General features: G+C 39.3%; 1 protein-coding gene across 1 annotated transcript; it reads right to left on the bottom strand.

The window, feature by feature from the left end:
* Positions 1-35,056: 35,056 nt before the first annotated feature.
* Positions 35,057-125,518, bottom strand: RERG (RAS like estrogen regulated growth inhibitor). The gene is made up of 4 exons (XM_088528452.1): positions 125,373-125,518; positions 50,895-50,951; positions 36,528-36,601; positions 35,057-35,850 (listed from the first exon to the last, which is right to left on the bottom strand). Exons 1-4 carry the CDS (start codon positions 125,431-125,433, stop codon positions 35,443-35,445), a joined length of 600 nt encoding a protein of 199 aa, XP_088384578.1. The 5' UTR covers positions 125,434-125,518; the 3' UTR covers positions 35,057-35,442.
* Positions 125,519-144,179: the final 18,661 nt, after the last annotated feature.

Genomic DNA, 144,179 nt, shown 5'->3' with positions numbered 1-144,179 from the left:
ACTTTTCCTGTTTTTTCAGACTGCCGGGATGCAGAAGATTACTTTTAAGCCTCTTTAAAAATTTGGGTACAAAATGTACCAAGTATTGATGGATGTTTTCTAACTTAAATGGTCTGTATTATAGAGTGGGAGGGAATGCTTGGAAACTTGCTAGAGGCCAGCATGAACACCTGTGATTCTACATTAGAGAGAGGGAGAAATAAATAAAAAAAGGGGAAAAACAGCCCACCAATATAATTTCTTTGGAATTATTCATAGCAGCTGGTAGAAGATCAGTTGGAGATCTTTAAAGATCTGATAGAGAGAACTTCTCTTTAACAGGAGGCTCATATGAGCCTGGCAGGGTCAGATGAAGGGTGTGCTAGTCTTATATTTCTGTGTAATCAAGGTGTATGACCTCCCAGCCAAATGTCATCTTTGTTTAGTTGCTGGGATCAGCATGGGATTTTTGGATTGAGATGATCTGAGATAGTTTGATAAGGAGGCAGCTAGTAAGCTGTGAACACATGCTGCTTCTTGGATGTTTGTCTTTTCAAGAGTATTTATAGGAATGAGCATCTGCTTCCAAGTTCATGAGGAAATGGAAATTCCACAGAGATAGGAAGTGCTGAGGTGGGCCTGTGATGGAGGTCTGTAAGAGGCTGTAATCATTTTTCTCTTATTTATGGTGTTGCTGCTGGTTTGTTTGAGTCAAACTTAGGTTTATTGTTCTGTTTATGCACGTAGTTTTAAGGTTGTCAAGATTACCTAGAAAGTGGGATAAATGTTCCTTTGTTCTAGAGCAGTAAATTTTCAAATAAATTTTGTATAGCTCTGTCTTTGCCTTGTCGTTATCAGTAAAGAGAAGCTGAAGGTTAAATTTTACTGCTCAGCAAGCTGCTTTTGGCCACCGTCAGTAGTTCTGACATGCAAAGGCTAAAGCATCACAAATCGTGGTTACTATATCCAATTCTACTCTTATGTGATGTTTTGCTTGCTTAAGACTATCAAACTTGCATGATGAGTTGAACTTAAGATGCTAGAAATGTCAGGGCTTTCACAGAAGAGCATAAATTTACAGACTGAGTAATGTTTTATGTTCAAGGTACCTAAATATAACACTGGCAGAACAGGCCATGAAGATTCTCACCTGCTTAAAAAGAAACACTTCTGCTAAGAGAAACAATTCTATTTAAATAAATTGTTGAGTGATATTCTCTCCTATATCCAGAAAATGGGGTGCTGAACACTTTTCTTGAGATTTTTGTAGGTATTAAAGAATGGTTTGGGGTTTTTTGGTTGTCTTCCCTCCCACCTCCCCTCAAAATCCCAGTATCAAAAGGAGTTGGCACATAACTCTGTGGAAAACTCCTGCATCCACCGAAGGATAACATTTCCATAAGGCACAATGTGGCCCCGAAAGTAGTATGAGTAACACATTTGAATTGTGAACTCTGTTACGCATATTTGTAGAGCTAAGTAATAAGGCAGTACTAAGCACATTGCCTTGAAAACTATGTGCTTCAAATATAAGGAGTTTTATCTGAAAAAGTACATGTTTGGATTCTGGATCTTCTTGTGCTGGAATAAGTAGCTGACTACTTGTTTGTCAGACTTGACCAGAAATAAAATTTGCATTGATTAGCTCTGGAAGATTTATTTGATAAGGAGTTGCGTTTCTAGGAGAACTGTTCTACTTCCAGCTATGGTAGTGTCTGGTCGGCGGTTCTTATTTATTTTGTGTTATTTTTAAGCACTTTAATCACAGTCATGAATCTCTGTCTCTCTGTCTCTGACTCCAAAGAGCACAGATGACTGGTTACATTTATTCAGATAATTAAGATGAAGGAAGAGTTAGGTGTGTTTTCTTCTTGAGAAGTTACTGAGCTATTTCATTGTATTTAGTCAATAATTGTTTTCTTTCCTGTATCTATAGAAATCATAACAAGGAAATGAGTATTTATCAGAGAATGTACTTAATATTGAAACTCATTTTTGTATTTTGATTCTATTAAAGAAGGCCTTCCAAAGACCAAACCTTAATTATTTTCCTCTCATTTTATTTCAGAAAAGCACTAAAGCATTTCTCCAATGAACTCCTATCCCCTCAAAGGATATTCCTAAAGAAAATCCAACTCTGATTTCAAACATTACAGAATAACATCCTTTAGCCAATATTTTTCACTTAAATTTTCAAAACCTGTTTATTGATAGACCAAAGGCTCACTTTCATTTTATTTGTATGTGATGAATGAATATTATTGGTTCATTTCTGTAAGTGGAGAAAGCTGTCAAAAGCCACAAAAATGATGAAATACTGAGGTGGTCACTGATTAGGCATCAGAAGGAGGTGTTTTAGCTTTGTACAAAAATTTCAACAGTTGTTCATACACTAAAATAAAATAGTTTTTGTTGTTGTTGTTTTTCTTATACTGCTATGTTTATGGCAGGGGGTTAAGCTTTTTCTTCCACTTGTTTTTTAGCTTTGGGCCCTCTCCTGCATTTGGATAGCTTTCTTTGAAAGGTGGAAGATAAAATGGTTCCTCACACAAGTTACAGAAGTGAATTTCAGTTTAGTATTCTTGGCATTAGACTTGGTAAAATGATTGAATCCCTCCTTTGCCTGAGTGGTTCTATTTGATTTCTAAATATTACTATTATGTTTGTGGGTTTTTTGTATCTTTTCTTTTTTGTGTGTGTCTTTTTTTAGTGAAACAAGAAACTACAACACAATCCTTATTGCACTGTCCTGCAAAGGCCTTCTGTGACTGCCAGCATGCCCTAATCCTACCACTCTGAGCGAGGAGGCAGTTCCTTCTAATGCTTTCAGATCCAGCTCATCACAACATGGTAGTGTTGAATTGGAAGCATTTGCAGTGATTAATTTGTCTGGTTCTATTTCTGATGCTTTTAGCAGGTTGTATCATGATGGATTTGTTGATCAGGCAAGGTGAGGATCTTGCTGAGCATTTCTTCCTGTCACAAGATGGCACTGCAGAGTAGTTTTGCACCGGTCTGGTGTAAATACAACCTCTGGTAATGGTTGAAGGGCATTTTTTCTCTGAAGAGGTTTGTGATTCTGAGAGACTCTTTAGAGGACTGTTTTTCTTCAGAATCAGTCTTGAAGACGGCATGAGTTTATATCATCTTGAAATGATTCTTAAGCAAGTCTATTTTAAAAATTTATCGCAATAGTCATTATTCCACAGGTATGCTGAAGATTGGGAAACACGGCAGAAATACCACTATAAAGTAGGCAAAAGTATAAAGTAGGCAAATAATTCTGTGCATCAATTTTCCATCAGAATTGGCAATTGAATGAAGCTGGGACTGGCACTGGAATGCTAGGAGTTAACATCAGTGACTTTAGGCAGCTTAAGACCAAGAGGTAGAATGGTAAGTTGGAGAAGCTATTGCAACTGGATTGATCTAAGGGAAAGAAGATGAGAAGCTGGAATTGCTGGAACAAAGTGTGTAACAGAAAAAGCAGTTTTTACTTACCCTGTAAAATTTATGTCATTATATGAGGTCACAGAACCTGTTAGGAAAAGCATCCTTTCCTCAGAAGAGGGATGATAGGACAGACTAAGAAGGCTTCTCCCTGTGTGGGGCTGGAGGGGATGGGGAGAATCAGGACAAATGAATGAATTCAAGCACAGTGCAATTAATATTGATGGCTTTAATTAGGAACCATTATGAGAGACTTATAATGCTGGGCGATTTCACCAGTGCATTTCCTAGAGCTCAAAGACGACATGTTTTTACAGCATATTCACATTCAAAACTGTTTTATTTTGCAGTTGATAGCACAGTAAGCCAGCAGGGAGTAACAGGGGAGAAATGAGTGTTCATATACATTTTCAGGATCAGGTTCATCTATTTGCTTCCTCTCTGTTGGAGTCTATGGCAGCGTATCATGCCAGCTGCCTTATCTCCTCACCCTGCCTCCTCTCACCTCTCCTCTCACACCAACTTATGTCATGGGAGAAGCACAGCAGATTTACTGCTGATTTGAAGCAATATCATTGTAAGCAACTCCATCTGCTAATTTGTTGTGCTTACAGTGTTGAAGAACCTTACTGCTGGACAGATATTGACATTTAATTAACAAAATTGAGTGTTGGCTACATCGAAATATCAATTCATTAGGGTACTATATGGGTAACTTCTGTGGTAATGTTTTTTGCCTATATTGGATTAAAAAAAAAAAAACTCCAAAAGTAGAGGTGCTACCACAGCATAACAGAATATCAACTATAGTTAATGATGTCAAGCAAGCATACGTTAGAGACTTCGCTTAAATAATCACAGAACACAATGTAATCACCAGCACATGTTTACAGATACTTTGTATGGATTTCCCCTTCACGCATTCCTCTATTTAAATTTGTTTTGCACATTGGATCCCAAGTCAAAAGACTTTAGAATGGCTCATCTCTAACAAAATAGGCCGATTTAAGGGTGTTAAATAGAGCTTGGCAAATCGCTGTGGCTATTTGCTATACACCCAGTTGAGCTCATCAGTTCAACATGTGTCCAAGCTATTTTCACTAAATAAGGGCAAAATTCTGCACTCCACTGCACTGCATTTGGTATGTTGCAACCCCTAGCCAGCTGCATGGGCTGAAGATGTTTACAGTGGGGCAAAAGGACATGCCTTGGAGGGACTGCCAGTACATTGGTTTATATTGCACAGTGCAGCTGGAAAGTGAGCTACCCAAGCTGGCAGTAAGAGAAGGGGTAGCTGTAGTAAAGCACAAGCTGGATGGCATAAGCTAAGTACCTGATGACCTGCTTTGATTGCAAATGCAAAGAGCAATTTCCCTGAGTGGCAAGGGCTATCTAAGTAAAACAAACTTCCCTGAGAGCTGCTTTTTGGGGACCAGATCATTCAGCAAATGAGTGACACCGGTGAGAATTTAAGAGATCAGTGTGCTGGGTACTAGCACCTCACAAATTGAACCAAAAGTTCAGATTTTAGGTAGCAATTGATTCCAGTGGTCCTCATCAACAACTTTATCCCATGTATGTTTTTATTAGTGCTGCAGAGAAACCAAGTAACTCTGTTCAAATATGCAACAAGACTTCTGCATGCTTATCTGAGTTACAGCTGCATCTGTAAAATTGGTCTAAAAATTTCCAGGGGCATGTTTTTCATTAGATTTCTAATATTTCCCTTTTGTAGTCAGATTGGAAAGATGAGAGCATCCTGCCCCTGCTCCTTGTCCCAGACAGAGCCAGGAAATCAGAGGCATGTGAAAATAAAATGGATGTATGGAAGAAAAACAAAGTCTCTCTTACCAAACCTGAAAAATATTTCATCTTGGATTTCACAAAAGAGATGACAAACAGGATTGATCAGTTCTGAATTTATCTGCTCAGATTCAGCTGTGCCAAGGGTTTTGCTAACGTGAACAGGCTTAGCACTGCAGGGATGTGCTCAGTTCTCATCAGTGACCTTGCTAAATGTTAAAGCTTGTACTCTCTCTGGCACCAGATGGCTTCTCTGGCTAGTTGCAAAATTGTCAGCCACATTCATAAACATAACACAGATTATGAATAGACGCTTGGGATTAGAGCTGTCTAATTGTATTAATACTATTTGGATGTAATAAATTACCAACATTTTTCATGTAGGCCATCTAACAAGCAATGAGAACAAAACTGTCTGTACAAAGAGAATTAGGCTAATAACTTCAGTTTACTTAATGGGGGAACTTCAGGTGTGAGAAGACTTTTAAAATGTTATGTTAGGATATATATATATAGATATATGTATATGCACATATACTATAGATATGTATACAGATATATACTGTGTAGCAGAACTGAATAAAGCAACTGATGTAAGTTGGCAACTTGGATTGCTACACTATGTAGAAGGCTTGAAAGATATTATATTTAAATTATAGTTCTTAGCATCTTAGTGGATAATACCACGAAATATATAACATTTCCCTTTTTTGATCCTTTTTTTTTTCATTTCACATAGTTTGCCTGCTGTCCCCTCAATTTCCATGTTTGTCTGGATAGTCTACTTAGGAAAGACTGTCTTGGATATTTCCTCAAAGAAACAAAAGTCCCTTGATATCCCTAACTATGATTTCCAGATCAAATTCTTCATTCTCCTACATTGATCAGCTTCAGTTTCAGCATGCATTACATTTCTTCTACATACAAAGGTGCTAGTTAATGCTTATACCCTCTGCGTCTGATGAATTTTGTTTCACCTAAAAAAGGAAACAATTTACAGGAAAAGGCTGGCATAGAAAACTGAGAGAACAGCAAGAGTATTACTTTAATAAATACTTGTAAAATATACCTATCCTTCTAACTAAATAAGCCTGATGGCTTCAGGTTTCAAAGTTTATTTTCTGTCAGGAACCAAAGAACTAAAAATAGTCAATATTGTCTCTATCCGTCAAAGGATTTTGCTGGATCCAAAGAAATTTCAAAAAATGACTTTCAATTCTCCATCCCAATCAGCAGCCATGGGTAAAGAGGGAAAAATCACCCTGTGGTATAAATTTTAGTAATAAATGTGCAAAAACAAAATCATAGGCAAGATATAGACAACATACTGGTATGTCTGTTTACTTTTAGCAAGAAGCCTATTATTATGCACATGGCCAAATAATAAACGGCAAAGTAGGTCTTTATCCTATACTGTCATTAATCTTATGCCTCTGTAGGCACTGAATGCATGCCCAAGATTTGTAGAGAGTCTGCTGTAACTAAAGTCACAAAGAATAGTTTGTAATATTGGTGTGAAATCAAACAGACACTGATTAGTAACTGCAGCAGCTGGAATTAAATGCAGAGCTGGACTGGGAGAGAGTAGAACACTTGTTTGGTATTCCTGCAGTGTGCTAAATGACAAGATAGAGTTTTCAGTCCTGTCGAGAATGGGGCAAAGGCCTCAATGAAGCTTGAGATTTTGTCTTTAGGAAGCCTTGGTACAGAAAGCTGAGCTTAATTGATTTCTGCCCAATCAAAATCAAATTGAGCCATTTGAATTGAGAAATGCAGTTTCACTACACCAGACTTAAATTTTGACTTACTCAGCAGAGCTTCACTTGCTGCTCCTGACAGCATTTTACAATATTTTGTTTTCCTTCTGGAGTTTCCCAAGTTTCCCAGTTTCCCTCTGGTGGCGCTAAATTCTGTTGATATCCCTAGGCAGCAGAAGTGCCCCAGAATTTTAGCTGTTTGTGCTAAAAATGCTAGGCATAGTGACCCTTATGAATGGATTTAACAAAAGCCAAAAGAAGAAGATAGGGGTTGGGAATTATGTGAAGCCAGTAGGCTTCACATATCTCTGAGACAGCGTATCCGAAAAAAGTTCTTAGTACCTTGCAGAGTCTAGTTTTTAAAACAGTTAAAAACCTAAAGCTATCTGGAGTGTTGAACCCAGGTCTGAAAGTAGCCCCAAACGCGCTCGTGTCCTCCCGTACAGGGGAAGGGGTCAGGTAGGGCCCATAAACCTGTCCGTGAGCACCTCGTGCGTGCTCTTGCTCCCACACGCTGCACAGAGCTGCAGAAATACCCTCTGTGGGTCTTGATTCGTAAGCCAAGAGCTCTGCTTCCCAGAAATGCCCTGTAATCGCTATGGGGATGAAACAAATAAGATTACTTCATGGCATGGCTAGGTATACCCGCGGCATGTACTGTTACATTTCTTTCTGGAGCAGCAAGTTAGTCCCCAGCTATTTGTGGTCTTTGGAAGGGGAAAGGGGGAATTAGATTTTATGTGGTGTTGTTTTGTATTGTTTTTGTTTTAAGGCCAAAAGAGGCCGTTGTAATAATTTAATCTGATCTTCTGCATGACTCAAGCCAAGAGGCCAGCCACTAATAACGGCATCAAACGTGTAGCTTCTGGTTGGGTTGCGCTTTAGAAAAACATCCAGAAAGAATTATATGTTTTTGGAAATGGCTTAACATCTGGAAGTTTGGAAGACAGCACAGAGAGCATGCATAGAGGGAATATATTAAAATACTTTTTCCTTGACTTAGAAATATATTTAGATATAGATAAGTAAATGATTCTTTTGGATAAACATAATGTTGCATTTATAAATCAGACGAGAGATGTGGAGCTAGAGAGGCCTGTCCTCAGGCAGAGGTGCCTTTTGGGAGGAACGTGCCTGTGTGGATTCTCTGATGTCTGATGGGGAATGAGCACGTGGTGTGAGCCAGGGTAAGAACAGCAACAGTGTTGCTCCTCTGCCAAACTTCTTACTTACCTATTTGTTATTTATTACTATTAATACCTAGAGATATTAAACATACTAAGATTCAACGTGTGCAAAATCTTTTCTGGGCAAGAGGCATGTGTACTTAATGTGCAACCATGTTCTCTTTCTCTCACATACAATGTACTGAATAAGCACTAGCAAATAACTAAATGCTGTAGGCTTAATAGCATCAATTAGAAGTGTTCAGCGATGGCTGAAGTATATGACTGCCATGAACTAGGTTAAAATTGAAAATTTTATTTTTATTTCAGTTTAGGAGGAGAATAGAATTTTCTGCCAAGTTTGGAGCTTAAATACATGACACATTTTCACATTTCTTTCATAACATAAATGCTAGATTACTCTTACATTAAAAATACATTAACAAATAAAGTAAAAAAAAAGTTCGCTAAAAATAAGCAAAAATAAAAAAGCTGAGATTCTGTTGACTCAGACTGCTCATAGCTTTATGGAAAATATTAAAAGAAAAAGAAAAAGAAAAAAAAAGAACTATCAGCAGTCCAGTTTAGAGAAGACAAAGTGATAAAAGATATAGGATCCAATATGTTATCGATAGTGGTTGTAAAAGTAGCTACTAGTCACAAAAGTTTCTTACATAAAAAGCCTAGATTTTTCATGTTATTATTCAATATTGAGAAATACTGAATATTGATAATTTAGTTAAGGTAAATTGGCATATTTATTGCTCTCATGCTTGGAGGTCTGCAGCTCGCAGGAGCTGATCTCTGCAGCTTAGTAGCAGTCTTTATTCTTTAGTGGATTTTAGCTTGGTTACAACTGAATAGCTCTGTATTTTCAAGGGCATTTTAATTTATTTCAAAATCCAAGTAATTCCATATAGTAGGAAGGCAGTATTTGTGTCAAATATAATATGTAGTTTTTTAATGGATTGCTCCATCCTCTGAGAATTAGTGGCATTCTTGAAGCTGCCCTGAATCTTAATGTTTTTTGGCTGCAGAGTTGAAGAATTGCTGATGATAGAGTGGGGGAAATTAATTGTTTTTCAACAATTCTACAATTTCTACAGGTGAACAGAACAGAACCATTAGCATCCTACCCTTGCAGAGATAGCAGCTCTGAAGTGAGCAGAGTGCAGAAAAAGTGTAGGTTGGAACATGAGTGAACAGAAAACAGTCTGAAAACCATGCAAATTAAGTCATATAGTAACCAAATGATTCACTGCAAATGGATTGGTAACTTTGGCGTTGATCAAAACGCCACCTAGAAGAGGTGAACCCAGAAGAGACACTCACATAGTCTTGTATCCAATGTCACTGCATTGTGACTGAAAGAAGAGAAGGTGCAAATATAGTGAAGATGGGCAGAGGGGAGGGAGTGATCATAGATCCTTCATTAACATTATCCATTTTGGTACTTGGGCACCGTGCCAAAGGGCAAGCAAGAACTGCAGAGACATGCCCCTCCTCCAGATCATACCTGATGTGTCCTTGATATTGTGTGTATGTTTTAGAAAGATGCTAGTAAATGTGAAGAATCTAAATAGTTACCTCTTTTCATTTAGTATCTATTACCCAGGTTTGGTTTTCTCTCTCTGCTTTCCGTCCTTTGGATTTGTTTCCCCATTTGTCTCCTTGATGATAGGACTCTAACATTCAGAACCTATTTCCTCTGTCACTTCAGGTTGGCACCAGCAAACTTCTTTGGATGTTTGTATTTTCAGACTGATCAGATATTTTCTTATTTCTGTGGTAGAGAAATGTGACATGAGTGAGAATTTGGGTCAGAAAGCTCATTTTTAATTCTTGGCAAGGGTGGTGATTGTTTGTTGTGGTTTTTTTTTTTTTTTGGTGAAAAATGAGCCTTTTACAGAAATTATATCCTTGGTTGCAGGGCTTTGGCTTGTTCTGTCAGCAACTACAGTGGAGAAAGTAATGCTTCTGAGGGGGAGAAAGCCACAGAATGGTTGCATATAAAACCTTAGTTTCTACTCTTGTAAGCCAGTGACATATTTAGTTGCTGAATCTGCAATTAAAAGTAAGTGGCATATTACATGAAGAATAAAGAAGCACACCATTATCTCTTACTATAATAGTAACTTATAGTCAAACAATAGGCATTCACAAGGTAATGTGGTAAAACACATATTCATTTTTGGATTAACTTAGGGATATAACTGTTACAAATTGTGTGCCACTGATGAAATTTGTTAGCCCAAGCTTGATCTTTTTGTACAGAGTAATATTTTTGCACTTTTAGCACCACTGATCTTGTAATTGGATGGTCTTATAAAGACCAGCAATAATCTTTCCATCTCTTAGTAAAGCATGTTTTTCTTTACCCATTAGTAAGGGCCCCATCCAGAATCTGGCTGCTTTTCTTCCCTTGTGTGTGGGTTTTGTTATTTCACCTCAGCAAGCTATAAAAATATATGCCTTACTTCAAGGACTTCTGTGTGAAATTCATTAGAATTTCCTTATGTGAATTCAATGTCAGTGCAGTAATAGAGACCCTATTGGGAAATTCATGGAAATATTCCACCGTGCCCTTGATGGTATGTGTGTACCTAGGAAAAGCAAATTCCTGTCCCTGCTTAGCACCTGCTGTACCTAAAGGATAACAGCTTCTTTGCAAGTAGTTTGGAGGAATGACTTTCTCCCAACTGCTTTTTGAAGTCCCTTTCTCTACTCTTAAACTCTCTTCAGACATCATGCAGAGCAAATAATTAAATTGCTGCTTTGTAGCATGTTCCTTGAAAATGCTCTTGGAATTAAGAAGAAGCATAGTAACTTGTGGCAGTTAATGTATAAAAAAGGCCATAGATGTTTCACTGACCTTCAAAATGTCCTTCTAAGATGAAGAGAAAATAAACTTTGAGCTTACATCATTTTGGGGGAAGCTGGGACCAGCCATTGTAACTGCAGCCATTGTAACTATTTTTAATGCAAGGTGACAGCAATAGCATTGTTTCTAATGGCAATGTGTTGAGAATTTTTGTTTCTTGAGCACTTGGAAACGTGTGGTCCTTAGATGCTTAAGAAGGTAAGAATGGTTGAAATTCACAACATAAGGTTCCTCAGCTTTGAACAGGACCAGACTGTGAATAAGACTTTGGATCTGTCTTTTCCAGATTGTTTCAACATGGATATTACTGTATTTAATAGTATTTTACTGGTGACTTAGAAAATAACGAGAGTCACTGTTGCTAGCTCAGTATGGTAGAGTGCCTCAACGAAAGCTACAGAGATGGTGAAACTGCAAATATCTTAATCAGTTTCAAAGTCAGAGGGCTTCTGAGTTGTGAATTTTGTTTATGAAGTCCACTTACTGATTGATGGATGTTTTGATTCTCATCCCTTTCTTGCATGGCAGGAGGGGAGAATCAGTGGGCTAAAAAGACAATACAATAGATTTAAATAGATTTTTTAATTATTATTGACTGAAATGGTGATAATGTAGGTTTACTTCAATTAGAGCACTTGTGGCCAAACATCTGGTTTGAAATTCTGAAGAGGAATGATAGATCTTAGCATTATTTTAAGCAAGTTAACAACCTTTCTCATCTAAAGAACTGTTTGGTAAATATTCTGATAGTTTTGCTGATGGTATTAGAAATTGTAGCAAGTCTCAGAATAAATCTGAAAGCCCCTGACTATCAAGGTGCTTCCTTTTCTGCACAAGGAGAGATCCGATATTTTGGCACTTCACTCTGACATTGTTAATAAGTTTTTTTTGAGTGAGAAGCATCAATTATTTATTTTGCAGAAAATCCTGGGGAATATTAAGTGGTGTGGCAAGTTCGTCTGACATGTATAGCAACATGTGTAAAGGAGAATCAGAATTAAATGCTGTTAAATAGAGTAACACAAATTTTTAATATATATTCTACATTTACTGGAAAGTTTTGGGAATTGATTGGTGAAGTACCGAGCCTCTGTAACAGCAGCAGTTGTTTTATTTGAACAGATTCCCAGGATTCACACTGGGCAACTTATTTTACCCAGTTTACACCGTATATTTTCTGGTAGAAGCAAGTTTTATGGGATTCACACACAGCACTTCCAAGCCCATTTTGATCTGAAAAGCCACTCATGGTGTGATGCAAGTAATGCTTTGTCAAGGTCTCTGTAAAGCTTCTTGGGACATTTCTTACACTCAACTTGGAGTGTTTTCTATTAAGTGTCAACATGCAGCAGCAAAGAGAGTCTGAAAGTGTTAAACTCTTTGAATACCTTATTGATTCTGCAGGAACAGCAGCTCACCAAGTCCTGTTAGGACCCTTCACAGTTAATTCCTGGGTTTTGAGCAAACATTCAGATTATGGAGCACATTCCGTTCTCTTTATTGCTCATATTAACAAAAGTTTGTGGACCCAATGCCCAAGAATATTTGGATCTGGAGTTTTAGTTTAGTCTTGATAGGAAAAAAATTCTAACCTGCCCCACGCAATATTTTTCTTAAAGTAATGAGCCAACAGAAAAGATAGTTTATTATATCGGATATTATTAGGCCTGGTAGTTTGCAGTCTTATCAGTTACTTCCTTGTAGTATTTACTTCTGTTTAATATGTGCTTAGACATTTTTGTGTAAGAAAAAGTAGTCTCACAATTTTGCTCCATTTATTTTTGCTTGGACAGATTACTCAAATGTAAATATTAGTCAAATGTTTCAGTTGAGAAGGGTCGTATAGGATTCACTTTGAAAGCTTCATGAAAATGAGACCTTGGAGGCATTTCCCGTGCTGAACTAAGCTTAGCAGTTATCCTGTTTGTGCAAGAACAAGCTTTGGTCTAATAAATCTCTTCCTGACCACTGGAGAAAGGTAACTTTGGAACTGCAGCTCCACAGCAAGTGGTAAACTGAAAGAGCATCTTCTTTGTCAGGACCGGGTTATTTATTCCTATTGACAATTCTGTAGATAACTTCCCAACAAGGGGGTGTCCCCAGTAACTTTCTGCAGATCTCCAGTAATTTTGATTAGAAGAAACTCTGTTTAACTTTATAGTGCTGTGACTTTAAATGAGAATGCAACTTGAAAACATAGCCAGTGGTTTTCCAAATCATACCAGTTGTGAACACCAGACTGGTAACTGGTTGATTTAGTGTTCTTGGTACCAATGCCTAGCTCAAGTTTTTGAAATCAAGGATTCTATTAAGAATGAGAAAGTTATTTTGGACAGCATGGGAGGATATAACATTTCAGGACTGATTAAACTGAATATATACTAGAAAATGGAAGAGGTGGTGATGGGAAAGCTTCTAAACAAATGGGGATGTAGGAGACGGATGTTCCCATACCTCAAGCATTTCATATGTGCTCTTCTTCATTCATTAATTTCCTTTTAAAGGCCGCTTTTTAGCCTTAATCTTTGGATTTATTTTTGAGATTCTGTTCCTAGTATAAACCACTTCAAATCCAAACTCAAAAAACAGCACAGTAGGTACTTTTTTTTTGTTTTGTTTTGTTTTTTGTACACAAACATTCAGCTCTGCAGAGAAAGACCTGTGTGTCATGGTGGATGACAAGTTGACCATGAGGCAGCAGTGTGCCCTCGTGGCCAAGAAGGCCAATGGGATCCTTGGGTGCATTAAGGAGAGCGTCTCCAGCAGGTCGAGGGAGGTGATCCTGCCCCTCTACTCAGCCCTGGTGAGGCCACATCTGGAGTATTGTGTCCAGTTCTGGGCTCCACAGTACAAGAGGGATGTGGAGCTGCTGGAGAGAGTCCAGCGCAGGGCCACAAGGATGATCAGGCGCCTGAAACATCCGCCCAATGAGGAGAGACTGAGAGAGCTGGGCCTGTTCAGCCTGGAGAAGAGAAGGCTGAGAGGGGATCTAAGCAGTGTCTCTAAGTACCTCAAGGGAGGGAGTGAGGAGGATGGTGCTGGCCTCTTTTCAGTGGTGGCCACCAACAGAACTAGAAGAAATGGCCGAGAACTGAAGCATCAGAAGTTCCACATGAACTTAAGGAAAAAAATTTTAACAGTGAGGGTGACAGAGCACTGGAACAAGCTACCCAGAGAGGTTGTGGAGTCTCCTTCTCTGGAGATCTTCAAAACCCACTTGGATGCAGTCCTGTGCCACATGCTCTAGGTGACCCTGTGTGTGCAGGGAGGGTTGGACTAGATGACCTCTAGAGGTCCCTTCCAACCTTAAGCATTCTATGATTCTATGATTCTCCTCTTTGGTTAATCATTTCAGTGGGAGGGGAGAGGGAACCAGTTGGCTTTATTTTTATATGCAGCAGTGCCCACGAAAACACAAATTTTAGGACTCTGGATCCAAGGCAGTGGTATGAACATTTAGGCATTAACCAGTTATGCTTCATTAAGAGTAAAGAAATCAGCATTCAGGTTAATTGAGAGAGATCTCTCATTCTCTGCTTTGACTCCCCGTTTTTGAAACAGAGATATTCATATTTTCTGTCTCAGAGAAGCTCCTAATAATGCCCAAGAAGCACCTCAAGGCACCTCAAAGCGAAAGTGGCATAAGTAGCATGGTGGAGGGCTAGAGTTAAAGCTGAGAGTAGTCAGAGGCTCCTATTTCAGTTCTCTTTGGCTCTGAACCTACACACCCTGTAGGATAGAACATATAGTGTTGTGCTACACACAGCTAATCCTTTTCTGGGACAAAAATAACTGTGAAGATGCTACAGACTATGTCTGGACAGTATGTAATTGCATGATGACTTAGGATCCTATTTCACCTTCCAATAATTCCTCAGCTGTAAAGGCAGGGAAATATACTTGCTTATATTCAGGCTGGCTGCTTAGCTGAAATTATAGGTGAATTGTGTTAGAAAAGGCAAGCTGTTCTCTTCTCAATCACTTGCCAAATGTGTAGGCTAAGACAAAAATATCTGAGAGGAACAGGGATGAGAAGACTGAGATGTTCTGAAGGGCAGGAGTCCAGATCATGGGATGAAGCAGAGGAAAGAGAAAACTGAGACTGACTCTCAAGAAAAGACTCCAAACCAAACTTGTGGGAATCCTTCTTGCTAAAGTATTGAAAAGACAAAAATGTGTGTCTGCCTGTTCTGTGGAGGCAGGAAACTGGTGTTTGTCTGCAGAGATGAGTCAGGGCTGATCGATTTGCCCAACAAGATTTTGTTAGGGTGCGTTTAAAAAGAAATAGCTATAGTCTGTAGTTGCAATACAGATTCTACTTCTTCCTCCTTATAATTGCTGTTTCAAGAATGCCCATTTAGAGTTTGCGGGGAGTAAAGGAGACTTGAAGTGTCTATTTTACAATCATTTTTACATGGGTGTTGTCAAAGTCATAGACCTGTATGATGCCAGAGGCGGGATTTCTGACTGGACAATTCCCTCAACCAGTCTTATGGGAATAGAGGAGTAGGTTTGAGGGGAGAAGTGCAGGACAGCCCTGCTTTTTCTGACCTAGGCGGGTGCCTTTGTGCTGAGACTTTCTTCTTCTGCACTGGTGGCTGGGATGGCTACTGGTTCTACCTCATCCCTGCTCATCTGGGATCCTAACAGATGCGGAAAGCAACAACCCTGGGATAGTGTATTTACCACCCAAGCACAAAACCATGGAGAATTTTCCTTCTTAGGCTTAACTTGAGCTGTTGAGACATGAGAGAATTGCTGGAGAACATTTGGTTCTCTGTTTTGTCTTACAGAGTTTTTTTTAACAATTTGAGAATGACCCTTCGTAACACTCAGTGTCAGGACACATGGGAATAGAAAATACGCTATATCCTCTAGACTGGAAGGTTAATGTTGAGTTAACAAAGTTTGACTTTGTGTAAAGCTACGTATAGCAATTACATGCTTCCAGCTCTGCATGATTCCTCTGAGTGTTTTAACAGCCATAAGTTATAAATAAATAAATGTTTTAAATTGCTGCAAACTCTTCTTTGATACAGTTGCAGACACAGCACTGGACTGGTAGTGTAAAACACTTCTGCTCTTTCAAACCAGAGCATAGCTGACTCCCTTGCAATTTCTGTTTCCAAACCCAGTCAAAGACACTGAAAATACAATGGTATTTTAATATGAGATGTATGAATTGTCTGAATTGTACTTTGCATTCTTTTGTAGGGGTGGAGGGAAGTTTCTCCCAATACTTTCTGCCTAAACATTTACAATTTCCCTTATATACATGCAACTTACTTATATATGTGCATGTAAATATATGTGTGTAAAAATACTATATAAAACACTTGAATGCCCTCTATCACTCAGAAGCACTCTCTTGTTTTTTTTGTAGTCATTTAATGCTGAAATGTTTTCTGCACACAGGCTGCCTTCTGAATGAGAGGACATTTGGATCTGCTTAGCTGACTTATATGTAGTTACCTCTTTAGACATTTGCAACATAGTCCTCAAGCACGGGAGGAGTATGACTAAACTGCAGATGTCCAGAGCATTACCAGCCCCATTTCAGGGGAATTCTTTTCATCTTAAAGTCTAAAGCAGGACTGGTCAAAGGCTGGTTTTACCACAGCTGGATGGTAAAACCTCCAAGGAACACCCAGGTGTTGAGGGAAGTGGTTTTGATGACCAGTTGTGCATTGCTTCAACTCAGTGCGGGGGATAAGCTATTTCTTAGTAAACATTATACTGAGTTTTTTCTGACCGACAGTTAGCTATGTGTTTCCAGCTGAAACAGCTTTTGGTTAGCTGAAAGCAAGCCACAGCTAAATCCCTCAATGCAAGACAAATAGAGCAGTATGTCTTCTGTAAGCAGCTGTATCCATACTGCCTACAAAATGGTAAGGCATTCAGGTCCTTCTGTAAGGACCTGAATTAAGAGTCTAGAACAGGAACAGGAAGAAAAAAGCCACAGCAGTTACATAGCTACCTCAACCACATCAATATCTCAGGATAGTTATTTGCAGCCTGTATTCCAGCCAAATTCCCAGCAGATAGTTCCACTGGGCTGATGTGAATTATATATGTGCTTTGTACTGTCTGAATTCACCACTTAGCTCCTTCTGTTATCCTCATCTGCTCTCTAGCATTTATCATGCTTCACTGGAACAGCTTCACAAAAGCAAGTTAAGAGATTTGTATGTATGAGAAAGTGTTTTGATAGTAAAAGATTGATGAGCCTGACTTCTTATTTTGCAGATGTGTGGCAACCCTTCATTTCATTGGGTTTACCGCTTTTTCTCAGCTCTCCAGAGAACTTTATTGAATATCTCATTAGATCTTCTTCTCAGCAGAACTACTTTCATAAAGAACAGACTGCAGTAAAACATACCTGTTTCAGGAATGTCATAAAGTAGGTCGTTAAGATGCAGTATGAATTGTGGATCTGAAAAGAAAAAGCCTGTTGAGGCAGCTGCCAAGAGAGAAAGACAAACTGCAATTTGACCAGTAATCTACACCCCTCACCTGGATTGCCAGCCCTCTGCTCTTGGGTTGGCCTAGAGGGCAGCCTCTACAGTAACTCCCCTATCACCAGGTGAGAATGCTGCCTCAAGCAGCAGAGCACTAGTGACAAAGTGGCTGCAATGATTTTCAGCACCAGCTCATCTTATTCACACGTCCTACTAGACATGACCTTAGCTACTGTTTGGAAACTGAGGAAGTGACAGCTCGCATGGCCACTTTTGTCATTAAATCCTTCTCAGTCCCTCCATAAGCTTTGCAAAGTGAACTTTGCTGATGTGGACTCTCTTTTTGTGACTTCCCCATCTCTGCTTCCATGGCCAAAACAAATTGTTCTCCTTCTGATGCCTCCTAGTTGCATAAAGTCTGGCTTAATTTTTAATGTAAAATAAACTTGTTCCCTTAAGCAGAGGTGTGTTTTGTACCTTGATCTGATTTACTTTATCTTCTCTTTGCATATTCTTCCATAAATATCAGGAAGCCATGAGAAGCTTAGGTTATGGCTTACCACTCTTTTGGAATTAGCTTATTGTTATTACTTAATCCAGTTTGTAGAGTTTGAAATACATTGACCTCATTGGCTACAATTTCAGATAACTGTCTGTAGCTCCCACCTTCATGACAAGTTCTTTTAATGACCCCTATATCCTTTTGATCACTATCTGAAATGCGTATAATAATAATTCTCTTCCTTATCAAACAGGTAACTGGTGCCTTTGAAATCAACTAATCTGTCTTGACCCCTTGCCATGAAACTCAGCCTGACTATATGCAGTCTCACTGATGGCCTCAAACATGCAGAACTTCCCTGCTGGCAGGCACATGGGGCCCATATGCAAACAAGGAAACCTATCCAGGGAAAAGGGAATACAGTCATAAAATTGGGTATTTGGGAAGGTGGTAGGCATGGCAGCAGAACAGGTATGTAATTACAAAATAAGCATTCCTGTGCTCCTTCTGCAAGTACTTCTGGCAGTAGATTATCCATCTTCTTACACCTTTATTGGTGAAGGTGTTCTGCTAGTAACAATTTGTGTCTTGCCTCACTCATGCATCAAGCCTTACTTGCATGTGGATCAGCAGGGAATCATTCATTCCAGATTTGTTTGCAGGTTGGGCTACCTTCCCTCTGGATGTGTTTGTGTGTCTTGGCCTGTAAATGCCCACCCATTCAGTCCTCTTGTCGAAGTTGTGTGCCTACTTAGAGAGGAGTGCAAGATTTGCAGAGAATGCAAGAAGGCTTTCCAACTGTATCTGCCTTGGTAGGGTGTCAGAGAACACATAGGTGGGAAAAAAGGGGGGAGAAATAAACCTTACCAATGTCTGTCAACACTTGGAGGTAGCTATATCTTCTTATACTGTGAAGAAGGTATGGATTTCAGATTGATCACTGTCTATAGACTACCACCCATATACTTTCTCACTTGTTTTAGAGGGATTTTAGGATTGCCAAAACCCTTATTGCTGGCTTGAATTTTATGAAGCTCTCCAAGAGACTTATAATAATGTATGATATCTAACTTGAAGGCAGCCTTGCATGACGTTATTGATCCTTGGCCTGTAGTTTATTTTCAATCAGTTATTTTGCTTATGTCTTGCCATTTCTTTTCTTTGGGATTTTGTTCCTTGACCCCAGATCAACTTTTGCATATGCTTCAACATTGAATGCTTTGAGAGTAAAGGCCTCTGACTCCCTGGGTAAGATATTTAAAAGTTTTCTAGTCTGATAACAGTGCTAACAACTGTATAGATGTTGTTTATTATTGTTTTGTACGCTAATCAAAAATACCCTCTTTATTTTTTTCCTTTAAACATAAACGTCTTCCTTGTACCTGATGAGAGATATGGACATGGCATAATATTGACCTCTCTGCGCTTCATCCGTGTCCTGCCTAATAGATGGATGTCAATGGGCTTTTTGTAAAGGGATGAACTGTCTGCTGGATGCCTCAAGCTTTATCTCCATTTCTCCATAAGAGGAATATTCCTCCATAAGAGGAATATTTGGTTTGTGGGGTGTTCGTTTATTGGCCACCTCTCAGTCTGTAGTGCCTTGCCACTAGGTGGTAGTGCTGCTCATACCTACAGCCTCATGGTGAGAGCCTTGAGCTGGGGGTTTCCCAGCGGAAAAGTTGTGAATCTAGAAGTATGTGCATTTTATAGCTAAAAACTGATCTGACAATTCAAGCAGTGCAATATTGTCCTCTGTTTAGATTGATTTCAGAAATGAGCCCAAACCACTTAGAAAGTTTGCTTTGTAGACCTAACTTATATACCACAATGCATTTATTTGTATTTCATGCCTTTTTTTTTTTTGATCTGAGTGTACTCTTTTAACACAGCACAAATATATTTTGTCTTGGAAAAATGTGGTTATATTTTTCAGTTTTATATTTTGAAAACTGCATTAACTTTTGTAGTGACATTTTGAATCTTCAAGTTGCATAACTACCAAACATGATGGAAATTCCTGTGACTTTGCTTTCTTGAGTAATATAACCTAAGAGAAAAATGACAGAATATTTCTATGTCCTTCAATTTTATTTTATGATTTGCTCTAAGTTATTAATATATCCAGGAACTACATTAGAAAGTATTCAAAAACTTGTTTAGGCAATCTAATTGAACTACCTTAAATGGTGATTTTTTTCCCTGTCTTTTCATTTTCTCCAGTAGACAATTCCACATATTTCACATTACATAAAATGGGAAGAATTTTCTTTTGGGATGTTTTTACTGAAGCTTTCACCAGAGATAGCTTGTTCTAATGTATTCTGTGCTGAGAACTAGCTCTGAAAGCAAAGAGCATGTGAGAATGGTTTTCTAGATTTTTTTTCTTATTAACCTTGCAAGGGGAAATGATCACTTTGCATAATATATGTTGGACATAAAGGCCTGAGACATTTTGTCATGAAGCTTTGCTTCTCTTTCCTTTTCTGGGTGCTGCCAAGAATCTTTGATCATTCTCTTCTCCATCCATTCGGTTCACCCATGTAAGTGCTCCGTTTTCTCTTTTTGCTAATACTGTATACTGTGGAACTTTAGTTTTAATCCATTCTGATATCTCAGTGTCAGAAGGAAGGTAACTACCAAAGTTTGAATTGATTTTGTCTGCTTGGCTCCACTGCATTGCTTTCCTAATAGAAGTTGCAAGCTATCAGTTTAGCTACTTTCCTCCTCTTCCCATGGTTCATTCTCCACTCTGGTTTCTGTTTCCCAGGAGGCAGCTGCAGATCTCCATGAACCAAAGACAGCCAGAGAGTCCTCTGAGGCAGCAAGCAATGCCTCTCCTAGCTCCATGCATATCCGTTGCTTATTGCAAGTGAGGTCCCAAAGGGAAAGTAATTTCTGGTTGTTCCCACAATCTAGCAAAAATGCTGTCTCATGGCCAATTATTTTCTTCAGGACTGGCCTTCTCTACTCTCTTTCTAAAGCCTTTTTCTTTGGGTCAGGAATTAAGTTGTTGAGCCTAGTGCCTTTATGATGATCTTTTTATCTTCTTGCAACCTTTTGTGCTACTTCAGCAGAGCAAAATAACCTCAGTTGCTTGAAATGCTAGTGAGCAAAAGGATTGATTATGTGAAGAGTATGGAATATTTCTTACCTGGAATTTGAACTCTGTCTAGTTTACATGTTTGCTAGGATGTGAATCTAGATATCAGTGTGGTTTGAGCTGGATCTTCCTACAGAATTTATATCTGAAAAGATTTGAGGGATGTTCAGACCTAGTGTTTTAGGTCAAGTCATGGGAGACACATGTTCCAGCTGTGAATTTTTCAACTTTGTATTCTATTTTTAACATGGTTTTGAAACTCTCTGTAAGAATAATAAAAATCAAGTGAAGGAATATACTGGAGCAGAAATCATAATCATATTTCTGCATTCACCTGTTTCTTTAGCTACTTTATTATCACGTAGATAACACTCTGCATACATAATCCTTATATTAATGGGAAGCTGCTACTTGCACCAATCCACTAAAGCAGGCATTGTCTATTAATGCTTTTCTAGCCAATTTTGCACATGCAGCATTCTGGGCCTTGCTGGAGTTACCTGAGGGAGAACGATGTCTCCAGAGACTCCGTACATCATTGTCTTAATCTTATTCTTAAATTCAAAAGGCTTTGGTAACTGATTATGTCAGCATCTTTTCCAAGCCATAGTTCTTCTGCTGTCTCCTTTAAAAAATATTCAAGACAAGGCTCCTTATAAATTCTACTTCATCATTTATCAAAGCGTTGCCCATGTAATTCCACTATTTGAAAAGATGCAAACATAGTAAAAATAGTGAATGGAAAGTTATGAGAAAAACCTTCAAGTTCATAAAGATCATTTTTGTGTAAGTATCTTAAATTCAGAAAAATCTAGTTTTTCTAACAGTATATTAAAAAAAGAATTATCTAAAAATGTATCTGTCAAAAAAGACTTCTGAAATATGGGCAAAATTCTAAACATTTGCCACTTCTATTCTCTTTGGCCTTCTTATCTTTGCCAAATTGCTGTGAACCATAGCTTTAATCTCTCAAGAAACACGTTTTGCATAAGAATCTCAAATAAGGACATATATCATCTGTCCTATTTACAAATTAAAGCAGAAGCAGAAGTGAATTCAGCCAAGTCAGATAATAGAAAACAATCCAGGTTTTCAAACTGAGGAGTGTTCAGAATTTGTGTGCTACAATATGTTGTATTCCACCCCCGCTGACTGTGTTAGTAACCCTTGATTAGAAGTTTAAGCATTTCACCAGATCTTCATATTCATATGAGAAGAAATACATAATGAGGGAAAGTGACAATGGAGAAAAAATGTCTGTGATCTATTTTAGTTTCCAGGATTCAATGGGTTAAGAAGAGGATACTTGACCTTGAAGAGGGAGAGAGAGGGATTGTGTTTATATTTCCTTTATTCTCTAGCAAAATTTTGAAGGCCACAAGTACCACAGAGAGCTGCCAGGGTAACTACAACACAGACACATCTACCTTCACCTCCAGTGACCTTGTTCTGTAACTGAGAAGCATGGCAGCAGACTACACTGTCTCCTGTTATGGTCCCTTCATCCTCATAATCTGGATCTACTTGAGTACTCTCTTTTTAGCATGTAATAACTGTGCAGTATCAGCTTCTAGGGCAAACTTGCCTGGATTTTATCACAACAGACAGTGTACATTTCCAATATATGGCAGAAGATATCAAGGCTGAGGTGTGCTTAAAACAAGCCAGCCAGCTCCCCTAATAAATTAAGGATCACGGGTCTTTATGAGGTCAATGGGTATTAGTGTCTTTAGCTCTCAAATATGAAACCAGAATTCAATGCCAATGTAGAGAGGAGTTTTATAGCATAGCCCAAAGAAGGTTCTTCATCTTCCTAAGTCTAGATATATTTCTTAACATGTCTTTGTGCATTTAGAATAATTCAAAAAGAGGTCCATTCATCCCCTTTCTCTGAAAAAAACAGAGTAGATCATTTTATGCACCTAATCTGAAAAAAGAACCATTAGTCATTCAATAAAAATAAAAACAACCACTATTATGGTTTCACAGACTGAAGAACTTGTGGATCTAATTCAAAATAACTTCTAGCACTGCCAACTAGAACAAAGACACAGCAGCAGTTCTTGCGTGTATTTTCTGTTCTCCATGTGCAGTATTTTGTCAGGAGTAAGATTTTTCTTAGGACAATCATCCACCCAGGACAGGAAAACATTGGAACAACTACGATCTCAGTTAAAAACTACAAATTTAGTTTCAATTTATTACATTTAAAAATTCATTTGGCTTGCCCCCCTCCCCTCACCATGTAAATATTTTTTTCCCCAAATATGAAGGAATTTTTGTTTTAATTCAAAATCATCTTTAGCATACTAGAAGATGATCTTTGCGGGATGGGTAGCTGACTTCCTATGGACAAGGAGCACTTGTTAGAGGAGTATAAGCAACGCTAGTGACAGCAGACAATATGCCTTATGGGCTTTAGGCTTTCCTGTTTGCCAGAAGCAGCCAACATTGGAAGTAAGACCACGGTTTGTTTTTCCTTATGCCTGGTCAATTTTTTTCCTGTCAACAGTGCTAAGAGTCTACTAATTAAGAGGCTATCTCTTTCTGCAGACCTTTTTGAGATTTGTTGTGGAAATACCTTGCTCTAATGCAATGACACGAATATGTACATACTGTCACCACAGGAAGATGAAAATGGAAGTACCTATCAGGGAGATTTTCTTTCAAATATTTTTTTTCATCATAGAGGCCACAATTTGAGGTGTTTTAAGTATTGGTGTTCTAATCCTGCCTGGTGGTAGCAGTTTGCTCAGTGCTGGACAGAGTATATGGAAGAAAAAGTAAATCTCTCAGCTGCAAAGACCTTGATTTAAATAATGTAGTTTGAACTCTTCTTAAGAACATTTTGGAAGGAATGGTAGTTGACTTGGCAAATAGGAAGGTGATTTTTTTTGATTATATAGGAAGGGAGGAGATGCATCAGAGAAGGGTATAGAAAGAAAATAAACAGACCTTAAATGGTGTTATTTGGAGGTGGTAGAGCCCAGGACAGGTTAATGGACTCAAGAAGGAGGCAGAATTTTGAGGAAAAATGGCTCAGCATGAGTTGTCAAAGTCAGTGCTGACAACTTTTCTTGTTATCCCTAACAAAATGATTATAAAATAACTTCAAAAAGGGATGTGATTGGTCTACAGGAGTGACTAAGTGATATTTATATCCTATTTTACTGAATCTGGAAGTCAGCAGAAAGTATGACCAAGCAAATAGAGTTTATCATTAAAAAAATGGAAATGACTCCAATGTGGATATGTCTTTAGGTGTCTGAACAAAGAGGAAGAACTGGGACATTTGTAACAAAAGCCTTAATGGATCCAAGCAGCCAAAAAGACAATTTTTAACTGTAGTGGTGTTGATGTTCAACATTTTTTTTTATTATGGATTTTTTTATTGTGGAAATTAATTTTTTTTATTATTATTGTGGAAAATAGTAATTGTTTTTTGAATAAGTCTGATTTACACAGTCTAACTGTGACTTTTAGATAAGATGATTGATTTTTTTAATCTTACTGTCTCCAAGTTCTGGTGTTTGGACTCCCATGCCAAGAGTTGTATACATATTCAACATGATATGCCATAGAAACGTAACAGAAAAAGCATTGGGTGGTAGGGAAAATTCTATTCCATGCACCTAGTTATGGAACAGAAGTGTAAGGGTAAAGATTCAGCTCCCAAACTTCCTAAAAATATACATGGAATAATTCTTGTAAACTTCAATAAGACCTAAATCAATTCTTAACTAATTCATTCGGAATCAGAAGAGGGAAGTTTGACATAGTCTGAAAACTGATTTTTTTTGTTCTTGGTCCTAGTCTTTAGGTGGTCACCTGCTGTGTTCTCTAGTCCTGCCCTGCTGTATATATTTGCATACAGAAGGGGTTCAAACAATACATTCATTAGTCTTTAGAAGTTTCTCAAAACTTTCCTTGTATACTACTGAAGATTGCCAGTGGGCACCCATTCACTTCACATAATTATAAAGCATCTTACTTCAATTTTGGAACTTCGAAGCCACAATAGTTGCCTGTTGAAAGCAATGCCTTTTGTGCTTTTTATGCTTCAAAGTTCAGATTAGGTCACTGAAGGAACTGGATCAAATCCATAAAGAACTACATGTGAGAAGTGCAGAGTTTTTCTGCCTTCAAGCTGAAACTCATTCTGTGGCTGTAAATCGAGTGCAGATGATAGACTAGAGACATCATCTCTAGCTGGAGATGTTGGTCAGCCAAGTGGAGGGGCCAAGAACATGTATCATCAAGCTACATGAAAGCCCTACAGATCTGAGGCTTACAAACTTCATTGAGGTGGTATCTCATAAGGCATTTTCATTTGAAACTTTTCTTTGAATGGGGTACAATGACTCGTTTCATGAAATCTCTTTCAGGAGGCTCAGAGACCCTGAACATGCTTCTTCAGCTCTTACTTGGTGACTAGTGACATGAGGTGTTTCGGCTGACCTGAATTAACAAGACAGTCATGTAATCTGAGCACAGTAACAGAGAAGTTATTTGCTAACTTTTCTTGACAGTTCCCCAAGCAAGGGCAGAGCAGGACATAGCCTTAAGCATCTCTATGCCATTTAAATAGGAAACAGGCATTCAAATGTGTGAATGGACATAATGAGCTCTGGAAAATATAGACATTATTTTCTGACTTGGGATCTGTGCCAGACAGGCAGAAGGAACAACTCATTGAACTCACAGCATATGGTATGTTTTCATATGAAATATACTGGCTGCTCAGGGGATGGACGTACCGAATTACATACCACTTTTTCCTCCAGGTGACTATGGAGGATACCAACCTTCCTTCAAGTTGAGCTGAATCAAGTTCAAAAATTTTCTTGTTTTCCTTTACCTTAAAGCAATCCTTTTCAGGACATTAAGGAAAGAAAGAAACAAACAAATCTCTGAATTCTCAAGTTCCTAAACCATAAAATTAATATTACATTTTTGGAAATTACTTGTTATGATATTCTTCTTTCTATTCATCCTCGAATATGGAAAACGGATTAGACCAGCAGTTACTAACTTTAGGCTATAGTGATCTGTGAGCTCATGATATGCTCTGTGCAGCAATAGTGGCTAACTCCAACTTGGTTTAATAAAGATTTATGAGAGTATGTAAGAATTTCTGGGAATAAAAGTGGCCTACTGATCAAAAGCGTAGGACAAGGTCATCGAACAGCCCTGTTTCCCAGCTAGCTACTTTTCCTTTGTGGTAGTATCCTGGCACTGTGGCATTAAAAACTAAACTAATATATTTAGCTGAAAATAGATATATTTCATACCAAAATATTTACTAAGTTTTGCAAAGCAGTTGGGGCAGAGTCTTAGCTGATCTTAATTAGCATATTTTGATGCACCCATGCTGCTTACAATGCTGAGGCTTTGCTTCCCATTTTCATGGTAAATCTATTTCCAAGGCATCTGGCAATGTCCTAGTCCCTGTGGCTTTGGAGAGAGAGAGAGAGCTAAGAAGGTAATGATGCTTGGGCAAACTTGTTTTTTGTCATCTACCCAACAAGAGGTAAATACAGAACATATGAAGATGAGAATATGAGGTCTCATCCAAGCCTACCCATTGATTTTACTAGCTTGACCTTTCTAAGTGACAGGCTAGAAATAGGTTTTGATTTACTCTTTGGAGGAAAATGGAGACAAGACCAGGAGCTAATGGGGAGTTTTGAGAAGGAGGTTAACCTAGGGACTAGGTGAGGGAGGAAACAGAAATAGAGGCCTGACTAAAGGATATAAACTCTTGCAATGAGCTCTTTCCAAGGATTAGAGGCATGAGCTGTCTATCAAAACAAGAGCAAGAGACCTAGCTGGACACTGCAATATGTTTCTCAGCAGTGTTATGTATATGCAGAATACCTCCCAAAGACACCATGGTTTATGGCTGTTTAGCACAAGAGAACTACAGAGCATACAGAGCTGTTTATGAGCTCATGAATGGCTTAGAAAGACTATCCCACAGCTATTATTTTCAATTTATGTATATGTAATAGCTTTCTTAAGAAGTTATTTAGGCAGTTACACTGAGCTCATCGCTGTAACATCTCAGTTAAAACTTGGTGGGGATTATTTTTTTGTAAAGTTTCCCATTAAAACAAAAAATGTTCCCAACTCAACAGTCATTTAATTTTGCATCAAAGATCTCTAGACCATTTCTCCCCGAGAGGGATAGCCTAGAATTTGATGGTGAAGTCTTTGGACCACCACATGGGAGAAAACATGGCAGGACACCTTACTTACAATACTGCATATATGTTTGGTAACTTCTTTTTTTTTTCTTGCACCAACTATCCTTAAAAGCCCGAGAAAGACTAGGACTATAGAGCTAACTTAAACACCATGATCTCTTTAATTTCAGAAGCACAAATTTGCAGTTAACTGTGGGGCAACACGAAGAAAAATTCCCCAGGTTTTTTTTCCACTGAGATCACTCTGCAAAAGTTGGAGACGTGGTAGCTTTTAGTGGCAAAACTGTCTGAAACTGAGCATGTTAACTAGCTCTGTTTCAGAACAATTACAAAGGTAGCCCAGAAGTGAAGATCTTATGGCCTGCTACCAAAACATACTATCTCATCCTTCTCTTGATTTCTCCCTGCAGTAATAATTATTTCAAAAGAATCTGAGGTTAAACCTCAAGTGCTCATCACTATGTTTAAATATCACAGACCTTCTGAATGCTAATTAGCTTCTCTGCAAGGAGCTATGAATATCTCTCTACCTCTCTCCCTTTCTAAAATAACTTTCTGTTCCTGATGTTATTCCTGATGGCCTTTCCTATCATTCCTATTAACTTTGAATATCTTAACTGCACTCTGGAAAAATATTGAGCTCCAGTGAAAGTTCCTAAAGTAACTTGCAGGAATTTTGCATTTATTGTAGTTATTTTAACCCTGGAAAATGGAAAGAAGCAGCAAAAGGTTACTCATGGGTCTTTTTAAAGAAACTTAATATTGTCAGAATTTATCCAACATTCTTCTGCTCTTTTCAGATCATGCAGATAACCTCCTTTAAGGACTAGTGCTAAATGCATTCTGGCATAATAAACCTATATACATTTTATATTGCTAATAATGCTGTTTTGTCATTAAACTCTACTCTGAAGAGGGGAAATACACCCTAGTTTCAGAATGCAAAACTTAAATGATCTGGATTTAAGCAGATATCAGCTTCCGTATCAGATTTGCAGTGAATTTTTGAGTTGAGCCCTTATGGGAGTGTGCTAGAGATTATATCTCTCCTTCTGAGATATAGGAATTTTGGATTCCAGGTAGAAATGTTCAGTATTCTAGGAAAAGATTTTGTGTGGAACTGAAGTGATGTTTGACTGATTTCTTGTCTTCCCCTTCCTCTAAACGGTGTCTGTTTAATTTCAGAACAGGAGTGGGGCCATAGATAATATACAAATCTCTGCATAGACAGATCCTAAGAACGAATAGAATCTCATCTGTCCCTTTTTGAAAATTTTCTCCCACAAGCTGAATAGAACTGAAAGCTTCAAATAAATTCTCTGGATATTTGAAAGCAGAAATCAGTGACTCAGAAAATGTGTTCTGTTGCTGGCACTTCACACGCCACTTTGGCTTGTTCAAGTCAAGACTTTCAACAACTCTACCGTCTTTTCTGTGCCCAGTCTTTTCCTTTATTGAAAAGAAAAAAGGACATGGGAAGATGATTCTGCTGTGTCCTCAGTGGATGTTTTGATACTCACTATTCTAAAGCTGCCCTTCAGAATTCAGGATGCATCTTGTGAGAGATTTCCAGGTAGACAACTGATTTTCTTGGACTTCAGTTTGGTTAAAAATTTTGCAATTCTCACTTGCAAAATGGATGGGTGGTACAAAATCAAGTGAATGAAGTGAAATCTGCTTGTGAATGTTGAGACAGCAGGTCAGATCTTTGTGCAGGAGAGAAAGGAATCGTCACCCTACGGCAATAAATCCTCTCAGTGACATGAACCTCTTACTGACATCACTATTTGCTTGTTTAGTTAAGTTTCAAAGGGTCGTGCTTTTTGATCTGACAGTTTTGAGACTTCACTGTCCTGCTCAGAGAGGAATATTGTAATGACACTGATTTTTGAAGATTTACACAGCTAACATGAATCTGAGAGCTTTTGACTCAAATGTATATCTTGCATTAACATATTCATTTATCATTTTCAAATGTTAAGCTTTTAGGGAAGATCCAGGGTTTTGAATCCCTGATAAAAACCTAGTATTCTTACGTTTGAAGGCAATTATGTTGAATGTGAATCAAAAAGAATAGAGCTAGGATAATACTGGGTTAAGTTGTTTAGAGATGGTTGTTTTTTGTAGCTTAAAAAATAACCCTGAAATACCGAACAATCCAGAAACTGTATTAAAAGCTGGATATCAGAATCCTGGCAATAATTACAAATTCCAGCCCTAATGTCAGTTGCGTAATAATAATATTTTTATTTCTTTTGAGATACATTGGAAAATAAAAAGAAGCCTACAAATCAAAATCACTGTAACGTCTCTAATTCCTTTTATTTGGTCAAATCACTTGTACACTAGTTTTCACTGATTAAACTATTTTAATGTTTATCAAGTAAATCTTGTCAATATTTTTCAGGAAAATGGGAATTTCACCCAAATTTAGAATATATCTATTTGCCTTTTTATTGCCTCTCTCCTCTCTGTTTTCTTATCTCTACTCTCTCTGTTCTCTTTTCTTTTCACTCTGTTTTCTTCTGAATTTTCCTAGTAAGTTTTCTATCAACAACTTTGACTAGCATAGAAAAAGCAGGGTGAATTTAGACCACGTGTACTGAGAAGGTTGATTTATCAGGCATTTCAACAAATCATCAGGGTTTTTTTTTTGCATACTGATGTATTCTTAGAAACTAAAACTTGCTTGATTTAGAAAAAAAAAAGAGTATGTAAATTCCTGAATTCTTGGGCATGAATCAGTATTAGTAGGGATGAGGCAGGTGGCCACATTGATACAGTACATTTCAGAGTCTGGCTTAGGATCCTGGCACTTGACAAGGGTTTGTTTTTTAACTGTGAGATGTTTCAGAAAAAAAAATCGATTTCCAACTCTTCAGAACAGCTGTGTTCACATTTTAGATTCTGCATCCACAGATATTTTTAAATCCTGCATTCCTGTAAGAGGGAGCTCTGAGAATTGCTCTCTGCCCATAAAATATCCCTGGATATTCAGAGAATATATGGATAACCATGGAAAAGGGCTTCTTTGGGAATTCTGGCAAAGCTGAAAGAGAGTGGTCCAAAAAGTCAAGAGACTAAACTCCCCTCTCCCCACCTACATTCACAGATTTATTAGATGACGATGTAAACTTTTCTACCAGTGTACTTCAGGCCAAAAATGAAGGACAGGTACCTCAAGCAGAGGAGAAAGGTCAGCTCTGTGAGTGTTTCCTCGAGATGTTGGCTACCAAGGCTGTGAACAGGGTTTTGACACATGGTTTGTGTAACTCCACATACCCTCGCACTTTCAGCTGCCTCTTACAAGAACCCGTTGCTATAATGGCTTTCCTCCTATGGAACCAAGTTTACAGAAAGCAGACTGAATGGGTCTTACAGGAACCATCATTACTGCCTCTTAGCAACCTTGCAAAGCGAGGAACTGCAAGCCACTGCTCTCTTTTTCATAACTTTGAGGTAATTAGTGCCTGGCATCTGTAATGGAAATAAAGTGCATAACATCAGAGTTTCTAAAATGACACTGTTTTCATTATGTGCTTAATTATTCGAAGAACATAAAGGCAGCTACATCAGCCTGCCAAGGAGCTTTTGTTAATCAAAGGCTCTGTCTTTACAAGAGCTTTTTTCTTTTCTTCTTAAGACATGTAAATGGTTTCAGCCATAAAGAGAAAGAAAGAAGGAACCCCAAAGACTGTTTATACATAACCTTTAAGGCTGCTGCTACTTATTTTGTGGGAAAGATTATTTTGACTGGTTGCTATAGGAGCAAGTTATAGAGCAGCCAGGCATAACTCAAAGTTGCCCTGCAGTGCTACAGCAGCAGAGAGTGACTAGAAAGATGCATTACCTAATACTGGGAGGTTTCACCTCACATTGTAGATCTGGCTTCCGGACTTCATGCACTTCTCTGCCACAGGTGACATTCTTAATATCCTACTGTCATTTGGAATTTTATGATCCATGCTTTAGATTCCTTGGTTCATGTAGATTTGGAGGAAAAAAATGTTAGTGGTTTACAGCTCAGCTGTGTTGAAGTATCCCACACTACAGCTTAAAACTAGAACTGCGTGTGATTATGCATCATTGCTATAATGTACTTTATATAGGAGGAATAAATTAGAACCATAGGACATTGTATTCATCCTTGGAGAGTGGACACAGCTGTGGAAAGGTGACTCTGAATCTATGGCATAAATCTCCCAGAACTTTTAGCCCAGGATTTTACCTAGAAAGCTTGGGATCAGGATCCATGTCATTTAATTGGCAGGAGAATGCTTGAATGGAGGGCTTCCAGTGTGTTTCAGTGAACCTTGCATTGTAGCTTTTTTTGATCAGCCTTGAATTGGCTACCAATGGCATATGGTTCTGTTTCACTGTAAATGCTATTTGATATCTCGATGCTAGAAATGCTTGTCTAGCAGCCACATAACTTTGGATAAACCGATCCAAATGCTAAAGCGCTTATTCAGGCAAAGTTCACTGTTTGTTTTCCTGAGAAAAGGGCTAAATAAAAACAAAAACAGGGCTTTGGGAAGTGGATCCTTAAAAGCTGGAAGAGTTTGGAGGCAACTGAAGGAAGATCAATCAATAAGAGTCCAGTACAGACAGCATTTTTTAATCTTTATTTTTATATTTTCTTATATATTATCTACAAGCACAAGCTTTCATATTTTTTTAATGTAAAAATGCATACAGATCGTTATATATATAAAAAACAAATAGCCTTGTAGCAAACTGCCAAATGCAACCATCCCCAGGTTTGGGGACAACTTGTCTGGATCCAAGTGCAAACTTAAGGGCTGACCTTCACTTCCATCACTAGTTGCACTGAACCCCCAGATACAGAAATTCTTAAAGTTCTAGGGAAGTTTGACTCCTGATCCAGGTCTTGCAGCATGGGCATGACTAACTCTTCATCAATTGAAGATAAATATTTTAAAACTTCATAAATGGCAATCAACTTGTTGTAGAAAACAAGTGTACACCTCACCTTTCTTCTCCCTTTGTGTTTCTCTTTGTTCTCAACCTTTTCCCACAGAAGAGGGTAGAAGAAATCAACACTAGTGTTGTATATGCACATTTAAATTGAAGTAGTAAAAACAGAATTTAAACTGTTCATGTCTGCTGTGAAAAGGCTACTGTATTTGGGTTCATGTTGCATTTGGCCTTTTCAATTCTTCAGCACATTTTGGCTCAATTTGCACATTGTAGAAATAGGACATTTTTATAGTATAGCTGATAATATGTTGCAACATTGTGATCAACAGTAAATCAGATTGCATTTAATACTATGCAGTATGTATCAACAGATTATAATATACTATATTGTAACTGGCTTGACAAGCAGCCCATTACATGGAGGAAAAAAAAATAATGATCAATTAAGTAAAGAAATCTGTGTTTGTGTGGGAGGAAGGGTCGCAGAATAGAAGCCTCCTTTTTGACTGAGTGTTTATCATATTTGGCAGTTTCCAAATTCAGTCTTTGCAAAGGAATGCTACTATTTTTATTAGAGGTTCTTTATGTAATAAGTCATGTTTTCACAGTGGAACATTTTCCTTCACCGGGATTTTATGACTTCCCCATACCAGACAGTGTAAGCAAAGATGTAACTTGCTGAGATTCTTTTGGAAAATATTAAAGCCATAATTTAGCTTCTTTTTCAGCTCTCCCAGTATGAATATTATTAACTTATTTTCTGTTGCAGTTCATATGTTACCTTTTTGCATTTCAAATGCAGCTCTACTCTGAAGCCCAAGACAGGTTTTTAGAGGGGAGAGAAAAAAAAAAACCAACAACAAAAAAAAAACAGTTCGTATTGTCCTAGAAAGGGATAAATCAATTTAAATTGGTTGTTTAGATTATTGACGTAATGACTTTCCTTGTGAGCTATGCTGCCATGCAATTTACAGGTAAGGAATTATTTGTTGAATTCGTGCAACATCACTGATTTCAAAGATAACACAATGACTTAGTGCCTGTAAAATGCACACTCTCACTGCTGATGTTATACACGATTGCAAGTTCAGACCTTCAGCTAATGACTATTGGTGCACGAAGAAACACTACCTTATTCTTTTATACTTGTATTGATTCTGCAATACTTACAGGCCTAAAAAGGCAAAATCTGAGTTTTTACAGAAGTTAGAGATGACCAATAGTTTGGGAATAGCTGTCAAAGAGATGGTGACGTTTCATCTGCTGCCTGCCCAGAATGACACAGAGAAGTTTCCACTGTAGTTGATGAGCACCAGCATACTTGAATATGGGGGTAAAATACAGACACTAATTCCGAAAGAGTGAATGAAATTTTGCTATCTAGACTGGGGCAAACAGAGAAAATAACTAACAACCCACAGCCCAAGTAAAATATGCGCTTGAAAGTGATGTTCTCTATTGTTCATTGGGTTAGAGATGTGGGTGAAAGAATGTTTTAAAAATTTTACTTTGGTGAAATACCGTTAAGTCAACCCCGTTGAAAAGGCTTAACTTAGGACTTTTCCCTGTTCTCAGGGATATGCAGGCTTGATTAGCAATGGGCTGTTCCACCATTTATGTGGCTTACTATAACTGGATATAATGCTATCCAATCAAATGTCCTCACTTGTGTCCTACACCTGTGGCAAATTGTGATAGAATTTGGCATTCTTTCCTCACAGAGGCAAATAACCGTACAGAGTGCAAAGCAGTGGAGAACAGTTGTGGCTGGTTGCTGTGAAAGGGATGCTTTTCAAAGGAGAATACCACTAATATTCCCATTTGTCATCCCACCCTTTGGCTATGCTTCTATGTGATGCCAAACCAAGATGCCTAAAGGACTCCAACATAACTGGTAAAGAGACATAAACTGAAAGTCTCCCCAAACCTAGTTATTTAATCTCTTGCTTGTTCTGGAAGAAGGTCTCAGTGCTACAGTCAACAAGCCAAGGAGACAGGATGGAAAACGTGACAGCTGGCTTAAACAAGAGGTACAAGGAAAGAAGAGGAGAGAAGGAAAAAAAAAAAAAAAGAATGCTTATTTTCCCAGGCACTAAAAACTGATAAAACGCATTTTAATTTTAATGTGCCAAATAAATTTACAAAGCCCTGTGCTGGTTTAAACCACAGATTGCTTCAAACGACATCTGGAAGTTTAAACAGCTGGAAGTTATGGCCTTTTGATACAGTAAAGGCCATTTACATCTGATTTACATTGAGGGCTTTAAATACTTGTCTTTCCCGTGGTTTCAGTAGAAGACATAGGAGGAGAAACTACTTGAAGTAAGACCAAAAGCAAACATGTAAACAGAAGCTATAAATTATCCACAACTAAATCAATAGTAATATGGTTATCTTTTTAGTTTGATTTCCCAGCACATACAGACCAATTCCCCAAGTACAGTACTGCACTTTGAGGAAAAAATGCTGAAATGCCACTGGACCAGCTGATTATTTCTTGATGAGTTCTGCAGTTTCAGAGGATATGGAAAAACAACTGAACTTCAGAACTGCTTAAATGTCCTGCTGGCTACACACATCCTAGGGTCTGAAAAAGGCCATTTCTATATTTTTTTGCATGTCTTGCATACCTTGGGACTCATAGATTTGACAAAGTAACACCAGCAAGGACAGCTTGGAGTAAAAGCACACCATGCACCAGTTTAGAGCTGGTGAAAGGTGTCAGATGAACCTTCTGGTACAACACAGCAGCTTCTAAGGGAATTCAGTCCTTAGCAACATCCGTTGTGACGGTTGTTGCTGGACTGAGGACTGAGTATTACTCCCCGGTGGCTACTGTGGAACTTGCTGGCTGGAAATGATGTTTAGGCACTACTAACTTGGAAGAAATTGGAACCAGCTTTGTAGAAGCAGAAGATGTTCTGTCAATGCTAATCCCCACAATCATCTAGTCCTTTGGAGTTTTTTTGTTTTGTTTTGTTTATAATGTTAGCCAGAAGCAGTGGGGCTAAATGCATTTTGAAATAGGAAGAAAGTCTGACCCACGTCACTCAAAAAGGACAGTGGTGTGGTTTGTCTTTTCTCTTTTTTTAATTGCAAAGGTTTGACCATCCTTTATTAAAATATGTTCTGCTTGCTTCCTCCCTGCCCCAAGCTAATATGCTCTATAGTGCTGCTCTACCCTAATACAACTCTTTTAGCTGCTGATTTTGGTAAGCATCTTGTTAATAGCCTGCTTGACATGGGTAGTGGAGCTCCGTCTCCGAGTCTTGCCCTGCACCATCTTGCGACGCCGTACCTCACGACACAGCTCATAGAAGGCCTCCATAATGTTGCCCTCTCCTGTGCAAGCAGAGCACTCATAAAATGCACACGCTAGTTCTGTGGCCAGCTTTTCACCTTCCTCTGTGCTGACCTGCCTGGAGTGATCCAGATCTGCTTTGTTCCCCACCAAGATCAGAGTGACATTCTTGGGTTTTTTAACTTCATCTAACAAGTTCTTAAGTGGCAGCACTTCCTCAAAGCTGCCTCTGTCCGTGATGTCGTAGACCAGGACGAAGCCTTCGCCCCACCGGACATGTCCTTCTTTCTGAATGGCATCCTCCTGTTTTGAAAAGACAGACACCAACGTTTAGAATTCAGTTTTGAGTAAAAGAATCTTGTCCTTTGAATAGATGCTGGCCCCCAATGCCTGCAAAGCCATATCCATGTCCTTGACTAGGTACTCTATGCACCTTTTTTATTGTGTAGCATTCTGTCAAGGTGTCAAGGGCTGCCTGTGGTCAATGGAGCAGGCAATCAGAAGGGGTCTCTTGAACTAGGACTGTTCAGTGTGAGCACCTGCCATATTTTCAAAGCAAGGAGGGCTGGCTGAGACAAAACCGCTCTACACTTTGGTGGCATTCATTTACTAGGTAACATTTACGTGGACACATGTGTAGGTCACCCAAGGCTCTGTTGAACTTCATTAAAGGACTGCATAAATAGACTGTGACTATGTGCGTAATAATAGCATGTGTTGGGCTGGCCCAGAATCAAGAAATGAGAACAAAACCATTTTAATGCTAGGGTAAATTCTGCCTTTGTTTGTTCTTCTCATATTTGAAAAATTATACAAGGATTCCTTATACAAGCGTACAGTGGGCTTGGCAGCAAGCTGACGGTGAGGAAAAGAGGCTGTCTGCTCAGTCTCCAGAAGTGGGGCATGCCTGACACCCATTACACAGCCATCACTCCCCTTTTCTACTGTCTCTCCCAGGCAAAATATACATAGCCACGTACCTGACCAGCTGTGTCCAGTATCTCCATGGAAACCACTTCATCATCAATGGTAGCTTGGTGACGATACGTAGACTCTAAATTAAGAACACATTGCAAAATTTATTAAAAGAGAGTGATGTTTTCTCTCTTATATATGGATACCTCAGCATAAGACGTGATATGACATATATTTAGTTTCACTACATTTCACTTATTACAGCTCTTCCAGCCAGTCTCAAGCCCTACTTCCTATAAATGAGAACGCAGATGGCAGAAGAGCTCTTTCTTTCAAATGTCTTGAACCTACAGCGGGCTGTACTTGTGGACACTGTACTCGGCAAGCCAGAAGGATACTCTCTTCAGATCTGCAAGGCTGCAGGAATACTTCATGCTCACTCATAGGAATATGAAAAAATATTCAAAAACTGCTTCTCTCAGAAGATCCAGCTCATAAGCTTGTTCCTGCTTAGTTTGAAATACGACAAGACTGAAGGTGGTATGGCTGAAGATCAGGGACCTGTTCAGGATAACCATTAAGCACAGGCCTTATACTGTGATAAAATTACAGAAGAGCTAGCTATTTTAGGAATGTCTCTTTGAAACACGCTGAAGTCATCACATTCCCCTGTCCTAGCAAGGGCTCAAGCACTGATTTCTCATTTCATGATTTATAAGAACTGCCAGTGGGTATTAAGCATTTACACTACGTTACAGGGAAAAGGAACCTGTTTACTGTGTCTGGGGTTCTGGAGGCAGGCAACTTATCAGAAACCTAATGCCAAAAGGAGTTGCTTTATCTTAATGAGTTGATACGTTACATTTGATAGCATTTGACCTAAAATTCGGAAAAGCATCTGTGCTAACATTCACATTTATTACTGCTGCTAGTTCACAGATGTTCTACATCAAAAGGCAAATACATATGTAGTAAAAATGTGGCCAGTGACTACAAATGTTTTGCACTGTCAGAGATGTGATTCTTCTATTTGGTGTATATCTCCTCAATGGGAATGAAGGATAAGTTAAAGGAAACATATTTCTTGAATTAGAACTTCCGAAAGGGTTTGTATTTTGTTGAAAGTCTTTTTTTTTTTAATCTATTTAAGAACATCACCTCTTATAGTCATGAATGTGCGAATGATGTAAGTGCTACAAGAACTTTAAATAGTAGAGCTGCATCTAGTAGGGGCAAATGGTCAATTTAATTAGGCAGATAGCAAACACTCTTGCTGCAGTATTTTGGGCTATATAGGCCAGGCTTGTATAGGCAGTACGATCCTTTTCTGTTCAGTATGGCAAGGCTGCTGAAGGAGGAAGGGTCCTACCTTTGTGATTCTGAGAATATATCTACAGAATAGAGTAAGAGAAAATTAAGTTTCTTGTTATTTTTCTTCCCTTCTCTATGTCCTCCTAGCTGTAATGATTTCTCCAGAGGAAGGTGGAAAAGCAGAAGCTCTAGGTTGGTGCAGAAGCTACAATGATGTGTCCTTAGAAAGTAATTAATTTCAGTACTGATTGTTAGGCTAGGACTCCTTGTGCAGTACTCTGTGCCTAAGATTGCTTAGGAATTTATCTCCCATTTTTTGGGGGGAGTGTGGTGTGAAGAAGGGATAGTTCTTTGAATCCATAATGTGATGTCGGCTCCTTAGTCACTTAGGCCTCGCAATACTTGCATGCTTTCAGCCATCTGTTCCTACTAAGCAAGCAGCTCTGGAGAATGAGTCCTGCCAATTTGGGGTACACTGTGTCCAGCAGTACTTGCACTGTATCCACCAAACGCCTTTAAGGAGGCAGGGTGTGGTAGACTGTTCTCTGTGAAACTGAGACTAAATCTCAAGAAATAGACTCAGACCTGCTGCAGAAAAGCAGCAAGAGTCTTAAAGGAACTTGAGTTATCAAGAAAGGATTTTGCATTGTTTTTTATAACTCCCTTTGCCTGACCACCTTAGGGTAGAATTTGGTCCTGGATGAGTAGTACTGACTTAGGTCAGATTAGTGTAAATATATCTTAGTGATAGTGTGTCTGTTCTTGTGGTTTGTAATGTGCTGTAGCTGGTAAATTTTAATGAGGAGTGTAAAAACAGCTGAATCTCTAAGAATTCTTGGTGTCTTTGCTGATGTGGGTTCTCCTGTAAGGGAACAGAAATATCCTAATAATCTGTTGATCCGAGTTACAGGCCCTGAAGTCTTGAATTCTAGTTAGGTGATGTTGAATGCCCTAAAGCCTTGAGATCCCATAGCACTTTACGTGTACAACGCCTTGCTTTGGCAGTTGTTAGTATAATTTTTCCTGTGCCCAGTTGCATTTTTTTTGACATTCAACCAGAGTGAAAATAGGTGACTTTAGATACTTGCTGGATCCCTGAAACAATCTACGGTGCAGGTATCTTTCTTCACTAGGTACCTTTGAATTCTATTAGAGCTGATGAAGTAAAATAGTGGATTTGGTCTGTCTGGTCTCTTTTCTCCCGGGAAGAATCACACAATAAAAGCAGTTAGACCTTGTGTTCATCAGATCAATTTTAGACCTCTAAAAGTCTTGTCCTTGCATTTTCATGGTCAAGTAGAAAGTGCAGGAGGGTACCACTGTGTGCTAGTGATCTTCCCAATATAAAATCCTGAGATTATGAACACCTTTTTGAGATTCAAAATATCTTCTTTTTTCAAATAAAACAATGCCAATATATTATATCTTCAATTATATAGCTAAAATCCCATAGATGGAAAATAAATGTCACAGTTGTGTTTTGCTAGTCATAGAACTGAACTAGCCTTAAAACAGAACTAGTGATCTGCTGTTGGCAGATAAAGTGTGCCTGATACCACTAGGAATGGGGAAATACAGTAGTTGTATTCAACTGTTAACCTTATTTCAATATGAGTAAGTAGATCTGACCCATTCTAGTTGGCCTTAGGGTGTAATAGGCTTCTGTTTGTATTCACAGTAACTGGATAAAGGTAGTGCTGAGTGTGTTGCTTTGACAGCTGACATCGTTGTTTTCAAGGTCCCACTTTGGTTATAATGCTGCAATCCCTTAGTAGTTCTGTTCTGCAAAACACTCTTGCTTCCTGCGAGTGTGTTTATACTCTGTCAAGAGTTGAAAGCAGTACTAGTCAATTTATTTTGCAATCTGAAATATATTGCCATAATAATTCATTAATGGAAACAATAAAATTTCCAAATTGACATACTTGGGGGAAAAAAAGTGCCTTTGACAAAATCTTTCTATATTTCTAATCATACTGCTCAAAAAGAATGCAAAAACAATTACTAAATTTATAGAGAGAGAATTTGTGTGCATCTGTGAACCACAGAGAATCTATTAATATAGATATTCAGTTAGAGTTGATCACCTCACTACGCTTATGCATATGCAGTAGAATTTTGGCCTGTAAGACTAAGATGGTCATTTATCAAACTTATTTGTACAGGACTATACTGATCTAATCAATAAATTTGTTCTGATTTTTTTTTTTCTAGAGGAAAAACTATTATCTGAGAAGTAATTGCTAGATCTTGGTCTCTATTCAGTGATGCAAAGATCTGACTCCAGTACCTCTTTATTTTGAAAAGGTAATACATAGCAGTGGTTTGGCATAGCCCTGGGAGAAACATTTACACAGTAATGGTTTACTGATTTTAGAAAAACACAGTAGGAGCAGATAAATCATTTAAGATGAAGAAACAACATATACCATTTTATATTTACGCTTACTTTTAACTAAATTTTACACTATGCAACGGCATGGTGTTTCACAGAATCACACAGACCCACAGAATGGCTGAGGTTGGAAGGGACCTCTAGAGATCATCTAGCCCAACCCCCCTGCTCCAGCAGGGTCACCTAGAGCACGTGGCACAGGGTGGCATCCAGGCGGGTTTGGAAGATCTGCAGGGAAGGAGACTCCACAACCTCTCTGGGCAGCCTGTGCCAGGGCTCTGTCACCTTCACAGGAAAGAAGTTCTTTTCTTCTTTTTCTTTTAAACACGTAGAGATGTAAACTTCACTTTCACCAGAATTTGGTTCATATTCATGAAAACAAAAGCTTAACCAGTAACTTTGGTCTCATGGTGGCTTTTGGACAGTTGGAACTGAAAACTTGCTAGAGATCCAGAAGTAGTAGTTTTGGTGTAATAATTACAGCTGAGTTTCCAGACCAAAACCAGCTACAGCTAATAGGACTGAACTTGTAAAATAGTCTTGTTCAGTGATGATGTAGGAGTATATTTAAAAAGCTAAATTTTCCCTTGATTATTCTTGATACAGGTTCTTGGTTCTCCTGCTCCACTACAAACTCCCTGCTCATGTAGACTCTAACCATCTCTGACTTGCATCAGAAAGACACCTGGTGCTATCGCATTTGAGAAAAGTGATTTTTACAGCCTTTTTGGAAAACAATTTACCTCCATTTTACTAAACCTAGTGTTGTCTCATTTTGTCCTCCAGAGCCTTGACTCAGTCTGCCTTTGTGAAACCTGTCCCCTGCTGCATTTTCCTGTTGCTACAGGGCTGCTATCACCTGCTATACATCCCTGGTAACCAGAATAAACATTCCTAACTGCCTAGGTCCTTCCTGCTTTCTTCTGTCCTCCACTATTAGCTCTACTAAAAATTCAGCTGCCTGTATTTTTATTCCCTGCATCTAGCTGTTACTTCTTCCATCCGTTATGTAGCTTATAGGAGGCCTTTTATTCTGAATTTACAGGAATCACAGCTCAGCCCTTGTCATTTAGGACATACTTTTAATGCTAATGCACTTTCTTCCATGTTGAGTATACCCATGTTTCTCTTATCTGATGTTGCGGATCCAAAAATATGCAAAACTAGGTTACTCTCTGTATATTAATAATATTATCAGGTAATGATATGCATTGCTAATGCTAACATTTCCATGTGTAATATAATAAAAGTCACCAAAAGAAAATCACAGAGAGACGTGGTTTTAGAGAGTCTACGTGATTCTGACAGCTCTAATAATTGGACTTGGCTTTCCAATGTCTTAAGTGTTTCTGCAAGTGTAACCCCAAGAGTCAGGAAATACAGAAGGAAAAGTTCCAGGAGGTTTTACAGTGCCCGCGATATACTTTACACTGTAAGATTATCACAATGCACAAAGATTAATGTCAAGGCACAAAACACAAAATGCATATAACCCAAAATGCCCAAGGTGTTTGTTTGCACTGATATTTAATTCAGCTCTGGAGAGTTCTGCACTTCACATGCAGCCTGCCTTTGTGAATGTTGCTTTTGGAATGGAAAGGGTGATGTGCACTGGAATTTCTCTTCTAATTTTGCTTTCAGCTTTTTGGTCTCTTACGAGGCTCCATTTGCTGCCATTGGAGCTGTAAGTGCAGTACAGCCGTCATTCTCAAAACCTCATGTTAGAGCTGAGAGCAAGAAAAGTCACTGCAGCTGCATGTCCTAGCAGTTCAGATTCATCATGCTTTCCTCTTGTCAGTTAAGCAGCAAGGAAAATAAATTACCAGTGCTTAATAGCCTTACTAAGAAGTTCTTGCCTTGGTATGAAAGGATCTGTTCCATCCCCAGAACTTGTTCTTTGGGTAAAGTAAGAAGGGGGGATATAAAACTAACCTGCGGGAGACATAAAAAACATGCTGATAGGAGAGCAGGCTTTTCTTTGCTTTGGTACTTGGAATGAATAAATATTTCAATAAACAAAATAATTTGTCCTGAAATCCTAGAACACAGAGTATTCTTGGAGAAAACAGAGTAATGGAAAACTTGTCTGGTTGCTGGTTTTTGCTGCATTTTTTAAGGCATTTTGGGGGGGGAAGGAGGGGGAGGGGGCAACCATGCAGTGAGGATGGTGAAGTTTCTTTCCTGTTTCTAGAGGCTCTGTCCTTACCCAGCTTCTGCTGGGATAAGCAGAGAAAATGTGTGCAGATGATTAAGAAAACTGGATTTATTAAGGCAAGCTAAAACACAACTAAACCAATAAAGCTGGAGCAATGTTAAGTAGCAGGAAATAAATTTCAAGGCTTCAGCTGTTTTCCTAATTTTCTGATATAACTTTCCCACCAACACCAGAGGCATTGATTACTGGTGGGAATTATGTCCATGACAAGTTTAAATCTAAACAAAGCTTTTTCTTTTTCTTCTCTTGACTGTGGCGAGAAATTTTTGTTAGTGAAGCTGTGTAAGTTTCACACAGCTAATTTCTGCCAACATAAATGAAAACTAACCAGTAAGACTTTTCTCACACTTTAAATAAGCAAAACTGCACTCCTCAAGGTGCAAAAGTAAGCCCTGGAAACTACTTCTCATCTGGAGAACATTTTGGAATATGATGAGCAAGAAAAAAGAGGGACAAATATTTTTCAGCTGTAACTACAGTGAGCACAGCCACTGTCCTTCCCAATTTTACTGTGTGCATACCTACTGAAAAAAAAAAAATACTGGCGCTAGGAATATCTCCATCTTGAGACTCATATGAAAGAAAATAAACCTTTATGTTGCTCTTTTTAGATAACTGCTTTCCAGATTAAGTATCATCCCCTGCTGATCTCAGTTGCAATTTCATCACTTCAAGTCTTTGTCATGCATTTTTAAGAGCTAGTGTCAGGGTTTTAAGGTGTTCCCAGTTCTTATGGACACCTCAGAGAAGTTCGAAAGCATTTTACAGCTCACTTCCATAATATGTTCAGTATAAATTCCCCCGATGAAGAGTACGGTGCACAAAGTCATGCAAGATGTATTAAATTTGTATGGAGTCAAGTTGTTTTGTGTTTTTACCATTTTCAGTGGAAAAATAAATTCACAAAGATCTCTACCGGGGGACAATCAGAACTATTGAACTGCTACACAGTGAGGCAGAGAGATTTTGTTAATAAAATTAGTTGAGGAAACTAAGGCCTAGAATCTGTCTCTAAAATGAGTCTGTTTTCCAGTGAAGTATTAAGCACACTTGTCATGGTATTCCTTAAAACACCCCTTGGCAACACCCTATCCCCAGATGGTTGGTTACATCTGCATCTCATATTGGTAGGAAGTCAATAACAGACCATATATGCTATTTCTAGTTATGTGATTGGATAAACTGTCATTATTGACATGTGCTCAGATGAAAAATGCAGAAGACAAAACCTTGCAAGATGGTGGTCTCTCCCTTCCTCCTAAATTTCTCACCCTGGAAAAAAAAGGTTATTTTTGATTCTGAGCATATCAATGATCTGGTCTGGAGTTCAATGTAGTCGCAGTATCCTATTGTGCAGCAATAGGAAGAAGTGGCTGAGAGATGACATGTCCTGGGTTAGCCTCCTCCTGAGACTACACCAGTCACAGCGCAGGACAGAGGCTCTACCTAGCGGGAAGAGACCACCCTTGACTGACAGTTCTTCGGTTTATAGTTTATTAATGGCCATTTCAGTACTAGCCTTTTTGTTAGAAATTCTCTTTGTTGTCTGAACAGTCTGCCTCTCATCTATGCTAAAGGGATGTTAGTATTTTCAATGGTAGAGTCAGGTAGTTTTAAGGCAAGCTTACTCTTTCAGCCACAAGTGTCAAGGAAACTGTAGGTTTCTAAATGGAACGTCAGAGGCAGTTTGGATGTACAAAGATTTTCCAATCGTGATATGCTTCAGCGAAAGACACTCGAGGTATAATGTTTGTATTCAGACTGTATTTCAGCTGTCCAGACAGCATGTTGTGTTAGCTGAATAAACCAGAGAGCAAAGGCAGTCTTTGAGGCTGAGATAAAGAATGGCATAAAGCTTTCTTTTTTTCCACCTGCCTTCTAAGGTAAATGTGGTAATATTTCGAATGTAGGAAATATATGATACTTAAAAGTAGAGCACCACAGCATCTGGGCTCTGCACCTTCACACAACCTCTAACAGGCAGGGGACACCTCCATTCCACTCCATATACCAGAGAGGTCTTAACACTGACTGCTGCTAGCCAGGGTGTCTTGACACACAAGAGTTCAGTAGAGTTCAGTAGCAGAGTCTCTAAATCTCCTGCCAGGTTTGGACTATTGCCTTGAAGAAAACACTTATCTTCATCTGTACCACTGAAGTGACACTAAAGCGGAGAAGTTGCGGCTGCTTTCATGATGCCTGCGTGGGAGCTAACTCAAACTCTATGGCTTGCAGTTCTTCAATCCTGGGTGTCAGAGACTGCAACATCAGTAATGTTAAATATGTCTAAGGCCCCAGTGAGTTGAAGATGGAGGTACATGTGGTTTTCCACTGAAGTTTTCACAGTCCCCCTACTTCAGTGAATGGCATGAAAATTACTACAAATTTCATTGCAAAGGAAGTGCTGGAGCATTAAAGGTTATGGATGAAAAAGAGTATACAACTCTTTTTCAAGGCTGCACAGGCATAAAAATAAGCCCAGAAAATTAGTTCTTGTACCTTTCTCTTGACAGATAATTTACCCTTACTGAAGGCTTTGCTGCTATGGCTAATCTGTTTCTTGAACACAAGCTAGTTTGGTTATAGACCCCCCCCTCAACAGTTGTTTATGCTATTTGTATAGATCTGGCCTTCTTGAGTGTTGAGAGAAATCCAGACATATAGTCTAGGCTAGAAACATTTTCCAGGGTTGTAATGTTAAATTACATACTCAGTTTTGTAGATGCTTATGTGTCATAATTGCAAGCATCACACGTGGTCCTTGAATAAGGCCATTTTGATAAAAGAAGCCCCAGCTGCATGTGTAGTTATATGGGCAAAATACCCTTTTCTTTGCACTGTTTAAAAAAAAAAAAGAAAAAAAAATCTATGAAATGAAAGAAGGCCACCTTGCTAATGTAAGCTGTATCTTTAAACTATATATTTACTAAGTGAGTTCTGGTGTTATTGCTACAGTGATGAAACTTATAAACTCATAGCCCTGAACTGATATATAGGAAGCAAGAAGTCTGCTCTCAGATGACCCAGAGACCTAGCAGGTTTTTTTTTTTCTCCTCTCAAGCACTTGATAACCTGATGTCCCTTTCTGCAGTCCTTTGACTGTTTCATGTTTTGTTAGAGAAGAACAGTGCTATGATGAGCTTTCCACATCTAAGCAAATGGGACAGTAATTGGTACCACCTTATCACCTACCTTTACTGCTCTACTGACACCTACACATTCATCCATATCTTATAGAGTCTTTTGGGATGAATGTATGTACCTATAGCCAGGATCATACAGAAACTCCAACTTTTTTTCTAGCTGTAAGCTAGCAAAAACCTAAGCTGTTTAAAGAAATTGTGACTTACAGTTAAAAAGGAATGGATATTCTTAAAAGATGCCACATTAATCTAGCAGTCCTAGCAAAACAATCACATTTTAAGAGCCAGGTCTATCTAATTGTGTCTACTCCTTCAAAATATGAACAGTCTTTTCTCTATGTTGTTCAAATTATGCAAACGTCCATGCTTTCTGTCTTTCTGCGAATTTCTAGATGGGCCATTCTGGCATAAAGTGTTGTGATGATTATCTGTTCAGAGATGGTTTTTCCTTTCAGAAGATTAGCAAAGTTGCATCAAATATATGAACAGCTAGAGGTGGGAGAGGGAGAAAAAAAAAGACTAGGAATAGTGTGAAAAAGACAACTAATCTTTAGATCAGTCAATCAGAATAGTAGCTGTAGTGGTTAATATTTTATAAGTAGACCTTTTTGCTTAAAAAACAGTATTTAGAGAAATGCTTGCTGTTTCTGTGAACCCTTAGAATGCAAGTGTCAACTTTATGAGCATCAGTTACTTAAAGGATTCACAACTGTTTTGTGAGGTGAAAGATTTTGTGCATGAGAATCAAAGGCAGACAGACTGCAGCTTTTCCAGAGCTCAGCAAAAAAATCGGGGACAGAACTGAGGAATGAACTGGGGAATCTTCTCTTCGGCACTTCCTTGATGTCTTTTTCCATTCTTCCCTCTACAGTAAAAATGGATGTTTTAGGACCCTCTGCCTCACAATAGCACCTGACTCCCATCAGCACATTAAAGTACTAATATAGAACCAGTGACATGACCTAGTTCATAATGTTCCCCTAGAGAACATCCCACATCTTGCTCTATGTGTAGGTATATTTTTGTGTGTGTGTTTTGTTTCTGGTGTTTTTTTTTTTTTGGTGCTTTAAATCTTGGATAATCCAATTCCATTTTTAGCTAAGTGAATTACCCTGAATTATGTTAGAACAATGAATGTGTTCTGCATGAGAATGCTAGAAAACTCGTTTTAAAAAGCACCTATTTAGCCATGGTTAAATTGGTTTTCTTCTTTCTTTATCTGATCCAGAAGATTCTCCCAGTCTGTTGTGGCTTATGGAAGCAGATGATTTTTCTCTTGCCTGTAAAGTATTTTTGCAGGCCATCACTGCTCTCTCTCCAATGGTGTGATAACTCTTGTAGCTTCCTCCTCCTCCTTCCCCAGGAAAAAATAAACTGAACAGTTCCCTTGATGATTAATTCATCAATTCTAATTGAGCCTCACTTCTTAGATTGCAAGTCATAGTATGTCTCCATCTTTGAGTTTAGGTGATGGCACCCTAAATGCTGTGTTCTAGGCACTGCCAGTAGTTAACAGCGGAAAATCACTGAGACTCAAACTGTTATTCCTATTTGCTGGCACTGAGAGAAGCAGCTATTCATAGCAGCCTTTAAAATCACGGTATGAAGTCTTGGATCACTGAAGTTCATGGGGTTCCTGCATTCAGGCCAAAGCTCTACCCATGGAGACTGCACATGTGCATAGCTGCTCTTGGGCCCTCTTGCTGAAATGAGGCCAAACGTTGGCCAAATTGAGGTCTCTGCCCCTCCACATGATGGCAACAGGACCTCAGTTTTCTGCCAGGATCAGATTCTTTTTTTATATAATATTATTATTTTTATCCCTTCTCCATCCCCTTGGAGTAAGTCCATCCATGGACTGGACATTTATGCTCCTGTTTCTGTGGCAAAGGCTGAGGGGGGCCTGGCTGGAAGGGGATGGCCTCCAGCAGGCTGCAAAACCCTCCGACAGCCACCCTACCTGCCATGGTGGCAGGTAAATTGTCACCCTGCTCTTATTCAGTTCCCAGTAAGCAAAACTGAATTGGTACATGGGAATGTTTGTCTTCATACTCTCTTCTCTCTCTTTTTTTTTTTTTTACCAAGTCTGTGCATAGAGCCAAACCAAAATACAGTATAAATATTTCCAGTTCTGTTCTAAATCCACTACAGACATGTTGCTGATGTTTGTGAAACACTTTTAGACTGTGGATTAAAAGGTACCCCAACCAGGCCAAGTGTCTTCAGTCTTCTAACATTGCAGTGTACTTGCCTATTAATTTGTGAGTTGTATTCTATTTAAAAACATACAAACGTCAATGAATTTTGGTAAAAACCCCTGTGGTAACCCAACACCCCTTTTCTATATATATTTAACTAGCTACAGAAGACACAGTTGAATGCTGCATTCATATACTCAATATTTTAGAAAACATCTGTATTTTTTAAATGTGTGGTTTCAATCTATCTATACATAGAACTCTTTCTGTAGAGCTTCTAATTCTGGTGTGTAAATGGGATATTAATATGATTTATAATAAAAATTGAAACTGGAAACATATTCAGCTTGGCATGTAAACACTTAGCTTGACTGATTAGGCACTCTTTAAAAAATAAAAAATAAAAAGGAAAGCGGAGGGGGAAGAGAAACATGGCATGATGGTGACAGTGATGTGCCAATTAAGCAGAATCAATGGAGAAGTTGGGAGTGATGGTTAAACCAAGGCTTGCAAAATTTGATCATGTTCCTCACTCATGCTCGTCCTTCCAGACAATCTGAATTTGTATTTAAAATTTTGGTCCTTGAGACATAGCGGTATGTTCAGATGCGGCTAAAAAAGTCCTTACTTTTAGTTGGTAGGTTAAAGTAGTAAAGAACAGCTATGTTTATATGTGTGTTTCTATATTTACAACTATCTATACATATATCTATATTTATCTCCAGTTAAAATGCACCCTTCTTGAATTAAAGGAGAACAGGATCTTTTTAATGCTGATGCTTAGTATAAGACACTGCTGAAATTTCATCTTTAAGCTTTCCAAAGATTGGTGAGAGCTTCCCTAAAAATAGGAACTGACTGGGGATTCCTTGCATCAGAGTGCTGAAGGATGGTTGAGAATTTCATATAAGAGAGAAAATATAAACATTTTTGTCACAGCCCCAGTGAATCTGGCAGAAACTCCTGTTGCTTAGGAGCTAGCAAGTTTGAATCTGTTTTACTCCTACATTTTCAAAGTTATTTGACAAACTAGCTTCTCAGCACTGGATAAATCATTCTCCCTGACACAACTTGAAATTTTTAACCAGTTGAATGTATTGATATCACTTTCTTTTCGTGGAAATGCCAGTCCTTTGCTCCTAAGCAGAAACATCTATTTTTGCCAGACTTCTCAATAAATTCAACTATGCAATATGTATACATAACTGGATACTTTAAGTCACCACAGCATGACGATGACAAAGACAGAACTGGAATATATTCTTTAAAGTATTTTTTTCCCAAGGCTCTTGAAAGCACAATTCCTTTCTGTTTGATCTCTGAAGGCCTGAATAGTGGTTAGAATTTCATGACCCTCTTTTTGGTCATGTCGTGATTCACCATTTGAAAAACAGTATTTTAGAAAGACTGCTGTTAAGTGTTTGTCCAGTTCTACCTCCACATGCTTCCAACAGAGATTGTCAATAGCCTATTTTTTCATAGCAACAATAGTTCTTTTGTTTATCAGACCGTACTCCCTGAACAACTTAAGGCACTTGTCTAACAGCTATTGTGAAGCTAACTTAAACTGTCATCCTCTAAGTTGGATGAGGATGTTGAATTTGTTAAGTCAGAAGATATTTATTTTTTGTATTTTATTGGCATAGGAGTGTTGCCTGCATGAAAGCTTTCCATGTTGCAGATAGAAGATAGCTAGTTTCCTGAGGGTCATGGTTAATTCAGAATTGTATTCATTTGTAAAATTGCAACACATATCAAGTCCTGAAAAAGGAGAAGGAGAAATTTTTCTTAATGGGGCAAAACCTAATAAATCTTCCAGCATACCTCTCTTAGTTTGCCTATGGTAGCATATCCTACTTTGTCAGACAATAAGGATATTTTTGCAAAGAGTGTTCCTGTAACACATAAATGAAGCTAGACTATATTGATACAAAAGTTTTAGACACTTATTTTGTCAAGCTCTGAAAATGATACATCAGTGATAAAAATAAGAATTTTGCATAAGTTGGACAGGCCAGGTAACTAGTGGATCTCCACTCATGAATATATTGATATTAGCAGATAAAAGATATATTTGAGTTGAGGGTTGGTTCTGAGAATTGTTTTCATGATATCAGAATATGAAGAAAAAAATATTAGGTATGATACTTAGATAATGGTACTTTGCTTTGTTGAAGGAGCTGCTTGAATTTGGCAATAAAGAGTACTAAACTTGTTTGCTTCTGCTGTGCAGGTTTATATTGTTCTCTAGTGTATCTTTAGTGTGACCTCTTATAGAAACCAGCCCCAAAAGAAACAGGCATTTGACTCAAAAAATCTTCATTTGACTTCCAAAAGGAAATTTGAAAAAGAAGCCCCAATGGACTGTAGGAGAAAAGGACATTTCCCAGCCCCTAACTACATGTGTGAATTACTTAATTCTGAGGTTTTTAAGGTGTTTTCTACAACTTGGCTGCCTTCTTCCAGACTTCTTGGTTTGGTTTTTCTGTGGTTCTCAGCATTCAAATATGAAATACTAAGGACACCATTAGCCCAAATTTACAAGAGGTCTGTAATTCACAGCAACTGTTTGAAAGACAACCAAGATGGCTTTTCAAACGTGTCAAACACCACAACTGAGTGGGAGCTATGGAGAGGAAAATGCTGATGTGCTTTTGATGACTAGTGTCCCTACCTGGCCCCATTAACACTGAAACACGTTTTTGAAAGCTGAGAATGAAAATACTTACCTAAGGTTAGGTAAAGAGCAAACATACATACCTACATGCATATATATGTAAAAAAAAAAAAAAAACTTTTTTTTGATCCTTCTATCAGATATCTTCTTCTCCAGCAGCTGCTAAGCAGAAAACTGATCACACACAGAGTATTCTAATTTTCAGAGTGAAATACTTATGCAATTGCTGTCAGTGGCAAAATTCCCACTGATTCTCTGTATGAGCAGAACTTTGCCTCATATATTAGTTTACCTTTCATTCGAGCGTGTTGGTGCTTCTTTATTCTGTCATCTTAGATAACAATTTGTCCCAGCTTTAAATGGCCATAGAGATTTTTACAGCAAACTTAAAGGTTGACTGAGGCTTGGAATTTTAACTCAATGAGTTTCCATTACTTCACCCATGTTATTGTATACAGTATAACACATGTGTATAGAATAAAATGTAACCTACCTAGTGTTGGGTCATACTCCCAGATGAACCGTTTGGTCAGGAAGCGTACAACGAGAGCTGGAGGAACAAAAAGATCACACATGAGATGCACAAGCCCTCAATTCATCCAATTTTTAAAGTTTTGCCAGAAAGCTTTTCTGTATGAATGTTCAAGTTGCAGCTCTTCTGAGAGTAGAATTCAATGCTGCTGTCGGGAATAGTCAAGATCTTTTCATTGTTCAAGTCCTACTGACACATTAGAAGACAGAATTTTTGAAAATATAGAAAATAAAAATTAACAATTCACATGTAAAAATGCAGGACAAATGACATCAGAAGGGTTTCAATTTCTCTGTTTTTTTTTCTTTGCAATGATAATTTCTACCATTAAAAAGATGAAACATCCCATGATTTGCAGAGCTATGAGCAAATAACACTTTAAAAACATTATTTCTTTTGGATGCTTTATATTTTGCATGGACAAGGGGAAAAGGGTTGGCTGGTTTTGAACCAGGATGCTTTGAAACAGCAAAAGTGTTCAAATTTCTTCAAAATCTTTCTCTTCAGCTTTTAAATCCTGTGAGCTAAACATATAGTTAGCTAAATACTTTGCTTCTGTATTTCAGCACACTTTCCTTGCAGTTGTCTTTCATATTTGGCCTACTTGTCCCTGTGAGCAGTCAGCTATATCATCTTATGAGCAGCAAATACAATTAATTAATTTGGAGAAGTGTAAGTATAAAGCTTTGCTTTTTAGAGCACTGGATAAATAGTTTTCAGTTTATGGAGTAAAATCTTGCTATTCGTATTCTTATATACTATTTTCCCTATCCTTCAGCACCTCAAACTTGAACTCTAAAGATTATGTCAGGGTATTGATTATGTTCTATGTGACTTAAAATAAACAAGAGCCTTGAATTTCTAGTGGTGTAAGTGAACCATTCACAACTGCCAAGTATCCAAAATCTGTGTTTCTAAGATGGGAACAGAAACATCACTGCATTAACTGCAAATGCATTGATTTCAACTATAACAAAAAACTTTCCAGGTTGTCACCCTTTGGGACTGTGTCCTGCTCTTTTCTTTTGTGAAGGTGGCCAGTTAAAGGTGACAGCTGAAGTCAATTCTGATTCTTCTTGAAATGAAGGTAATAGGAACACCTCACATCCCTTCTTTCTGTGCCCAAGAGTAGGACAAGGCTCAAGAATTGACAGAACAGACTTAATTGTTTACAGATTTTCAGAACACATGAGTAATCAGGAAGGCTTGCAGGGTGTAGTTAGAAGCTCCTACCAAGGAACTGAGGACAGTACATAAGAAGCAATTTCAAATCAGGTTTATTTTACAGATGAATGTGGCAATTTTCAGCCAAAGAAACTTTTCAAGACAAAGACCTATTGTACATGTCATTAAACTGGTGGAAGTTACTCTGCAGATTATTTTCCATCTGTACCAGACATTTTTCTTTCACATTTTATCTCAGATGGAATAATTTAAGCATCGTGACATTTCAAAAGTTGGTCATAACTAATTGCTAGTAATTGGTTCTCTAATAGCTAGTAAAATACACGTTTTGTTTTGTTTGTTTTTGTTTCCCTCCCACCCCGTTTTGACTGGGGAAGCTATGCAGGGTAAGAGCTTTTGTAACATGCTTTCAGAAGGCTCCTTACCTTATTCGTTTGAAAGAAAATGGTTTGAAAAAATGCTTCCGGGGCACTGTAGCCCAGTTTGCTTGCTTGAGGATGCAGACCAAATAACACTAGACCTATTCCAACTGTCCTGGATGCACTGTGGTTTTCACAGATGCCCAATTGTGGCATGTTTCTCAGCTATCACTGTTTTGTTGTTTTCAATGAGCACCACCCATGAATACAGAGCAATGTTATTAAAAACGAGAAGAAAAACCCACGGGGTGACCTTTATTGCAGCAGAGGGAGAAGAGCTGCTTCCCATGGTAGCTCAGGTGGAGGTGAGGAATAAAAAGGAAAGGGGCAATGAAAAGGAAAGAAAAACTGGACTGTCTCTGCTGAGATGTACCTCTGGGAGAACAGAGGAATGGTTACATTTGCTGGAAGAAAAGAGTGAAACAAAGTGGAAAAATAGGAGAGATCACAGGTGTGAGCCCTGGTGGGAAGGGAGGAAGTAGTTTGTATTGGTCTCCAACAGGGAAGGCCTCTCTGCAGAAGTAATCAATCATATACTTGGAAGGAGGCTGAAAGAAAGAAAAGGAGCTGAGGACAAACTTGCCATGCACAGGACCAGATGGAAGTTAGTTTCTCTTCCTGGCAAGTCTCACTGGGAATCCTGGAGAGTCTTGTCAGAGGGGTCCTTCACAGCAATGTTAACAGCCCGTTTTATGGTGCTTTTCATTTCCACATGTTTTTATAAGGCTAAAGATTAGTAGCTGTATTTTATAGATGGGGGAATATGACACGCTCTTGATCCACTGTCAGTCTGTCTTGTTTATAAATGCAAGTTATTTTGGACAGGAAGTGTCTACACTTCTGTCACATTAATGGTGCTTGGCAGCTGGGCCCATGATATCAAGTTTTGTGTTTAAAATAATATATGTGATTTGACTGAAATTAGTCAACAAAAGGAGATCTAGGAAGAGAGTGCAAGTGTTTAGGTGGTCAGTGAGGAGACCAGCTTGCTAGCTCACACAGTCTGGCCTGAAAACCTTCCCTCTAGAATGGGGGTACTACAGCAGTGGAGCCACTTAGAGTTCACTTGCTGCCAAATTACATCACTCTTGTTTTAATAAAGTAGCTTCTGCCAGAATCAGAACATTAGAATCAGAATCAAAAATGAAAACATTAGGAATTCATTCTACTTGAAAGTAGAGTACTTGGATTTCTGTCCTTGGCATAAATGATGTTTCTGGGAAGGCAGTAAAATTTATGAGGGCACTTAATGTTGAATATAAAGAACTGAGATGGGAGCAACTTCCTACTTACCTTAGCCTGGATATGCTCAGCCTGTTCAGTGGCCCATCAGTTTTAAGACCTCTTTAGCATATTGATAATCAGCCAAAAATAACTCAACACATTCAAAAAAAAATCCAACTAAGATGGCTTGATTCAAATTAATATTGAGACTGGCCAAAATACATTATTTTCTGATTAAATTAGATGACTAATTCTAGTGTAAATATTAAAATGATCGTTTCCAGTGCTCATCTGTGAAGAGAAAATGTGCTTTGGAGAAGGAATATCCAGCTCCATGCAGTACTTCATAGAAGTGAATGTTGTGGTCCAGCACTGAGGCTATTCCAGGCCCTTCCGTGAACATTTATGGCTTGTGAAACACACGAGCTTACAGTTTTAGAAGGAAAAAATCTCCAGCGGTCTGTAATTTGGATTCCCGCTGTGCTTTTTGGAGACATGACTGTTACCTAAGAGAATTGATGTAATGTCCCAGCAAAGGAAGAATAGACTCATGTCTCTTTTCTGCCTTTACTTACACTGTCACTTCCAAGTCAGCTGTTTTGCACAGGGTCTAAATTAGGGTAGAAGTTGGCCTGGGACTTTCATTCACTCAGTTAGCCTTCTGACTTAGCCATGTTTCTTCTCCAAGAATAACTTCTGTCTGTCAAAATACATTCACAGTGTAGCTCCATTGAAGACAATGAAGTTATACCAGGAATTAACTTGGCATATAAACAGAGATTGTCAACCATATAATTAATCAATTTCTTGGGGACTTATGTGGCTGAGTCCCTTACTCAGCTTTAAAAATCTCAGCTCATATCTTTTGGAACATTTGTTTTTTAAACCACTGAAACTTGCTTTAGCTCTTTGTTTGGATTTAGTAATATATAAATGCTCTGACTAGATTTACAACCTGCCTGAATGTGTGTGTTCATGAATTTATTATTATTGTCCCAGCTGATACAAACTGAGCTTTTGGTGGGAGGAAGAATGGAAGCAGGGTTTCATTTGAAAAACAGCCCCTTACCCCCAAAGCTACAGAATTCAAAGTTATTCTAAGAAAAATAACAGTTCTTTGCAGTGAAATAATGGAATGATGATTCTTTTATGCCATGAGAGTTTTTGAGCTATAAAAATGATCTGAAGTGGTCACATTATTTAACATATCAACAAGTCAGCTCCTGGTGCCATGATGATACGATGGTATGTCTTCTTAAGAGAGAGTTCATCTCCTGCTCATCCTCCAATATCCTTTGTGTATTGGATTTTTAATTGCTTTCGCAGCACATGGTGTGCACAAGTCTGCAGAATGGCAGAGCTCTATGGTACTTTGTTATGTAGTGCAGTACCTCTTTGAAGAGGTTCGTATGCAGTTCTGAAAGGGAATGACTTGTTTTAAAACCACTACCCTGAGACTTTAATTTTCTTCTAAAACTGGAGTTCTTTCAGGGAAAAATATCAGTATGAGCTTATTATGTGGAGTCATTTTCTGAGCTGGGCTATGTTGTGGATGTACAAGTGCAATCTTTGCTCTGTCTTGGTATTTATGATCCGTATTCGACTCTGTTTTGAGTGCCAGAGGTATGAGTGGTGTCTGAGACATCAACAGAAGGTTTTCTCTGCGCTCCATACTCTCTTGGTCTGCTCACTGTGGTCGAGATCCAGCATGCTTGCAGTAAGGTAGAAGGCAAGTTTAATGGAGCAAGATGAGATAGGGTTGGCGGAGGAAGAAAGGGAGACCTGTATTCAGTATAAAAAACGGTCTGTTTTAGCCTGTCTTGCAGTTTCATGCTCAGAGTATTTTAATGCATATTTTAATCACTTTCTTAAACAGTGAATTCTTCAGAGAAATTACTGGATAAGCTTGTATTTTTTTTCTTTCTGTAACAGCATAGTGAGGTGCCCCACTGATTCAATATGATCACAGAAATATCAAAAGTATATATTATTTGTAACAGTAAATAGAGGCTACTGTTGAACTGCTGAGTTATAAAATGTGTTGTTCTTGCCTTTCACAAGGTTATGTTATTTAGTGTAACTTCAAGCTTATTTCTTCCACTGTAATTATGTGGGCTTTGGTTCTGTGCTAGGCATCAAAATGAGTCCAGCTATCATTGTGCTCTGGCTGGACATAAATGGACTGCAGTCCCTGTCTCAAATCTGTTAATCCTCGTAGAAGGATCGTGAACCAAACAGTAGTATAGAGCAAACCAAACATCCCACTTAGCGCTGTTTAAGAAACACTACAGTGCTGCAGTACTATACTGCCGTGTTTGAGAAGCACTGAAAAAATGAATTCATCTTTACAGTAAATAGGATTTCACATGCTGATTGAGTATGCAAAAGAATTCAAAGACCGCTGCAGATGCAAATGCAGTAGGTTGTTCTCAAAGTCAATAGCTGAATTTTTTCTTAAAAGTTGTTCGGAAGGATTGTGCTACTGCAGAGAGAGATGGACCATAATCATATTCATGTGTGTACTTACCCTTCAGCCCTAACCAAATATCAGACAAAGTAATTTAACTGCCCTGATTTTTTTATTTTCTTGGTGTTTTTTGCAGTTTTTTTTTTTTTTGCTTGTTTTGTTTCGTTGCTTCCCCATTTGTAGTTCTGGGTAGTGTTCGTCTTCCTGTTAGTGGAGATTTAATTTCATCTCAGATGTAATTGTATTTTAGTGCTGTGTGAAGTAGCTGATTTTAGGAACTTTTGGGTTAAAAGGGTCTGGAGAAAAGTAACTCTTTAAAGGCAGCTGACCCTAAACTCTAGCAGTGCACAAGTATGATTTATTTAGTCATTTCCTGTCTACTGCCTTAATAGCAGACCCTTGCAAGAAGGGCTACACCAGATTATGTTGTAAAGCCCTTTCTGCTTGTAAGGAAAGCAGTAAACAAAACATAGGTTGTGCTTTTGTCAGAGCACTTCTGCTTCCACTGAAGTTTTTCACAAAAATATCACAGACATCAGTGGAATGACACTAATGCAGTCCACTTCCTCACTTACACAAGGGTAATGATGCTAAATCTGCACATTTCCAGGGTGACTCTCCATGCAGTGCTCTGCTCTCACACTGGTTTTTGCTCTTTTGGTTGTCAAAGAGACGGCATGGGGGTTGCATGGGCTTACAGATGTTACCTGATGTGGGTACGCAGCTCCTGCGGCTGCTCCCACTTCTGTGCCATTTCTAGATGCACCACATCTAGCTGTGACCTTAGGTGTTAATGGAACAAAACCCACCTGACTTACTCAGCCCTGAATATGAGGAAACACGGGAGTCATCTATCAGAATCTTTGATTATAACCATATCCTTATGGTTAATAGCAGGGAATGTCTCTGGCCATGCCTCCAGCATGGTATTTTCATCACAGACAGAACTTCTTTTTATGTACTTTATTTGCAATGGTATGACACAAATTTTGCAAAATTCACAGTATAGTAGTCTTTCCCATCCTCACTGGATTTCTGTAGTAATATTCTACACATTACCTTCTGTGCAGAAGGATTTTCTTTTTTCTTTTTTCTTTTTTTTAACAGAAGTTACAGAATATGGAGCAAGAGGCTTAACTTGTATTACAGTATCCCAGTCCTTAATATACTGTTTCAATATAAGGTTGTTTATCTTACAGGGCTCCTCTCATATAAAAGATAAATGATTGGTATGTCTAGTCATTTTGATCTTTTCAAAATTGTAATGTGTAATATCCATACTTCTGCTACTCTACTCTTTTGACTTAATTGTATAACTTGTTATGGCGTCCTCTTGTGAAGACTAAACTTTCTGGTGTGGTATTACTAACACATATGGTTTTCCAAAACACAGTTAATGATAACACCTCCAGATGTTTGTGTGTGTGAGACAAGTTTATTTGTGACTGTGCTGTAAAGCAAGTCTGACATAAGAAATCACATTTAAAAACCCTGTTATTTTTCTAGATGACCGACACACTTAAATTTTGAACTTGCATGCTGTTCTGAAAGGCACAGGGCAAAATACATAGGGGTTTCTTTTTCCTCAGTGGAAAATATTGACCTTGAAACAGAAAAGAAACCTCTGCACCCAAGTGAAAAACAAAGCAAGCTTGACTTTGATTTTCTTTGACAAGAGAAAAAAACAATATGAAGAACAGGGGAGTGGACAACCTGCTTCTCTAAAATGTAGTACTTAATTAAGAAAATGGCAGGACACAGAAAAGGGGTTTTTGGGGGAGGAGAGGAGCTCGGGGGTATTTTTTCCATAAATTAGTCCTACTGCTGACTTCAGGAAATATACCACTTAATTCCAAATTAGCCTGTCATTCCTTAAAAAGGAGGGGAAAAAAAAAAGGCAATTCTGTAACACTTTAGATGGCAGGACGAACTTTTGATTATTGTAAAAGCATTCTTCTGCAAATGAATCTCTGACAGAAAATGCATTTCGAATAGAAATGAAGTTTTTGCAGGGAAGCTACTTCTTTTATGACTGATTTTTTTTCTTCCCAAAGAACCTCTAATCTAGGAAAACTCATTTAAAAAACAAAGTAAAAAAGCAAAACAACTCAACTTGCTAGCTCCAATTTCTTTCTTTTGTTTGCTGCAGTATTCTCTGTATTACACCAGAGAAAGGTGTAGGCCTAGATGGTGGTTTTAAACTGATGCCACCATTACAGGGAGATGGAAAAGATGTGTTTTCTTCAAACAGCTATGCAGTTAACATGCGCACAAAGAAGGGAGAAGGGTTCCAAGCACATTTCACTGTAGTGGTGCCGAGCCTGGCTCAAGGCATAGACAAGCCAAAGTAGGATATCGCGTGAAAAAAGCAGAGGACTGGCCATTTCTCTCCATTTTGAGCTGCTTCTAGGACATGGTGTAGCTGCCTCCTGCCTGCTACATCCAGGAAAGCAGCTGCCCATGCAGGCAATGCATGAAGTGGCAGAAGTCGTCACCACAACCTGCCCCACTGGGCATGCAGAAAGCCTAAATTTCTATTTAGTTTCTTACTTATTCTCCTACTTGAGATGCTCCTTCAGCTTTTGCTCTGACCCTTGATCTTTTGCTCTGACCCCTTCCCACTAAGGGAGGACAGGTAGCAGATATTGACCAAGGCCACTGGCATTAATGTGGATTACTGTATGTATTTGTAGCCCTCGCAATGGCAAAAAGTACCTTCGTGAAAGTGCCCTGCTGTCCTGCTGTCTCATTAAATCTCCATTTATCAGCACCAAATACTATCTAGAAATGTCATGAAGTCTCTACCTTCTCTCATTTGTCTCAGAAACACAGTGATGTGAAAGGCTGCACAGCTTCCCTGTCATTTTGGTAGAGAGATGGCTATTTTTGTGTGGTCAGAGTGTAAGTAGACTGTCACTCTTCTGAGCCTGAATGTAGTAATCTTTCTGTTTTATATTCAATCCACTCATACCTCATCAGCTGTGACTCTGACTTGCATCAAAGGGAAAAACAAGCTGCTCCTTGGCTCCTCCTGTGATTCAGATAGTCTTTTTTTTCTCTTACCTGCACACCTTGGCTTTCTGCGTTTGGCTGGAAGTGCCAGATGGCAAACTTTCAGTGTTGCAATTACATTCCAACTGGAGCAGGAAATATAGGAAAATGTTGAAAAATCATGTCTTAGGCAATTTCCAGTCTTTTTTGATAAAGGAACTTAGGTGAACACTGCAACCGGAGAAGTTGACGTCAGTCCTCTTGACTGATTTGTGTGTCCCCTGTCAATACACGCAGCTCTGTAACATGCTTATGTCAAGGGGGAATGAAGAATTAGGGTAACAAAACACAATGAAAACTGACTCATGGATTTTCTGTGATCACCTTTTTTATAAGCCTGACAATATACGCATTGACAACATTGACAAATGTTACTACATCTTTTAAATACAGTGCACAGAATATTTATGGGGACCTGTTGCCTCAAATCGTGTAATTAGTTAATTTTGCAATACAGCTCCTTGGCTAACTGGAGATAGAGGCAGAAAATAACTAATTGTTTCCTTACTGCTGGGCTCATTGCCAAGTACCTGAACCAGACACCTGGAGAAGTCACAAAACAACAAATGGAGAGTAGCATGTGAGAACAAATACATCAGGAAGTGATATAAAGTAATTTTTCAGGCTCTGTCACTCTTTACTATCAATATAGTGTATAATCTTCAAAATGCCTCTAGCATCTCATGGAAAATTGTGGCAAATGTTCTTCAGGCTGTTCGATGTTGCAAAGTGGATAAATGATTAGCTCAAGGAGAAAATTTGGTTTGAATAAAGTTTTCCTAAAATGCTATAAGTGATATTTATCTCTATAGGCAGAAGTGCTGAGAGGAAAAAAAAAGATCCAATGAGAGATGGCACCAAATGGTATTGCCATTTACAGCATCAGCTCAAGAGTTGATCCTTTTCGGTTAAGGAGCAGGCCTGAAGAGCTGTTGTGAGTGTCCTTTTCATAAATGATCACCTTATTAAATTTAAACTGATCTCATGTCTGTGCTTATTCTACACAATCACTGTCCATAGAAAGCTTAATGCATCTGACAAGTGGAAGTAGTGATTTTCTATCAAGAGCTCCAGAATGCTAGGATAGGTGAAAATATGCACTGGGAAATGGTCCAGTCAATATGCTACAGGATGGTGTACTTGGCTCCTTATATTATTAACAGCATTAACTTCATTTGAACTCATTTCTTGTTATGATAAACAACTATAATTTCCCATTTCTGTCTGCAACTATAATTTTATCAGGACTCGTTTGGTGTCTATAATAATGCAGGAGTTATTATTAGCCTTCTGCTTGGAATCTGGACATGCAATCCTGGGAACGGTTCATGGAGTAAGCTTTAAAACGGTGTGTGTGGTGGGGGAGGAAGCATGATCTAAATCTAAATGGTAAAGTTTTAGGACAGTAAAAATTTTATATTCACTGGTTAAGGGCATTCAACTAGTAAGCATCATATGCTTTCAAACAAAATAAAATCCACAGTGGTAGCTAACAAATGCTATAAAAGTTATGACTTATCTCAAGGAGGATTAACATGGCTTACTTTGTGGTGTTCATCACACCTGCTAGAAGAACCGGTCCTACCTCCCCAGAGCTCAATGAATAGGTGTGGGATGTGTTCTTCAGGTCTCAGCTAATTATGCTTTACTAAGTTAACAGTATATATTAAGAGGATGCTGTGCTACTTTTACTCATGTTGAATAATGTACTACATCTGAGGTGCTTTCTGTATGAGATTCTTTTGCCCCTTTTCAATTCACAGAAATCACACGGATGGCAAAGACAGCAAGTCATGTATTCAAGACTCTTCTGGTTATTAAGCCAGTGGCTTATCCAGATTAAAGTAACTTTAGCAATGGGATTTTTTTTTCATTCCTTTTTCATGAGACTGCAAATATTAAGCTTCTGTTTGTTCTAAGGTAATGTTAGAGATCTCATGCAAATTTTTCAAGAGTAAAATGACATATTTATCTGCTAGACTCTTATCCTACATCCTTGGAGGTCCCCAGGTATGTGCCACTGCAATGGATCACAGTGTCAGGTGCTTGGAGATTCTTAATGATTAAAAATGTTTGCAATCATGGTGATTCTTCTGTTATGTTTTTCAGACTAGTGTAACAAATCTCTTAGTGCTGAGTTTATTTTTTCTTTTAATGAATATTTATTGAAGTTCAGCCTGGAGAGGAGAAGGCTGAGAGGTGACCTGATCAGTGTCTGTAAGTACCTCAAGGGAGGGAGTGAGGAGGATGGTGCTGGCCGTTTTTCCCTGGTGGCCACCGACAGAACTAGAGGAAACAGCCAGGAACTGAAGCACCAAAAGTTCCACAGGAACTTAAGGAAAAATTTATTGACAGTGAGGGTGACAGAGCACTGGAACTCCACTGCCCAGAGAGGTTGTGGAGTCTCCTCTGGAGATCTTCAAAACCCGCTTGGACGCAGTCCTGTGCCACGTGCTCTAGGTGACCCTACGTGTGCAGGGGGGTTGGACTAGATGACCTCTAGAAGTCCCTTCCAACCTTAAGCATTCTATGATTCTATGATTCTATGAATTTGACGCCCTCAGTATTCCATATGTTCTAAAATGATTACAGTCTCTCTGCCAGCAGTTGAATAAAGCAATATATGTTTTTTTCCCTTGTTACTTCCCTTTAGAGTGCAGTATACAAAATGCAGCAATCTGCATTTGCTTAGCTGTTGGCTCTGGCACGATACAAACTGTGAGGAAACACAGCCCTAGGAATCTACAATATGACCAGTTGAGGGGGCGGGGGGAACTTCCAATTGCTCATAATGAGAGCTGACCCAGTGGCAGAGGTGCCAGTTGGAGGTACAGTTTAAATTCCCTGCTTTGGTAGACCTTGCCCAGAATAATGGTGATCACATTTTAAAAGCTACTCATGTGCTAACAGTGCAGATAAGTATCTACTGTGATTTTTTTTTCCTCCAGTAGGATTTAAGTAGTGCTGATTTTTAAGGATGCCATTTCACAATGTTTTGCTGCCAGCAAGGGTAGGTTTATGAACCCATCAATCTCTCCCACCTGTCTCTTGTTGTTTCTCCCCAGACTGTAGCTTACCAAGTCTGCCCACACAGTTGTGCTGATTCAAGTGTTGGTGGGAATGAACTCTAAATGGCATCAGTGAAAATTTTCTTATCAAAAAGATGCTCTTCCTGGAGACTCTTTTTTGTTAACTTTAATCATTTCTCTGATCTTCAGACAGGCATGGTGCCACCAAAGGTGAAAGGGGCCAAATGCAAAGTTAAAGATGATCTTGTGGGAACTGCTTAACTTAGCAGAAAATGCACATTACAGCTAGTGATTTCATTTACACTTCCTCTCTAGAAGTTTCTTTCATGCTCTATCATCCTCCTTCAGGCCCCATGCAGCTTTTGAAAAATCTGCTCTTTTAGTTTCTCTGAATATTCCTCTATCATCTGGGACCTGGATCTAGTGATATTGTCGTGGTGATAAATGGATTATCACTGCAAATAAACTGGTGCTGAGGAAACAGAAGCATTTAGAAAACATAAACATTGTTTTTTTTCCATAGAACAGTGCTTTTACAGATTTATTTTTTTCAGGAAAGCATTCATTTTATTTTGTTTGTTAGAAGCTGTGTTGTTGATGAGTTGTTTACAGACAGCAGGAGTATTTTGTAACCATAATGTGTTTCAAAAAGGAGGCGAACGTACTTGGCATTTTTCACTTCCCTGATTAATATCCTGATGCCTGTTCCCCAGGAGATAACGAAGAGGCTCATCATCTCACGAACAGGTCTGCTGCGCGAGCTCCTCATCTCCAGCTGCCTATAGACACAGCTCAGAGCTTGGCCTACGCCTCTCATGAGGTGAAGGGCTGTTTTATAAAGTTGTTGGATTCCCTCTTTATTGATTCCTTTTTATTTAGGAAAGATGGTGGCCTCTGTAAAGTCCACAGGTACTAGTACTCAGAGCAGCTGAGAGGGGGGCTAAAATGCCTCCTCCTATGTACCTCACAGCAGATATGCAGACCCAGCAGATGTGATCAAGTCCCAGTGACATGGAGCTCAGGGTGAAATGAAAGCCATAGGGTTGTGCAGCCATGATTTTGGTCCTGTCCTCCAACAATACTGCTCTCCTGCTTCTGCTCCAAACAGATTTTGCTACTTGTTCTTGCAGAGGAGGGAACAGGCAAGGAAGTGATTCCTGCTTTCCTCAGTGCTACCAAGGTTGTAGCTGAAGATTTTTTTTTTCTCCTGTTTTCTTAATTCTCTCCTCTCCCTTTCTTCATAGTTTAGCCTGAAGAAAGGCCTACCACCCTTTCCACCAAAGTGGTAGGAAAGGTGAATAATTTGCTAATCTAAAGCACTGAGTGTAGTCAGGTTAGAGAAAGGCATGCATCCCACTCCCGCTGTAGTTGATGAAATGCAACATCTAAAGGTATGTTGCTTATCAATATAGTGGAAACGAGGGCTGTGAATGTGTGCTTGGGAAAGTAGAGAAGCAGAAGGCAATCATAACCTCAGATAAGCCACTGTGACAGAATTTATTGGTAAGAATGGTTGGAAAACAGAAGAAAAAAAAATCCTGGGAAAAGAAAAAAGCTGATAATGAGCAGAAAACTCACATGCCACAGAAATTATTCCTAGGGGATCAGGAATGGGGAAGCTATTTTCAGTTGGGTTGTTAAAACTATTTTACAGCTGGGAAGTACCCTACCATTGCATAATATGGCTGTATATTTGTGGGATGACTTTTGTACTGAATTCTTCCTTCTTTGAATGCAGCCTGAGGCAAAACCACTGAAGTCACTAGCAGCTTTTCCTTTGAAGTCACCAGCAGCTTTGCCTTTCTTCTGTAGCTTGAAGCTAATGCCCCTGGGGAGTTGTTTAGGTGCTATAGATAAGTAACATTCTCGAAGTGATAGCAGCAGCAGCCTCTCCCCAACAAGAAAGAGAAGACTGAAATCACATTGCCTCTAACAGCAGAGAAAAAGAGAAGGTTAAGGCTAAATTTCTGTATCCTAGAAAGATCTCCTCTTCTTTCTAATATCTTCTGTGAGGGTACCTGAAAAAATTTCATTAGATACTGATTTTAAGAGCCAAGTGTCTGCTCTGCTATTCATGGTTCTAAAAGGTTTGCCTATATTGAGGAAAATAATCTTGGGTGTGAATCTGAAGTACAATCAAATCATTATTCCTCAATATCTTTTATGTGACTGAGCTTATTCCTAGCCTTTCTGCAATTACGTTTGGTTAAACCAAGCCATCTTTGGAAATAATTCGTAAAAACACTACTAGGCCAAATTCTGTCTGGGCAAGGAACTATTTCAAAACTAGCTGGATGTTTTTTCACCCTATTCTTCATGTGCTCACCTCCTTGTCTGGGTCTTCCACAACTGTTTAGATCCTCAAGAAGGGAGCGCTGTAGTCCCTAACCAGCCATCAACAGATGAGGTTAAGCACTGCTTATGGAATATGTTGATAGGGTCAGTCCCTTGGAAATCTGTACTTTTGAAGTGTTCAATTTTAGCAGAACATATTGCTCCAGATGTACCTGTCTTTTTGTTCCATTCTTAAAAGTGTTTTAGGGAACACCTAAGCCATCCGATCATGAACAAATCTATGGGACTTGATGGGATGCACCTGCAAGTGCTGAGCATGGTCGCCAGTATCATTGGGAAGTCATTTTTGATTATCTTTGAAAGGTCATGGCATTCCGGAGAGGCTCCTAAGGACTGGAGGAGAGCAAATGTCACTCTTCTTGAAGAAGCACAATGAAGATAATCTCGGGAATTAACTATATACTGGTCAATCCTCACCTCAATCCCTGGGAAGGTTCAGGAGCAACTAATCCTGGAAGCCATTTCCAGACACATGAAGGACAGGAAGATGGCTGGCAGTAATTAGCATGGATTTGTGAGGGGAAAAGAGTGTTTAATCAACCTGATAGTTTTCTGGGGAAGATATTCTTGGAGAAGAATAGTTATACACAGCAGTATATGCTTGGGGCTTCCCAGCTGGAGATCATCTTTGCAAAGAAGGACCTGAGGTCCTGGTGAATAAGATGCTGAACATAAGTCATAAATGTGCCCTTATGGCAAAGGACAATAGCATCCTACGCTGCATTGGCAAGACCATTGCCAGCAGGTTGAGGGAGGCATTTCTTCCCCTCTTCTCAGCCCTGGCAAGGCTATACCTGGAGTGCTGGCTCCAGTTCTGGGCTCTGTACAAAAGAAGGATGGATCTACTTAAGCAATTCCAGTGAAGGGCCAAAAAGATGATTAAGGGATTGGAGGATCTCATAGGAGGAGAGGCTGAGGAAGCTGGGGCTAATTATCTTGGAGGAGGTTCAGGGGAGAGGAAAATCTTATCGGTGTATATAAATATCTGATGGGAGGCTGTAAAGGAGAGGAGCCAGCCTCTTAATGCTGCCCAAGGACAGCACCAGAAGCACTGGGCAAAAATTGAAGAACAGAAAATTCTATCTGAACATAAGAAAACATTTTTCAAGTGGTTGAATACTGAAACAAGTTGCCCAGTAAGGCTGTGGTGACTTTGTCCTTGGAGATATTCAAAATCTGACTGGACATAGTCCTGAACAACCTCCTCTAGGTGGTCCTGTTTGAGCAGGGGTGGCACCAGAAAACCTCTAGTGATGCCTTCCAAACACAACCATTCTGTTATTCTGTAATGTGATAACTCTTCAACCTTGCTAACTATTTTTTCAATCTAGTTCCTGTTAATGTTCCCATACCCTGTATTACTCCTTACTAATCCAAACAATATCAGGCACATTTCCAAACACTGTTTACATTCCAGAACCTGTGTGAGTCTTGATAGTTAAATATGGACAAGTAAGTTGTGATCCACCCAGACAGAGGGCAAATCCATAATTTAAGCCAAATTAAATTCACTTAAATTCTATCTGAAAAGATTAAGTAGTAGATAAATATTTTCATGCTCCCTCCAGTTGGACTCCAGATGACTTAAGGTATTTGAACAAATGGTTCCTCAACCAGGTAGCGACCACTCCATTTCTTTGACAATCAAAACAGCTAGTCAAACATAAATTTAAAACAATGACTTTCCATTGCAACTGTGGTTTTGAGAGGTGCCTTCCAAAAAGAAATGGACCTATAGTACAAATGGATTAGGACTATCGTTCAGTTGTTTTGCCCTAATGTTTAGATATGTTCAGGTTGGTATATATTCTGTATAAAGGATGCCCTCTGAGAAAGTACGCAGGTTTTGCTTTTATCAACTTCAAAATGATTTTTTTTTCCAATAAATAATTCTAAATACATAAAAAGGTATAATACTTAACTATTTCCTAAGATTATTATCATCAATATGACAAATTTCATAGATCTCATCTATTCTGTTTTGCAAAATAACTAGATGACATCATAAGATACATATTTTGATTTTGAACAGATGGATCCATCAACTGATACTGATCCATCAATTTTGGTTTGCTACTATAGGCAACTTTATGTAAATCATGTTATGAAGTGTCTACATTTTCTTCACTCTCAATTACCAAACAAAGAGTTAAATAACTTTCCCTTTTCCACACATGTCCATGTTGGTCTTTGAAAGGTGAAAAAGATCATGTTCTCTTGCTCTGTAGCACAAGCAAACACCAATCTGTTTTATACATGCGTTCTGTGGAATGATGTGAAAGTCAGAAAATAACTATGGTGAAAAAGGGAGTTTATCAGTAACTATTCACTGCACAAGCTTGATGCATGGCTGCACAGCTGATGCCCATGGGTCTTTTCCACGTAGTCTTGGCAAAATGATTTTTCCATTGTTATATAAGATCATGAAGTACATTTGACTACAGAAACCCAATCTGAGCAAATACCTTCCATATCATCTTGTTGTCAAAATTTTGGATGACCTCAATTTAAAATATTGGGAAATCTTGCACAAGTATTTGAAAGATTTCTCAATCACTTCAGTGAAGTTAGTTTTTTTAAAAGGACCACATCCAACATCAACTTCTGTTGAAAGTTCTAGTTTACCATAAGCATAAGTAAATTTAGACTCCTAACATGCAAATAGGGCCCTAATCAGATTTTCCAGAAGCATCAAGTTTCCTGTCAGTTATCTGTAGCTTTAGGGAGATGCATATTTTAAAATGTTGGCCCTCAGCTCCTATTTATAACTTGTCATTTCTGTCACTTTCAATAATTTTGAGAAGAAATATTTCTGAGAACCCCTAGTAAAGGCAGCTTTGCAAGTATTAATATACCAGTTTAGTTGTTTTTTATACTTTGTATCAGTAATACATATAGTCATTTCTGCAGTTTCAATTTTAAACTAATTCTAAGTTTTGTGCATTAATACTGAACCAGGTGTTCAATGTATACAGGAAAGCAAAGTAGATGTAAAAACTGATAGATATAAATCAGCGCTAAGCATAAAAAAAAAGTAGAGTTTTATAATTGCTCAGAGGTAGTAATGCTAACAAAGAGCGCTTTTGTGAAAGTCAAGGAAGGTGTGTTTTTTTTTTTAGCTGCTAACTCTTCTGCCAGCAGTACTCAAATGCTGAAAGACAAATAAGAGGGGGAATTCAGAGACATAATTGAGAAATCTTTCTCTAGCTAGGTCCTTCAGAATGCAATTCAAAAACTAAAATTTGGCTCCTGCCTAATCTTGTCCCTGTCCCTTGGCTAAGAAAGAGGAGGAACTAATGCCAGGGAGCAAATCCTATATTTAAGAATATCCTCCTTTTTTTTTTTTCCTTTCTGTACACCCAGACTCAATTAATGTTACATATATTTAAGTTTTGTGGGAATCCAAGATCATTTTGGCATACTGAAGACAACTTAGGGACCCCCAAGGCTTTCCATGAGCAAACTGGCAGCCTGTGATTCTTGGTTCTGAATGCTCAGCTTCTGAATGGTCTGAATGGTCAACTTCTGAATAAGAGAAGAGAGAAACCTGGGTCACCACAATCGTGAACAGTTAGACTGAGTTTGTCATATATTTGTACTACAGAGTGGATAGATCCCAAGGGGAAAGAATAGCAGATGTGGCACTGACAGAGACAACAGTCCACAGTTCTATTCAGCTGATGTGCTAGAAAAAGCCCAAAAGCCCAATAGACCCACAAGATTCATCTTTTTGCAAAATTGCTATTTTGAAACTTAAGCCTGTTTCTAAAGAAGATGGAGAGGGAAGGAATGACCATTTAGCACTGGCCCAAAGCGCTAAGGCTTAAGTCTTTATCTATACCAGAGAAAACAGCAACAAACAGACTGGAGATGTCTTCTCTGGCTTTCTAGGGTACAATTCTATGCGGAGCTATTTCTGATGTAGAAATGAGAGCAGATGGAAAGTCAGCCACATACGTTATGGAGACAACTCTTGGTCACGCTCTTTCCTTCAGTTCTAGCCATGTGTTACACACTATTGTTGAGCAAGTGAGTTCGTACAGAGGCCCAAGGACTAGAGTGGTGGGAATAGAGGACCACCATTTGTCTGGATATCTTCCCTTACTTTTACCAGCTGGATGACCAGCTACTGCCAGCAAAACAACACAAAATGGCCATTCCACAGAATTAGATGGATTCAAGGATGCTTTGCACAGTATCTCAGCTTTGCACTACGTAATAGCCTGCTGAGCAGACCTGCCGCAGTTTAATTAGAGTGTCTGGGTCCACCTCCTGTTGTTCTTTAATAATATTAGTCAGAACTTAACTGTCTGGTTCCTGCCGCCTCAATATAGAATGAGCTGTTGATGTGTAGCTGGCCAGATTGGTTAATTGCACCCCTGATTTTTAAAGGTCAAGTCTTGCAGAATCTAATAACATCCAGAAGATTTCCAGAACAAAGTAAATGAGAAAGAAGAGTCTGCAATGGTCCCACGGGCTGCTGCACATTGAGCCATGGGGCAAATCCACAGCTCCTGAAGTCACGCAACTGAGCAGCTGGCCAGCCCTGCTAGCAAAGGCAAGCACAAAGGCAAAGCGAGGACAGAAAAGTGCTTTCCAAGGCAGCTTCCTCACTAGTTTTAATCAGCTGGCATGATGCAGGCCTGTTCTGCTTTCTAGGAGTGAAGAAGGGAGTTGATCTGGTATGGAGGATACCTAGCTAGGAGCTACAGTTTGTATGCTTGATTCATCAAAACCAGTAACCACTGTATTTGAAAAGCAGACCATCGCAAAATCTGCAGATCTCAGTCCTCTCACTCAGATTTAGCTTGCCTACAGCCAGGTGGTCTTCACTTTGACAGCCACAGAAAAAGGGGAATTTTTTGAGAGACATCAAAGAAGAACTTTTGCTCTGCTTCCCATAGAAGAAGAGGAGTCAATCTGTTTAACTACAGCTATGACTTCCTCTTCTTGTCTTGGCAGGCAGCCTTGTTTAAAACCTTCTGTTTGCCAAGCCATGAATGAGTTCAAACAAAATGAGAGGGCTAATTTGTTCTTTTTCTCTTTCTGTGGTTAAAAGATTTCCAAGTTAAGAAAAAATATTGCAAAACATCTAAACAGTTACTGTTATTTCTTCTCTTCCCTTTCTTCATCCTTTTTACACCCCTTCTGATTGCTCTTTTTAAAGCCATTTCTTTTTGTTTATATTTTACCTTGTTTTTTTACTGACTTGCATATCACTGATGTTCAACTGAATATGAAGTTTGGGTAAGGAGACTTTTACAATCCAATATTAATATGAGATAATTGTGCAGAACAGTAATTGAGTGAGTAAATGCTGATTAGTAGCTTACTTGCATATATGTTTTGCATGCTTTTGTTTGATTCCCACACGGATGTTTTTTCCTTAATTAATACTGCTTAGTCTATTTCAAAGGGGAAATATATATATATAAAATATATATATAATATCCTAGCATGTGTAATTACAAATGTTTATTTAAGGCTATAAACCTTTTCAATGGCTTGACAAACAATCTGATTCACAAGGATCTTCTCTGGCTGTGCGATGCACTGGTTAGCTATCCACTGTTTAGAGCATTATTTCCTTTCATTTTTCTCTAAACTATATTTACCAGCTGCTAATCTTTCCAGAGAGGGATTTTCTCATAGTGTAATATTATAGGAGTAGGAAGAACTCACTGGGTTTCACCTTTGCCCTCATAATTATACATGCTCTCTTGTTCCTCACCTCTGCTTATTTTTTAATCTGCCCTCTATAGATTTTAGTATGAACTCTAATTTTCTATAGTGCCCTTCTCTGAATTTTTTAAAGCTCAGTTATTATCTAAGGTGCAGATGAAGCAGTCTAGAGTTCAGTGTGTAGGAGTGATGATGAGGATGAGTTATTGTGCAATATAATTTTGTTATGATATGTTAGCTCTTAGCCCTGGCTAATGTACCCATACACAAAAAAAGACACAAGTGTTTTTTTCTCTTCAAATACAGGAAGGCTTGAAGAGGATGAAATCTATTTAAAACACGTTACTGTTTCTCCTTTTGTTGGCTTCAGCTGTCAATAAAACATTTATTCTAGTCAGAAAGTGAAGCTCTGAAAGCTTCACACACAGTGCAGAATATCTGTCAGAGGAAGTAGCTGCCTTACAGCAACCTGTGGAGGCGGAGGACTTAAACCTGTGTTTTCTTAAAGCTGTATTTTCTTGAGCAGCAGTAACTTGAGGTTTGCTATAGTAAATCCTCAGGATGTCACCAGGGATCATATGCAACTAGTAAATTCCTTCAGTCTGAGCGTTTTTGCTTCTGAAGCCTGGTTCTGGGATCTAAATGGTCCAAGAAAAGAACAAGAACAGAGCCTCTAGAGAGGGAATCCAGTCAGGACTGAAGCCAAGTGTGAGGCTGCTCAAGAAAAACCAGTGCAGCTGATGAAGCTTGACATTTTAATTGTCTTTTGCTTGCAGTGAATTAGGTTATGAGGAACAACAATCAGTGCTTGTGATTAAAAGTTAGAAATGTGCCATGTATTCTGAGATCTGTAGTACAGTGTGAATGTACTCTTAAAGTGCTAGGTTTGAAGTGGCTGCTAGCAAAAGGGGGGCCAAGAAAACAAGTGAGGACTGTTGGAGCCAGATGCAAATGCATTTCCTCCTCCATGTTGTCCCCTGAAGAGCTATTGTGTTAGAACTTGATTTCCAAAGTTAGCAATTAATTTGTCAACCAGCAGGATTTTAACGTGGCGTTAAGTGCAATTGTCAACATACCTGGAGTCCTTAGGGGAACTTTTGCAGTGCTACCTCTATACTGTATTTGACTTGCAGCACTGCAACATGTGGTTTCAGTAGAAATTACTTGATTGCAAGGGAGGGCTCTATGTGTCCTTCAATTCTTTCTAGTGCTACTAGGACTGAGACTATCAATCAAATCTGTTTTGCTAGAAAAATGGACACAGACCCTAACTTGGAAGATGCTTGGGAGTTTTCTACTTATATTCAGTTCCCTCCACCAGAAAAGATCATACAACACCCAAATAACCTTGAGCTCAGTTAAACAACCATTATTGTACCCAAAAACTTTCCCGTGGTTTTATTGCCCCTTTGAAAAAAAAATCCTATAGAACTGTCTGTGGGAAACTGCACTAAAATTGCCCTATCCAACAGATTAATTAGGAATCTGCAAGACATACTTTGCTGGAAGCAACTTGTGACACAATGAACATACTTCTGGCCTTAAAAGGATATGAAGATATAAAAAATAGTTAATAATTGCTATCCATTTTCATTTTTTAGTTAGATGGCATAATTCTCAGCAAGGTCTACTCTTGATCTTGACAACAAGATCTACCTTGCAATGTGAAATTCTCCAAAACAACAAAGCTTTTTATTCTTGATTACAGACTTAGGTTGCTTTGGGCCTGAGTATTTGCTATCTAGAGACTTGCATTCGTCAGCCACATATGAACATGGCCTTCTGTGGAGTGATTAAACTTCTGATATTTATGGTCTTACAGTGCTGTAGGATGAATGAGTCACATATTTACTCGGGAAATTAGACACAAGGGACCTGTTGCACAGAGAACAACTGTGTATGGAGGTTCTGAAACACTTGAGGGCTACAAAACAACAGAAAATGATGCTGTTTGTTCTGAGTGATGTCAAAAATGTTTTTGCTACTTAAATTCAGACTCTGCTGATATCAGAAAGAGGGAGAAAGGCAAGAGAAATCAGGGACAGAAACTGAGAAAGTGAAACAAGTTTTCTAATTATCACAGTTTACCATCCCAGGATAGTATAGATGTTGAGCTTGACTCGTTTTGCCTGCATATAACTTCAGATTCTATATATCTGTGTTAGAAAAGATCTAAAAGTGCGGGAAAACAGGGTAAATGGCAGGCACAGAGATGCACCGTTTCTGTTGTACTTTGGGGCACCAGCAAGGAAGCAATTAATTTCCATCAGAGGAATTTGTCCCTGTTCTGTCAGGGGGATTCGTCCCCCTTCTGTCAGCGGGATCGACTGCTGTGATCAATGCCATTTACTTTTTGGGCTGTGCTAAGTGCTCTGCCGTCTGCATAAGGAGAAGCAGAGATACTTAGGGCTCAGTTCAGTTGGCTGAATGCAGGTGTCAAGTGGCTTTAGAAATGCCCTGTAGTTTCTTACATGGCTCTAGTTGCCCTTTAAAAAAGAGCATGAGTGGCAGGGCAGCATCTCATGCCTGCCACTCTCTTGTGGTTGTCTCAGATCAGCAGCATTTCTCAGGTGCTACTGAACACCTCTGTTGTCCATGAAAGCAGAGACTCTTCATTCACAAGCAAGTGGGCGTCTTAAGTACAGGTTTCTTAAACTGAACCCTATCCTTAGTCTCTCTCAGACGCTCTTGTTCACATGACTACAGGACTTAACTATTGCATTAAAATCTACTGAAAGTAAACCTGACTATGGCCCAATAATAAAGCCTCAAATGATCTTACAAGGGAGATGATGCAATACACAGTCATTGGGATTTTTTTCTTCTTTCCTGCTTCCTGTAGATCAAGATGAGTCTCTTTCCACTAGTACCTTTAATTTACATCTCTGAGGACATAAGAACGCAGATGACAAGTGAGTCAAAGCCCATTTAGGAGAATACCCATCTGTGATAATGGTGGTAGTGTTACAGATTTGCTTCCTACCATGTAAGCCCAAACTAAACCATTTCTGTGGATACTGCTGTGGAAGAGCTCATATTGCTCACACAGACAAAGCTTTTTTTTTTTTCATTTGGCTTTTTAATTAACTATCAGGAAAGCAAAACCCTGTGGAAATTGATGTTATGGTAATCTGTCAGGGACGTTTGATATCTCTGACTGGAATAGGAAGGACACTGGTTCTCAGAACAAGGTCACCATGTCACAGGATTAGTGGAAACGTCAAGAGGGAGGAGGCGAAAGATAAACTTATTAAATAAAGATGTAACACACCAAGGATGGGAAAATTAGATGGCACTGCTCTCTGCTTTGGGCTGCTCTTTTCCACCCACTAAAAGGAAGACCGAACATAACAAGTCAACCTCAAACAGCCTCTGCCTCACAGAAAATAGAGGAACTGCTAAATTTCTGCACATGCAACTCCCCCGCTGCCACCAGCCTTCTCACTGCCCAGTTACAATCCTGCTTTGTGCAAAGCTAATGAATCAAGCCACTGGAGAGGGCCTGATGAAAATAACATACACACGCTTATACTGATGAAATCAAACAGAAACCTTTCCTGGGAAAAATCAATTATTAGCATTTGTGACACTACATAAACCACAAAATATAGTAAGACAATTTCCACCTCTGAAAAGAGCTGCTGAGATAAAGCAGAGCAGGTCAGAGCAGGAGCAAAAATAGCTATACAGATATTTGGGGGTTATTTCTACCACCGGTCAATTCTAGCACTATTCATTCATGCTTGTTCACTAACATCAGTTTGGAGGAAAAGTTCTATATAATAGAGCCTCACTGCTTTGTAATTGATTTAGAATTGAATTACAAAGGATGTCACTGGTTTATGTGCTAGGTAAGGAAGTAGAGAAATGAAACTATATTCCTACAGAAGTCAGAGGATTTGTGACCTCTGAGAAATTCAGGAGCATCATGGATAAACAAAGCAGTGTGATCAAATTCTAGAAATCTTATAAATTTTCCTTCTAAGCCTGAAGTATAAATGTATATTTATTGTTCTAGGTACGAATCACTGAGGAAGTCAAGTATTCAGTCAATTTAAGTTGAGTTTCTCTTTCTTCTCATTTTTCCCTGGAGCTTCTTTCAGAGGGTGCCAGTGTGTTCTGGATTAAGTCAGACTTCATGCTTGTAGTCAGTGCACACTTTGAAAAGTGATCTAATGACAGAAATAGTGCTGGTTGCTTCCCTTCAGGGCAGCTACTTGGACTTGCACCTACATTTTTACATAGCTTCCTGCTTGGGCGAGTGTCTTTGGTTTGAGCTATCTTTCAAATTTTAGGTTGCTTCTTAGCTTGTGACAATAGGCCTGACCTTTTTTCCAATGTTTATGCAGGTTTAGAGACTGAAAGACTTTCTCCAAGGTTCTTGAATGCAGACCTTACATCTCACAAAAATATGCCTTGATTCTAAAGGAAGGCCGTTAGAAAGATTAGGAAAATGATGAAATACAGTTAAAGGGACTGCCAAATGAAGCTCCAAACAGGTTATATATTTTGTTTGTATCCCTTTCAGGCACTTGTGAACTTTTTATTAATGAACCATCTTTTCGGAACCGGTCTTTTGACTGACAGTTGCCTTCCTTTCAGAACTATACTGTAATCTTTATTGTGTTGCTGCTGTTTCTGACTACAAAATGTCCTGGAGCAAATATCCAGCTTATGTAATTTGACATAACTCCATGGAAATCGTTGAAGCTATGAATGCTTTTCCAGGGAGAGGATCAAACAGAAAGTATATGCGTATCTGCTTTTTAGGAATATACTTTCGGGTTTTACACATTTTAAAAAGCACAGTTGTGACTGAAAAATGATTTTGGCTTCCCCTATTTTCCCCAATCGCTCTAAAACTATGTGTTACTCTGGTTGAAGAAACTCCTGCTCAATGTCAATCTCAAAGATTATTTTATTTTTGAGTTTCACAGAATGAAAAAATTGCTGTGTAAATAAAACAGAATGGCTCTTTCATCCCAGCTCTGGGTTTGATAGCTGTGATTTCATGAGCTGTGGCCAAAACCAGGAAATGGGAAGATCAAATTTCTCATGCAGTTAGAGCAGTTGATATTACCTCAGGGATGTAATTATTGCCTCAAAGTTTATTATAATATGGAGAAAATAATAAACAATTTAAAAGCACCACATACTGCATCCCCTTCTGACTCTCACAAACCAACAAAGGACTTTTCTAAGCTTGAAAGTGCCTGTAGGTCTATTCTCCCACAGAACTGGTACAGTGGGGACAGCAGTGCCACAGAGGACGCAACTCACAGCATGCTGCTGTTACACGAAGGAAGCCATGACCATGGTCTTGCCTTCACAACAGGCTTCAGTGCAATTACAGAGCTGTCCTGACCATCATCCACATCAGCATTTCACGAACTGAGGTTATGTGATGCTTCAAAATAAAAAGAAATGCCTTGCCACGGGGTTGAGGCTTTGCGTTGCTGGTGATAGACCTAGGGACAGAGCACGTACATGAGGACTACTCTGCTGCGCATGGTCTAGCTGCTAACCCCATCACGCAGGGTGGCTGCCCACACTTAAGTTTGCTGAAATGAACTGACTGTACCAAGCAGCCTGGGCAGGATGGATAAATCTCTATGCTCAAATCAAGTGTGCACATCCCAGTTAAATCCAATTAGTTAAGGTGTGATGTAGGCTACAGACGCATCTCTCTCAGCAATAATGAGGCCTGAGTATCCTGCCTTATTTCTAGATGCCACTGGGTGCGAAAAGACTTTTCACCAAAAGCCATGTGAAATAGATCTTGAACCAAGGATGAAGAGGAATATAATCTTATTACTGCTTTCCCACATACCAGTCATTAGCTTCTAGCATAAACTTTTCATTCCCTTTTAGTTCAAAGTCAGACAAGGTAGAAAATAGAGCCAGCCATGTCTGCTGCCACTGAAAATGCTTCCCCCAGGGAAGCAGAAATGCATTTAGCAGCTCTTCTAAGCTACTCTTTAAGAACATTTGGTTGATTTCTCAGCTTGCAGTAAAATAGTCCAAAGATGAATTTCACTCTGTTCTGTGTGGATGGTATACATAAGCAAATCCCAAGGGCATAATGAAACATACAGTGGAAATGCATTTCTATGAAAAAGCATTTTCTGTATTATAGAATTTTATAGAGATTTTATCATTATGTTCCTCCAAATTTACACTAGTGTATCCCCACTTCAACAAGTTTCCCCTCATTCTGGTTTTATATTGAAGTATTTTGCTTTTTCATGTGGACTCCCTTCTGACTTATAGCCCTACAAGTGTGAAGATATGTTCCACTTTTATTCTGCTTCTATCGCTGATCACTTATTGCACAGAATGAGGGCACAGTCTGGCCTCCAGTATTCATTTATGTTCAGAAAACATCTATCACATGTTTTAAACTCATTTCAGCCAACTCAATTCATTTCTTCAGCTCTATTTTTGTGTCAGATTATTGCATCATTTATATCTGAGGGATTTATATCTGAGGGATAGAATGTGCTCAGAAGGCTGCAGTTATATTCTTCCTGTTCAGGGTAGAAAAAGACAAAACAAACAAACAAGCCAACAAAACAAACAATCAAAAAACTCCAAAAATCTTTTCAAATACTAATGGGAATTAGAACCCATCTTCCCTCTGGGCTGACTATGCTGAACAAGTAGTTTTTTTAGACACTCTCTTTACCGTGAAGACCTCTACTTTACTGTATTTTTTATCAACATAAAAGTAAATAAACTGAAATGAGAGGCCAAGCAATTCAGTCCCTGGTGTTACATGAAAGGTTGCAATATGCAACATACACAATGGACAGCGTGGCCTGTTCACTCTGGGGGCAATAAAACCCTGCTGTAAATAGTTGGATTGACTTGCCGCTGTCTGCCTTGCCTGGCAAAAAGGGAACATACGCAACGTTGACCTCTGAAATGCAGCTTTCCTTAGAGCCTGTGGTAAATCCATGGCTGCATCAAAAGCAAACGCTACCGGTCTTAGTGTTTCACAAACATCAAGGGAGAACTCAAGGAAGGGCTGAATGATATACCCTAGAGTGAGCCTGCATGTAGAAAAAAAATGTTGTAGGAAAATGAAAACTCATTAAACTACTGAATTGTTTGAATTTAGAATGTGATCTGTTTGATCCCTGGGATTGATTTCAATAGGGAGGAACTAATACCGTTGTAAAAGTGAGCACATGAACAGCATGCGTAACTTAAAATAAACCCTGCCCTTACAGTAATACATAGGTCTTACATATCAAAACCTCTTGAAGATGTGTCAACAGTGCAGAAGTATGCTCAGACCCAAATGTTGGTCCTAAATTCTCTGGACTCTGTATCAATCAGAAAAGCAGGAAAGGTCATCCATGAAACAACAGAGCATTTCCCTTTTTTGTGTGTAATAAAACACAATTGGAAAAATCTTTATGTTAATGTTTCTACTGTCTTCACTATTGCACATATTTTTGAATAATAATATGAAATGAATAAACCTTTATGAATAGCAGTAGCACAATCTAAAGACAGAACAGTGGTCTATGACCCAAGGCATCTTTTATCTTTGCCTTGGCTACTTTGTGGACACATAGCATCGGCCTGTATCTCCATTTCTCTGTCTGCAGAGTGCAGAATGTCTTGAGAGCTTTATTACTCAGCGGTAAAACCCTTGCAAAACTGCAGGCCTTCTATGGCAGCACCCAGGACTCCTATGGTCCTTAAACATTGATTGCAAAGCATCAAGGAACAGAATTTAGTTTAATGAGTCTTCCCAGATAACTGAGTGGGAGGGGCTTCTTCTGCCCCAGTCAAACGTCATGGTAAGACTAATATATCTTGAAACTTCTGAATTATTAAATAAAAAGGTGACTTTTCTGTTTCCTGCAATCTTTTTTATTATACAATAACTCTCCCTTTTATCCATTTTCCCTGTCCTCATTTCATATGAAAGACCATCCAAATTCAGGAAGACAGTCCCAATGCTTTTTAGTTAAGCAAGGAAGGGCTTTTATCTAATTGGTTTCCAGAATATCTTTTAATGCCATGTATTATTGCAAATTCTTTATCTAGGAATAATAATGGACTTGGAAGTTGTATAGAACCCGTACAAGAATGAGGACTAACTCAAAATAAGTGAGATGTGCTACTTCTACTACTCACAGAGTAGAATAAGGATGATTTTCTAGGCTAGTCCAGAGGTCCATTTAAGATAACAACAACTTAGAATTGCTCTGGATTTGGCCATGCATTCCTCTGGCATCTTGTGTGGCCTATATATCAGATGTGGTACAGCTTTGCACATCATTACAATAACTTTCAGATTTTAAAAAAGGCTTTCTTAGTTAAAACTGCAGTTTCCACAAAATTGTTCTGCCCTTCTTTGCCTAGCAAAATGCTGGGGAACATTTTTGTTTTGTTCCTTCATCAGAACAGATAAAAAATACAGGCCCCTTTGTATTCAGTTCATATTCTTTCACTGATATATTTAATTACATTACACGATAATGCAAATTAATAGAAGCATGCACATTTTCTGTTATGTTTTATTTTATAATACTAATTGCCATAAAATACAAACAAACCAGGAGAAAAATTTTAAAAGTGAACAGTTACATTTCCTGAGACTTCTCTCAGACCCCAATTATTATTATAGTTCTGTTAATAACACACTGTAAGAGGTCTTGGAAGTTTCCTATTTTCAAAAGAGTATACTACTGCTTTTGGCAACATTATTCTCAATTCCTTTTATTCTAATGCTAAAGTGTATCAGCCTGTTCTAAAATCCTCTTGATTTAGCCTCTTAAGTTCAGCTAAATTAGGATAAAAATGCAGTTAGGTGTTTTTTTTTTTTTTTTTTTTTCCCTGCCTCTCACCTATATGATATCATTGCATGCTCTACTGTTGCTAATAAGCTAATAAATTATGTCATTATGGATTAATTATCTGCTCTTTGAGATCACTGTACAGTATTTGTTATACGCAGAGACACAAACTGCAGCTTGCTTTTCTAATGCCTATATCAATGACAGAGACAGAAAGCTTCTGAAATGACACCTACTAGGCTGTAACCACTGAATCAATTGTTTAGTATTAGATGTGAATATATTCACACTTGATTTGCTACAAGGTTTGTTTTTATTATGTTTTGCAAAAGGTTGGAAAGAGATAGAGAAATGAGCAACAAAATATGGCTTTGTTTAAAGAAAAACTGAAGAGATTCACACTGCAGGCTTTTTAATTACTAATCTGCATTATTTCAGGGATGATGGGAAACAGTTTACTGAGATAGCAAAAAAAAAAAATCCCTAATCTACATAGGTCTGATGCTGTTTCCAAACAGTGTGTTGACCATGTCACCTCTTTTCTGGAATCTGCAATCACATGCCTTTTCTGCTCTGCTCAATGAGTGTTTTACTAAGTAGAAGCTAAGCCCACATCCTTCTGCAGTTTATTAGTAGAAATAATTGATTCTGTAAAATTCTGTTATAACCTCATTTGACCGTGGCTAGATTGATTCTTTCTGGACTTTTCAGTCTACACTGTAAGTTATAAAAGCAGTCTATATAGAACTGCTTATTTTCAACAGCAGTTTTACAGAACTTAATCTGGGTACATCTTTCTCAGAACGGTACTAAGAGAGTGTTAATGGTATCTGCCCAGGGAACAACCAGTGTTTTTAAGTAGATCATATTCTCCCCACTCAGGGTTAACCCCATTAAGATCAGCTAGCTGCCTTCATGCTGCACTGCACTTGGCACAGGCCTCTTATAGATCTCATGACTGTAAGATGTGGGGTTTTTTGATTTTTTTGTGTGTGGGGTTTTTTTTTCCTCAGATTTTCACTTTAGAAGTGCCTGAGATCTTGTGCAGACTATATGATGGCTTGGGAGAGAGTAATGTTTCTACAGCATAAGAGCATGGGTAGATATTGCATGCCATGGTATGCATGGTAACACAAAAATGTTTAGGGGCCTTTGAGAATGCGAGGCTGATGGAGAATTGTAGCAGATGATGCTGTGGTTTTCATCCCTACTGATCTAGGGCATGGTCTATTGAGCACGCTATTCTCAGAAACACACTTGGATTTTGTCTTGAAGGAAACCAGTTGTTTTACTCCAACCAGTGTGGATGTCTAAAGGGCCAGACCTGGGAGCTATGCAGCTCAGTCATTTGGCATTGTAGATGCACTCTGAACAGATATGTTTGCAGCATGACGTTACGTATACAAATATGAACAGGCAATGTGTATTCTCATTTTGTTGGCTCTCTTCCTTTTTCCATTTACGTTACTTAAAAAGTTAGTTAGTTTCCTTTTTTTTTTTTTTTCTGTTTTTTTTTTGTCCACATTTCAACAGCTATGTAACTTCAAAACCAAAAATGCAAAGATTAAGAGAGCTTTTTATTGACTTTTTTACACTGGCTATTTATTTTATGTCTCCTAAGGCGTCCCTAATGGTCATTTATTTTCAGTGCTGTCTTCACCATTTGTACCCCCTTAGCTGAAAGGTGACTCAAATATTACAGTGAGAGTAGTTATACATTCCTTCCAGGAATATTTAGAGATGCTTCAGCTATAAAGATTGTAACCAGATCTCAGCCTGTCCGAAAGGCTGGTTATGTTTGGATCGGCTTGTTCTGTTTTATATCCACCTCTAGCAATGTTTAGCTATCCCTTAACTGTAAATGATGTTATTCATATGAGTACTTGCTGTAATTTCCTCTGCTATATGTGACATTAAAGTTTCACTCTCGAGGAATTAGGGTAACAATCCCTGAAGCACTTAAATCACTTGAGCATACTGGAACACTTAAGCCATTAAGCTACAAATGTCAGCTTCTGCTATTAGACTAACAAAGTTACTTACAAAAGCCTGCTGGCAAATATTTAAAACAACCACAGTTAAAAACAAAATCTTAGCAATATGCAAACTTATATCACAGGGCAGGAAATGTAAGTCCAGTGATTGCACTTTCCTTGAAAGGGGTTGCATCAGTATTAACATTTTAGCTCCTTTTCGGTGTAGTTCTGTTTGCCTCACTAATTGATGATGAGCTTACTACAGAGAGCTAAATTCTTCAGAGAAACACTAGGACTATATTGAATTTAATACAGTGGGAATCCTGGTGCAGGCATGCCGTGTGTACCCTGCGACTCCCTCCATATGCTTTCTTCATTTCTTTTTTCCCTGTTTCTCTCCAGTTATTGCTGGGTTTCCTGGAGTACAGGAGCTGTAGCTGCTCCAGATTCTTTCACAATACCAGGAGTCTAGCAATCATCTCCAGCTTTGCTCCCTACATAAACCAGTGCCTTCAAATGTAAATCCAGCATCAAACAGGCTCAATGACACTCTAAATGTGGAGATCCCCATGTTTAAATGTGCACATCTCCTTCTGTGAGTTCACTACTAACTAATTCTAACTTATTATAAATATTTTGTCATGACATTTTTTTCCATTCACAGGAAGCCAAGAGTCGTTCAGCATTCCTTACAAGGGATCAAGGATCTGTTAAACAGGACGCAGCAATTAAAAAGCAAAGGGAAAATAGTTACACTTAGCCATAACTGCTCTCTACATTTATAACTTTAATATCAACTGCAGATAGAAAAAAGAAAACCTTATAACTGCCTCTTCTGTGAAGGATGGTGAAATAACCTACTTATTTCTGCAAGTTTAAACCTGATGGTTTTATTATTCAGAAAAACGGCCATATTCAAGCAGACTACATATTTGTGAAGAGATCAAATGGAGATGAAAGCTCCCATTTACACCAAGACTTTAACTTTATTGATGTGTAATAGCACAATTTACATAGCTCCTATATCTTCTCTTATCAGCAGCCTCCTAAATCTCCTGAATTGCTAATGTATTCTGTGAAGTGATTCAGATCAACATCTGCTGCTTTGTAAATACCAATGCAGTAATGCATGCCTCCATATGAACAAAACCTGATTTTCGGATGGATACAACAGAAAATCCCTGTTCAAACATCTATAAATATTTGTGTTTCACTCCTTTTCTTCCTTCGTTATAAGAGCTCAGTTACCAATATACCTGGAAACTAAACTTTTCTAACATGGTGCCGTCCTTCCTTTACAGTGCTTATGTTCTGCCCCATCAGTGGGCCTGAGGCGGTGCAGCTGACAGAGGAATGTGCCTCTCAAAAAGGTAAGCAGCCAGGCCCTGCACAGATGCACTGTGGTAAAAAATCCCGAAATCCAAGGGGAAATCAATACCTAGCACTAGATAATTCATAAGAAACTCCTAGCTGTGTACAGATTGGAGAGGAAGGGTAGAAAGCCTCTTCTGACCTGTGTTAAATAAAGTCAGATAGATTTTTTTGTGCAGAAGAATGTAGTGAACTTGTGAGGAGGCAGCAGGATATGGGGTCTTTCTAGGGACAGGAGAGGAAGGAAAGAAGAGAGGTTTGTAAATAAATTAACTAGAAAATGGAGTTTTAGGGAGAGCAAAACCCTTTGTCAAGTCAATAAGCAGCTGGGCCCAAAAGGAGAAAATTGCTTCAGAAAAGCTGAAGTGATTTTGCCTCAGAAACAGCTTTTTCATTACTGACTGTATATCATTTTATAAAAGGTGTAAACAGAAGGCTTTAATAACCTGAACAAAAGGAAATGAAATGTTTCATTTTGAACTGAACACAATGTGCCAGGTGCTTGCTTTCTTTTGACTTGGCCAACTGCATTTTCGGGGAAGGGAGGGCACTGTGAGCTCCTCCCCGGCAACAGCAGCCATCAGCGTGAAGCACTGCATTTTCACAGCAATCTTTTAACCACGTAGACATGTTTATAGCATTACTTGCACGAAGTGAAGAAGATAAATCCCATTACGTAGCATTAGCTTGGGAAAGGAATAGGAACGTTGCTACAGAATTATCTAAAATACTTTTGTTTAGTGTGACTTGTCATTAGCTGCCAGCAATACCTCATTTTTACATATGTTTTACTTCTTAAACCTATGCTTTCTAGTGGAATCTAGCAGTGGGAATTTTGAACTGGGAATGGCGAAGCAGGAACAAAATCAAAGCAGGTCTGAGATTCTGAAGTTCGATATATCATGGTCAGGGATGACAATTTCCTTCTACCTGAAGGAAAAAAAAAGTGCTATTGCTTTCCTCTTCCTCCCCCAACCCCACCCCCAGTTGGTGTGTTTTTCAGAATATTTTGTAACTATAACTAAACTGGCGTATCAAAAATTGTGGGTGTTCTAAGCATATAGGTGCCGAGCTGATACTATGCATGAAGCTGTGGTACCTGGTTAATTCTTGCAGAGGGCAATTAACTTTAAGAGTGGGCATTAGTGGCATTTACTGTGCCGCTGCAAAAGCTACTGTGGCAGCCTATGAACAGAGCTGTCTGCTTCCTCTCACAGCATCACCTGCAGCCACAGCATCCAGCATCACTGTGAAATAGCAGGTTCCTGGCTTTGCTTCTTAGGTCTCCATAAAAGCAGCCTAGACAATCTACGAATCCGGTTCATGAGCATCATTCTTAAAGTTTGCGGTTGTCTTTTCTGAGCCTGGAGCCATTTTCTTGAATTGTAGATAGAAGAGCCACGTCAATTAGAGTAAACAGAGGTTAGAGCGGGCATTTTATTACCCATTCAGTTATGAATGTCACAACACATTTAGATGATGTGCTTGTCAAACTTGTGAAGATAAATGTGTTATGTTAGCTTTGTGTGGTGAATATCTGACATAAACATGATGGCCATTTCCTCAGGTGCTTTCCTCAATTCTTTCTCAAGCAAGGCATCCCTTATAATCCCCAATCACCTTGCCATGTATTCAATAGGTACCTTCAGACTGAGTCAAAGAGGGATTATTTACCAAGGAATGCAAGGGCAGTTTGATTCTTACTAGGTTAGTACAACACGTAGGTATTCAAGGGAAGACAGTAGCCCTGAAACAACTTAGGCTTCCTTTAAATTAACACAATTTCCCCTTAAAAGCTTTAAGACAAATACACGAACAGAGCTAAGGCAATCTTCATTCCTGATAGCACAAAACAGGGAATAATCTTTGACTTAAAAGGCGTCTTTGGTACTTCCTGCTGTTTTTCATATTCCTAGTCCCTTTCATGATCACTCTATCAAAGTAACTGCTATTGATTTCTACAGTATAATGTCTTCTGCAAATACAGTAGTTGCGTGTTCCTCTGTAAACTATGAAAATAAGCTATGAGTTTTTTTTGCCATTTTTTTTCTTTTTAATAGACTAGTTGTATAGAAAGCAAATACCTGATAGGGTATTCATGGCACGAAGCATTAAAACAACCAAGCTCTATTCCTGTTCTATGTGTCTGTATCTCAGTTCCACCATTTACCTGTAACATCTTTATTTGTACAGAAGATAGAGTGTTTGGGAAGCATAGAATTAATGGGGAAAACATTTCTTTAAAAACAGCTGTCAATCAACACCTAAAGAAAATATTCTGTGTTATTAATATGTTCATTAAGTTTGCAAAGTCTGAAATATTTAACACTTAGGTTGCTCACAATACCTTGGTCTAATTACTTTGTGGTTGTGACACAATATTTAGTTACATAAACATGTATTATTTTTTTCTGCCACTTGATGGAGGGTGTAACTGAGCTTTGGTAATGAACAAGGTTTCTGTATATTAGAGATCTGCCTCACTGATTGCAGAAGGTGGAAACTCTGCAATTAAGTTTTGAATGTGGTTCCATAAAGTTGTACTTTAATGATCTTAACAAATTTGATGATACAGTAGTGAATATATTTATTAAAAACAAGGTGTCTACCTCTGAAAGAAAGGCCTTTACTTCCCACTTAAGAATTCTCTCTGGTTACGAATTACAGCCATGGTCATAAATTTGCCATCAAAACTATTGTCAGCTATAAATTGACTTTCGATTAAACATAATTTTATGAAACATTCCTCCATACAGCCAAGTTCATATAATTATGTAGTAGAAAATTATGTAGTAAAACTTTCGTTTTTCAACACACACTGTTTTATTGAAGAGACACAGCTCTCAAATCCCCCTGTAGTCAAGATTAGGACATGAAAAAGTAGGAACTTTTTTTTTTTTAATTTTGCCTCTATTCCATTTAATCTAATATGTTTTCAAATGGAACACTCAATACAAAGATCCCACTTTTTTAAGAAAAACAAAATAAAATACAACTCCCTAGAAGAGAGTATATTTACAAGAATCATCCAAGAATGCCTTTATTTTCATCTTCTTTGTTTAGTATTACGATTACTACAAATCCCTGCAGTAGCTGTTAATAATGTATCAGCTTTTCTGAGATGATTAACGCTGTGATCTGTGCTTTCAAGCTGTACTGGGTAAATGGTGCTAGTAGATGCTTTGCTCTGTGGGCTTTTTCAGGCTCGTGAGCAGAGAGCAATTCCCAGCATTACTGCAATAACAAAATGTCTTTCAGTTTATCTCTTTAAAAGTGAATAATATGACATTTTCAGAAGTCCTACCCATTTAGATAAGGCCCATGTAAGATTCAACTAAGTATTTTCTATGTCTCAAATAAATACATTTGTCCATAATGTTGTGATTTCTGTTTTAAAAAGTACTGAAAGTTACATTTAATTTCCTGAAACATAACAAACTCAACTATATTAGCATTTTCCTCATAAGCTTTTTAGGAATGGGACTGTGACTTCTTTTTTCTTTGCATAGAGCAAAGAACTAGTTCTGAGTCAGTTGTATGTCAATAACATAAATAGAATAATTATAACAATGCATAATGACTAGAAAGGGAGATTTCATGGGAAATTTCATGGAAAAATAAGTCTGGATTTTATAGGATAAGGCACACAAAATGCCCCAAGTAAATGGAAAAAGAAATTTGCACTAAAACCTAAAAACTTTATTATAAATTAACAAAAGCAAACATGCAGCAAAGACAGCATCTGTGATGATGGGGATTCTGTACTCCTCACTAACTTGGAAAAAGTCTTTTCACAGATTTTTTTTTAATTGTGGTGGGATACTTTGAGGGTAAAATGCAATTTGATGATATATATAACCGAGTTGGTCTGTGGGGAATTTCATTTTTAATATTTGTCTGGTAAGGATGGAATGCATTCATAAATAAAACACTCAACCTACACCTTTGACTCCATAAAAACAAAAATAAATTACTGACATTAACGTAGGTTAGTATCTTTCTCTGATGATGGACAGGGTCTTATTTGTGTGCAACCCTTTGAAGGAGGGCAAGTAGCCTTTCTCTTTCAAATTGTATACCCACCTAGAGCTTGATTTCCTTTCAATGCAATGTTCCAGGACAAGAGAAAGGCACCACTTTGCCCTGCAATGTGTTGTTCAATTAATGCCGAAAATATTGCACAAAACCTTGCCAGCAGCTGAACGATTGATATCACAGGGCTTCACAAACCTAAGTGAAAGCCTAAGGTTTTTCTTAGGCTTATACCCACGCTGCCGAATGTAGTATTCAAGGGAGTATCTGAATAAAACCATGTATATCAAAAGTATCTTGACTCTTAGGAAAAGGAATTCAGAACAGGCAATTGTATTTTAATTTGAGCAGTGAGTCATTACTCTGTCAATGCCGGGGGAGTTCAGTAGGAGTTTCATGTGTGCAAGATTAGTTTGCGTCTTATTTAAGCCCTAAGGATTGCTCATGGGAGTATGAATACCAGAGTAGTTTTATGTCGATCTTGTCCACTTTTTCCAAACCTGTCCTTAGTTCCCTATTCTGCTACATCAGATTTATGGTGGAATAAGCTAGTGAAAATTTAGTGGGGTGAAACTGTTGTGGCAGAGCACAGAATCTGATCAGAAATGACCATCATCTCTTCATCATCTGCTATTTTGTGATAATGTGAAAAGCCTGCTTCCATACTCTGAAAGTAATAAAATTATACATGAGGGCTACAGGGTGGGTCTGTCCATTTTCAGAATCTCCCAGACACATATTTAATGAAAAACCCCCGGGATTCAGTGCCACTTCAAACCCAACTACTCCCAGAGTTATCTTGTTCACACCAACCCACAGTTTTCATATTTCTGGAGTTAGTGCTGCAGTCCAGATGTAAATCTCTGCATGGGTTTCCTAAAACTCTACTTTCATGGGTATCACTCAGGCTGCCAAACAGAAGGGATCAGGTTTTCCCACAAGATTTCACATGCTCCTTGGTTCCTGTCAACTCTAAATTACCATGAGAGCAGTCTCTCCTGTGGAATTTTGCTGCCTCTGTTTCTGGCTGACATCAAGAAGTGTCGAGGCCTGTGTAAAAAGTTAACTGCTTCCCCCCGCACCCGCACACCTTCCAAATCTCAGAAAGCATGCAAAGTTCAAATGCAGTCAAAATTATATGCTGGTTGTAAGTTCTCAGTGTTCTCACTGCAGATATTTCATTTCTAAAAGCAGCCTGTTAATGTCAAACATTTCCATTCTAGCATTCAGAGATTATGATTTTATTGCAGCAGCTGTAATCTTCATGTATTTCAGGGGAAATATATTAGGAGACATTTTAAATGCATTTTCCTCTATTAACATAAATCTTGGCATCTTGTGTAATAAAGTCAAATAGCAGGGCATAAATTACCCTCCAAGTCCTGGAACAATAAAAAGCCCTAAAGGAAAAACAAAATGAAATTAAGATTTCAGGCTCAAAATTTTGGGCAAGTTGGGAATGCAGTTCCTAGACACCAGGTATTCCTTCTGCCAGCAGTGTACAAGAATGGAGGCGCTGGTAACGGGATACCCAACTTTTCGGCATAAGGCTAAATCCCCACAGCTCCACGGCCCATGGAAAATGTGAGTCATCTCTGTCTGCTTCTTGGTGGCTCGTGCAAAAGCAAGTTCATGAATCCCAGGAAAGTTTCAGGGAGCCATCAGAAACAGGCTGCTGTCTCCTTGTATCTGCATTCCAAGCTTTTTCCCTCCCCTTTTAGGCTAGCTGCAGCCAAGGCTTCTCAGGTCCACGTTCAATGTAAACAGCCCCAGGAAGTCCCCAGCAAAAGGGCTACAAGGTGGAAGGAAAAAGGCATGGAAAAGGCATACCGAGCGATCTGACGGTAAATACGTGCTCAAACCCCCCTAATGACATACTGTTTAAACTGCACGGATGACAGTGCAGCTGCCAGGAGAAAACAGACAAGGTAATCAATGATGACTCAGGCAAACATCTTGGGTAATCCCTTAAATTAAATTCCCAGATATATGCTTCATTTATATTTAGATACATAGTTGTCCTGCCTTAATAAAATAATGCGGGCTTGTTAGGGACTCATTTATGGTAACATAATTTCATTGTTATGAGATTAAGAATAATCTGTTGGACACTTAATTATTTCAGATACTCTGGTTTGCGTGGTATATGTTTTTCCTTGAGCAGTTGTCCAGCTCAACCGAATGGAGGCTTTGGGGAGGAGCGGTGATGGAGGTACTATTTAAACTGAAGCTAGAAAAGTGATAACTGTGCATGCCAACCAGTAAATATTTATAGTCCAGATAGTCAGTCTTTAGCTCCAAAGCTGATACCAACTTTGGGAAGATGAAAACTAGCTCCAAGCTTTCTTTGCAAGCCAGTTGCACCTCTCCTTACTGCAGTGCAGACCTTCACTGAACTTCTGCTCTCAGTTTTGGCACTTGTCTCTCCAGAAAGCTGCTTTACTGCTTGCATTAAGATGACTTGAGAGAGTTCAAGCATGTCCAATTTAGTAAGTACTGAAATGTGTGCCAGGACTGGACTGGAAAGCTCAGCCCACAGCAGTGAAAATATCAAGGACACCCTTATGAGTAGAGTTAACTTTCTATGCACCTTCAACTATCTTCTCTTTGTCACCACTTTCCTCGCCCATTCCTCTTCTTCAGTGTCTTGCTTATTTCTATTTATGAGCCGATTTACTGTTTTACTTGTTAACTACATCGTTTCAAATGGAAATGAGAGATAGGAAAATTTCTAAAGACAGACATTACTTTGGTAAGCTCTGCCTATGTGCCCCAGCCATATAGTAAAGCTCTTGATACAGCTGCAAATCTTGTTTCTTTTTTTCTGCCAGTGAACAAGCCTTTGTGTGCTTGTCAAAGCACTCACTCTCCCACTCTCCCAGAACCTTCCTGTACCCTTAGAAAGCTGAAAACCAAAATGAAAATACCATTTCAGGGTATTTTCTCTCCCTGTGCCTGAAAGTAATCTATTTTTGACTCATTATCTCTTTCTCTTGGCTGGATCAAGCATATTTTTCAAGCATTTTCTTCTATGCAAGCCGTTTTATAACCAGGCAATTTAAAGTAAGGTCTGCAGTGTTCAAGGGCTGAAGCTCCAGATTGCCATGTTAGCTTCTACAACAGGCTGCAGAAAGAAGTGCAGGCACTATTCTAGATTTTTCTCACAGATATAAGAATCTTACTAAAAATTCTAAAGACAAACAAAATACTTTCTTGTAGCAGCCCTCTATGTCATGCAAGAATAAATAAAGGGAAGCTGAGGCATGAAGGGGCCTTCACAAATACTTTGGGCCAAATATCCTCACATCCTCACATGTGCTGTAAATTGCAAAGCAGCTAGGCACTGAGTACTTCCATTTATTTACATTCTCCTCAGAATGTGTCCTTTGCATTTGCGTAATGAAATGTAGCAAGAACATAATGCAATGGTCTGACCATTGGATGTGAACAACTAACAACAGTCAAAAACTTGATGCATTTGTGCACTCAAAAATTCTTATGTGGCCAAAACTGCACTGTCATGCACCTGAAGCAATCGCGCAATGGTCAGTGATGACACCACGTGTCCTTGCCAGCACTCTGTGACAGCAAGTGCTTCTCAAGTTGCCACGGATTGCACAGCCTTGCTCAGTATCCTCATGTTGCTTCTTGGTTCATTCTCTAACTGCTTCTGCTGCAAACTGCTTTAGGCACTCCTGGTGCCGGTGCCAGCATAATCAAGAAGTACCAACTAAGCACCAGACTACCTTTTCTCTGAAGGCAAATTTTTGCCCAGCATGTTAGGAAAAGACAGAGCCTTCTGCTTTTCTGTGTCAAGGGCCTAGCTTGCTAATAATATAAACAGTTTCATCTGGGCCAAGATTTTCTACAGGCTTTATCAGAGAATCTGTGAAAAGAAGGCCCTGGAGAGGTCACCAAATCAATCTCCATGAAAGCTCAGCTATATCTACGCTTAACAGATGTTCGTCTCATGGGTTAAAGCCTTCAGTGATTCCACGACCTTCCTAAGGCAATCTATTCCAGGGATCAGTTATCTTGTTGTTCAGTGTTTGTCCTCAAGGTCTAACTGAATCCTTTCGACTGCAAACTTAAGGCCATTGCTTTTGTTGTTCCTACCACTACATTTTAAATATTTGAGAATACTCTGTGTTGCTCTCTCGAGCCTGTTACTCAGGCTTGAGCAGCTCTAAATAGAGCGGAAGGATTACTTCATCTCTCTTAGAAATAGTACTCCTGCTTAAATATCCCAGTAGAATATTTTCCCTTTTTGCAGTAGCCTGATTAAATCATGTTCATTGCTTCTGATTCATTATAACCCTCAAATTCTTGTTGGAATAAGTGACATGTAGCCAGACAACCCCTAGGCTGTATTCATGTTGTAATTTTTTCAGTCTGTGTAGTACACGTCCTATGTCTGTCACACCACAACTTTTTTTTTCTAGAATCAAGTGATCTTCCTCTAAAATCAATGGTCTTCTTAGACCAACCCATCAGGATCGTTTGGAATTCTTACTCTGTTTTCAATATACTTGCCTTCCATCCTAGCTTGGTATCATAGGTATATTCTCCATCCCTTAATCAAAATTATAAATTAGCAAACTGCACAGGGCACACAAGAGGTCAGGGTCTAACAAAGAATCTTTGTATTGCTTGTATTACGGTGCAGAACTATTAGAAAACCATCAAGAAATGTGACTAAAAATGATCATAATTTCTACTTTTATGAATTACTGTTGCTCCCAAGCTTATTTTCATGTGTCTCCCCCAAGAAAGAACTGCAAATTGACCCACTTTCTCTCTGCTACTGTCTCTGTTCTCTTCTTGCTCCTTTCCCTGAATCATTTTCCAGGCAGGCCCCCTGTGAGACTTCACTGGCTAAGCAGTTTTCTCTGTTCCTTGTTGAACAGAGAAGAGTTACTCTTTATGAACTTACTCAGGGTTAAGTGTCTTAAACTTTGAAAATATTCCTTCGTCCCCCTGCAAAGTACCAAAACTTATTTCTACACATATCAGAATAAAATGGTGAAGTGTTAGAAATTCATTTGTTACTTCAGATTAACATCCAAGTGTGATTTGAGGCTTAATGTTCGAATAAATTTTGCCTTTTCCCTCTTTGGAGCACCTAGATGAGTAATGTGCTCAGTTGTGTGCAGCATTCAGCTTAGTAGTCTCGTATTTTTATTTCTACCTGCTTTTTCTGACAAGAAACCTAAATCTGGCCAGCACAGAGGATGCCATCAACATTAGCAGAGACTGTGTCAGGAAGGATTACAGTAAACAAACTAATAAAGCTAATGCAAATAAAACTCAGGGAACTGTTACACTTGAGTACCTAGTGAGTGGTTCAGACTGAAATGCCAAACGGCAGCTTGCTTGAAACTTGCACCAGGAGGAACCAGAACGGATCGTCCTGCAAAATCTCTAGAGAGCCCAATCTCCAGTAAAGTTAATTTGTAACTACTTCCATTTTGTCATTTCCAATGGAAATCTTTTTTTTTCTTAGAATTTTGATTATAATATGGTCTCAGTTCTTACATGAAATTTAAACATGAAATTTATTACTCTTTTGTTATAAAGCCGAGATAAAAATGTAACCAAGCACATTATAAAGACTCAAAGCAAAGTAAAATACAAATAACCCTCTATTTTTTTTTTCATTCAAAACCCCAATTCCTCCAGCTTGTGAACAAGTCTCATCATTTCATGTGAAATCTTGCTCATGGTTTTTGAGTCCTCGGATTTGCCAGTGCGAGTTTGTCCCCTAGCTCAAAATGTGGCCAGTTCTCTGGGCTTTGAGAAGTGATTACTGCTGTAGAATCACTCAGTATAATATCGTAACTGCCCACAGCAAAACAAAATCCAAAATGCTCCAAGATACTACAGTCATTATATCCATCTGCGTCGCTATTTATAAACTGGTGAGCTGAGGTACTCCACACATTCTGTAGGTAATAACTTGCCATTACTGTTTATTTTTGCAGGTGTTCTTGAACCAAGCTAAAACAACAAAGTGGCACAGGGCTGAGCAGGGGAGAATTTGTTTTGCTGCACACAGTGAAACAGTAGGTCCTTTTCTCAAAGCCTGAGAAACGATACATGAACTGCAATGAAGAATTTCTGGAGTTGGTTCAATTCATTCTGAAACTTTGGGGAATACTAATTGAGCATTCAATAGCTTCAGCACTGTGGGACTGGGTTAAGCCAATCCAGGAAAACCATCAGCTACGGGGAAACCAATTTCCTCTCTCCAATTCAGGCGAAGAGAAAAGAGGCAAGGTACCTAAGAAAAAGCCAAAAACGCCAAACTTGCTGATTTCCACTACCCTTGGAGTTGCTGTGCTCTGCAGACATACGTGTGGGTGCAAACGACGTGTATTTGCAAAAAGATTATTTATGTGATCAGTCACTGTGTGTTTATAACACAGAGTTGCTCTGCTGAACTCAGTAGAATTACTTATTTGCTAGATGCCAGTTATGACTGCTTAGGTCACTACACTTGAGGCAAACAGATAGATGATCCTTGGAACACAAAGCTAGGAGACATATGTTGCTAGTCCTCAGCTGCAACACTCACAGATGAAGATGGGACTACACCACACAGTGAGGATGTGCCAGATCTAGTCTTACTCTGAAGTTGTGTTCAAAAAGCTATCAGGAAATGAAAGAACTAGATAAGAAATAAGACCCTTCCTGTTTCTCATTAGAAAGCCTTTCCTGCAAAACAGACCTGTGTGCCAGTCTCTGAAAGCATGAGTGAAGAACCCAGATGGCTACGGACACTTCAACAACCACAGCTCAAATGAGGCAAAACCCCAGCGCACGCGGCAAATGAGGAGGCATCTCGTAGATACATGGAATAGAATTAAGTGCTAAAGAGAAAACATCAAAACGATTGCATTTGCATTTTACTTTTACAAAAACAGTGTCTCCACCATATCAATGACATTCTAAAATTGTATGCTGGTAGTATCATGTCTATAAATGGCAATACTTGTGGTGTGGCATAGCCATAGTGGGTAATTAATTCTTGCCTTCTAGGTATTTTCCCTGAAGTTTGTCCACAAGAAGCTATTCCTCACTTCTTTGCAAAGTTTACTAGTACTGTCATCACTGCTATCCCAGAACCTCACACAATAATTAATATATTCTCACAGCACTCCTTCATTAGGTGCCAGATTTTCCAAAGCGCTCAGACTCAAATCTTTCAGTGCTCAACACCTAAACTGGAGCCAGATTTTCAGAAGAACTGGGTTTTCTTTTACTTTCTTAAATAAGGAACAAGTTTTCCAGTGTTTCCATTAACATTCATTGCCGTGCCAGCTGTCCAGATTGTGTAAGAAGCTGAGCACCCAATGTGCTAAACTTTCTCTTACATGTGAATGTTTCATTTTGATGCCTAAAAATGGAGGTGAGTTTCTTGTAAAGTCTCACTGTCAGAGTGGGAGGCTGGTATCTTTTGAAAATCTGGATTGCTATTTTAAGGTTTATCACTACTTTGCAGAAGACAAATTGATCGAGTGCAATGCCGGTCCAAGGGAACATTTGCGTAACAGGTGGAAATGAAACCAGGATTCAAGCTTTCATCCACTTCTATCCACGTATGTTCTTGCAAGTTGGCTTGCAGTATGGTTGGCTTATAGTAGCTTAACACGTTCAACTCCAGTGAGATGTGCATGTCAACAGTGTTGCAGGTGGGCACGGGCTGGTGGGAAAGCTGTAAAGCCTTCTGCATGATTACAGAGCTGCCTACGTGACATGGGGAATTAGGCAGAATTTCAGAAAGATGCAGAAATGAGTTCCCAGAAAGCTGCAACATAACACCCTTTTTTTCCTCCTCCTACTCAAGGGAGCTGAGAAAAACAGAGACTCGCTGACTACCTGTGCCCACATCTCGGGATCAAAGCAATTTTAGTAAAAAAAAAAAAAAAAAAGAAGAAAACCCACTAATTACAGCCTTACTCCAGTTTACAGCTGCACAGAGATACACATTCATTTACTTTGCAGTTCTGTGGGCCTGTAAGAAGCATGCAAGCCTCCAAGGAGTACAGAGACAACCCCAGAGCCTGCAGGACTCAGGGAAGGGGGAAGTCTACTCAGGACGAGGAGGCAGTGTGTCTTGTATCTACAAACCATGCAGGCATGCACTGGTATTACTAAATGACGTAGGGTCAGTGAGCAAGGTCAAGCAAAGGCTCTTGGTGCATTGACACTGCTCATGCATTAGTATTTCCCGAGCTCTGTTTTGGACTGCCCTAAACAGCTTCCTCCAAGACAAATCTGCTGTAAATGGAGCAGGCCCTGAGCTGTGTGGTGCCAGCTGGTCCCAGGGCCAAGAACTGGTCTTTAGTTGTCTTTTACTTAGCAGGAACAAGCATAGCCACAGAGTCCAGAGAAATTAGCAGCAAGATCGATTAATCCAACCACACCTATAGCTCAGCTGGCTCTTTTGTTTCTATTTTCTGAGCAAAAACATTCAGTGCTTGCTGGTGAGATCCAAACCCGCTGTTTTGCATGGAGTAGCTGTGGTCAAGGTTTAAACAGCCACAAAGCCAAGGCCAAGGCTGACCTCAATAAAAACAACAGCAAAACTTCTGGATGTTAGTGGGGCAGGAGTTCCACTCAAATAATTGGTTAAGGGTTGTGGACACTGGATAAGACGTAGGAGAGAAACTCATTTTTAAGATATAATCCTTCCTCTTTCTGAAATTGTAGGCAGAATTTTCTAGCATTCTTATTTAAGTTCTGAGCATCTTAAGTCACCATAGTGTTTGCTTCTAACGAAAGTGACTCAATGTATAGGGAGGCAGAGCAAGATGGCAATGACCAAGCTCACAGTCGTGCTATTCAGACAGTAATGGTTGTTCATCATCTTCAAGGTAGGTCCTGGATGTGTGCTTAGAATCTCAAACTGAAGAACCAGTGAATCTCCCATTAACTTCGGCTCTCCGTATAAGCAGTTTCTTGCTCATTCCCTTCCTCCATATGATATTTTACATTTTTAAAAATACTTCCAATCTGGCCATGTTAATGTGACAGATGGGAATGCTTAGGCAGCTCCTTTCAGATGAAATATTTGTAAGAGTTGTATGGCCTTTGAAAGCAACATATTAAGAAAGGGATAGGAGGATGGGGGAAAAGGGAGGAGCTTCCTTATTTTAATTTCAAACAGCAGGAGCCTGAGTAGAGTCATAGCTCTTCAAACACTAATCCCAAAGCAAAGAACAAAACAGAAAGCAGGCCAATATAGCTTAGATTACACGGGTGAACTTAATGCATTTAATCATCACAGGCTTAGCTGATGAGTTGTTTGCACAGTCAGGTGAACGGGATGGGACAAGATGGGATAGGATGGGATGGGACGGGATGCTCACAAAGGTACTTCAGCTAGAGAAGGGGGTACATCATTGCTTAATGTCATCAGGGTCTTATTTTAGCAAGTGACCTAGGTGCGAATGGGTCACAGAATAGGCTAAAGGACCACAACTTGTGCTCATGGACCTGCAGCAAGTGGTGGCCTGTGGCTGTAGCTGCAGGGCAGAGATCTTCAATCAGCAAGGACATTTTCAAAGATTAGAAAGCGAGAAGAGCAATAACCATTGCACTGAATAAGAGGAGTGGGTGGGGAAGACGTTTTCCTCACACTCTCTCCCAGCAATATCACTAATATGAGAACTCCTATAATGCGCAATATAATGGTATCCCAGCAACTGTCTTGAAATAATACAATTTTATACATTTTATATATATAGCAGTACCTGTATAAAACTTAACGTCTTTTATAAAAATGACAGTCATAATTATCCTAAGGGCTAATTTTGAATGGAGGGAGGTACTGGAGGGTGGTGCTTTTGTCGATCCAATAGAAGGAACAGATGTGCATTTTTCCTAAAGTCATTATTTATTTATTTTGGCCAAGAGAAGGCTCCACTATGCTCTTCTGGACTGATTCTTCACAAAATTAGCCTTGATTACCTGCATGGCAAAACTAGGTTAAACTCATAAAGAGGCACTATCCTGCATTACATGTTGATATTCAGAAATCCAGAACTCTCTTGGTTGCTGTGGTCCAATATACCTTTAATCAGGTCTTTATTTTGCCACTGCCAGATTGAACTGTTAGACAGCTGGGTACACTTTCCTGTTTGCTTAGCTGGAGCCACTGTACTTTAATGTTTACTAGCACTGCTGAGAAAAATTCCAGCAAGGGTTTTTTGTTGGTGGTGGTTTTTTTTTTTTTTTTTTTTTTTACTTTCCACTAGCATTTGCTTATTTGTCAAAACTGGAACATTCTAAGGAGAAGGTTTGCTTTTGACAGTTTTCTTCCACAACCCAGGAAGCTTTGGGTTCAGTCTGCACAACGTCTGAGTTTCTTTGGGCTCTTGGCATTGCACTGCCTCTGGGGAAGAGACCCAAGATGGCTGCCCCAGAGCCCTAGTCTCACGGCTTTTTCTTTTTATAGAGAATTTTAAAATATACCTCTTGTCAGTATAATAGCAAACTTTGAACTGTGTAAATTCTCTATTAGCTGAATCAACTTTCAATGCAGAACTAATATTTATGCACTTAACACTATTGCTGGAGGCACCAAAATACAAAGGACGCCTAACACTTTCTATATTACAAGTGATAATGCTGTATCTCTCTAGAGCACACGTGAAAGACAAGGTTTCCTCTCATTGATTTGCTGCCACCCAGATGACAAAGTCTAACTGGAAATGAATGCACGTGTTAAATCTTGGATATATCCCTGGTACTTCTTACTAGCTTTCCTGATCCAAAATGCTCTCCAGGTTCTTACAGCCAAGATATTCTTAGATCTCTCCAGCATCTTCCATCTTAAGAGCTTCATAACAGTCCTGGGAGGCAGGGGCAATGTTCCGAGCCCCATTTTGTGAACGAGAAGGCTGGGAGTGGGAAGTTGCCAAAGATCATAGTGTGTTTCTAAGGCAGCGTGGAGGCAGCGGGACAGATGGCACCGTCGCAGGGAAGGAGCCGCCGCGCTATTCCTGGCAGAGCCAGGCACCTCTCCAGCCAGCCTCCTCTCTGGAAGTTCAGGCGGCTATAGGAGCCCTTCATTTTCTGTCCAGAAAAGTCATGTCACGCTACGTCGTGCTATTAAACAGAATCCACCCTTTTCTGCTAAAAAGGCTGCAATTCAGGAGTAAGTGAAACAACTTCCTGACACACATGATATTCGGCAGGCACAATTTGGAGTTACTTGCCTGCAGTGCTTGGAGAGGCACATGTGCCAAAGGGGAAGTATTTTTTCCTGGCAAAACAGTAATGTCATTGTCTAGGCAAACAGCAAGCAAGCAACCTTCTGCTCCTCTTCCCCCCAGCTTCAATACTTCTAACAGTGGGGGCATGTTAAAAAATGATGAGTTAGTCTGGCAAGTGCATGGCTCACAAAGCAATTTCTAACTGACAGGCTGGCCCTTAGGACCGATGCTAGCAGCCAGCAAAGACCAGACGGAGAGCAGAGCCTCACATCTCAGTTGTGCTTCAGCTGTGACCTGCAGTGATTTAGGAGAGTAAATACTCCATTTATCCTGCAGAAGGGACTATAGTATTTTCTAAGGAGCATGATTATTGCTTAATGGCAATCATCCTGCAGGGAATGGAGAACTTCTACATCTTAGGCTGTTACCATTTATAGAGTTTTGGAAAACAGTGAATTTGGCTGGCTCTGTATCAGCTGTTACCGCAGCCTGGAAGTGTTCATTTCCAGATAGAAGAACAGCTGTAGTAAAGTAAAAGTTGTAGTAAATGCATGGCATATAGCTGTACACTACATTACAACTGCTATAAAAAGCAATCGACCACATACATTTCTTCCAAAACCTCCTGCCATCTGTACTCTAAACAATGATCTAATTTTGCTAGTGGCTTGGCAAAACCTTCTCTCAAATTAGAGGAGCTGCACCTGCTTACGTAGTGCCAGTGAATTTGATCTACAAGCATAAACTGACTTTTGCATTGCCAAGCCTGTTTTCGTCGCAGTACATGGATTATGAATAATTAAATACAGTCATCTGCAACACAGACATCTGCTTTGGCACATTAATTCAGTTTTTGAGCTGCACTTAAGCTCAGCGCTTGAAGGCCATTTCAAATGAAGATGTCTAATTCCCACATTTTGGGAACACAGGAAGGGTCAACGAACACCTCCGGCAAGGTCCTTCCTTACAGCGTGATGAGCAGCAGGTATAAAGAAGGGCAAACACTGTTTGATTTTTGTGAATGACAAGTCCGGTTAGCTCACAAACTTTCTTAATCATAACATTTCCTTCTGTTTTCCCTTTTACAGCTTTCTAGTTCTCTTAGACATGGCATTTAAAGCCTACAATGGTATGACTGATTATGAGAAACTGGCTTTTTTGAGCTGTTCAGTTGTACACTAGGGAAAAGAGAAACCCTTTGCCCATCGATCTGCAGCTATGCTGTGGGAAGCCAAGAGCATAGCTATGCCATGTGAATCCACAGTAACAAGACATGAAAACCCTGGCATATAGGTGATCATCACAACCCCTGTCTCCATGTAAATGGAGAACGAGTGCAGAGCCAGGGTGGAAAGACAGGGACATGCAGCCTGAAACAACTAAGAGATATGGAAGTCATGCTGGGGCAGCACTGGTCCATATGACCATGGATAAAGGTTTCCAACGTGCCACTTCTCCTAAGGGCAACAAACTGAGAGCTGAGTGCAAGAGCCTAGGAACAAAACGAGCCTTGTGTTCTGGAAACGGAATCACTGCAACTCTGAGTAAGTCTGGGAGCAGAGACACCAGTGGAGCCCAGGATTTCTATTTTTTTCCAGATGTGGCTCCCAAGATAGAGCTCTAATGTCTAAAGAGGTGATTTTACAGTGCAACCATTCCCTGGGCTGTGGCTTTACATGCATCACAGAAATGTAATTATATTTCAGATCTCTAGATTTTTGCAAAGCTGTTTGGCTAGAATTTCGTCAACAGATTAGTAAGAAGAAGAGATAGATGGCAAGATAGAGCAAGACAGTATAATGAAAATGCTTTCCTTAGGAAAACAGAATCACAAAGAAAAAAAGGAAAAAGGGACATAGCTTCACATGGTATTTTTTTTCCTTTCATTTTCATTTCCCTTTTTTTTTTTGACAGCTCCTCCACCGTTTTCCAGAAGCACCTTCCCCTATTGTTTCTCCTATCCTAATGAGATTTTCATTTCTATGCAATTAAAGTCACACCTCCCAAATTCTTAGTGACAGAAATATAATGTATAATATAATGGACCACATTAAATTAATCTGAGTTTAGAAGAATAAACTCAAAGGACATTTAATATACTGTCACAACAATAATTATAGTGCAATACCTTCGTTAATATAAAGATCAAACAAAATATTCTACACCGTGATTCTATTAGATAAGTGCTATGCATTTTAATTATGTATCACTTTCTTTCACTTTTCTTTGCGAAATAGCAAATACAAATTCCATAACTATTTAGAAATTATCTTCTATCCAGGCAATCAAAGACCAGTTGTAGAGCACCATTCCCTGAACTAGCACATCTTTCTCACAAAATAAAATGGACTGAGAGGTGGCAAAAAAATATGCTAGGGTTTTAATGGTTGGAAGAAGGACAGACAAGGAAAGACGCAAAAATCATCTTTCATTTATCACTAGAAGCTGGGATTTGGGGAGGGAGTGGGAACAGATTAAGAGTTTGGACTCACTGCTGCCAGTGGTGTTCACTCAGTTTCAGTGCAAGTGCACTAACCCAATTCACCCTTTATCAAATCCCTGCTTAGGGATTCATTCAATGGCCACTGGAGTTCAACCCAAAACTTGATATGATACATTTTTCTGGTGCCTTCCTATGTCTAAAAGGGAATTAAGTTGGCCAAGATCAGACATTTCAACTATACCCCCAAATTAGGGGATAGAGATGCTCTTTGCCCAGAACTACTTCACATAGAGATTTTTTGCAACTTGGTATTTACTTGCAAATACCATTCTTTAATACTGTTTGCTGCTCCTAGTAAAAGAATTTGAAACCGAGGTTTCATTCCATCACTAAACTTACAATTTTTAATATCCAGAATCCTCTCACGTCTTCAATACAAATTTTCTGAGTACAATCCATCAGCTGGGAAAGTTGTTTTTCATCACTTTTTTTTTTTTTTAAATGACAAAACATTGTTTGTTTTTCATACATACACAGAAAAATTCTAGTCATGTTGGCCTGATGTTTTACCATTATTTTCTCTTGATGTACCACTACTCAATTTGCTTTTTTTCAATTATATATAGAATATGATATAGAATTTATGATCTTTTTCTATTTAGTTTAGAGTTCTTTGAATCAAAACTTCCTACAAGTGTCAGTCATTGTTATTTACATTCCAATTTGAGATGGCAATTAGCAAGACATATTTGAACTTTTCTCAAATGCCCTTTTTTTTTCTTTGACATTTCCAGAGCTTTAAATCAGATTTAAACTTACAAACTGGCTTGGTCGCTTCAGTCTAGAGCACTGCTGAAACAATCTTTATTTTTAACCAATGTTATTTAAAAGGAGATATTCATTAGATAACGTGGAAACAATGACCTCTTCCTATTAGGATATGACATTTGTTTAAAAAACATCTCTAATTAAGTTATTCTGAGTGGGTAGGAAGATAAGTTTCTACGCTCTTTTACTATCTTGCATAGTGACAGTAAATCTTACATAATTATCTTACATAATGGTAGTAAGAAATGGTTCATGGGACAGATTTATTCTTAAACAAATGTACACCTGGTTGCACTGTCTATTTTGCTAAACATTTGCTGAAGATTTTTTTTTCCACAGCAATAAAGGAGTCATATAAAGCTATGTCAAAATGTGCTAACATTTACAAAATGCTGTCCAATAAAACAGAGTAAGAAAACACACAGAGAAGCGTATCCCTGATAAATCTTGCTGGTCTTCCAAGCAATTAAGATATAGCAGGGATAAATGTTGCTCATAATATGTGCAAGCGAACAGGATGATCCAGACAAAATGAAGCAAGGCTGTGTTCCCATATCAAGCCAAACCTACTTTAGGCTCAGTAAAGACTTCCTAAGTTTGTTGTGCATTTATTTTCTTGAGGAATCTGTACTTCTGGCACTCCGGTCTAAGCAGAAGCAGGAAGCTTCTGCTGTGAATCTCATTAGAAAGTATATTCTTTCAGAGCCTCTGAATTTTTTTTACAACATTCTGATATTTCTGATAAATAGAATTGGATTTTGTTTATGTTTGCCTGTTCGACTAAGTTATGTGGAACTGTTTGAGAGGTACCTTTTAATTGCAAAATCTTTTTTCACAGAATAGTTTCATAAGATTATATACAAAACCCCACTTTTATTTCTGCAGTGTCACAAAAAGAGACTCTCTCTGTTGTTTATAAACCATCTCCTTCCTAGACATTGCATGAAAGTGACATTTGCTCATATGTTGCAGAGCATTTTAAGGTTTTAGTTCTTCATCACTTATTTCCTATTGTAAGGATACAGGATATAAGCACTGTAAAGGCCACTTGCTGACTTTCTGACAAGGCAGTATCTCCAAATATCAAATGTAATGTAAAACAAGGCCAAAGTAGTAATGAGAAGACTACTTAGACTCAAGCTTGGTAATGTTCCACCATTTTTAGCTTTCTTTCTCTCCTCTTTTTCACTTTCCCTCTCTGTCTTGAACAGAAGCCTGAAGCATGAAGATCTATGAAAAATTTAAGCAGAAATATATCATTTTTTTCAATATATAACCTAATTCTCAAATTTAAAGCTCATGGAAAATATCACTTATTAAAAACAATTTCTCACACTGCTCATGTCCCAAAATAACTTGCACAAGCACAAACTTCACTCTTTTCTCATGAAAGGCCTCCACTTGATAAAATTTCCCTCTATTATCAGCACATGGATATATTTTTTTTGAAGCTGAATGGTTGCATTTTTACTGCATAGCTCATAAGTTACATTATTGGAAACATCATGTAATTAGCAAGGTTAATAAGTTTAACTATAAATCATTAAAAACAAAGTTTTTATTTATAGATCACGGGTTACAATTTTGAAAATATATTTTATATAAATCTACTTCTTCATCTCATCAACAATGTGACATTAAATCCCTGCTCTAAAATATTCAATACCACGTTAACTTTCAGATGTAGGAATGTACTTTGAGATGAAAATCTGGTTGACAAATAGAATATAGTACTGTCTGTTTCAGTAATTGAAACTGCACCGTTTTAAGTGTCAACACAATCTGTATTTATAATGGCCCGAGTTATTCCATACTTGGATATGCTGGTATTTACTTCCTATCTCTTTCAATGTGTTTAGATAACAAAACGCGATTATGTGAGTGAAACATTGTGCTTTGCACCTCCATCAGATCAACCTGCCAAACAAGCAGCTCAGAGGTGCCAATGAGCTTGTGCAGCCCATGCTGAACACTCTGCCCTGCTTCTTGCACCAGCTGGGATGGGAGCAGCCAGCCCAGGACAAAGCCATGATGAGACTTGGAGTCTGTGGTTGATGGGAAACAGGGGAGCCAGTGACAGCAATCAGCTGATGGCAGCACACCCTTTAAATTGCAAGCCCTGGTCTGCTTAGGTGTGACTAAAGGGAGAGGCAAGTGGCATAGCATGTACACATCTTGGGAGGAAGCTTAAAATAAGATAGTACTGTGAGATGAAGCATGGTTGAAGAACCTGGGACATTAAAATGCAAGGGGCAAAACTTACGGTTTGTAAGCAATGAAGTTTTTGATTATGCACCTGTGAACAAGTGGTTATCTGGATAGTAGAAAGGATAAGGACTGTGGAGCTCTGTCACATCTTGCAGTATTTGCCTAGAGCCTTATTTATCCCCTGGAGGACAAGACTTCTGCTTTGGCTGTGTATGTGCATCAGAATATGCATCAGAACTACCCTGATGAGGATCAGGAGGCAGCACTGCAGCAAAGGTAAGACTTCTGTGGGGAAACCATTAAGTGTCTGAGGGAAGAGAACTATGAAAAATGCCAAATCCAAGAGACCTTGTGTTTTCTTTACAATGGGAAGAAGTGGCTAATATGTCTATCAGTGTTTCATGAGAATTCAAGTTACTTGTTGTTAAGGATATTCAGTCATTACAATGAGCCCAGTATCTGAGTGCATCTGCTTGCTTTGTTTATCCTTTCTATTAAAAATGTATTAGAACAATGTATATATAGTGTGTGTATGTATATACACATACATAAAAAAACCTGGCTGTCATTATAGCAATTAATGCTATTTTTATTTTTACCTCTTGAAGAAAATGATGATAAGGTGCCTGGCTTTGCCATGGGCATTTTCGTGTCTCTCCCCTCCTTCCTTCAATTTCGTTAATGTAATGGAGAACTACTTTTCTGTACATTATCCTGCAAGGAGGTTCAGGAGAGGCTGTAGTTTCCAGCCAAGGAAGCAAAGGAGAAATCTTTCTGGGTTGCAGCCTGGACTGGTTAAGGGAATTTTTCTGTTCTTCTCGTGAGGAAAGTTATTTGAAAAATTTCCAGCTAACACTTATTTCTGCTGGAATATACCAATTCATGGAAATCAAGTTCCATGAGAAATTGTTTAGGATTATTAATACTTGCAAAAAAAAAGTGAGTGGTACTGACAAGGTTAAGGAGTGCTCTGTTTCTGTTCATTTCAAACTTAATAGCCTTAACACTTCATTTCATATAGGATTTTAAATAGAGGCAAAAAATAAGCCATGACTCTCTTAAGAGAAAAATGATATGTATTGGCAACTCTTGTTATATCTTAGAGTGGGAAACAGTGTGCTGAGAATACTAGACCTTTTGCAGAGTTGCAGCACCTGCTGTTGTTGGTGTCTATGAAGGGGTTTTCTGTGGTACAAGAAGTTGAAGAGGGTTTGGGCAGGGCCCTGCATGCCGGCTGCTTAAGGAAGTAGTGTTCTGGCATTACTGACTGGTTTAAAACATCTCTTCTGTGTTTCAAAGCCTGGAATTGTAGTCTTCTCATTTCTTCCCTCCCCCTTCATAGTGCTGTCTTAACCAAGCTCTGAGTGAAGGTCCTGCACATGGAAAGTCTCATGTAAAGCTATAGTCCATCACTGTCCCTTCTAATACAGGATCGCTTGAGCTCCATGTCTTATCTTGTGGGATAAGTGTGGCTTTAATAATAACCTCCAAATTGTGACTTGCGAGCCTTCAACTATGCTATGTGAGCAGTTGTGCATGCTGAAATAAGCATTTAGCCCTCTGATAGAAGATATAAAAGTACCCTATCATCTGCCTTGTTTTTAATTAGTGGCTTCTGTTCAAGGATGTGACTAAGCACATTAAGGTACTAAAACTGTGTCCCTCGTCCCCCCCCCCCTCCCCACACACACACCCCCTCTATATTAATACAGGGCCATTGCTTGTGTGTGTGTGCGTTTTTTTGTGTGTGTGTGTGTGGCAGGGAATTGTTCGGGGCAATGCTGTATTAGAAATTGAGGTTGAAGAACCAGGTATTTTAACACAGGGCAAAGAGGAGGGAGAACAGAGAATGAGAAGCAGAAGAAAGTGAAACATGGAGGACTAGGCAATTAGTCAGAGGAGACCTGTCTCTGCATGAGTTGTAATTAGCGTGATATGATTCTTATGTATGAGAAGTAACACTAATAGGAGAAGAGCTGGGAAAGGGACTGGATGGTAATGAGTGAAGGAAAGTATGTGAAGGGACTTGCAGGTAAAGAGAGCATAGGCTTTCCTACCTACCAAAGACCGGTTGACTCGCTACCTTTTTTTTTCCTCCAAGTAGCATGCAGATCCTTTAAGAAAAGGATATGAGGGATTTGATGCCATGAAAATGAGGACAGTGCTTGACTGCAGCAACTTCATGCAAAATGGCCAACCTGCTTAGATAGAAAATGTTCTGTACTAAGGTTTAGTGTTTGGACCTGAACTGGACAGTGTGTGTTGTGGGGGGTGTTTTTTTGTTGTTGTTTTTTTTTTTTTTCTTTTCTTTTCTTTCTTCTTCTCCTCTCTCCCCTCTGTTGTTATTTTCCTAGACTCTTGGCTCAAGTCATTTGGGAGTGGCTCTTCTCCAAGAAAAATGTTATGCTGTTTCTATGCTGTTTCTACACAGCAAAGCAGAAAGTCATTTTTTTTCAGGATCTGATAATCCTATTTCCTTTGCATGCCAGTGTATCCCACTGTGTGATCTGGTAATTAGCTGCTAGCTCAAAGTATTATTTTCATCCAGCAACTGTCAAAAACCCTTGCACATAAACATCATGTGTTTACTGGAAAATATGATTAACTCGTGGAGCTCAGTGGCACACGGCTTCCCTAATGACACAAAGCTTGTCCACAAAAGCTGATCTGTATAATGTATGTAGGTGGGTTCGGACCTGTGTTAGAAAAGGAAAGATCTCAGAAGCACAGTACGAGATGTAAAGTGTTTCAAGTTGGTATCACTGTACTTCTAAATGGTTTTGATATGGTGTTATTGCAGGTTCAGCTAAAGTTATTCTAAGTTCAGTCCCTATACATTTTGTTGCAGATCCTGACAATCTTTGCAATAGTATTTGAAGCAATAATAAAGCACAATTCCTTTGTCCTAATCCCTAATTTTCTTAAAAATAAATAAAGAAAAATGACATTGAAACATGTGAAAACAAATTGAAGCTGCTCCAAACAGTAAATAAGATTGTGGTAGCTAATGAACTCAAGCTGCCAAACTTTGCTTATCTGCATGTGAAACTGCAAAAGTAATTTGATATCATACAGGCAATAACATAAGCTTCTTTTTTTCTCTCTTTGGTTCCCTGATGTGAGAAATAGAAGAGGTACAGCTTGAGCTCTTGAGGCTGAACTTTATCAATGACAAATAATTAGAAGGGAATGAAACTAAATCACTTAAGAAAAAGGACCCAATCTGATATTGGAAGAGTTATATAGGGAACTAGTCTAGAATAGTCCTCATGCTCAAACCTTACCCTGTCCTTCATTCCAGAATAACTTTCTTGCGGTTGTCACAACGTGCTGAAGAAGAACTAGGCTTAATCCTAGGTTCGATGCATACAGTAATGCTGGGGGAAAATCTTTTTGGACTGTGCAGCAGACTTCCATATGTGATATGGCTTAAGCTGCCCTTACTCAGAAGGTATGTATAACTAGTAAGTCTTCACATTTACAAAAAAAATAGAGATGCTCTTTGCCTAAAACCCTGCTATGGAGTGACTTCTGACTTGTTTAAAGTCTAACCTTGCCTCTGGAAAGTAAACATTCTAACTCTCAAATAACTAGAACTAACTTCCAATAACTAGAAACACTTGAGTGCTGTCAGGCAGGCTTAGTCTTACCACCCGCTTGGTTGCCACAGTAAAGAGGCATCAGATACATATCTAAGGGCTAATGGATAACAGTGGGATGCAAGATGTTCTCTCCATCACATCATGCATCAGAATAGAAGCTTCTACTGGGGAGAGCTGTTTCAGATGAATGCTGTATTGCTAATGGGGGAAAAAAACACAGGGACAGTTTGAAAAGGACCAAGAAGAAAAAGACTATACCTTTGAGTCTTCTGCATTCCTTTATGAACACTTTCTAATCTTTAAATTCCTCAGGCAAGCATGTGAACCTTTCCTCAAAGAACTGAATGCTCTTCAGCTTCTACCCCAAGTCAGTTAACACTGTGAAAAAGACCCCAGGCATATTCCTAAGTTGAGTACCAAAAGTGTCGTCTCTGACACCTAATTTGGCCATCTGCTCCAAGGCAGTACTAACTGGAATTGCTGTTGCTCCTTTCTTGAAAGGACAGGGCCTTTGACTTTGAGCGTCCTGTGAAAGGGGTTTGGCAGGATGCAGCAGGTACAGGCGAAGAAAACGTCTCCTAGTCAAAGAAAGATTCTTAGTGTTTGTTTTTCTGTGTGAATTCTATTTCCCTTGAGGAAACAGCAGCTTTTCCCACATCCTTTCCTCCAAACATTTCTTTATCATTCCCTGATATCAGTGGAGGCCTTAAGTAGCATCTGAAGTGATGTGTCTCATTTTGTGGTTTGTGAATTGCTGGTTGCTTACGTGATATCTGGAAGTGGTCAGGAAACAACTGCCAAAACCCAGACTTTTTAAATGAAAAAATAGGCATATTCCTGTATGCACAGCAAACAAAACAGAGCAAAAAAGGGCCAACCCTAACTTCATTTGTACAAAAATATGCAGCACTGCTAAAAAATATATATATTTTTTAATTCAAAGAAATTAAAAATAGGGGGGATTAAAATACATTGAGAACCACTACTCTGGAAGCTAAGGAGGTAGATGGCAATAAAATAACTCTCATCTGTCTTTCCTCACAGTAAATGAATTTCCTCAATAACTCCAACCTCTGTTCTATGTGGCATATGTTGATGTCTGTTCCCTCCTTCAAACTATTTTTCCCACGATTGTAACCCAAATTGAAATGTTCATATGGGGAGTCTGACACTGCAGTGACGCTGAACTACTTTACAGCTTTGAAAGAGTTTCTCCTCACCAGGCTTTGCTGGAATGGAGACAAAGTGACTTGGCAAAGGTTGCACAAGAAATCTATGGCAAAAAAAACTTAGGTCACCACTGCCAGATTAAGATACCTATTTCTTAAAGGCAACTGCAGTATAAGCCACAACAAGACAGAACTAATTAAAGTGAACAGGGTAGATGTGACATGTGGCTGTTTTGCTAGCACGAGATGCTGTGTGCTCAGCCTTTTCCAACTAAGGCAGTAGGGGAGGAAATTTACCTCCCCTTAGGGCTGGCCTGCATATTCCATGGGGACATGCAGATGTGTAGCCATTGCTGCAGAGCAGCTAAAAAGCCTCAATGTGAAATTGGTGCCTGCCCCACAATAAGCTGTGTATGTAACCATGCCCTCGCTAACTACTGTGCAGCACCTGCAAAAGTAAAGCTCTTAGGAGATACAGAGTGGAAGGAGGGGAAAAGGAGGAAAAAAAGCTTCCTGTGGGTTTATAGCTAAGCCTTGATTTGGTCTTGTAACCAACTGGGATGGCAAACATCACTCCAAAAATCACAGTAGCCCATAACATTGATACAAACAAATGGATTTTTGCAAGCTTGTAAAATATAATCCATATAAATCCTTCATGAATGCTTTGTAAGAAACACAATAAAGGCTCACAGGAAGTGTCTTCAGGCAAAGCCCTTTAATTTTAAGGACAACATTTTCCAGAGTTGTAAGTGCACCTCCTTTCTGCAGGTTAGAAAAGGAGGAGAAAGAAGAGGAGGGTATGGCATAAATGAAATGGGAGGTTCCTTAAGTAGAAACTTCAAATGAGCAATTGCTCCTTTAGGCATCTGCTTGTAGGAATATGCCAGACAAAACTTTGCATCCATATGGTGTGCTGCGAGCAAGGCGTTCAAGTAAGTATATAAACATCAGCTGATTATTTCACATCTTTGTTTGCCTGTATCGCAAACATTAGAGCAAGTCTCTAATCTCTGCTGGGACTTGCAGGTTCTAGCCCTAATGAAAGAGGAAGCAGGAAATAGGAAGGTATTATATTCTTTAAGGGCTCAGAGAAGATGAGGCAGTGAACTACGTGCCTTGCCAAGACCACACAGGCAGTAAACTGTTAAGAGAGAGCCGTCAGGCTCCTATCTCCTACCCTGCAGCTCTCATTAGTAGATAGGGGTGTTTTCACAATAGAACAAGGGTTGCTCTAAATAATCATTCAACTCTTAAATGACATCCAGGCAACGACACTGTCTCATCAGTGACCACCAAACCAAATGGGAGATACTTGCTATTCTGACCTATATTTAATGTTGTATACTACAGTAAGGGACTCTCCTGGCACCTCAGCTTATGCCACTTAGGCATTTAGGCATAAAATCTGTTTTATACCTGGATTCCTCAAAAGGTAACTCTGACCTTTGCTTGTGTATAAACAGACTGCACATCTTGGTCAGTGAGTTAATATTTGGCAGTAACTTGGAAGAATGTAGTTGCCTCAGTTGGGGAATTTAAGATATGGAGGTTGTGTAGAGCTCAAGGTAGCTGGTAGACCTCTTCTGAAGAACTTTGATCATAAAGGAGTTAGATAATGTTTCAAAGTACAGTAGTATCAAAACAGGTTTTGCACATGCTCTAGAAATTACTGCTAGCTGTCTGGAGTGGGGGGTGGGGGGAAATGCTTGACTTGTGAAACCTGTGAATAAGCCTGTGTTTCTGTTCAGCAGCACCTCTTGTGATGGCTGTCCTTGCCTTACGAATCTTTCATGTAGAAAGGAAGGCAAGATGTCTAACTGCCTCTTTGCCCAGAGACTACAGCTACACGCATTCTAGGTCGAGTGCTCTTGCAAAAGAAGCCAGGCAGAAGCACAATAAAACATACACCAACAAGTCAAGAATCACATTAAATTGAAATACAACTGGCCAAATTTTGCTCTTTAAGATGTCAGTTTGTATGGCCATCACCTGCCACAGAAGATTCTAGTGACAGATTTTAAAATGCTGCTTACTAGTTTGAGGAACCTCATACCACAGTCACAATGAGAGAGGTCCTTTGCTAGGAAAACAGATTTTTTTTTTTTTAGTTGCATTATTCATTCCTTAATACTTGTTCTGGGACTTCTAGTGTGAGTTGTAATGCATGTTCTTCCTTGATTTCAAGAATACTTCCTACATTTGATGTAGGCTGATTCCAGAGGTCCTTTTGATTTGTAGAAGCTGAATACATATAAAATGATTTATATGTCTGGCAGCATACTGCAGTCTTGTTCAGTCACAGAAGCTGACATAAGGTACTGCCATCTCTCAGGACTTTGGAATTTTTGATATTTCAGATTTCATAATTTTCAGACTTTTGCAGCAGCTACTTTCAGGCTTTCACTACCTGTTATGTAAAGAAACAATTTAAAGCCTGTTTTTAAACCAGTTCTATACCAGTTTCAAGTGACTTCTAGCTCATACTGTGGGATTAAATGAACAGTTCTGTTTGCTATATCCACCCCTTTCATGACTTTTAAGTATTGATCATATCCTTCTGTAGCCTTCTCCTTTCCCAGCTCTTTTGGTTCCTTTCCCAGCTGTTTTGGTCTCTCCTTGCAAAGCTGCTGTTCCCTCTCCTGTCCACCCTTCCGGCTGCAAAGCCTGATTTGGTCACAGATGAGCACCTCTCACTCCTGCTGGATTTCAATATTTGCAGAACCATGCATTACAGCAGTGCAAGAATTCCCTTACATCCTGCCCTTTTCCTACCCATTCTCTTGCCCTGGTAACTTACTCCTGAATAAGACATAATTTGCATTTACACTGCTTATTCTATTCAAGGGTTGCAAGTGTTTCTGCAGGATTACTCAAGCTTTTTTGTATTTCAGCATAGTATGGTAAGAAAAAAAAAAAAGTTTCTGAATGACAGAAGCTTTCTCGAGGCTCTGTGAGAAACAGCAGCATAATTAAGAGCAGCCTCTAGAAAATTTGGACCTAAGACTCCTGCTGTCAACAATAACTCACTGTGGCTCCTTTCAAGACTTCTTTTATAAAATTTGAATGCAACATTAGAACTTTAATCCAACATGACTTCAAGATAAAATATTGAAATGTACATATTACCCCCAGCCACTAATGAACTATCAATGAACTATCAGTGTGGATACACTGAAACTTTCTAACTGTATTTTATGTGCACATAACAAACATCATCCTTGTATTGATACTAACACTGTTCTCTAGCTATTCAAATTATTGAAAGTATCTTTGGACATTTGTGCAAACTTGAACTTAAGGAAAAAAAATTTTAACAGGGTGACAGAGCGCTGGAACAGGTTGCCCAGAGAGGTTGTGGAGTCTCCTTCTCTGGAGATCTTCAAAACCCACTTGGACGCAGTCCTGGGCCACGAGCTCTAGGTGACCCTGCGTGTGCAGGGGGGTTGGACTAGATGACCTCTAGAGGTCCCTTCCAACCTTAAGCATTCTATGATTCTATGTACAAACAACACTTCATGTCCGACTGATTCACTGGGAGCTGTGAAGATGCTAGAAGATGCTCTCTTCCTATGTCATATGAAGGAAATTACTGAATACACTGTATCAAGTCCAGTGAACATTTTTCTTAAAATTAGGGACACTACATTTCAGTCACAGCTCTACACTGCCTGTAGAAAGTCTTATCCCTTCATATATGGAAATGTATAAGAAGGAAAATTTCCATTACATATTTTAAAAATATGTTAATTAGCTTTTTTGTGGCATCATGCTATGAAATCTTTAAAAAGACTAGGAATTGGAAAATCTTGTCTGAACATGAAAGAATCTTGATTTCTATCAGTGAAAGTGGTAATACTGACTAGCTGGGATTCGAGTTTTTGTGTGCTTAGTTCCTGTCTGTGCAACTGTTCTTCTAAATGCTAATAGAATGTAAAATAATGTGACATTCTGGATCTGTATCTCTGCTGGAGATCAGACTTTTATCACTCATTATAGCTTCAAATGAATATTCCTGAGGTTAATAAAAATAGCAGTGGAAATGCAGCACAAACTTCCCTTCTTACGATATGCAAAAACCCTAAGCAGAACACAGGGTATTCCAGACTCTTCAACTCCCTTATACAGGGTAAAGTACTAGGGGAGGGCGGAGGTGGGCTTGTCTCACATGCCAGATATGCTAGTTGGAATGATTAACTTAACACTTGCATAGACCAGTGACGCTACCCTAAAAATAGGTCTTAGGTTTTCGTTTCCACATACTTCAGAGCTTAAGTAAACAAAGGTACAGTTTAATTAAGATATCACAGCATATGGGATCAAGAACTACATACCAATCCATGCCTTTCTCTGGTTTTTCCCTGACTAAAATGCAAACAAAAGTCCAAATCTGGATAAACTCCCAGAATTTTAAGGGTTTGTCCAAACTTTATTTGATTCTCATGGGTCTACAAAATTGGCTTTCAACTCTCCCTGGGACAGCAGATTTCTCTCACTGCAATTGCTGACAAAACATACCATTGAGAAAGCTTCACTCTGCACTGCAGAACTGAAGCAAACTGGACTGGGTGGAACTGGGGGTGAGGGCTCAGGAGGTTGCATTAAACTGGCTCTCCGCACTGAAGATGTGTGAAATTCAGGTTGCTCTTAATGAGGTATTTCCCCTGCAACTTGTTTTGGCAGTAGATGAACACGGAGCACTCATTTCACTCAACTATTTAGGTTAAGACACATACATAGCAGAAGACCTATCTATCTAATCCTAGTAGAGCAGACCTTTGACTTAAGTTACGCTGATTAATACTGAATATAACCTCTACAGTGTTATTTACTGTGCAGCTTGCACCCATCTGTATTGTGCCTCTGTACAGTTTATGTATTTTTGTATTTGGTTACTAGGAAAAGTTCTTTAACTTCATATAATAAAGGCCAACAAGATTACTCTTTTTTTTGGTCAAATGATTACTGCAGTCATCTACTCTGACCCCCTTTTCCAATGAAGGACACAAATTGCTTGTAAAGGGGGATTTTATTTACTGGGGAATAAAATATGAAGAGGTTCCTGAGTTACCTAAATTCAAACAAGCTCTGCCCTGAGGAGATGACTGCTACCACAATTCCTTCAGGGCAGATTATACTGCATGCATGTCTATTAGGCCATTTCTAGTCATCACTGCTCCAGGATCATTTAATATTGAACAAGGGCAAAGGTGCTACCTTTGTGGCGATACTTGGGAAACAATGTCCTTCAAATGGACTACTTGAGGAAGGAGCTTTGTTTTGGATGCTGAAACTACTTGGTGTTTAGTCCCCTTCTAGCAAAGCATCTGACTGACTTTACGTCAGCTGTGTGGCAGAAAGCTTCAATATGACAAGATTTGTTTAGTAGTGGTGTTTATGATGGTGTGCCAAGGTAGCAAGTTCCTTGACCACTTCTTAGTCACAAGCTAGTCAAATGCTTTGACTGATGGGATCTGTCCAACCATTAGTACATTGGCTCCACTGAATATCCTTGTCCTGTGCTGAAAGATGTCCCTACCCAGTAGTGGTTGTCCCTTGGGAGAAGCACAGAGATGAACTGAAGCCAGAAGAGTCATTAGGCATTGTATGCGACGTTCCTTGCTCCCGTAGTGACCCAGCAGCTCCATGCTTTCATGCACGTCTCCTCCAACCTTTCAGCTGCTCTATAAGAACTCAGCAACCCAGACACATGGCTAACTTTGACCAAATAGTAATTGAATTTCTTTTGCATTATGTGCCACCACTTTTATTGGGACTTTATTTTATCTTTACTTTTTAAAGAGCCTGAAATCCAACTGGGAAGTAGAGAACATCACTTCATACAGACATTTCTCTCTTCTAGAAGTTGACATTCAGCTTAAGGAAAAAAACAAACAAAAAATCCCTTCTGTTCTCCAAATAGAAGGGTGATATCTCTAACACCACCCCTATGACTGCTCAAACCAATTGTGTAGATTCAACTGGATTATGCCTTAGAGAATAGACCTATGTGCAAAACTATTTGTTGGACTAATGCTGTGCTAGTTGCAATGTGTGCATCCTGTACTTGCAGCTATCCTGAAAGCTTTTATGTTTTCTGAGCATAACAGGTTGGAATCTGAGAGCAATCAGTAGATTCAAAATATTGTGAAATGTCAAATAAAATCTTTTCTTAGAATGCTATAAAAATACAGATCCCCAGCCTCTTTGAGTTACCCGTTACAGTGCATGTAGTGTTCTTGCAATTGCACTATGATTTAAATATTTTGAACATGCGATGATGTCAGTCTACCCATGTAACACCTGTCTTTTCAATCCAGCCTGCCTTGCTAGCTACAAAACACAGGAGTATTTCAACCTTCAGAAAAAGCAGCTTGTATTAATAGAAAAGAACAGAAAATGGCAGTGCACAATCAAGCTTCAAGATGGTAATCATGGACACGTTTCCCTAAGCCTCTTCTGACTCCTGCCTTTTGTCGTTGTATTTTTCTTGCAGCTTTGAACAGCATGACTGCCAGCTACCTCCTGTGTAGTGCCTAAAAGCAGCATCTAAAGTGGTCATGTGTTTGGCTGTGAAAGTCATTCATTTCTGCTAAGTCCCTGCTATTTGCAGCCAGTCACCATTCACAGTTCAGCAGTGGGACACAGAGTAATACTTTCAGCACCAGCATGTGCAACCAGGTTACTTAGACTTGATGGTATCGCAGTTTTCACAGCTTGCTGGAAAGGATTTCTGTCAATTTGGTAATTGAAGAAATGCTGTAAAATTTCTGGTGGGAGCCATGCATGACTATTTTAGGTGATTTTTAAAAAAAGTATTTTGGATAGGGACCTAGTATGTAAAATACAGTAACTGAAAGTGGTTCTGCTGATACAGAGGCTTTGTTCAGCTGGGTCTGGAGACTTCCTGCAGGTAGATTATGATACTTTTCATACTTGTAAAGTGCTTTTCTCAGTTTAGGTTCCCCTGCACCTGTTTTTGCAATCTGGAGAATAAGGGAAATGCTGCATTATCATATCCTTAGAGCGCTGTAAGTCTGATGAGCAGATCTGTCCAATCTGTACAAATATTTCCTATAATACAGGTTCCTAGCTCCATCTCAGTAGGCACCGAGTACTACATGCAATTCATTTGTTCATATCATGGTGGTACTGAGTCAAAGCCCAAGTCTTCCATGCTAGCTCCTAAATACAGTAATGAGGAAAATAGTTATGTTAAGCACATTAAAATACCAAGTATTTGTCTTCATGGGAGATTTTTTTTTCCAGTATCACATTGGAAACTGCAAAAATACATCCCAGAGGAATTATTACTGAGGATACGTGGCATGATGATGAGAAATACACTCGTTTAATTATATTGAATGTTAATGAAAGAGGATTCATGCATAAGATGTACTTATTTGAGATTATGGTGTGGCATTAGACATTAATGAAATGTAAGATCTTCATTCCCTTTCTTAGTCTGCGCTCACCTTATTTTCAGCGAGATGGTATCAGCCACAGGAGCTGATGGAAAATAGTGGTGAGCTGTTCACTCAGGACAGCTTGGCATCTCCTTTCTAATAGATCTGAAGCATCCAGTCTAGTTACTCACTTTATTTTAAGCAAACAATGAGCCAGGATTGCTTTTTGCACCAGTACTCTTCACATCCTTCTAGTACTAGTTATTTATGAATCCTTCCTCTATCAGCTATTAATAGGGAGAATTTTTATTTATGCTTTTCATATATCTAATCTTAAAGTTTCTTTCTCTTCATTTTTTTTTGTGTTTTCTTTCTATGGCAAGTCCATGTACACAATGTCTAGGTGTATCTTTGATGTCCAGTGACCAAGTATGTCATTAATCCCCATATCATCACTAGAACATCACATATGAATATATAAGTAAAATAGAGTAAGCTGCGTTCTGGAAGAAGTTGTCTTGAAGCCTTTAGCCTTTCAGGCTTATGCATCTATATGAGAAACTTGCTGTGCTCCTGCTTTTGCCATTTGATCATCAGAGCAAACATAAACAGAAGGACTGGATATGAATAGGGTCCATCTGCAGTTACACTTGGTGGGATACAGGCCTCTGTATGCTTGAATTTTAGTGAATTTTTTTACTGTGGTCAGGAAAGATGGAGATTTCTTTCTTCAGCTGCCTACTGCAGTAAGGAGAAAGGTGGCTGTGTGTGTAAAGCATAGCATAGCAAAGTGGACAGCCCGCTTCACATCCCCTATTTTTTGAATAAGTTGGCTTGGCCAGATCACCAGCTGGGGTAAGCAGACACTTACTACCAGAAAGAGTTTAAAAAAAAAAAAAAAAGGTGTCACAGAGGACACCTTTCTAAGGAAACATGAGTATTGATGTCCCTCTCCAGTTCTTTAATCTCTTGTGACCTACAATGCTCCTTGTAGATAAAGGCCAAGTTTTCTTAATTGGAGATAAAATTTCAGGAAATTTATGTTCTGGCAATAGATCTAGCAGATAAGGACTTTTGGGACAAGCTCATGCTATGGATCACTATTAAACTATTTCATGTTGAAATTCAGCTTGGAGCAGAAGCAACTCCAGTGTATGTAACCACAAACATTCAGCTGGGTTAAGCAGTAGTGCTTGGTGTCAAAGATTCCACCACTGGGGTTGGTTAATACAAAGTATTTTCTTTGGCACCGCAACTCCATGCCCCCTTTTTCCAGAGTGTGAGTTTTTTGCCTTTTTTTTTCCTTTTTTTGCTGCTCCCTGTGGGTCTGATACTGCATTCTTCTGTGGTGACTCTTCAGTGTGTTTCTATTTATTCTGCAGCACTATTCCGATGAAGAAATATATAGCCCACTCTGATTTTTTGGCTTTTACTTTTTCTTACACTCTCTTGTCCTGAATGTAAAACTTGAAGTTCTCACTTGCAAGGCTCCTTGAGGGCACAAGCCAACTGCTGTGTAGGTCAGATAGACAGCATTGCACAGTGTCCTTCATCCAGGGAAGGGAGAAGGGTTTTTGTTCCCATGGCAGGCATAGATATAAGTCACTGACAAAAAATTTGGAGCTTGCTCTCCCAACAGAGGTGAAGCAGCCCTCTAGAGAAGGTCTATCCAGGTTTCTGGCAGATTCTTTTATTGTTACATAAAACTTTTTTTTATAGCATATATTTATACTTTGTTTTACAGTTATATATATTCAGGGATAGATGGCAAATGTATTTTATAGCATCATTTGAAGAGGGGAGTGGATGTGAAAACAAGCTCCCTTTGTGCTTGTGGTCATGTAGGTCAAAGGAAAAATAAGCCCTACTGGATAAAGAGGTAAAGACAGGATTGCCAATTTTGCTGAAATAGGTTTTTAATGGGTGTAGGGGAGGGGGAATTCTGTTAGTACTTCATTTCTTTGTCAATAATTAATAGCAGTGGACAGGCCTTAAAGGACCATAAGGATCCAGCAGAGCCTGTGGGAGAAGGGGCCTACATGCTGTGTAACACTGCCTGCCTGGAGGCCATCCAGGCTAGGTCTTGGCAGGCCTGGCCCAGAGGAAACATGATGGGAAGAAGCTGTGGTAATTCTTGAGAAGAGTTTCAGCTCCCATTCCAGCTTGCAAGCAGCAAGGTCCTCCTGTCTTTGTTTCCGTATCTGCCACTTGAGCATGGTCCTAGGGGCCTGCTTTGCATGGCGACAGAGCTTGTCCTCAGAATACTTTGGAAGCCTGAAGTGCAGTGTTAGAAAAATTCCCTCCCTGGGACAGCAGATCCTGTGCAATGCCCAAATACATCCTTCCAGCTTGAAGACTTTTCAAACCGCTTCTCTAAGCATCTTCCCCCATGGCGATGCATCTCGGCCTCAGATTCCTGCTCTCCTTCATCTACAACATCCTTTCTGCTCCTTTCTTTCCAGTGGCTGAAGCAAAACAGCCAACCTGCAAACACTGAAATCTGTGTGCTTTCAAAGCTAGATTTGATGTTTTCAACATACTCCCTCATTTTCCTGCGCTCAGACTACTGTCTAACATTTCTGGAAAGGCAGTCGGACACTCCAGCCAATTTCTATGGCATTTTAAAGCTGCACATATGTTTATTATATCTACTACTTCCTTCCCCTGGGCTTCATACTTCTCTTGCCATTTATCTTTTCGTAGTGTATGCACAGAATGAGTTATCTGCAGCGTCACTAGCATAATATATGGCGTTTCCTAACACATGCATGGTAAATCCATTAGAAGCTTTAACAGCTGTAGACTAACTCCAGCAGAGTGAATGCTGTACCTGGTGGGAAACGATCGTAAAGAATACTTTTCCCATTCAGAATTATGAAAAGGCAATAGAAACAGATGCATCCCACCTTCTCGGCTATTTCTCTGACTCCAGGAAGGGCTATGAGTCAATGAAATAAAGGGGGCTGGTTTAATCTGAGGCAAGGGGAAAGCAATACTACTTGAAAGAGCAGGCCAAATTCGGACGCAGTGAATAACCATGTGATACTGTCACAGATGTGAAGGTAGCACTCCCACTGGGATCTAGCTCCAAAGAGCACGGAAGTCGGTACTTCCTCCCAAATCTGAGGGGCTGTGGTAACACAGGAGGTGCAGTGCCCAGGAGGGTGACAAGGAAGAGCTGGCAGAGCCTGCATGGGGCCAGGGGAGGGTGGTGTGAAGGATGCCTGACACGGGCCTTCCCCCATGCTCGTAACTCCTGCCACTGAAGCAGCAGTATAAAATACTGCCAGTAATGCTGAGCAAACATTGAGCTGGAATAAAAGCAGCAAATCAATTAAAAAGCCATAGTTTCCTTGCCCAGTGGCATCTTGTGTCAGTTCTTCCACTCTCCTCTTCCCGCCATGCCAAGAGCATGCTAATAGGATACAAACACCTCCATTCAGCAGCTTGCCACAGTAGCCCTTAACCACAGCTCTGCTAAAGACTAAACCATCTCCCCACTTTTACGTAGTGTTATTTTTAATATATACTTATTTTGTGTGTAAATGTAAAAGGTCCAAGTGTGGCACAAAGATGAAGCAAGTTTGCCTAGGAAATACAGACGTTATTTATTTCTTCTGCTTTGCTGTGACTGCAAAGTCAAAATAGGTGAATTTATCTGCTTTTATGACTGAGGCTAGCTTTGTGGAGAAATACATGGCTTTTCTTCTTTACTTGCATGAATCTGACTCCACACAATGACTATGTAGAGGAGTCACAGCTAGGAGCAGCCACAAAGTCCAGTGCAGGAAACAGTTTCTAGGACAGTGGGACCACTTCAGAGTGGTTACTCATTGCCACATCACATCCCTCCTGTCCATTGAGCTAAGCTGGCTCTTGCAGCATTTTTTAAAGATGCACTGGCACTGGGTATAGCTCAGAGAAGCTGCTGGTGATTTGAAATGGATGGGAGGAAGCAAAAAGTGAGGAGGCAGAAGAGGCAGCTGTAAACACAAAGTTTGTGTGTTGAGAACACAGATGAAAAGATTGCAGCCTGCACAGACTTTAGGGAAGAGGTACAGCAACTGAGAGGAGGAGGGAAAAGGGTGACAGATGAGACTGGAGCAAAAAAGTATTTGCAAGGCAAGGGGTAGGCAGGGATTCCAGACACTGGAGTGGGGGAAGGATAAAAATCTGACAGCATTTCTGAAAAGAATCATCAGGGCTAGCAGCATCCTGGGACATATCACTGCATTTAGTGACCCTGTCAGGGTACTGCAGCCTCTCAGACGAGGTGCTGCAACGCTTCATGGTAACTAGGCGAAGGGTTCTTGGGACTCCACCAGGGAGCTAAGCTTCTCTGATGTCTTTTGCAAATAAGCACCGGAGACAAAAGTGGGCAGGCTGGCTGTCTTATCAAATCAAGCGCTGCAGGGGGTAGCTGAGAAGGCTGTGCAGCACGCACAGATCTTGAGTCCTGGCATTCCTTCCCCAGCAATCAAATAGCTGTCTATATTTAGCCCAGCCTAAACAGAAACAAAGCTCTAGCAGCTGCCACCAGCTGCTCGGAGAGGATGCAGGTACACTCTGTGTCAGATGCAGTTAAACGAGATGGAACAGGGAACATAGCTCTTCTTGAGCGAACCCTGTTGGCGTTTGGCTAGAGAACTTCTCCATCTTACTCTGTTGCTAGCCAGAAAAAAGATTGAATGTCAAGCAAATGAGAATGAATGCTGTCCATTCCAGTGGCTAACATGTGGTAAAGCATGGGCAGATGAGCAAAGTAAAGGGAGGAGGAAAAAGACACAAGTGGACCATCCTGCCATGAAGGGCAAATACTTCTTTGTGCAGCCAAACTCGTTGTGTCCGGTCTCTTCAGTTTTAGCATAAGGAGTTAAAAACTGCAGTTTTGACACGCTCCCAGAAAGGCTGAGTCTTTATGTAACCAATGGCTAAAAGCTGCTATCTGCATGTGGTAATCCCAGTGGGGCTTCTCTTTGTGGCCTGCTGTGGGTGCCCGCAGTCAGTGCTGATCCCAGGAGGTGTGGGCACTTTGGACAGCACCCTGCCTCTGCAGTAACCGTGTTGGCAAGTACTCTCAAAACCACACATTTATGGGCATCAGTGACCTATTTGATCCATGAACCCAGAGCTTGCTCTCCATGAAGGAATCTATGCTATCAACTGGACACAAGTACAGAAAAGTCATGCCACTGCAACTGGTTGCTTGCAATACTACACGCTGCAGAGGAACGTGCTTGCTGCTGGAGCAGGAACTGTCAGAAAAGCTCACCCAAAGTGGTCTAATTGTTTTTGCATTCCTAGGAGTACGTGTGTGCAGACTCACAGTACCTTCGGTGAACCTGTCCTTGAGTGAACAGCATAAAACCAGGGATTATAGGGAGGACTGTCTAATGAGCACTTTACCAAACAAAAACTAGAAGACACTTAACACAGTGGGTGTTGATCACTGAACAACTACTTATTCATCTGTTTATCATTACTGTTCTTAAAAAAATAATTTAAAAAAGCAACTAATCTACTCTGTCAGTGGGAGGGAAAAAAAAAAAAAACAACAAAACAAAAAAGCAGATTCCACACACTGTCTGGATTTCAGAGGCACCTTATTACAGTAAACCTCCCTAGAAGCATAAGATGGGGCAAGAGGGACTTGTGGTAGCTTTGTGGTCCTTACCGGTGGAGCTGAGAGCTTATTCACTCCTAAATAAATCGTGTGCCCTCCCCCAAAATGCCTGAAATGAAACTAGGGGCAGAAAACATCTGATCGTGGATTTGGGAAGCAGAGAATCAAAATACAGATTTTGCATTTCTTTCTCCCATGTAAGTTCCCCCATCCTGGGTTCACCAGAGAAAGCAGCATAAGCCAATGGATACAAATCTGTGTCTGCGCAGGACTTTCATGATGGCTGGGAGAACAACTGTGGCTGGTGAGAGCTTTACTTCTGTGACAGGATCTTTGCAGGGTGGTATCTACCAGTGCTACTTTACTGATCACCCCACGTGCCAACTCCAGGAACTGAGTCAGATCAAAATGTGACAACAGCCCTGTGCCTGCAATGGCATAAGAAAATATGTTTAAGTGCCAGGCATCAGGGAGGCTACAGGGGCTTTAGCACATTCCCACCTCCATAAGCACCAGCAGAAACCACACATGCTTCTGTGTCACATACCATGGCTGCAGCCCTGTCAGGCAGATGAGAGTAGGATCTGGCCTGGCTGCAGGAGCCACGCGTGCTAATTCAGAAACTTGGAATACACAGCCTGGCACATACAGAGCAAAAAGGCAGGCTGGATAGAATATCCAGCTGCAGTCTGTGCCTTTTTTTTTTTTTTTTTTTTTGGTCAAAATATAAAGGCTCCTAAGCAGAGGGATTTTGAGCATTCATAGTCAACGGAGTCATCCAACTGATGAGCTGGAAAAGCATCAGCCAGGCAGTGCTGTCCAGTACATGCCCTTCTTTTCTCCTTCTGGTTCATGCATTTTCTCTCCTTTTTAGCTTTCTGGGCACATATTGTATCTGGTGAGAATATGGCAAAATGAAGCCTTTCAATCCTTCTTAAAGTCACTACAGTATTTTTGAAAAGAGCTATTTAGGAAATTCTAGCTTTTAGGAATCAAGCTGTAGGATTCCAAGTGAAGAGCAAATTAAACAGCACTATATAAGAAATTTGTGTCCTTTAATTCTCCACTCCTCCAAGCTCCTCTTGGATATAAAGGACTTTGAAGACTCTCCTTCATTTGGTGCCACTTTGCTCTAGCTCAGATTAGAGTGTGCAGCCCTGTTGCCTACAGTAGGGCTCAGCAATGTCTCTTCCCACCAATGTCACACTTTTTTTTTTAACCCAAGTGAAGCAGCAGCAGTCTGCTCCTTGGCTTAGACAGAGCTCCTCATCTGTTTTTTTCAGCTGTTTTAAAGCACTGTTTCTGCAATGTTTATCCACTAAGGACTAGGAGAATGGAACATCCAGCCTGCTATGCAGGACAGGGGTTAGGATGCATGTGCCTGATGAGCTGGCTCAAAAGAAAGTGGAGGTGGCCAGTGATTTACTGGCCAGTGTAATTCTGAAGCAAGCATTCAAAGCAGCTCCTATTCTGTGTTTCTGAGTTGGTTTGCTCTCTTCTTTTTCTGTTTGAAAGGTTTAGGTCTACACTAGGTGAAAACAGGACAGGTGAGTCAACTAGCAATTCTGCTGGCCTGCTCCAATGGAGAAGGGAAGTTGGAAAGCAGGGGAGAGGCAAAAAAGGAGATAAGCAAAAAAATGACACTCAGATTTGCTATACCTGCAGGTTTGGTTCCTAACCCTTTGAACCACAGAAACATGATAAGCAGTTAGAAAGTAGAGGAAAGTTTTGTCTTCCCTGGCTTTAACTCTTCTCTGGGACACTATCACTATTCTGACTGTGAAGAGTGTTATGGTTTTTCCTGTCTGGTTTTGGATTAATCAAAAGGGACTACTTAGTAGAGCAAGCAATCTTGCACCCAATTAAACAGAGGACTAGCATTAATGACAAGATTAGCTTCTTAATCAGCTCTCAATAATAATGAAAATAAATGGTTAAAAAGTAGCAGAAAAACTCCAGTTTCACAGTGTGTGGGGGACAGCTATAATTCTTTGAGTGTCCTGTCCTGGCACAAGACTTCTTCCTTCAGCACTTCATTCACTGATCCAAAGCGCTGGTCAAGAATAGGAAGACAACACTTTCCAGGATACAACAGCATGTGTCTGTAACTTCACAGATGCTTTGAGGTGGTGAAGCCACTTAAAGATTAAGAACCTGATGTCTGGCTCCTCCTCAGCTCCTCATCAAATGATGAGCCAAGAAAGCAAGCCAGTGACCATATTTTGGCATGACTTTCTGGCAATGACATTGGCCTTATTTATCACCCAGTGTCTCTTTTTCTTCATACGTATCTCGTCTGCTCTAGCACTCTGCCTTGCATTCTTGCTCCTAGAGTCTGGCTTATCTTCTAGCTGTCTGGCCAAGCCTGCTCTTGCAATATATGGTCAGAGGATCCTATCTCAGCAACATATGACAAATGGGTTACACTGTGACAGAAAATTACATAGGCAGGCTAAAAACCCACTATCAACACTACCCTAGCATGGTACTTATCCACAATACCCAGCTATCTGAAGATTATTGTGTGTCCAGCTCTGCTTTTAGCAAATGTAAAATAGCACTTCTACTATTGATACTGTTGGCTACAGGCAATTACATATTTTCTGACCTCTTTCCCCTTTATTTCTCTGGCACTGACTTCATTGTTGAAACTGGAACTTTTCAGATTAACAGAGGAGGGTTTTCAAGAGCAAGATGGAAATTCTGGGATGCTGTTGCTGTTCTGTGGAGGTGGCTGATAATAACTGGGAGTTTTTCTACCCTCTTAAACTTGCCTTTTGTGCTGCCTACTTAATTTGAGCTGTTGTTTCCACACTGATTCACATGTCACAATTCACAGGCCACAATAAACCGAAAGAGATCTTAAACATTTTATGCAATACTTCCATGCATCCCTTCCCCTCTGCCCTATATAAAAGGAAAGGGACCCTGCAGGACTCGGGTTCTTTCCTTGGCTTTTACTTAAAACGATCTCCCACCCAGATCCAAGACTGCAGGAAGAAATTACCACAAAAATCATTTAGTGTGGTGAAATCCACAGAAAAGATGCAACAGGTGGAAAGGACCCACTCTGATCTTATGCTGGTGAGCCATTTTAGTTGAATATTTAAATGATGGTTTTATATTTTTAAACATAAAGTCTCAGCTGATTAGGAATACTGAGGCAGGGGGAGCCTTTCATTGTGTCAGTTTTACTGCAGGTGTTTCGACATCCCCCTGCCTTACTCTGAACCCAGCCAAAAGGTTGGACAACCACAGAAACTGACAGCAGAATGGGAGACCAACCCAAAGGAGAACCACTAAAGATGTTTGCACAAGTTGGAGGGAATGGTGAAATACAGAAGTGGATTTATTAACACATTTCCAGGTAATAAGATGAATGAGGCATGGGAGGCGAGAGGGCAGTAGGAAAAAAGAAGCAGTTGTAACTTTAGAATTATGCCACCAGCATTCCCTCAGGTATTTTAGCCATAAAAGGTAGAACTCACTTTGCACTGTCTCTCTATAAGCAGTCTAATCTCTAATGACATCTGTGTCTCATATACCTTTCTTTCCTGAAGGCTCACAGAGATATTTCACTCTTCGTTTCTGCTATGATACTTCCTGGGTAAACACACTTTCATAAATAACTGTTTCCAAAGTTTGCTAAAGAACAATAACAGCTGCTTATGGGCCAGAACCTTGGCACTTTATATTAAAAGTGATTCCAGGAAAACTGAGCTGATTGACAGCAGCTGAGAGTCTAGCCTAGTCCTCTTCAAAGTAAGTTCTATCCTCTGGCTTATTTCTTTCTTTATTTCTTAAAATAAAGGTATCTCACAACTCCAAGCTGGCACAGGAGTGGGATATGACGGAACTATCCTTGTTGTACAAGGACATATTATGATGGTCCCCAAGCTGTCAAGTTTGCGCTGCACCACAGAGTGATTGGAGCAAGCCTGCATCCCCCCTGAGCTCATTTGTCTGACCGACCAATATGCTGCCTTTAGAAATGGATTTTAAACATTTTATACCTCCCCCTTGTGTTTCTGCTATATGAATTTACCAGATTGCATTTATTTCTCAGAAGATCTCTCTAAATGCAAGCTTTACACATCATAAATTTTCCTACTTTCCTGGTAAATAGAAAAACCCAAGAGCACACTGAGAGTAAAAATCTTATGCATTTCTGAACCTAAGGATTAGAGAGCTCCTGGCCTTATCCTGTCCTCTTTGATAGGAATAAGATCCCAGCTGCCCTTCTGTACAAGGAGTTTATCATCTGGGCAGTGCTACACAGAGGAAGCAAGAAGTTACCTGATGACAAGCAGGAGGAGAAAACCCATGAGCAAACCTACCTGACTTGCCCACGCCTGCTCGACCAAAGATCGCCAGCTTCACTTCTGCGCTCTTGGCCATGCTGGAGCAACGGGATGCTGACAAATTCACAGGCTTGTCAAAAGTGAGATAGGAGAAGAGTTCCCGGCTCCCGTATTCGGCTTCACCGTGTCATCGTGACGTCAATCCCAAGCCGAGGGAAGAGCAGCACGAGGATGGAACAGCAAGTGGCCAGGCGTTCCCTCAAAGGGCCTTTAAAAAAGAAAAATAGTCATAGTTGATGCCACCTTCCAGCTTTAAACATTGCCATGACACCACTGACACATTTGGCATGGCTCAGGCAGAACACCTTACGTTTTCTAGCTCTCACTGTCATTGTCACACTGGCATTGCAACACTGAAAAAGGTTAATTCCTCAATATCCCACATCACTTGTGCCACAGCTCCAAATAAGGTTCTAAGGTTCCTTATTCTGTTTTATTCTTTCTTTCCCTTTAAGCTAGGATTGCTTAAATTTACTACCTTTGCCTTAACTTTCACAAAGTAGTTTTTTACAGAATGTATTTAAAAGCCCCAGCTATTCAATAATAATGCCTGCACACAGCTGATCTTTCCCCAAGTCAACCAATTCCAGAAACATCTCAACTACACAGCTACCATTGCTTAAATATCTTTAAGCACTCATACCTTGCCCATTCTGCTAAAACAAACAAACAAACAAACACCCTATACCAAAAAGTTCTCTAGTCTTCCTCGGCTCATACATATATAAACATGCAGCAAAGCATGGTGTTAAAAAAGGATGTCAGACTTTCTTGCAATGCAGTTTTCACAGGCTACACAGGAATTAACTATATTCACAGCTTTGCTGCATGACCTTGAACAAGTCACTTAACACTTCTATACCTTGATTTCTCTCCATGGACAGCAAACTATGATATTGCCTGCCTTTGTAAAATGCTGTAAGATCCTGGGTGAAAAAATTACAATATTGATGATGGTGATGATGATGATTATAATCCCCGGTAAAATCTTAAAAATTTAGTCTCTGTTTTACAAAGGGTAGAGCTTTGCTTGCAAATGCTACCTGTTATGAAGGTTTGCCACTGTCCTAAAATGCCCACTTCAGTCACAAATTCAAACACCGACACATGAACTTCTGTGTTAATGTTACCTGTCCTATAGCAAAATACATTTCAAAACAAAAGCTCAGGAATTTTCTCTAAGGAAAGACACCCTGTGGAAAGAGTAACTAGCCCTTACGTAGCAAAGGGCTCCAGACAGACCCCCTGACATGCTGTACGACCTCCTGACTCATGTAGCATACAGAACAGCAGGTCCCACTCACCTTGCGGACAGAAACGCCAAGGGTTTTAGCAGCGGTTTCATCTAACGCGGGTCCCCAGCATCTCCCTCCGAGGCAAACCCAGCAGCGCGGCCACCAACACGTCCCCTCCACGCCCGCACAGCCGGGCGCAGATGCTACATCTATATATACGGACGGCATATATATATATATGCCTATACGGAGAGACCCGCACGCGCCTCCCCGCGCTCCGCGCCCCGGCAGGTGCCGCCCACCGCGGCGGGGGAGGCGCCGGCGCCCGCTCCGCTCCGCGCATCCCCCTCCCGGGCCGCGCAGGGGCCGCCCCCGCTCCGCGCATCCCCCTCCCCGGCCGCGCAGGGGCCGCCCCCGCTCCGCGCTCTCCTCCCCGCGCAGGGCCGCGGCGCGGAGCGGGGGCGCCCCCTGCGGGCTGCTCCGCGCCCGCGCTCTTGGCCGCAGGGGCGCCGGGGTCCCCTCCGCCGCCCCCGCATCCCTCCTCCTGCTCCTCTTGCTCCTCCGCGTTGCGGCGCGGAGGGCTGCGGGGGGCCCCGCGCCACGGGGCGCATCACCCGTGCCTTGCCCTGCTCCCAAAGAGTAAACTCCATCCCGCAATTCGGCGCGCTTGGCTCAAGGGCAGCCTCTAATTGCAGGGTTCGACGCCTGTTGCTCATGTTGGTCCTTTCTGCTCGCAGGCCGGCGGCATCTTGCTGCAGTTTAACTTGGCCTCTCGTACTCTGTTCCCCTTGCTTGTGCTTGCTGCTGTTCGCCTGGACCACCGCATGTGCTACCTCTCTAAAATCTCCAGGAGTCCCTCCCTGTCCTTATGAGGCCACCCTCATATAGCAAGGGTAACGTAGCTGTTTCATCAGGCCATTATCTGGTGGCACCGTTTTATGTGGTGTTCCTCAGGTTTCCCCATCTGGGCTATGGCAAAGGCAGGCATTAGTTAGTTACTGCATGTTGCAAATGGGGGAAATTAAACAAGTAATTGCATGAGCCCATTCAAGAAGCAAGCTTCGAAGCCAGGAGGAAAGCTCCGAAGTGGCAGGGCCACCATCACTGGACAACTCTTACTTCCTTGTTTATTAAACTATCCGGTAATGTAAGTGCACATTTAGTAGCAGATGTGAAACAGAGCTCAAAAGCCCTCGAGGTTCAGTGGATGTTCCTCCTGTGTGTCTCTTGCAGCCCAGAGCTGACTGAGATGCAATATGAGCGAAAGAAATGTCTCAAAGTCCTCCTTGATGCAAAATTAAATAGAAGTTGGATCAGAAAAATTCCTCTGTGATCCAAGTCTCTCACAAGAACACGATAAGTGTTTAGGAAGCTGGGCCATTCAAGAGTCAGTCCTGAGGAGAAATGGGAACCTTTCCCTTCCCGAGTGCTGTGCCAGCTGCAGACACTCAGGAGTAGATCTTAAAATAGTTGTACTGCATATCATTCAAAGGCAAAAAATTAGAAGGTAGATGTGAAAGCAGTAGTGTGGTTTATGCTTTGCTTGTTAAAAATAAATGCTGAGGCTTTAAGCCTGCCCTCTTTGTTTGGTTTACACAATTTAGAGGGATTAGCTTTTTCCATCTTCCTAAGAGAGCAACTGGAGAGCATCTATTTTGCATCTGGGGAAATGTGTGTTAGTCTTGAGGCCTGACATTTGTTTTGTGTCTATGGAATTCACCCTGCATGGGGCTGTCAAATTAAATACGATAACTGGCTTTTACAAAGCAGTACATAATTTATTGGTCATTAAAAATCCTAGTTTCTGTGCAGTCTGCTTGTGATGAAATCTCGTATTAGTGTCAAGGCATAAGAATTTAGTAAACACTAATCATGAACACGGGCAAAAGGTTTTAGCCTCTTAGGAAGGCCACTGGCCATGTCCAGGACCATTTCATTTGTGGGGTGCTTTCTCTTTTTTCTGCTCAAAAGACTACTGAAGCTGGGGTACTGTTTTTGCAGTGCTGTAAAGACTATCATAGTTGTCCATGTTTCAGGTTTCTACAACTTCAGGAACAAACTTTGGGCATGAAGTTTAATAAGAGTGAAAAGAGCAAAAGATGACAGAGACCTGATTTTGCAAAGTCATTTAGGACTCCCTAAGTCCTAGAGAAAGCTGAGGCATTTCATCTTCTAAGTACCCTTATGCAAGTGAGTCCAAGCACCTACAAGCTCTAGAGCTGATTGTGTTTGTGGTGGCAGGGACAAGGAGACATGGGTAAGGTCTCTGCTGGAAGGAGAGCGTTAGTAAACCCAGACTTTGCCCAGCAGAGTTTCCAGCAATGGAAATGTTATACTGTCTATACTGTCTGTGTTGATGCTTTAAAAGAGCAGCCTGGAGCTGCAAAGACATCTGCTCTAGAGCATAGCACACTTGGGCCAGAGCTGGACACCCACCTCAAGCAGCCACCCATCAGAGACCCGTCGGGTCTCTCCGTAGCCTGCCCTTGCAGCAGTCTCCTCAGGGCTGAGATGACGCTTGGTTACTGGTAGAAAAACTATCAAATAAATAACACGTCAACGCAAATATTTGCAGCTATTACTAAAGGTTCGCATGGAAATGTTCTGATTGTTTTCTTCATTTTGACAGACTATCTTCCAAATGTTTCTGTGTTGGCTCCAGGAAACGTACATAAATCTGTTCAGTTATGCAAATCTAGCGCCATGAAAAAAAGATTGCTAACTTTGTCATTAAATTATAGATGAACTTTGCTGTTAGTATGGGTTATAGTCATTATGAGGTATTGCTGTTTTGAATTAATATTACATTTTCTCATATTTTCCCCTGTGGGTCATGAAACTGAGATGGTAATAATGTGTTTCAGTGACTGTATGTTGAGGATTTATAGCTTCTTTATTTCTCTCAACTATTTTCCCACTGTATTTGAGAAAAATCCAATACCTTTTTTTTTTTTAAGATGCAGACTTTAATGTTTAATGGGTGGCTATTAATGGTGTAGTAAGGCCACAATCCTGCAAAAGCCACAGTCTTGCAGACATTTCTTTGTGCTTAACCTTACCAGAACAGGCTTAATGGATTAGTTGAGAAAGCTGTAGCTTCCCTCTTAGTATCACTTGACATTCTGTAGGGTGATCCCTAAATACTCCCTATTCTTGTGATTTCTTGTGCATGTACTGGTATGATGGTGATACATGTTCAAAGTTCAGCAAAATGGCTCAACAGGAGCTAGGCTGGGCAGAGCAGCAAGGCACAAACTCACGTTTTATAGGGCATGGCAGATGGGTACCCTTGGTATTACCTGAACAAGAAGGGCAGAAATTCTACTCATCTGTGTTTCTTCTCACCCGTGCCACTGGCTAGGCTGTATCCTGGCATTCTGCCCTTGAAAAGGGTCTTGCTGTGAATGCACGCTCACTGGACGGCCACTGCCTTCACTCCATCCGGTTCAGTTCCTTACGATCAATCTTTCTCTTTGCTTAAGACTCGCTTTTCTGCAGTTGTTATTTCTCTCTGCACATGCACTCACATCACAGAGACATCCTTTAATAGGTTCTTATTGATGTAAAGTTAATTGATATATAAACTTAAAGAATGCAGGGTGAGTGTAACTCTGCTACACACATTTAAAATGAATACTTACTTGCTGATATCCAAAGACCTCCAGCTTCTGCACTAAGTTTAGAGCAATACTTAAATAATCTATATAATATTCTCCAAACTAGCTAGTACTGTTCTAATAGAAAGATTTGTGTGATGATTTTAATCAAATACATTTATAGAATTAAAAACTACTGGTAACTGTTGCAACAAATTTTGCACGAAATGTGAAATACCAGACTTTATTAATGAATGAGTTACACTGACATGTCATCTTAATTTCTTACAGATGTATTCATGTTTCTTGAAAGGACCAATGGAAATTATCATTAATTCATTTGCTATTCATGTTAATGAATGCTAGCCCTTATTCTTCCTCAATGGTGTTATGACTGCAATATGGATTGCCGTAGGGACCCCACTGTAATTCATCATTGCTTCAGTGTTCAAATTCTCTGGTGGAACTAGATATTGATGTCGACAACATCTGGAGTTTTCTGTCTTTCATGTTTTTTTCCACCTCCTTCCCTCTGTTTAATCAAGAGAATGGGAAGGGGAAATTGCTGCCATTATTAATATGGTCAAGAAACTGAATGACAGGTAAGGCTCTAGGGGATACTTGGACCTACAGTGTAGGAGATACAGATTATCTTGCTTCTTTTGTTTGTCTCTCCTCATCAGAAAGTGCTGATGGGAGCTGGCTGTGACATTCCTCGTACAAAGAATTGGACCCAGACTGACATTTTGACATCAGCCTTGGGGTCCTTACTTGCCCTGTGGCTCAGTTTCTATACAGAAAGCAGGCCTCTTCACAAAAGGTGAGATGAGGAGCAATTTTTTCACTGTAACTTTTTGATGTTAGATGTCAGGACACTCTGGAAGACATGCTCTCAACTCACGTGCTAAACCCAGGGAGCAAATACAACGGGGGACACTGTATGGCAAGGAACTGTCCTAGCTACCACAGTTCATACAGGCATATGAATATATACCCAGTTTCTTCCACTGGAACTGTTTCATGTATAACAATTCTGTACTTGCAGTAGTAAAGAAACAAGTAGTGGACACGGGCTGCTGTTGAGGAGCCTCAGTATCTTTCTTGTTTGACTCTCAGACATAGCTGAGGTGGACACAGCTGAAGTGGGTAACCCATTAGCTCTGTGGCTGGGATAAAGACAGCAGTAGAAGTCCTTGCCATAAAGAATATTTAATTATATACATCTGTATGAGATAATGAGAGTGCATGGCCTCAAAACAATGTGGTTTTCAAGGACAGTGTACTATCTTGCTAGTTTGGGGAGAGTTGGATTCAGAACTCTTCATTAGGAAAGCAAGAAATTTGACTTGATAGGTTTTATTACTACCACTGACTAATAGGGTGAAGATAAAGGGGGAAAAAGTGAGGAAGTTGCTACCATAATAGTAATATTCTTAGCTTTTATTTAGGTATTCAGATTTGAAATGTTTCCTTTCAGATGGTCAGACCATCATACTAATAGAAAATAATGTGTTTTTTTTTCCCAAGAGAATCAGTTTATTATCATTTCCTTCATTTCTCTTAGATTTGTATTCTGTAACAGACAGAATCTTCATTTAAAAAATACTTAAATGTTTATAAAATCTCCAGAAATGTACTGTTGTGCTTTCTTTCCTCCTTGTCTGCTGCTCCTAGTGGGAATTCTTATAAAGATAATTCACTATTCTCCTTCAAATCTAGCCTGTAAAACTCCTCCATGCCCTAAGTCCTAAAATCTTGACAAGATTTCAAAAATCCAAAAATTTGACAAGGATTTATCTACAAATATGTTATGACCAACTGCCTATCATGTTAAACAGTATTTTCACAATCTTTCTCCATCTATCTGCACTGCACAGTTTCCCTCCTTAAATTGACAGCATGATTATATAGGGAACCAACTTTTGAACACCTGAACACCCAGCATCTGGAATGGCTTTTGCACAAATTCGCATCAATAGTGCCATAGTGAACCACCATATTTAAAGGAAAGGCAGTAGACAAGCTATTCAGTCAAGGACTGAATGATTTGCTGTTAGCGAGGCCTCTGGGCTCACATCTCATTCACTTACCCAGGCTCTGCTGCAGGCTGAGCTATTTCTTCTGTCTGCCCATGTCTGTTTAAACCATTTTAATCTGGCCTTGAACTGTGCATTCATATTCCTTTTCTTAGGTACTGCTATGGAGAATGACACTCTGGGATTTTATTTTGCCACTTTTCACTGCAGTATTTGGGGACAAGATCTGGAGGGGGGGAGGAGGAAGTCAGTTATTTAAATAATTGACTCCTCTGATTTAAATGTCATCTCAGTACTATTTGGAGCTATCCTGAAATTCTTTATGCAGCAGATGATGAAGGACTTCAAGTGGTGTCTGACTCTTTTCTCTGTTCAGGACCTAGCTCATGAAGGACATGAGCTCTGTCCTCATCTGGAAATCGTTACTGCTAATCAGTCTAGCTTTTATATACTAGCCACTGTTATCATGTTACTTATTAAGGTTTCTGTGAACTAGTTGCTGAGACCATGCATGTGTCATTAACAAAACAACATAAAACTTCGTTAGGAGAGCATGAGACAACCCATTGGAGATACCTTCCAACCAAGCAGAAGGCAATGTTAAAAAAGAGGCATTACAAAAATGAAGTTCTCAGCACATTGTACTGTGAAGTAGTGAAGGCTCCAGAAGGACTTCTTTTAAAAAAGAAACCATTAATACCATAATTTCAGAAATCCTTTACGCACCTTTTAAATTCCTATTGAGTGCATGTTCAGTTGAAACTAAGGCTTGAACGATTCAACAAAACAGCAGCAATTAAAACGGCAGAAGCGAATACCAAACTTCCAGTCTCTAGTTCTTTACTCAGGCTTTTCCCATCTTCAAATAAAAATAAATCCCACTGAAATCAGGGTTAGCATTATTGTGCAGATTATCTAACCAAGCAGTATCTGATTTATTTAAGCTGCTCATAATTTCAGCATCTACTGTTTTAGTGGGAATACAATGAAAAGTACTTCTTGGGGAACATTACCTACTAATGTCTGTACTACACCCTTAATTAGCACAGTTTCCTCCATCATAATAATGTCTTTAAAAAAATTTGCAAAATGTTTCATGCTTCAGTAATAAAGAAGATTAAAAAAAAAATGCTTTACTTTGAAATACTTAAAGCTAATACTTAAAATTGGTTTAATTTCTTTTTCATTTTGTCTTTCTCATAAAAAAAAAAAGGGAAAACATAATTCAGAGCACTGAACATAGTGCTTGCATATCCTTGCATGATTAAAGAGCACACTGTACATCGGTACATTGCTTGCTTGAGTCTTCTGCATAAGGAATGAAATAGCACATTTTCTCTGATGTCAGAGGGCTGCAGTTCAGCCATTTTGTTTGTGCAGGTGAGAAAATGGATACTGAAAGAAAATATATTATGTGAAATAGCTTTAAAAGTAAAAGTCATTTACTTTTGAAAACACTAATATCTAAAATCACTAATAATTGAATCGGTATTTACCTTTTGAGTAATTTCATTAATGGATGCTTAATCATTTTGACTTTCAGTGATGCGTTACTTTGTGAATACTAGTTCCATATTATATATTTCCAATTAAACAACCAGACTGAGATAGCCCATGCCACCCATCCTGCATATGATTTGGATGTGTGTTTGTAATATTTTGTATTTGATCTTAAAGGTCTTTTCCAACCATATTGATTCTGTGATTCCACGCAGGCATGGTGCTGGTGGGTTTGCATTTAGGCTCCATGTTCTTGAAGATCTTTTCGAACCATAATGATTCTATGATTCTATTTACTGATAATCATGTACTAGAGCATACTAGAGCAATTTTTTCAGTTGTAATTAAATTACGGGATACTTTTGTCTTGTTCTCTCTTATGATTCAGTCAGGCCTCAATGAAACATAATTATATGCACCTAATCAAATACCTGAGCATGGGATAACATGCACCCAGTTAGGGTTAGTGTCTGCACATAGTGTCTTTGTTACTAACATTTTAGGCGTTGTTACTAACAGCGTCCCTGTGGAAACAGCAAGCGGTGGGCAGGTTATTTCACCTAACGTTAGTTAGTCATCTAATTTTGTTAGTCCTCTACTAAATACCTAGTCTAAGCTACTAGCCTAAACTTCCTGCTGGCCTTGGATTTACCTCTAGCACATGGTTCCTTCTGTAGATACCTGTATCCAAAGGCAGATAGACTCTCTCCAAAGACAGATTTTGGAGACTACAGTGTTTCAGTGCCACTATAATCTACTTCAGCAACCCTCCTCACCTAGCTGGGGACAAACTGTAGTTGTCCTGCCTCCCTTTATAGCCAGACCCCTATATATAACAAGGTGCATTGTCTAGCAACACTCTTTTTTTTTTTTTTTTCTATTACCAGTAAAATGATTTTAGTTGAGTAGCTCAGATGGAGCTGTCCACTTCTGGTCAAGTGAATCTTACTTCCAGCTGAAACCTTCAAGGTTTTAGGTCTGAGGATTGCATCCAGGCAGCACTTGAATATCTCCAAAGAAGGAGACTCCACAACCTCTCTGGGCAGCCTGTTCCTGTGCTTTGTCAACATGAGGAAGTTCTTTCTCATATGCAGATGAAACTTCCTGTGTTTCAATTATCCCCATTACCCCTTGTCCTATCTCTAGCCACCACGGAGAATAGTTCGGCCCCATCCTCTTTACATCCTCACTTTAGGTATTCATACATGTTGATAAGATCCCCTCTCAATCTTCTCTTCTCTAGGCTAAACAGGCCCAACTCTCTTAGTTTTCCTCATGATCCACCCTTATGAGGCAATCTTCCACAAAATGACTGCCCCAAAGATAACATGTATTTGTGGCATCATCTTGTGAATTCTAACCGTGGTATTTGCAAACTATGGTCTGCCTGGCTTTATTATGAGAGCTAATGCTCTAGGTCATTTACAACTATATCTGCTACATAAAGGGCTTGATTGCTCCTTCTCTTGAGCCAGAATAGAAGACAAAGTTTTTTTAAAGAGGTCCACTATTGTCCTTAGTGCTAAACCCCACTATTACTGCCATAGCAACCACAAGTGCCATATAGTATAACAACCATCTCCAGATGCACACAGCAATTGGACTTGGGTTCCAGGACAGCAAAGCTTTAAAGGCACGAACTAGCTGCCTGCATTTAAAAATTTAAATTCCTAGCTTGAATCTCAAATGAAACAAAATTATTTTCCCTTTTAGGCTTTCTGGGGATACCATGGGAATAGGAATGTGTTTTTGTGTTTTTTAAAACAAGCAACATGTGCATTCCATGTTTTTTGGCCATCTTCATCATTAAACCACTTTCTTTCTTGACGTATATTAATTTCGTAAGTACCAAAACTCTGCTGAATGTCCAGACATAGCAAAAATAACCTTTGAAAATAATGTAATATAAAAATGAGACAAAGTTATATGACTTTCAAGAGACAAAGTTATATGCTCTTTGGTGCCCCTTTACCGTGTTGTTAAAAAACACCAATTACCTTGGTGGTTACTGAAGGTATCAAGAAATTAGAAACAACTAATTTTTGTGAACTGCTTCTGAATCATAACAAAAGAAATCTTGTGTAGGTGCAGTTTTGAACTATCAAATGGCTTTTAGATAGGATGATGTGAGGACCTTACTGAGCTCATAAAATTGCAGCATTTCTGCACATAGAATTTTTCCAGTAAAGTGAAAATTTGTCCCTCCTTCATTTGTGCCAAGGATTGGACACTCATTCTGTATTTTAAGGGATATTTCTTCCTTATCTTCATTTTCACATAAATAGAAAGTGGTGTTGAGTGATCAAAACTTTGCAGACCAAGACTAACACTAAACAGTGGCTGTTCATTAAATCTCATTTTCCATGTGTAATTGGGGTTGGAAAAAAATAACCTTTTAGCAAAATCTAACCCCAATTAAAAAGAAGAGGAAAGCAGTTTTGCAATAATCCCACCCTGAAGTGCAAACCTAACCCAAAAACAGGGATGTAGATTCATTGTTAAAACTTGGCAGGGCATTCATTTGGGAAAGGAGACTCATCTTTTTGGGCACCCACTGTTGTTAGTGGAGGAAATGAAGGCATCTTCCAGGTAATTCAGAGCACCTGCAGAGCAGGGCTTCTGGCTCACATTGCTCTTAAGGGCAGCTTCTTTCTATTGCTGATTGCAAAAGGAGCCAAGATGATTAGCCTCTTACCTAAAATTACTTTGTTGGAATTAATCCCTTTGCCTGTTAAGACTTATAACCCCTCAGGTCGCTTTGCATTTGTAAGCTAGGTAAGGATATAGTATGTAGTGATTAAAACTTCTGGAAGATTTTGTTAAGGCCTACCAAAGCTACAACTGCTTGTTACATATGAGGCCCAAATTGACTGAAAAAGGGCATTGCATACTGTGTGTGGTATAAAGCTTTGAATTCTGATAGCCTGTGAGCTCCTGGTGCAACCAAGAAATTTCTAGACTGTGTCCTTACCAAAGCTCTCTGGATACTTCCATTCAGTTTGTAGGGAAGAAGAAAAGCTACTAAGGGCTTCTTCATAACCTACTGGTGTCGTGTTTGAAGGTATTGAGACTGTGGCAGAATTGCTTCAGACCTTCACAGTCAGACTGCAATGAGAAATGCCCATCTGTGGGACAGCAGTGGACATTTCCAGGAAGATGTGGACTGGAAAACTTAGGGCTCCTGTGGCTGTTTGGTCTCCTACATGAGCTCTGAGACCTTTGTCAAAGCAAGGCAAATATGTTGGAGCATTTGGGAGCTCTTTAGGAGCCCTGGGAACATCTGTTCACAGTAGAGTTTCAGTCTCTGCATCTGACTTACATGTACTAAGAGCCATTGCACTAGAGGCTTTTTGTCTAAGAGTAAGAAGAGGTGTCACTTTCTGACATGAGCGGAAAAAGGTGTTTTTCATAGATTTCCCAATGTAGCACTACTTGCTGGAAGACTTACTTACACAGAGAAAAATTTCTACCAATTGCTCGTGATAGCTTATAAGATATTCAACAGCCTGTAAATGATAAAGATGATAAAAATAATTGCAGCATAGCTTCTTGGAATAGAAGTTTATTATTATTACTATTATTACTTATTTTAGCTAAAAAATAGAAAAGACCAAAACCAGGAGTACATTTATGATAGAAGCAGATGTGCTGCAGCTTTCTCCATTCATAGAATTTATGTGCTTCTGGTACCAATTAAAAGCTTTATTTATCAAGATTCACCCAAGTTAAAATGTTCAGTTTAGTCATGCTAGGCTTACAGCTTCATGTTCTTTCCAAAACAGACTATCTCCTTTTTTTTTTTTTAAGTTGGGAAACCAATGACAATATGGGCTAAAAAGGACGTGTTTTCCTTTGGGCCGCAGTTCCCCCAAAATAGGTAAGCATGCTAATGCTTCTGAAATTTTCTATTTCTCCTTTGTTCAGAAAGGGCTAATTATTATCCTGTTGATTACTCTGAAGACAAGGATGGCAACATTAAAGTGTTTTACAAATCATATGTTTCCCAAATATTATAATAATATGGTTTTGTATTTTACATTAGATATTGGCTGTTGCAGTTTTGATTTTTTTTAGAGATGATGAACATCGGGGTAATGGTGATACACCTTCAGTGGTGACTACTACCTGCATTTTTTTCCAGAATATTTTTAAGACTAATTCAAACTTAAGCAAGTATAAAATATTTTTTTTCAAGAATACATCTATTGAAGCTAAATTAAAGAAAAGAAATTGCTGGTAAATTCATAACTATAATCTTTCTCTAAAAGTACATAATGGCAAAGTAGAATAAAAGAAAAGGAAAACAATTATATTCATTATATAAATCAGGTTTCCAGTACTTGTTTAAACACTAACTGAACAAAATCATCTTCAGTCACACAAATGAATTAACTTTTCTTTTTCCTTTAAGAAAATTCTTGACATTTTAAGGGAACTTTTAAAGTTACTGGAAAGTTACTGCTTTGGCAAAGGCTATGTGTGTATTATCTAAGGAATTCTCTTTTCCAAAAGGCAAATAACAGGTACATGAGTGCTCCAGGAGTCCTGTAGTAGGACTTTGGTAATATCCCTTCTTCATTCTGTTAAAAAACATATTTTTAAGCTTAAAATTGTTCCTTGTGTCAAATTTGGCCAGATTGCAGAAACATGCTGAAAATTGGTGCTACAAGGCCAGGCACAGATGATCACAAATGATTTCAGCAGTACTGGTAGTCTCACAACTTCATAATTCACTGGATTTCAAACTTTACTTCATACTGGTGAGTGCTTACTCAGGACATTATCCTCATTAGGAGACTCTTACACGGGTTTGGGAGCTGTTACAAGCAGCTTTTTCCCCACGCAAGTTACTGGTCTCATGAAGACAGAGATGTCCCTCAAAACAAGGACACACAAAAGAGGGGCAGGGGTGAAAGAGAGGGTCTCGTGTCACCCCTTCAGCCCCACTGGGCCAGCGAGGTTGGCTGGTGCAGGCAAGTTTTGAAGATAGAAGCTCTTTTGAACTTGATTCTGCAAGTCTGTTAGAGCTCACTTTCCCCAGGACTGTGAGTTGTAGTCCTGGAGCGGTGCTTTTTGGCATGTTTCGCTGATTACTTAGGGCACTAATTAGTTTTAATGGCTTTGGGATCATTTTGTCAAGAGGAATGTGCTAGTCAGCTGGATTATCTGCCATGCTGGCACAGTACTCAAGGGTGAGGCACGGTGAAAAAGGCTGGGTTCCTATGGGAAAATTATGGTTTGCATCGTGTAATTAAGTAATGTATCACTGAATGTATGCTCACTGAAGGTGAATTAGGAAGGCTCATGAACAGATTAATTCTAGCATTTCCTATTGTTTGAGTCCTTCCTTTTTGCTTTTTTTTTGTGTGTGTGTGTGTAATATATTTGTAGAGCACACAAAACACATATATTTGATCTGCATCTGTACAGAAAAGATTGTAAAAATACCATAACCTCTGAACAGAGAGATGATCTAAACCTGAAAGCCGCAGCTGATATGAAAGGCAGGAACTTGCTTTGTGTTAGGTGTACCTGGTAAAAGACACCGCAGCAATGTTCAACAACATTAACCCATAGGAAAAAGAAAAGAGAAAATTAGATATTGAATTACAGTTCAAGGAAGAACATACATAAAAATTTAGGCTTCTAAATACCTTCTTGGATATATTATTTACTACCTGCTTAAATTAGGCTACACCTAACTGCAGAGCATGTGGATCTGAGCTCAGTTCTACATGTGTTTTGATGCCTGGCAAGGCAAACCCACGGCGTGTGCCTGCAACCACAATCTGCCCAGCTCCCATCAAAAGGCAGCATGTATCAAGGTCAGACAGGAGCAATGGACAGCAATGCAAAACTGTATCTTGTAATATCTCAGCATGTGGTTGTAGAGGCAGGCATCCCTCACCTTTCATTGCCTGACATTCATGCCTGGCACTCATTGGCTTTCTTCTACCTCAGATTTTCATAGAGAAAATCTGTAGGTCAACAAGTTTTTTGCAGCTTAGTGCTCCAAGACCCAGAACAGGTAAACAGTCTTTCCAGCCCTGGACTTTTCTATAAAACTAAATAAAGAATGGCAGACTAAGTCAAAGGATAACCTCGAGGCACATCTTGATCATCTATCAAGGATGAATCTTTGAATGAAGTGACTCTTCAGTCATTAATAGTTTTATGTCAGATATACTGCATTATGATAGCTTTACAGTTTTAGAACATATCTAAATTATTTTTTTCTCCTGAATTATCTAGCAAAAAAAATTTAGGATTCATCTTCTGCAAGATGAGATGTGTGAGCTATTAACAGTTAGTATTAGCCCCTGCCATTGATCTTGGGTTTCAAAGAGCCGTCCACATAGGTTTAACAAAAGACTTTCTTCTTACCTCCTTGCCCATCTGGTCAGGTAGGCTGGATGAGGGCTTGTGTCAGTGGTGGAGCGGAGTTCACAATTCTGCTGATCTGCCCTCTGTGAAGACTGCAGTGAGATGCTCTCAACATTTTTCACTGTTTCTTAATATAAATCTACTCTGTAGTCAGCTCAACTTCCTTTTTTTTGGCTGAAGGTTGTGCCACTGTGCATGTTGCTTTTTATTTATGTATTTATTTAGAACTCTCAAGAAATAATATGCACAAAATAATATTTAATGTTGTGAATAGTTAACATACAGCTCAGCATTGACTTCTATGACTTCTATCAAAGCAGATTTTGCCTGAGGGATCTTGTGTGAGATGAAGCCCTTGGTTAAGTTGACTTTAGCCAGAAGCAATTTTTCCACAAAGATATGTTTAGATACACTCTTTCAATAGCCACCTGTTTTTTTGTAGGATATTCAGATGATAACCCTTTAAAAAAAGGAAAAAGCATCTAAATGTCCAGCAAAGCAGGATTAATGAATTATTGACTACATTAGAAGCAATTTGTTTTTATTTAAATATATATATATATTTAAAATTATAGTATGGCTATTGAGATAAGAGTGGGAGTAGTCTTCTTAGGATCATTTTTGTCTATTAAAGTTAACTTGAGCTAGATTCTTTGTTTACTAGATTAGGCAAGATGCATTTCAGCTGATAAATAAAGAATGGATGTTTTGCCAGATGATGCACTTTCCCTAAATCATGATTGACTCTGAAAGCTTTGCTTCTTCTGTATTTTTTTTCCATTACACAGTTTGTCTGAGACAAGCTTTGACCAGCTTTGCAAGGAAATGTGATTACTCTCTACTGCCCTGTTTAACTGCAGATATTACTGTGGGCTGCAAATCCACTTGTGTAGTGTTTCACTTCACTTCAGACTCAACCAGGGTCAGAGCCCGTAGGGAAAGAAGCACCATGAAGTCCAAGGATTACTTTTCTCACTTTGCATCCTGTTTAGGAGGGATGGAAAGAGCAGCTTTTTCCCAGCATGGTGAAATATGGCGATAGGCGTAGTAGCCTATGGAAATTACAAGATATTACCCGGAATATTTGTCAGGGAATTTTAAACCAATGAAAATGTGGTAAAATTCTATAGAAGTCGAAGTCTAGATCATAGCAAAGGTCTGTCTTTGCTTTGTTTTGAATTCAACTGAGGTAAAGGAGGAAAAGAGCTTTTCAACACCTTGTATTTCAATGAAAAACTATTACATTATGTATCACAGATTTCTGGCATAGTTATTTTTTGCCATAAATAGCATGAATTTATGTTTTCAAACTTACTTCATCTAGAAGTTTATCATCTCATATAATCATCCAGGCTTCTAAAGATTATTGGAATATATTAATGGGTTTTTGTTCCTTTCCTGTTTAAATTCTTGTGATTTATGATTGTTGTCAGGAAGCCAAAAGCCTATGCTCTTTATTTGTTTTTTTTGTTTTTTTTTTCTCTTCCTCTCTCATCACAAAGAGGAGAAAAAATATAATTTAGTATAGCTTCATTCATCTGGACATCAGAACCTATGATGGGAAAGACTCTTTTTCCCTAGTGACTCGCCGTCTGAAAGCAGTGCATAAACACATCCATTCACCCATATAATCATTTTCTCAGAATTTTTTTAAGACACTACATTGAAGTAGTGCTCACGTAAAACTGCAACAATATATTAGTAAATCAGGCCTTGGGCTTTGGTTTTCATCCAAAGGATAAAAGTAGTGAAGAAATTCGGAAAATTGAAACAATGGTTAAGAACTGGAATTGAATCCCTTATGGAAAATGATTTAGGGCTTAACCTGGAGGAAAACAAAACCAAAAAAAAAAAAAAAAACCTACTCTGGCCCTGACCCAAAACAGTGTTTAAGTCTTAACTCTAATTCAATTAGTAGTTTCACTAAAGCCAAATTTCTGCCCAAGTACTTTTTAGAGTGGGAGCAGAGTATTGGTAGTCATAACACAAACAAATGGCCGTGGCCTAATGATAAAAACAGGTATTGACCTGAACTTGCAAGATTTGTGGGAGGTCCTGATGATGGGTGTTTCATTGGGTTGCTGAAATATACCAAGGTCTAGTGGAAAAGTATAGCAAAACCTGCTGAAAGAAAATAGCTTGTCTTACTTAAACTGTTTCAATTATGTTTTCTTTTTCAATTAAAACAATTTCTATTTTTTTGAAGCAAGATAGTTCTTTGAAAAATTTTTTGAAATGTATTTTGAAAATAAAAATACTATGATAAAACTCCCTTTGTCTTCTTAAACCTTCCCTCCAAAATTATAGTCAGAAGTTAAATCCAGAACTAAAATGTATGAGAATACTTCCATGTTTATTTGATGACTACTGAGGCTTGACTTTCTTTTCAATTAAATAGCTTTGCTATTTGTCTCATTATTTGAGTTGTATTCTTCTGTTTGCCCAGAGTTAGAGATACGGTTTAATGGTATGAATATGTGATATATTTCTAATGATTTTCTGTCAGCATGTTGATACAGCCTAAATCACATCAGAATCATTGCAGAATGCTCTTCCTTAAGCTGAAATCTTTATTGAGCCAATCACAATGGTGATTGCTCCACAGCTGGTAACCTTTTGAGGTGGACAATAGGGAGGTATTTTGGCTCTGGGGAAAAAAAGTAGTCATACAAATGGGGAGGTTTTTTCTTAAGACAGTATGACTGTAGCAGTATTGTTGGAGGTGGAAGTAGATTATGGATAACGTCTAGGCATTGAAAATCATTAGGGTAAAGTGATGTAACGCTAAGTGAGGTTGAAAGACAGCCCAGAGCTCTTGGAGTTGAGCGGGTTTCAGCTTGCCTTAGGCAGCCCTGGTCTGGAGGTGGGTGGACTCACATGGGGGTTCCAGGGTCTAGCCAGGGTTATGCCCTCTTTTGGAAGAGGTCTGTTCGCATGGCAGCAAGGGGAGCAGATGCTGGGTTGCCTCTTCCCACAGCCAGGATTTGGTCTGTTCCTGCAGCTGGGTGTCCGGCCACTTAACCTCCTGCAGGGTCAGCTATGCTGGGTGATCCCCTGGCGTTGGTTCATTTAGGGTGCTGCCTGCTCCTTTTCAAAGCAGATGTGGAAAAATAAAAATAGCTCCCTACTTTATAGGAAGTTATTTGTACCAAACCCAGGAGTCCAGAGCTTTTCATGGTGTGTCAGAGTTGACCTTCATGTTGGAGCTCACTTTCTGGCTTATGATGAGCTGATTTTGAGCTCCCCAACGAACACTCTAAAAGTGTTCGTGTGCAATTTCATTGTAACTTTGGAAAAAGATTTGAAATAATTTTCAAATTATTTAAACAGACTGCTTCGTTAGGTCTTAATCTAAACTGCATATCTTTCAAACATCAAAATCATGGACTGGACAACAAAAGATGTTTCTAAAGGCTATACTGTAAACTAAATATAAATTATTGATGTGATGCAGGAATTACTAATTCAGAATTTGTGGTTTACAATGTTTTAGCCTTTGTACTGGATGATATATTGGCTAATCATTAAGATGATTAAGAGGAAAACATGAATGAAAGTAACTACAGATGGTCCTCAAGCTGCTGAAGTGCAACATCCAGATTTCAGACAGACCTCCAACTGTTCAGGCTCTCGTTTTGCAAAGCAAAGGTTCTCCCCAAATTAACTTTTATTGCAAGCTTCCCCCCAACTCCAAGAGACTTTGGCCACCCAAATACATGCTAAGAAACATTTCTGCAGCACATCAATTTGTTTTTATTGATGCCACGCCTCACTATATGTTATAAATAAGTGTAGATAGCAAACAACCAACAAGAGTCCTTTTGTCTACTACCCCACATGGGATTCATCTAACCCTAATTGGGAAGATGTGCTGCTGGAGCCCAACCAAGCTGGTAGTAGTCCTTTTACATTTGTTTTTCCTTAAGAAAATGCAGTTCATACCCTTTCCGCCTGGATACATGTTTCTAATTATGCAAAACATTTCACATTTTTCCATTATTTAATCACTGGCTTTCAAAAAGCCTGGACTTG

Source organism: Tinamus guttatus, unplaced genomic scaffold (assembly GCF_059628265.1).
Source record: "Tinamus guttatus ecotype Peru unplaced genomic scaffold, ASM5962826v1 Tinamus_guttatus_pri_ptg000308l, whole genome shotgun sequence".
In the NCBI taxonomy this organism is placed as follows: Eukaryota; Metazoa; Chordata; class Aves; order Tinamiformes; family Tinamidae; genus Tinamus; species Tinamus guttatus.
Note: the sequence above shows the minus strand (reverse complement) of the source record. Positions and strands in the feature narration are given on the sequence as shown.

Bases quoted from the DNA above. Each gene is read 5' to 3' on its own strand.
- RERG (XM_088528452.1), bottom strand. From the start codon at position 125,433: ATGGCCAAGAGCGCAGAAGTGAAGCTGGCGATCTTTGGTCGAGCAGGC. The intron at 50,952-125,372 runs GTAGGTTTGCTC...TTGTTCCTCCAG, and splicing joins AGCAGGCGTGGGCAAGTCAG to CTCTCGTTGTACGCTTCCTG. The intron at 35,851-36,527 runs GTACGTGGCTAT...TTTTCAAAACAG, and splicing joins TACTGGACACAGCTGGTCAG to GAGGATGCCATTCAGAAAGA.